Raw genomic sequence first — 126137 nt, 5'->3', positions numbered from 1 at the left:
AGCAGCCCAGAGGGCTGCTGGTTGCCCATTTTTATGGTAATTTCTTGATACGCATCCCCCTTTTAGGCCATATAGGGTAATTTCTGACGTTGCCATGGCATTTGTAAACTGGCATGGCCCTTGTGGGAGTTTAGCAGTGAGGACGACCAGTGGTCACTCTCGGTGGCCATCTTGGTTTTGGTGGGTTTTGTCCGGCTTCTTTTCTGCAACCTGTTTTATCAGCAAGGTTTTTATGATCTGTATTTTGTGCTGACCTCCTATGTCATCCTGTGGCTTACAGTGCCTTAACCATCTGGGAATACAGCCCAATAGGTTTCAGCCTCATTTTACCCAGCTGCTATTCAAGATGGAGTTACTCTAGTTTACATGCCTCTGACATGCCCACAATTTTTTCAGATAGTTAAAACTGAAGAGAGAAGGGTTTATCGGAAATAAAATGCCATTAAATTATCTTGTCCTAATCAGTGTTTTCATTATAATAATCCCCTTTTTTGTGATATGCATCTAAAGTATTTAAGCATCACTGTTTTGTTGTAGAGAGACTGATGGCCTGAGAATCTGAATCCCAGGAGTCTAGTCTCAGCTATGCCATGAAGTTGTTATGTGACTTTGAGGAAGTCAATTAGTTCATCTTCCTCATTATCAAATATGACTAGAAAGACTGGCCTCTAAAAATGCCTTGGATAACAAGGAGACTGTGAAATGAAAATTCCCAAGCCCCACTTAAAAAAAGAAAACAGAAAAAAATTCTCTTTGTATTCTGCAATGTTGTGCTTACATGTCTATTATAATATTAACATTAAAGTTGTTTTGCTAAAATTATTTTTACCATGGTAGGGAGATGGAAATTCACAAACAAAAGTTAACTGCCCTTCCCATTTTGTATTCTAAAATACAACTTTTAGCCTGAAAAAATAAACACTGGATAAAATCATTATTACTTAAACTTTTATTAGCATGCCTATACTCTAACTCTTCCCATCTGTTATTTTTTTAATCATCTGTGATTTTTAATTGTGTGTGTCACCTTGACTGGGCTAAGGGATGTCTGAGTATCTGGTAAACATTGTTTCTGGGTGTGTCTGTGAAGGTGTTTCCAGAAGAGATTAATAACATTTGAATTGGTGAATTAGTAAAGCAGATGGCCTTCCCAATGTGATCATCCAATCTGTTGAGGCCCCAAGCAGAATAAAAAGGAGGAAAAAGGGCAAATTTGCCTACTCTTTTTTTGTTGAGACATCCATCTTCTCCTTTCCTTGGACATTGCTGCTCCTGGTTCTCAGGGTTTCACATTCAGCTAGAACTTACACCCTAACCTAATCCCACCCTAACCCCCAAGTTCCCAGGCCTTCACACTGACTGAATTAAACCACAGGGTTTCCTAGTTATGCATCTTACAGATGGCAGATTGTAGGTCTTCTCAGCCTCCATAATCATTTCACATGAGCCAGTTCCCATAATAAATTTCAAACACACAGGCCAGGCACGGTGGCTCATGCCTGTAATGCCAGCACTTTGAGAGGCCATCAGAGGTCAGGAGTTTGAGACCAGCCTGGCCAACATGGCGAAACCTTGTCTCTACTAAAAATACAAAATTAGCTAGGTGTGGTGGTGTGCGCCTATAATCCCAGCTACTCGGGAGGCTGAAGCAGGAGAGTCGTTTGAACCTGGGAGGCGTAGGTTGCAGTGAGCCAAGATCATACCATTGCATTCCAGCCTGGGGAAAAAAGAGTAAAACTCCATCTCAAAAAAAAAAAAAAATTCATCTTAGACGGTAGCCTAGAAGGGGAAGAGGCGACCATTAGAACCCAACATCAATTGTTATAGGAGTTATTAAGAAATCCTTGGGAAGTTTTTGTTTCTTTTAAAGCAGTTCCAGAAACGTCTTATCTAGCAGGAAAGCCCCTGCTCTTAGAGCAGGGCTGCCAAGCTTTGCTATGCAAATCCCGGCCATTAGAAACTGGGTCCACCCAAACATGGCGATTCCCTGAGCCTTCTCCCTTGCCCCAGCATATCCCCACGTGTGTAGAACGGCAAGACACCCTGTATTTGCATGTTAAAAGGCTAGGATGGGAGGGCCAGTTTTTTCACGGGCTACGTGAATGACATACCTGTCAAACCAATCCCCTGGGCCCTATGGAAACCAGACACCGCCTCCTCCAGCATCCCAATATGAGCAGCCACTTTTCTGTGGCACACAGGGTTTTCTCTTTGTTCGAATCCCCCCTCCCTTTATCTCTGTACAGGGGAGCTGTTTTCTTCTTTCCTTCTTTCTAGCCTATTAAACTTTTTGCTTCTTAAAACCAATCCATGTGTGTCCATGTCAATCCTGTCAGCGCGAGACCAAAGACCCTGGTGTTCCTCCAGTCATCGCAGCTGTATCAAAATCACCAAGAATAGAAAAAGTAGACATTCCCGTTCCTTGATGACTTAATCCTAACAATAAGGAAATACACTTAGTGATATATTTGTCTATAGGTAAGGAATATAACTTTTTTTTTTTTTTTGGTTGGGACAAAATAATATAGGCTAAAAAACTGTATTATTAGGTAGATTTATAACTGACTATGTGACTAGTCTTAGAGTGACTAAGTAGATCCCCAAATTAACTGTTCTTCCATGGCATTGACAGAGTAAGATTATTTTGTGCAGTTTTACTGCCTGTTTTTAACATGTCTGGTCTACTGGTCAAAAGAGAACCAAAGTAGAGCACAAGTAGGCTGTGAATTATCAGTCCTAAAAGATACCTTCTTCTCTGAAAACCCCAAGATAGTATAGTCTTTATTGACAGGTATTACAAACAAGGTCAGCTGAATTATCAGCATTTTTAGAGTTGACAAAATTCTTTTTCACAGGTTATTTTGAGTCTAATGCTTGGGGGAAGTTCAAAACTACCGTTGACCCTTGAACAACATGGCCTTGAATTGCACAGGTCCACTTATACGCAGATTTTCTCCTGCCTCTGCCACACTTAAGACAGCAAGACCAAGGCCAGGTGTGGTGGGGCTCACGCCTATAATCTCAGCACTTTGGGAGTTCAAGGCCGACGGATCACCTGAGGTCGGGAGTTCGAGACCAGCCTGATCAATATGGAGAAACCCTGTCTCTACTAAAAATACAAAATTAGCCGGGCATGGTGACGCATGTTATTCCAGCTACTTGGGAGGCCGAGGCAGGAGAATCATTTGAACCCAGGAGGCAGAGGTTGCAGTGAGCTGAGATCACGCCATTGCACTCCAGCCTGGGCCACTAGAGCTAAACTCCATCTCAAAAAAAAAAAAAAAAAAAAAAGACAGCAAGACCAACCCCTCCTCTTCTCCTCCTGAGCCTACTCAATTAATGTTGAGGATGAAGATCTTTATGATGATCCACTTCTACTTAATAGTAAATCTATGTTCTCTTCCTTATGATTTTTAGTAACATTTTGTTCTCTAGCTTACTTTATTGTAAGAATACAGCATGCACTAGATGTAACATGCAAAATAGGTGTTAATCCACTGTTTATGATATGGTAAGTCTTCCAGTCAACAGCAGGCCATTAGTAAAGTTTTGGGAGAGTCACAAGTTATACTCGGCTTTTCTACTGCACAGGGTTCAGAGCCTCTAACCCCACATTGTTCAGAAGCCAACTACCTAAGAATATTCAGTAAGATACCCAAGTACTGTGATTTCTTCAAAATGGTTTCAAAATAGATGCCATGGTTCAGTAGTTAGCACACACAACTGAACTACACTTAGTAGAGCAGGCAGATCCTTTTTCCAATTTTTAAATTAAAACCATAAAAATTGAGCAAGGGCATACTACAAGTATGTGATAATGACAGTCTTGAGGAAGTCACTATGACTTGCATGATAGTTTTTAAAAATGTAGGACAGCCAGGTACAATGATTCACACCTGTGATAAAAGAAAAACTTCAGGCCAGGCGCAGTGGCTCACGCCTGTAATCTCAGCACTTTGGGAGGCCAAGGCGGGCAGATCATGAGGTCAGGAGATTGAGACCATCCTGGCTACACGGTGAAACCCCATCTCTACTAAAAATACAAAAAAATTAGCCAGGCGTGGTGGTGGGCGCCTGTAGTCCCAGCTACTGGGGAGGCTGAGGCAGGAGAATGGCATGAGCCGGGGAGGCAGAGCTTGCAGTGAGCCGGGATCGTGCCATTGCACTCCCGTCTGGGAAACAGAGCAAGATTCCATCTTAAAAAAAAAAAAAGAAGGAAGGAGGGAGGGAGGGAGGAAGGAAGGAAGGAAGGACTTCAGCCAAATTAAATTTAAAGGAGTTGAATTGAGCAATAAACAGTTCAAGAATCGGGTAGCCTTCCCAGCCAGAGTAGGCTCGGACACTCCAGCGCAGTCACGCAGTGGAAGGTTTATGGACAGAAAATGGAAGTGAGGTACAGAGACAGCTGAATTTGGCTACAGCTTGGCATTTGCCTTATCTCAACATGGTTTGAACAGTTGGCTACATTTGGCCAAAACTCAGTGATTGACACAAGTGTAGTCTGTTACTCCACTTGTCATGATATACAGACAAACCTTTAGGCCACACTTATATATGTGAGGAGGCAGCTTTAGGCTAAACTTGATTTAACACCTGTATTCCAACACTTCGGGAGGCCGAGGCGGGAGGATCACTTGAGCCTAGGAGTTAGAGATCAGCCCAAGCAACACAGTGAGACCTTGTCTCTGTGAAAATAAATTAGCCAGGCACGGTGGCATGTACCTGTAGTCCCAGCTACTCAGGAGACTGAGGCCAGAGGATCATTTGAGCCCAGGAGTTCAAGGTTGTGGTGAGCTACAAGAGCGCCACTGCACTCCCTCCTGGGCAACACAGCAAGACCCTATCTCAAAAATAAAAAAATCATGACATAAGCAATTATGTGGAAATAAGGTCATACCTGTTAAAGTAATCAGCTGAAAGTAGTTGCCTCTGAGGTGCACGAAAGGGGGAAAGTGGAGATAAGGGAACTACTGGTCTTTAAAAAAAAAAAGACATAAAACTAACACTTCAGGTCAGGCAAAGTGGCTCACACCTGTAATCCCAGCACTTTGGGAGGCCAAGGCGGATGGATCACCTGAGGTCAGGGGTTCCAGACCAGCCTGACTAACATGGTGAAACCCTGTCTCTACTAAAATTACAAAAATTAGCTGGGAATGGTGGCGGGTGCCTGTAATCCCAGCTACTCAGGAGGTTGAGGCAGGAGAATTGCTTGAACCCAGGAGGCAGAGGTTGCAGTGAGCTGAGATTGCACCATTGCACTCCAGCCTGGGTGACAGAGCGAGACTCTGTCTCAAACAACAACAACATCATCAACAAACTAACAGTTCATTACCTCTGAATGGAATGACATTAAACAATGTTTTTAATAAAAAAAACTTCAAACTAAAAAAACCTTGCTAAAAATTCAAATTTAAAAACTATGGGCTATTATTAGAAAACCCCGGCTCTACTAAAAAATACAAAAAAATCTAGCCGGGGCGAGGTAGGCCGGGCGCGGTGGCTCAAGCCTGTAATCCCAGCACTTTGGGAGGCCGAGACGGGTGGCTGAAAAATAAAAATAAAAATAAAAATCTATTATTAATAGGACAGCATTTTAAGAGACTTTAAAGGAGTTTTTTTAAGTATTTTAAAAATAACCTCAAATTTATAGAAGTCTTAGAATTAAAGTACAAAGAACTTTTATTTTACTAAATGACTTGAAAGTTCCTGACCTGACTCCTTATAACCCCTAAATACTGTGTGTCTTCTTAAAATTGTAATATAGCTAGCAAAATCAGAAAATCAACATTAATATATTTCTACCATCCAACCAACAGTTCCTATTCAAGTTTTGCCAAGTCAGGATCCAGTTCAGAACACCACTGCACTTATTTCTCATGTCTCTTTCATCTTCAGTCTGGAACAGTTCTTTAGTCTTTCCTTAAATTCCATGACTTTTACACTTCTATTACAGGCCAATTATTTTGTAGAATTTTCCTTAATTTGAATTTGTTGCTTTAGGATTAGATTCCAATTACGTATTATTGGCAGGAACATCATAGAAGTGATGCTGTGTTCTTCTTGCTAGACTATCAGGAGGCACACGATTGCAATTTGTCCTATTACTGATTATGTTCATTTTGGTTACTTAAGGTGACACCTGCCAGATTTTTCCCTGTGGCAGCAATTCTCACTCCCTGTGTCCACCCCTTTTGGTTGTCCCCTTCCATATTGGCTGCCCATGCCCTTGTGACCTGCTTTGGCCAATGGGAGAATAGCAAATATGACATAAGTGAGACATAGAAAGTTCTTGTGTTGCTGCCCTTATGCTGCTTTTGGAACTCAACCCCTATGTTCAAACTCTCCTGAATAATGAGACTTGTGGTCACATCCCCAACACCCAGCTGACGATGAGTTCTTCCTGTCCCTAAAATATGAGGCCCCTTGGCCATCCAGCCCCCATCCAGTTGTTAAGAAACAAGTATTACCTGTTTGAAATCATAAACAGTTGGGTGGTTTATGACACAGCAAAAACTAACTTACATACAACATGACCTCGTGAGTTTCTTAATTTCTCTGAGTCTCAGCTTTCTCATCTATAGGATGGAGATAAGGCAATCACCCTTGCTATTCTGAGGATTAAATGAGAAAATATATGGGAAGTGCTTGGCATAGCATAAATACTCAACACATATGGTAATTTTTTTAAAAACCCTCTATATTAGTCCCTTTTAATTAAAATTTTAATTAAAACAAAAGAAAAAACAAAAACCTCTGCTGGCCAGACTAGGGGACCCCTCAGGCTAGATGCACTGATTTAGTAATTTTAATAGTGGTAGGAGGCAGACAAACACCTAGGCAGATAGCAGCATGTCCCCAGTGAAACCCAACTTTCAAACCAAAGGCAGTTTAAAAGTCTGAAAGCTAAGCTACAAGTCTTGGATAAATCCACGGACTGAACTGAGAACCTCTCTTCCTGTTGGTGCACTTTCCTCTGACTGATCCCAACCCTTCACTTACTTTACATATATCTACCCTTCCCTAATTGGTTTTCTACACTGTCATGCCACCTTCGAATGGTGCCTTTGTTTTAGCCTTTTTTGCATACTCATAAACCAATCAGCATGCAGTCCCCACTTCTGAGCCCATAAAAACTCCAGACTCAGCCACACTGAGAGACCACCCGACTTCAGGTCAGGGACTACCTTTCGCATCCCCTCTCCACTGAGAGCCGTTTCATCGCTTCAGAAAAGTCTTCTCCGCCCTTTTCACCCTACCATTGTCAGCAAAGGGTACGAAGAAGGCAGTAACACCATAGCCCTCCACACCTCCCCCACTGTCTGCGACCAGTAGCAGCCACTTGCCACGAGAAGCAGTGCAGGGCCAGGCCAGCCAGGGAGCCTCCAGCAGGAGCAGACAACAGGACTGACAGAGTTGTTAACACACCCCCCCATTCGTTGTTAACATGCCCCTGTTTGTCAGGCTGCTGACGGTGGGACTAAAAACTGTTAGCATGGCTGTAACACCCCCTCTGAGGCTTCAGAGTCAGTGCTTTCCTGTTTGGGCGCCACCAAGTTCACTTCATCTGGATGTCAGAGTTCACCCTGGGAGTTGCTTCCAACAGGCCTGATCCAGCTGCAAGCCCCAAAGGGCACTTGGAGTGGCTGGCAAGATGAGGCACTCACTTGCTCACACACCCCCTCCTACTGGGGTTGAGCATGTAGTCTTGGTGGCTGCAGGAACCCCACCAGAGTGCAAGCCCAAGTGTGCAGGGCACCTCCTGCCTGGGGCAGAGCTAGGCATGGGCTGGAGCATCGAAGGCCAGAAGTCTGCAGTTGGAAAAGTGTCCGAGAAAAATCCTGCATCACTTTGGAAGCAGTCTTCCTATCCTAGAATGCCAGAGGGCAAACATATGAAAGATCTGGAAGGATGAGGCAGCGGAGACCAAGATGTGACTGTGCACTGCCCCGTGAGAAGCAATCGAACCAGAGCAATTCCATCTTGAACAGGGGCTGGGTAAAATAAGGCTGAGACCTGTGGGGCTGCATTCCCACTAGCTTAGGCATTCTAAATCAGGATGAGATAGAAAGTCCGCATAAGACACAGGTCACAAAGACTTTGCTGATAAAACACGATGCAGTAAAGGAGCCAGCCAAAACCAAGAGGGTGACGAAGGTGACCTCTGGTCATCCTCACTGCTCACTATATGGTAATTATAATGCATTCCCATGCTAAATGACACTCCTGCCAACAGTTTACAAATGCCATGGCAACATCAGGAAGTTACCCTATAGGGTCTAAAAAGGGTAGGAACCCTCAGTTCCAGGAATTACCCACCCCTTTCCCAGAAAACCCATGAATAATCCACCCTTTGTTTAGCAGAGGATAAGAAAAATTGTAAATATAGTCAGTCAAGTAGCTCATGCTGCTGCTCTGCCTATGGAGTAACCATTCTTTTATTCCTTTACTTTCTTAATAAACTTCCTTTCACTTTATGGACTTGCCCCAAATTCCTTCTTCCAAGAGGTCCAAGAACCCTCTCTTGGGGTCTGGATAGGGACCCTTTTCCAGTAACACCCCCATGACAGCCCTAATCACTAAGGGACCGGCTAGGCTCTTCCCTGCCCTCCCCAGACTGTCTCCCTTAAACATGCTGGATGCAGGAATGCATCAGTGACTCAGGAACAAAGTATGGACCTCTGCGGACAAGAAACGACCCCTCACAGGATATCCACATATATGTATGTCGGTGTACTGGGGCCAGGAGACTACTAATAATGTTACCGCTGCTTCAAGAAAGCCGAGGCTCAGAGAGATTAAGGAACTTGTCCAGGGCCATACTGGAGTTCAGGCTCATGTGCTGTCATGGTCTGAGGTTTGAACTCCAACTGTTTAAAGAGCTGGGATAGAACTAGGGAGAGAGTGTGGTGGGTGGGAACTGTGTCCGGAATTGGGGGGTTGTTGGTCTAGCTGACTTCAAGAATGAAGCTGCGGACCTTCACGGTGAGTGTTACAGTTCTTAAAGATGGTAGTCCGAAGTTTGTTCCTTCAGATGTTCAGATGTGTCCAGTGTTTTCTTTCTGGTGGATTCACGGTCTCTCTGACTTCAGGAGTGACGCTGCAGACCTTCGCAGCTAATGTTACAGCTCTTAATGGTAGTGCATCTGGAGTTGTTCATTCTTCCCGGTGGGTTCATGGTTTTGCTGGTTTCAAGTGTGAAGCTACCGACCTTTGCAGTGAGTGTTACAGCTCATAAAGGTAGTCTGGCTCCAAAGAGCGAGCAGCAGCCAGATTTATTGCAAAGAGCAAAACAACAACGCTCCCACCCTTCAGAAAAGCGCTGATTGGCGCTGGCAGCCTGCTTTTATTCCCTTATCAAGCCCCCACCCACATCCTGCTGATTGGTCCATTTTACATAGAGTTGATTGGTCTATTTTGCAGAGAGCTGATTGGTCCGTTTTGACAGAGTGCTGATTGGTGCATTTACAATCCCTGAGCAAGACACAGAGTGCTGATTGGTGCATTTATGATCCCTTGGCTAGACATAAAAGTTCTCCAAGTCCCCACTAGACTGAGGAGCCCAACTGGCTTTACCTAGCGGATTCCACACGGGAGCCTTGAGCGGAGCTGTCTGCCGGTTCTGCGGGTTGCACCCACACTCCTCAGCTCCTGGGCGTTTGATGGGACGGAGTGCCGCGGAGCAGGGGGCGGTGCTAGTCGGGGAGGCTACCCGCGGGAGCCAACCTCGGGTTGGCGGGTGCGGGCATGGCCGGCTGCAGGTCCCGAGCCCTGCCCCGCGGGGAGGCAGCTGAGGCCCGACAAGAACTCCAGCGCAGCGCCGGCAGGCCGGCACTGCTGGGGGACGCGGCGCACCCTCTGCAGCTGCTGGCCCAGGTGCTAAGCTCCTCACTGCCCTGGGCCTGCGGCGCCGGCAGGCCGCTCCCAGTGCTGGGCCCGCCGAGCCCGCGCCCGCCGGAACTCCCGCTGGCCTGTGAGCGCCACAGCCCCCGTTCCCGCCCGCGCCTCTCCCTTCACACCTCCCCGCAAGCAGAGGGAGCTGGCTCCGGCCTCGTCCAGCCCAGAGAGGGGCTCCCACAGTGCCGTGGCGGACTGCAGGGCTCCTCAAGCGCGGCCAGAGTGGGCGCCCAGGCCAAGGAGGCGCCCAGAGCGAGGGCTGCCAGCATGCTGTCACCTCAGAAACAGCGGGCAGATAGATGCTGGCTGGACTCCAAGAGGCCTAGGGTCTGCCAGAGGGACAACAGGTGAGGAAAACAGGCCTCCCGGTGGATGAGCGAATCCTCAGAGGAGAATGGGCGCAGACCCGGAGGGCCGTGAAAGTTATTACTGTCTTGGTCGCATAAGAAAGGGGGTAACTAGCGGTTTCTAGGCTGAAAAAAGGAGGTGGGCTGGAGGTTCCCCCCTCCAACCGCGGAGCACGCAGCCGCTCAGCAGGCCGCCACACAGTGGTCCCCCACCTCCGCAGCTGCGGGTCCTGAACTCGCCAATAGTAGGTTCCTCCTGCATGCGCGGCTTCACCCTCCCTCCAGGGCTCCCGTTGCATTTCACTCCCTGCCTAAGGTCGCCCGCCGGTAACGGCAGAGGAGTAAGAACCGCAGCTCCCGAGGACAGAATCCGCTCCAAGGCACCCTGACCGGCGTTCACCCCCACCCCAGCTGCGGCCCGCCGCCCTGGTCCCCATGGCGCTGCACGATCTTCCCTTCCAACACCGAGGGCGCTGCAAGGCCGCCCTGTCCGTGCCACTCATTCATATTAGTGACTCCTGCCCCCATGCTTTCCTCAGGTGAGTTCCGACTGCTCTGCCCGAAACAGCTTCGTCCCACTCTTACGGCAACTTCATCCCAAATTCCCTTCCGTTCTGGGCAAATATTGTCCTTTACCCGGCAGTGGGGTCGCTCCAGAGCTTCCAAACCAGCTTCCTCGGGGCGCTGTGCAGGACCGGGCCCCTTGGTGGCCACGCCTCCTGGGTGCAGGGAGGGCGGGACATGCAAATGACGGCCCTCGCGACCAAGGAAAAGGGGCGACAAAGATCGAAGTCACTAAGTCAAGAAGCAGACAAAATGTCTCAAAGAGGGTATGTTTTCAATGTAATGTTTATATCAGAAAACGAGTGAAATGTTTACCGAAGATGAGGTTTCTCACCGTGACCTTAAGGTGAGTGCAAGAAGGGAGGCTCTGGGAGGGGCCATACTCCTGGTATTGTTTTTGGGCTTTTTTGGCTAGGAAGAACGGTAGTGTGTGTTCTTATCAGCTTAATATCTGTATCTGTTCTGGTAAATATTAAAGGCGTTTTTTGGAAGCAGGAGTTGGTAATGGGAGCTTGCTCTATCTTTTGCACTCATAGACCTGGTATGGTAGTATTTCCAGGAACTATAGTGCGCTTCATCTCATAAATACTAATAAAGACAGAGTTGTTCGTGCCTTCATTAACGTCGAGTTTTTGTGGTTGCGTATGACTTTATAACAGTATGGCTGTTATAAAAAGAAAAGACAGGCATGGTAGCAATTTAGAAGACATAGGTCTACTGTTTCGATTAAATTTTCCAAGATGAGGTGGCTGACGCACAGCAATCCCAGCTCTTTTGAAGGAAGATTGAGCCCGGGAGTTCAAGATCAGCGTGAGCAAATATGGCAAGACTGAGTTTTCTGAGACAGCGTGATTCTGGCTCACTCAATGCATCCTTGGACTCCTGGGTTCATCCACATCAGCCCCTGGAAATAGCAGGCGCGTGCCATAACAATGGGCAAGTGTGAAGTTTTTTGTTTTCATATGTATATATGGTTTTTTTGTTTTTGTTTTTTGTAGAGGTGTTTCCCCCGCGTTACCCAGGCTAGTCTCAAACTCCTGGGATCTGGGCTCAGGGATCAAGCGATCCTCGCACCCAACCCCAAAGTGCTGGGATTACAGGTATGAGCCACTGCACCTGGCACTCTAAAAAAAAAAAAAAAAAAGAAGAAGTTTTTAATTAGCTGGGTGTGGTGGCTCATGCCTTTAGTCCCAGCTACCTAAGCTGCTGAGGTGGGAGGATTGTTGCATGAACTCAAGAGGTCAAGGAGCCATGATTGTGCCACTGCACTCCAGCCTGGATGAGAGAGCAAGACCCTGTCTCAAAAAATAACAAATAAAGATAAAAAGGAGGCCAAGCATGGTGGCTCACGCCTGTAATCCCAGCACTTTGGGAGGCCAAGTCGGGAGGATCGCCTGAGGTCAGGCGTTTGAGACCAGCCTGGCCAACATGGTGAAACCCTGTCCCTACTAAAAATACAAAAATTAGCTGGGCGTGGTGGTGGGCGCTTCTAATCTCAGCAAAGACGAATCATTTGAACCCGTGGGGGATGGGCGGGGTGTGGAGGTTGCAGTGATCCAAGATCCCGCGACTGCACTGTAGCCTAGGCAACAGAGCCAGACTCTGTCTCAATAGAAAAATAAAAATAGCAGCCTAGCCAACATGGTGAAACCCCATCTGTACTAAAAATACAAAAATTAGCTGGGTTTGGTGGCGGGCGCCTGTAATCCCAGCTACTCGGGAGGCTGAGGTGGGAGAATTGCTTGAACCTGGGAGGCGGAGATTTCAGTGAACTGAGATCGAGCCACTGCACTCCAGCCTGGGTGACAGAGAGACCTTGTCTCAAAAAAATAAATAAGGAGGCCGGGCGCGGTGGCTCAAGCCTGTAATCCCAGCACTTTGGGAGGCCGAGACGGGTGGATCACGAGGTCAGGAGATCGAGACCATCCTGGTGAACACAGTGAAACCCCGTCTCTACTAAAACTACAAAAAACTAGCCGGGCGAGGTGGCGGGCGCCTGTAGTCCCAGCTACTCGGGAGGCTGAGGCAGGAGAATGGCGTGAACCCGGGAGGCGGAGCTTGCAGTGAGCTGAGATCAGGCCACTGCACTCCAGCCTGGGCGACAGAGCAAGACTCCGTCTCAAAAAAAAAAAAAAAAAAAAAAAAAAAAAAAAAAAAAAAATAAGGAAAGGCCAGGTGCAGTGGCTCACGCCTGTAATGCCAGCACTTTGGGAGGCAGAGGTGGGCAGATACCCTGAGGTCAGGAATTCGAGACCAGCCTGGCCAACATGTTGAAACCCTGTCTCTACTGAAAATACAATTAGCTGGGGCGTGGTGGTGCACGCCTGTAATCACAGTTAAACCGGAGGCTGAGGCAGGAGAATCACTTGAACCCTGGAAGCAGAGGTTGCACTGAGCAGAGATCCACCACTGCACTCCAGCCAGGGCGACAAAGGAAGACTCCGCCTCAAAAAATAAAAGTAAAAAAAATAAAAAATAAAAGGGAAAAAGGCAGGTTTCGTATTAAAACTGAGAGCATGAGGGCCAGAGCCGTACTGGAGTCATCAGTTATCTGGAGCACCGTTGTTCTGGTTGTTACTGCATTGTTGAACCCGCACACCTAGTGGATGAAGCAAGATTACACTATCTTCTGCTCTTAAAACCCACTTATTATTTTGTTCTCAGCTAGTGGATGTGTCAGATATTACATAATAAGCACAGATATTACCCTTGATCTTGGGTAGAAGCAATAAATTGCATTTTTGATTAAAAATCTTTAGTCTTTGTATAGGTAAAATAAAATTTCATTTGCAAAACTTATTTACTCCTGAGGGCTTGAGGATGAGGACATAGCCATTGATTGGTAAAGGTGTGGTGTTTTTGCGTCTTTCTTCTACTGTTGGTGGAGGTGGGCTTATATCATCCTTGGATACATTATGACAAGATTAAAGGAAGATGGAGAAATGAGTTGCTCTTTGAGGAAAGAACAGTCAGGGAAATCTAACTGCATAGTTCTTTTTCAAAATAAAAGCTGCATAGCAGCCTCACCTCATCTGTTATAAACCAGGACAGGACAGGCATGGTGGCTCAAGCCTGTAATCCTAGCATTTTGGGAGGCTGAGGTGGATAGATCACTTGAGCCCAGGAGTTCGAAACCAGCCTGGACAGTGGCAAAACCCTGTCTCTAGAAAGAAATACAAAAACTTAGCCGGGTATGATGTTGTATGCCTGTAGTCCCAGCTCTTTGGGAGGCTGAGGTAGGAGGATCACTTGAGCCTAGGGAGGTCAAGGCTGCAGTGAGCCATTATAGCTCCACTGAACTCCAGCCTGGGTGATAGAGGCAGACCTTGTCTCAAAAATAAATAAATAATAAAACCAGGACAAGGGAGTTGTATACCCTGGTACCCCCAAAAGAGATGTTGAAATGCGAAGTATGCAGTACTTGTTCCCCCTTTGTGGGCTAAGCAAGCATGAGCTTTACTTGCCTGTTGGAACTTTTGGCCCTCCAGGGTAAAACCGTAGACACAGGAGCAGCTTAGGGACAAGAGAGAGCCATGGAAATAATGGATAAAGTAAGCAAGAAAGTGATCTTTTTAGCATATAAATGCTCTACACCACGGTTTATTTCAGGGCTGGAAGAGCCTTAAGGAGTCTGGGTGGGGCAGCGCTTGTCCGTCACAGAAACAAGAATATCCCTTTCTGATAAATTTCAGCATCTACAGCCCTTGGTAATGCCATCATGAAGTGATTCCTGGCCCAGCTCAGTGGCTCAGGCCTGTAATGCCAGCACTTTGGGAGGCAGAGGCGGCTGCATCACCTGAGATCAGGAGTTCAAGACTAGCCTGGCCAACATGGTGAAATCATGTCTCTACTGAAAATACAAAAATTAGCGGGGCATGGTGATGCATGCCTGTAGTCCTAGCTACTCGAGAGGCTGAGGCAGGAGAATCGCTTGAACCCTGGAGGCAGAGGTTGCAATGAGCCGAGATTGCACCACTGCAGCCCAGCCTGGGCTACAGAGTGAGACTTCATCTCAAAAAAGGAAAAAAAACAAAAAGAAAAGAAGTGATTCCTGAGCCCTTTCGTGCTTTCACTTCAGCTTGTCTGATAATAACTAGCATCTGCCTTCTGTATATTAGATATCTTTCAAGTGTCCAGAGCTTATGAAACAGCAAGAGCAGAAATCCCACACACTGTGGGGAGGTAGAATGGAAGGAGGGCAGGCATTGGCCTTGGAATCAGAAGATGGACTTGAACATGCTAACTTCTATACGTGGCTAAGGGCAGATCACTTAACCTCTTTAACCTTACTTTTCATCTTAAAATGGAATTAAAAAAAAAATTTGCCTCAGCAAGGGTTATTTGAAGATGAAATGTGCCAGTACCATGTTAGCTGAATCAAATAATCAGAGCGCAACAATGGGAGCCCACAATAAAGTGTGAAATTTCATGGTGCTGAGCCTGACATTCAGGGCTGCCCAAAGGTGAAATCTGTGCCTGCCTGCTAAATGGTGACAATAATCTCTCACCCAGACCGGGCAGCTACACAGCCTGGACTTGCAGGGGCCTCCATTTTGTTTCTTCTCCCACTTTATTTTCCTTTCTCCCAAATTTCTTCACATTGCAATATTTATTTATTTATTTATTTATTTATTTATTTATTTATTTTGAGACGGAGTATCGCTCTGTCGCCCAGGCTGGAGTCCAGTGACAAGATCTCGGCTCACTGCAAGCTCCGCCTCCCAGGTTCACGCCATTCTCCTGCCACAGCCTCCCGAGTAGCTGAGACTACAGGCGCCCGCCACCACGCCCAGCTAATTTTTTTGCATTTTTAGTAGAGACGGAATTTCACCGTGTCAGTCAGCATGGTCTGGATCTCCTGACCTCGTGATCTGCCCACCTCGGCCTCCCAAAGTGCTGGAATTACAGATGTGAGCCACCGCGCCCGGCCTTTTTTTTTTTTTTTTTTTTTTTTTTTTTGAGACAGAGTCTCACTCTGTCGCCCAGGCTGGAGTGCAGTGGCATGATCTCGGCTAACTGCAACCTCCACCTCCCGGATGCAAACGAATCACTTGCCTTAGTCTCTCAAGTAGCTGTGATTACAGGCGCGCGCCACCACGCCTGGCTAATTTTTGTAGTTTTAGTTGAGATGGGGTTTCGCCATGTTTCCAGGCTGGTCTCAAACTCCTGATCTCAGGTGATCCGCCCACCTTGGGCTTCCCAAAGTGCTGGAATTACAGGAGTGAGCCACTGCACCCAGCCTGCAAATATTCTTTTAATAAAGTCCTTATCTTTGTAAGCTTCTTCAGTACTTGAAATTACGCCTGCCTGGGTGCCATGGCTCATACCTGTAATCCTAGTACTTTGGGAAGCCAAGGCAGGAGGATCACTTGAGCTCAGGAGTTTCGAGTCCAGCCTGGGCAACATGGTGAAAGCCTGTCTCTACTGCACACACCTGTGCATGTGTGAATGCCTGTGGCACACGCCTGTGGTCCCAGCTACTGAGGAGGCTGAGGTGGGAGGATCAATGGAGCCTGGGAAGTCGAGGCTTCAGAGAGCCATGATCATGCTACTGCACTCCAGCCTGGGTAAGAGTGAGACCCTGTCCCAAAAAAATAAAAAAATAAATAAAAATGTAAAAAATGAAATTACATCTGACATAAATCCATGAATTGCACAGGCATTATGTGTGACATTGGGCCTAGGGCTTAAAACGTGTGTCCTTTCAGGATTCTAGGAGGAGTTTGGTGAACAAAGTCCATCATCTGGGAACATAAAAGAATAAAGAATGCTCATATAAATGGAGGCATAAGCCATGTTCATATACTGAAAGTTCTAACGCTGGAAAGATGTCAGTTCTCCTCAAATTAACCTACAGATTCAGTGTAGCCCCAAGCAAAACTGCAAGTGTTTACAGATATTGATGAGCCAGATTTAAAGTTTATATATAAACAAAATGCCAAGATAAATCAACACATACTTGAATATGGAAAGACAGGAATAGGGAGATGACTTACTCTAGCAAATATAAAGACTTCTCATGAAACTAAGTAATGAAGACAGAGGAGTACTGGTGCAAAGATATGACAGAGTACAGAAACCAGCAGGAGAACCATGAACAAATGGACATTTGTTGAATAACAAAGGCAGATCTGTTTGCAGTTCATAAGCATGATGGTTGGGTTTTCACACTCATGTGTGGGACGTGCCTTTCTCAAACCTGGTAAGGTCTGCCTGTTACCAGTCTGACGTGAGAAAAAAGTAAAATAACAAAGAACTTCAGAGCAGTGTGGAAGATAAACTTCAATAAATGGCGTTGGAAAAGTATGGTATGTGATATTGTGAGATACACATTTGGTCTTCTTCCCATTTCCTGGCATACAACTGCTAAAATCCTTAGACTCTCCAAAGTGATATATTTTTGTGTGCTAATGAGTTGACTGATGGCTGGCAGCCACTAGGTAGCTTCAGAAGGGGGCTGGTTACCAGAAAGACAAAGGCAGGATTAGAAGGGTGTGATTTTCGGCTCTGCCCCCAACCTCCAGGGAGGGGAGAGGGGCTGAAGGCTAAGTTGATCAATGGCCGGTGGTTTAATCAATCATGCCTGTGTAGTGAAGCCTCCATAAAAAACCCAAAAGGGCAGGGTTCAGATGAGCTTGTGGACAGCTGAACACATGGTGGTTCCTAGAGGGTGGAACACCGGGGAGGAGCTTGGGGAGGACCAGGAAGCTCCGCCCCCTTCCCCCATATCTCACCCTCTGCATCTTTTCATCTAGTGTTCTTTGGTATCCTTTCTAATATGCTCTATAATAAACTAGCAACCATAAGTAAGTGTTTCCCCGAGTTCTGTGAGCCACTCTAGCAAATTAACTGAACCTAAGGAGGAGGTCCTGGGAACTCTAATTCATAGCTGGTTGATCAGAAGCACAAGTGAAACAGGCTGGGACTTGCAACTGGCCTCCAAAGTTGGGGGCAGGGGCAGTCTTGGGGACTGAGTCCTCAACCTGTGGGACCTGATGCCATCTCCAGGTTGAGAGTGTGAGAACTGAATTAGATTAGAGCACACCCGCTGGTGTCAGCTGCAGAATTGACTGTTCGCTTGGTGTGTGGGGGGAAACCCCATACATTTGGTCACAGAAGTCTTCCGTGTTGATTGTTGAGTGAGAGAACAGAAAAAAACACAAACCCTTTGCGTTCCCCCCACCATATCTTCAAACAAATGAAGTAGGATGCCTGCCTCACGGCTTGCACAAAAATCAATTCCAGTTGAATTATATATCTATGAAGCTTTTATTTTTTATTTATTTATTTATTTTGAGACAGAGTCTTGCTCTGTCACCCAGGCTGGAGTTCAGTGGTACAATCTCAGCTCACTGCAACCTCTGCCTCCTGGGTTCAAGCGATTCTCCTGCTTCAGCCTCCCATGTAGCTGGAATCACAGGTGCGCACTATCATGCTCAGCTAATTTTTATATTTTTAGTAGAAACAACAGGGTTTTGCCATGTTGGCAAGGCTGGTCTGGAACTCCTGGCCTCAAGCAATCCACCCTCCTCAGCCTGCCAAAGTGTTAGGATTACAGGTGTGAGCCACCTCACCCAGCCACCATGAAGCTTTTTTATTTTTTTTTTTGAGTTGGAGTCTCGCTCTGTCATCCAGGCTGGCCTGCAGTGGCATGATCTTGTCTCAACGCAACCTCCGTCTCCTGGGCTCAAGCGATTCTCCTGCCTCAGCCTTCTGAGTAGCTGGGACTACAGGCGTGCGCCACCATGCCCAGCTAACTTTTTGTATTTTTAGTAAAGACAGGGCTTAGCCATGCTGGCCAGGCTGGTCTTGAACTCCTGACCTCAAGTGATCCACCCACCTCGGCCTCCCAAAGTGCTGGGATTAGAGGCGTGAGCCACCGCACTGGCCCACTATGAAGCTTTCATAAGGCATCATATGAGAATATGTTTATGATCTATGGCAATGTTTCTGAAACATGGGGACTTCTGGCAATGTCTGAAGACATTTTTGGTCGTTACAACTAGGTTGGAAGGGAGTTGCTACTGTTATATAGTGGGTGGAGGCCAGGGATGCTGCTAAACATCCTATAATGCACAGGACAGCCCCTCTCAACAAAGAATTATCTGACCCAAAATGTCATCAGTGCCAGGTAGAGAAACCCTGGTCTAGCATTAGGAAAATATATCTTAAACATGACATTAAAAAGCACTATCCCACTCGGGAGGCAGAGCTTGCAGTGAGCCGAGATAGCACCACCGCACGCTCCAGCCTGGGCGACAGAGGGAGACTCTGTCTCTAAAACAACAACAACAACAACAACAACAACAACAACAAAAACCATTATCCCTGTTAAGTTTGATTCCTATGTTGGACAACATTAAAATTAAGAGTGTCCACCAAAAGATACCACCACCCAGGGAATGAAAATACAAGACAAACAGTGGGAGACTCCACAACACACAGAGCCAGCAGAGGGCTCATTCTTAGAAGATAGATAAGTAAAATGCAAACGACCCAACAGAAGAATGTTCTAGAGACCTGGACCCCCATGGCACAAAAGAGAAAAACACTGGCCGATAGACATAAAGAAGATACTCAGTACCATTGTAAACAGGAAATGTTGATTAAAATCACAGTTAGATACAGAATTCAAGGTTTGACAATTCCAAGTGTTGGAAAGAATGTGAAGCCCCCAAACACTCCTGGGGGAAGGATGTGAATTGGTAATAACTGGCTGGGTGCCGTGGCTCATGCCTGTAATCCCAGCACTTTGGGAGGCCGAGGCAGGCGGATCACGAGGTCAGGAGATCGAGACCAGCCTGGCCAACATGGTGAAACCCCATCTCTACTAAAAATACAAAAATTAGCCGGGTGTGGTGGCAGTCGCCTGTAGTCCCAGCTACTCAGGAGGCTGAGGCAGAAGAATCGGTTTAACCTGGGAGGCAGAGGTTGCAGTGAGCCAAGATCACGCCACTGTACTCCAGCCTGGGCAACACAGCAAGGCTGCGTCTCAAAAAAAAAAAAAATACAAAAATAAGCCAAGCATGGCGGTGGGCACCTGTAATCCCAGCTACTCAGGAGGCTGAGTCAGGAGAATTGCTTGAACCCAGGAGGCGGAGGCCGCAGGGAACTGTGGGGAAAAGAAAGAGATCAGCCTGTTACTGTGTCTATATAGAAAGAAGTAGACGTAAGTCCATTTTGTTCTGTATTTGAGATGCTGTTAATCTGTGACCCTACCCCCAACCTTGTCCTTGCAAGAGACATGTGCTGTGGTAACTCAAGGTTTAATGGATTTTGGGCGTGCAGGGTGTGTCTTTGTTCCTAGAAAAGCTAGGTTTTGTCCAAGGTTTATCCCCATGTGATAGGATGAAACAATGCTGCTAAAAGATTTATCTCAAGGCACAGGATTTTCCTTTAAACTTATTCATGTCACAGAGATCCTTGTTCTTATGTCTTACTGCTGATTTCCTCCCTAAAAACGATCCTATTGTCCTGCCACTCCCTTATCTTTAAGATGGTAAAGATAATTATCTATAAATACTAAGGGAACTCAGAGACCGGTGCCGGCGTGGGTCCTCTGTAAGCTGAGCGCCGGTCCCCTGGGCCCCCGCTTTTCTTTCTCTATACTTTGTCTCTGTGTCTTATTTCTTTTCTCAAGTCTCTCGTTCCACCTAACGAGAAACACCCACAGGTGTGGAGGGGCAGGCCACCCCTTCAGGAACCAAGATCACACCACTGCACTCCAGCCTGGGCAACAAGAGTGAAATTCCGTCTCAAAAACAAAAATTGGTATTAACCCCTTTAGAAAAACCTTTGGTATTACTATGTCTGGTAAAGCTGAATATACCATGCTGTGTAGCACAGAAATCCCACTTCTAGGTAAACACTCTGTAGTAATGCAAGTTTATGTATATCAGGAAGTATATACAAGAATATTCATGACAGTGTTGTTTAAAATGGCCTGGACTGGGGACAATCACAATGGCCTAGAACAGATCAATAATCTGTTAATATCCCTCTAACTATCTATATACACACCCATACATATATAATGCACAGATATATATTCTATGAAATATATATACTTTTTTCAATAATGGAATACCATACAGCTATGAAAATGAACATGTGGTAAAATTCAGAAATACACTGTACGAAGAAGTGCAGTGTACAAGCGTATTTACATAAAGTACATTCCAAAAAACAGGCAAAACTATAGCATTTCGAGACTTGCATGTAAGTAATAAACTATCCAGAAAAGCAACGATGGGACTCCCCCCAAAAAACACAGGCTAGTGCGGGACAAAGGGACAGTTAAGGTTAGGAGGGAAAGGAGACGCATCTGGCACGTGGCTCGTTTCTGTTTGCTGACCTGAATGGTGTTTGGATGGACTTTGTCTTAGTGATAAACCATTGGGCTGTAGATTTTTGTTTCGTGCACATTTCTGCATGTATGCTATATTTCACAAAGTAATAGTGTTTTATTAAATTTTTTTCAAGATAAACTCTTCAGACAGGATTTAATAATACTGATTAGATTATAGGCTGATTGGTTCCAAAGCGATAAACTTGGGCGTTCCTAAATCACTTTAGTGTCTGTAATTGAATTTGTTTCTCCTGAGAGTGGAGCTATGGGATGGGGAGGCCTGAAACCAAAGAGGCGGGGGCGAAGGAGGGGGTGTGGCTTCCTGCTTTCTTGGACGGGCGAGCAGCGAGCAAGCTGGAATTCTCCTGGAGCTCAGAGTAAAGCTACCCCCGCCGTGCTAGGGCTCCTAACTTGCTTCTGAGTTCTAAGCAGGTGGGCCTCTGCACTCTGTGAGGCCCCCAGGACCTCTACTTACACGACCCCAACGACTGTAGTCTAAAGGAGGTGAAGGTTCCATCTGTTTTGTGGAAATTTCTCTCAGTAAACTAATGCATGGCAGTGATTCCAGGTAAGAGGTGAACCAGACGTTTGGCGATGTTTGGATGGCTAGTTGTTAAGGAAGACGGCTGAGGGGCAAATGAGAGGAGGCTGTGTGGGAAGCACAGCTGAAGTGGGTCGGACTCCTTAGATCTGGGGTTCTTAGTGGACCCGAACATGTTGGGAGAGGTCACGGCGTTTCTTCACTCATGTATTCACTCAGCGAGTATTTATTAAGCATCTACGTTAAGCACAATTTGACATGTTGAGGAAACAGCAGTCAAGGAATCTCTACCCATGAGGAGCTTACATCCAAGTGTAGTAAGATAGAAAACAGACCAAATGTAAAATGGCCGGGCGCGGTGACTCACGCCTGTAAATCCCAGCACTTTGGGAGGCCGAGGCGTGTGGATCGTGAGGTCAGTAGATCGAGACCATCCTGGCTAACACGGTGAAACCCCGTCTCTACTAAAAATACAAAAAATTAGCCAGGCGTGGTGGCGGGCGCCTGTAGTGCCAGCTACTTGGGAGGCTGAGGCAAGAGAATTGCTTGAGCCCGGGAGGCGGAGCTTGCAGTGAGCCAAGATGGCGCCACTGCACTCCAGCTTGGTGACAGAGTGAGACTCTGTCTCAAAAAAAAACAAAAACAAAAACAAAAAAACAAATGTAAACGTTAAATTGTGAGGTTCTTGCTACTCAAAGTGTAGTCTGGGTATGAGCAGTATCAGCATTGCTAGGGAGCTCGGTAGAAATGCAGAATGAGAATCAGGGTCTTTTTTTTCTTTGAGACGGAGTCTCCTGTTGCCCAGGTTGGAGTGTAGTGTCGCCATTTTGGCTCACTGCAACCTCCGCCTCCCAGGTTCAAGCGATTCTCCTGCCTGAGCCTCCCAAGTGGCTGGGACTACAGGCACACCACCATGCCCAGCTAATTTTTGTATTTTAGTAGAGAGGAGGTTTCACCATGTTGGCCAAGCTGGTCTTGAACTCCGACCTCCAGTGATCCGCCCACCTCGGCCTCCCAAAGTGCCAGTATTTCAGGCGTGAGCCACTCCACCCAGCCAAGAGAACCAGCATCTTGACATCTCAGCTGGGAGCAGTGGCTCACGCCTGTAATCCCAACACTTTGGGAAGCCAAGATGTATGGATTGCTTGAGTCCAGCAGATCCAGACCAGCCTGGGCAACACAGCAAAACCCCATCTCTACTAAAAATACAAAAAATGAACTGGGCGTAGTCACGTGCGCCTGTGGTCCCAGATAGTCAGGTGGCTGAGGTGGGAGTAATTGAGTAATCGATTACTTCAGCCCAGGAGGCTGCAGTGAGCTGTGATTGTGCCACTGCACTCCGGCCTGGGCAACAGCGCAAGACCTTGTCTCAAATCCCCCAAGGTATCTCAGTATCTTAAAGCACTCTATTAGGGAATGGTGATGTCATGGAGGAAAATCAAGCAGAGAAGGGGCAGGGGGTGTCCCATGGGGAGGGTCGTCAAAACTCTGAGAAGTTGACATTTCCAGCTAAGACCAGGGAGGCAAGGGGGCTTCCGGTGTGCGTGCAGAGGTAAAGAGCTTTGCAGAGTTAGGGACAGGGAGGACCTGAGGCCAGGGTGTGCCTCTCTGCTGCCTTCCAGCTGGGAGAGGAGTGTGACTGAAGAGGAGGAGCAGGAGGACGGTAGTCAGAGAGAAACTGGAGGCCTCAGGACAGGGAGTGACCCACAGTGTCAGGCCTTGTAGGCACCGTGGGAATCAGCTTCCTTCTGAGGGAGAGATGGAGGAGCTCTCTAATGGTTTTGTTGTTGTTGTTGTTGTTTGTTTTGGGACGGAGTCTCGTTCTGTCGCCTCTACCTCCTGGGTTCAAGCGATTCTTCTGCCTCAGCCTCCTGAGTAGCTGGGATTACAGGCGCCCGCCATCATGCCTGGCTAATTTTTGTATTTTTAGTAGAGATGGGGTTTCACCATGTTGGCCAGGCTAGTCTTGAACTCCTGACCTCAGATGATCCACCCACCTTGGCCTCCCAAAATGCTAAGATAACAGGCATGAGCCACCGCGCCCGGCCCACTGATGGTTTTGAGCAGAGGATTTTGAGCTCTCTAATGGTTTTGAGATAGCCAGGATGACATCACATTAAAATGGTTATCCTGGCAGCTGGTTTGGAAATAGGCTCATTGAATAGATGCTGGAAGACCAGAGAAAGGTGACTGCCCTGATCCAGGGGACATGTGGCACCCTGGCCCAGGCAAGAGCAGTTTAGGTAGAATTGGTCAGATTCTGGACAAGTTTTGAAAACAGCAGTTGGCAGGACCTATTGATGTTGCTGGCTGTGTTGTGGAGCAGCGGGTGTCTCCCAGGAGTTCGAGGCTTCAGTGAGCCATGATCGTGCCATTGCACTCCAGCCTGAGTGACCCTGACTCAAAAAAAAAAAAAAAAAAAAAATTAGTAAAATAAAATGGAGGCAAGTTCTCAGAATAGACTGCTAGTAAAACATTTAATACTGCTGGTCCTCATTCCTGCATCTTAATGAGAATATTAATAGCTGCCAGTCACTGGTCACTTGCTGCATCCCCAGCGCTGCCCCCAGTCCTTCAGTTGTAATCACTGTCTTAGTCCCCAAAACACCTATAAGGTTGGTACAAATCTCAGAGATGAAAAGCATTCTGAGCTACAGAGTATGACTGAGCCAGCAGGCTCTGAACCCTCGCTCCCTGGGTTTAAATCCTGCTTGTACTTTTCAGCTGTGTGTGACCTTAAGTAAGCAACCCAAACTCTCTGTGACTCAGTTTCTTCATTTGTTTAAAAAAAAAAAAAGAATAGCATCTTCCTCTCTTTTTTCACCAGCTATTAGATTTAAAATAGATAGAATGTGAGTGACCTGGGAATATGTTTAATTTAATTATCTCTCTATTATTTCTTTCTTGGCATATAATAAGCACAGGACTAGCTTGTTCTGTTTTTGTAGAATTTATGAATGATTTTAGATTAGTTGATTGTCTATTTTCTTGAAACAACTTAATTTTCTTTTTTTTTTTTATCACACAAGTGATAGTATTTTTGGCAAAAATTCAGAACAATTAAGACTAAAATTATCTAAATTCCCCCTAAACCTGGGGTAACCACTGATAAATCTTATGCCTATCTATATGTGTTATATTTATTATATAGTTATAGATCCTCAAATTTGCACAGTGTTTTAAGGCTCATTTTCTTAGTCCATTATATTTCATCATTTTCAGTCTATGTCAAAAATATTTTCAACATCAGTGACTATGTAGTACTTACAGCATATTACATAACATAATCTCCCCTAGAATTTGGAGTCTCATCTTTAGGACACACACAAAAATCATAGCAAAATAATACATTTAACAGAAAGCTTCCCCCCATTTTCCCTAACAGATTCATCCGTAATCAATATAATGGAAAATTCTAAGACTTCTGACTCTTTTCAACATGAACTGGAGGATTATATTAGAAAGCAGAAAGCCAGAGGATTGCAACCAACACTTCGCTTTACAAAGGTGAAGGAGGGCTCCGTGTACCAAGAAAGGGGTCCCACTGAGCCTGGGGGGCCGGAGCAGCAGGGACTCCCCTGCTGGAGACCCCACCTGTTCCCGGCTTCCTTGGAAAGACTGAGGACCCTGGAAAGCTGGGTACCTCCCTGGCCTAAAATTCCTTATGCTCCACGAAGACTGGAATCTGTAAACCACAGTCAGGAGAATCAGGACCGTTTCTTCAAACACCGGTGGCTTCTAAGCCCATCTGGGCAGGGAGAGAACACAGGCGTCCGCGGGACGCAGGGCAGGGAAGATTCCTGTTGCCTCTTCTGGGAGCCCCGCAGCAGCGCCCAGCAGGCGGGCCATGGGGACAGAGAATGTGAGGACCGAGGCCTGAGGAGGAGGCACGGGGAGGAGCTCAAGAGGAAGCACCGTGCGAAGGGAGACTCACACAAAGGGAACAGGGACAGGAGAAAGGCCGAGGGTGCCCCAGGCAGTGCAGAGAGGCCCAGACGCAGCAAGAAGAATCACCAGGGTCGGGACACCACAAAAGATGCGAGAAGGTCCGGGAGAGAGAAGAAGGGGCCAGGCAGGGAAGGCCCCGAGGAGGAGAGGGACCTGTGGGATGAAGCCATCCTTGGCAGTTGTTACTGATGATTGGGGACTGGGGTCCCCAGTATTAAATCATTTGAATCTGCTGGAAAGGATGGATTAGATAACACTGAAGCAGTTAAATGGCCACCCGCTTGGAAGAAAATAAAATCTAATCGTCACCTCACACTCTATTCAAATATTAAAACCCAGATGGTTTACAGATACATGTGTCAAAACTAAAATATAAAAGTATTCAAAGAAAATATGGGAAAAGTGTTTTTAATCTTGAAGTATGGATGACCTTCCTAAATAAGATACAAACCAGAAACCATCAAAGAAAAATTAATAGATGTAACTGCCGAAATAGTTTAAATTTGTGTAAAGTAGAAGATTTTGTTGTAAAATTTGTAAAATGGAAATTTTAAAAATAAAGCATTGTATGTGAGCATCGAACAGGTCTGAAGGGTACACAATACACTGATAACTATGGGTTCTATGATCAGAGAACTAAGTGGGTGGGGAACAGGTTCCAGCTGACTAACTTTTTTTTTGTTCTTGTTGTTGTTGAGACGGAGTTTCACTCTGTCGCCCAGGCTGGCGTGCAATGGTGCAATCTCGACTCACTGCAACCTCTGCCTCCCGGTTTCAAGTGATTCTCCTGCCTCAGCCTCCTGAGTAGCTGGGATTACAGGTGCGCGCCACCATGCCCCTTTAATTTTTGTATTTTTAGTAGAGACGGGGTTTCACCCTGTTGGTCCTGCTGGTCTCGAACTCCTGACCTCGTGATCCGCCCGCCTCGGCCTCCCAAAGTGCTGGGATTACAGACGTGAGCCACTGCGCCCGACCTTCTAGTAAACACTTTTAAAGACAAGCAAGAAGTTGGGGAAAAATTTATTTGCCTCACTGAGTATCCCTGTGCAAGTTACGGAATTATTGCCTCTGAGCTCCAAGCAGTCTTTACTCTGCAAAACGACCTTAGAGGACGCCTCTGGTTTGCCAGTTGGCTTGATGCTAGTCTCTGCCAGTAGAGGGCGCTGGAGGGTCATTGTGAAGTGGCAGGTGGAAAAAGGTACTTTGCCCAAGTTGGCACTTTTCTCTGGGGGTGTGTGTGTCCATCCGTTCTCGTCTGTGTCCGTGTCCTATGTCCTCTAACAAATTTCTTTGTCCCCGGTGGGCTGTATGACCTGGTTCTCCCTGCAGAGGTCTGAATCTCAGTTGTGGGGGACAGACCCTCTTCCAAGTTTCTCAGTTCCTTGTTCACCATCCCTCCACCCCATAGACAGGGCTTAGAGCGCCGGCACAGTACCACCTGCAGATTAAATCCAGCTTTTGTACTGCCGGATCTGAGACGATTTTACATGGGAACCTCAACTAGGCAAAATGTTATCCCAGCAAAATGGATCCCATTCTTTTCATTAATAGAACATTATTCCAAAACGTGTACTCATTACTTTATTTCGAATTTCATCTATAAAAAAATGTGGACATTTCCTTCTGTGTTGTTATATGAGGACCTACCTAATGTCTTTAATTGTGCCTCTTGCCTACAAAGCCTAAAATATTGCCTATCTGGTCCTTTACAGAAAAAGTTTGTCAGCTCCTGCCTTGTAGTCCTCTTGAACCACTTACTATAGTTAACCATCTTTTATCAGTTAAGAATTCTTGGCTGGGCGCAGTGGCTCACACCTGTAATCCTAACATTTTGGGAGGCCGAGGCAGGCAGATCACCTGAGGTCGGGAATTAGAGACCAGCCTGGCCAACATGGTGAAACCCCGTCTCTACTGAAAATACATTAAAAAAAAAAAAAAAATAGCCGGGTGTGGTGGCGGGTACCTGTAATCCCAGCTTCTCAGGAAGCTGAGGCAGGAGAATGGCTTGAAACCAGGAGGCAGAGGTTGCAGCGAGCCACGATCGCACCATTGCACTCTAGGCTGGGTGACACAGACTCCATCTCAAAAAAAAAATTATTTTCCAGGCTGGGCACGGTGGCTCATGCCTGTAATCCCAGTACTTTGGGAGGCCAAGGCGGGCAGATCACTTGAGGTCAGGAGTTCAAGACCAGCCTGGCCAACATGGTGAAACCCCATCTCTACTAAAAATACAAAAATCAGCCAAGCATGGTGGCACACCCCTGTAATCCCAGCTATTCAAGAGGCTGAGGCATGAGAATCGCTTGAACCAGGGAAGCAGAGGTTGCAGTGAGCTGAGATCGCTCCACTGCACTCCAGCCCGGGTGACAGAGCAAGAATCTAACTCAAAAAAAAAAAAAAAAAAAGAAAAAAGAATTATTTTCTGTTTTGTCTGAGACAGGGTCTCCCTCTGTTGCCCAGACTGGAGTGCAGTGTTGAAATCATAGTTCACTGCAGCCTCCAGCTCATGGCCTCAAGTCATCCTTCCACCTCAGCCTCCCAGGTAGCTAGGACTACAGGTACAGACCATCACCCCCAACTAATTTTTAAACATTTTTTGTAAAGATGGGGTGTCACCATGTTGCCCAGGCTGGTGCTGAACTCCTGTCCTCAAGCAATCCTCCTGCCTTGGCTTCCCAAAGTGCTGGGATTACAGGCATGAGGCTCCACACCCAACAACATTAATAATTTTTTTTTTTTTTGAGATGGAGTATTTAGCCTGTTGCCCAGGCTAAAGTGCAGTGGAAAAAGGAGGGTCTGGAGGGAAGAATGGCTCCTGCCCTTGTCCAGGGAGCTGGGCAGGCATGCGTCTGGGCTGAGTTTTGGCTTCCTTGTCCCACAAGTCTCAAGCTGCCTCTTCCTCCCAGGTAGGTGTCTAGAGCAGAACTGGCCAGAGTGTTGCTGCTAGTTCTGATTCAGGTAGAGCGGGACCCACCTCCTGGTCCCCTGATTCACAGGATACAGATACAAGTGTCTGTGTACATTGGGTATAAGGTGGCTAAACGGTGGCAGGATGCCTCTGCTTGGGTTGTCCTCAAGGCAGGAATGGTGAGACGCAGCCCTGGAGCTGGAATAAGGAGGTAGGGGGTGGGGAGATGCTCTGCCTACCTTTTGGAAGTAGGCTCTGAGAACATAGAGAAAAAAATGAACTCTGTTTTTCCTGTACTCTCACAGCATGAAATACTTCTGTGACCTCAGATGTGTGGGAGTTTTTCCCCCCATGCCAGTCCTCCAGGAGGTGACACCAGCTGGGTGTTCGCTAATTACATTCAATTCTTTGGGGTTTTTGCTTTGTTTTGCTTTTGTTTGTTTGTTTTTGATACTGACTCTCCCTTTATCACCCAGGCTGGAATGCAGTGGCGCGATCTTGGCTCACTGCAACCTCCACCTCCTGGGTTCAAGTGATTCTCATGTCTCAGCCTCCTGAGTAGCTGGGATTACAGGTGCCTGCCACCATGCCTGGCTAATTTTTGTATTTTTAGTAGAGATGGGGTTTCACTATGGTGGTCATGCTGGTCTTGAACTCCTGACCTCAAGTGATCCACACACGTCAGCCTCCCAGAGTGCTGGGATTACAGGCGTGAGCTACCGCGCCCTGCCTTAAATTCAATTCTGACGCTACTTACCTGAGAAATTGTCAGATCCCACAGGTGGAGGGCTCAGTCCCACAAGATTGTTTCCCATTGCTGATGCCAATCACAAGCCCCATGTTGTTTTACCTGTGCTTCTGACAAAATGGCTAGAAATTAGGGTTCTTAAGCCCACCTCCTTGGGTTTAATTAATTTGCTAGAGTGGCTCACAGAACTCACGGAAAAACTTACTTACATTTACTGCTTTATTATAAAGGATATTACAAAGGATATAGATGAAGAGATGCATGGGGTGAGGTTTGGGGGAAGAGGCTTAGAGCTTCCATACCCTCCCTGGCGTGCCACCTTCCAGGAACCTCCACGTGTTCAGCTGTCCAGAAGCTCTCCAAGCCCTGTCCTTTTGGGTTTTTTTGTTTTGTTTTGTTGTTTTGTTTGGAGTCTCGCTCTGTTGCCCAGGCTGGAGTGCAGTGGTGCCTTCTTGGCTCACCGCAACCACCGCCTCCCAGGTTCAAGTGATTCTCGTGCCTCAGCCTCCCTAGTAGCTGGGACTACAGGCACACGCCACCATGCCAGGCTAATTTTTGTGTTTTTAGTAGAGATGGGGTTTCACTATTTTGGCCAGGCTGGTCTCAAGCTCCTGACCTCGTGATCTGCCTGCCTCAGACTCCCAAAGTGCTAGGATTATAGGCGTGAGCCACCACGCCTGCTTTTGGGTTTTTATGGAGGCTTTACTACATAGGCGTGATTGATTAGATCATTGGCCATTCGGTGATCAACTCAACCTTCTGCCCCTCTCCCTCCCTAGAGGTTGGAGGGTGGGGCTTAAATTTTTAATCCCAACCCTCTCATCCTATCTTGGTCTTTCGGTGACCGGCACCATTCAGAAGGTATCCAGGAACCCCCAGGCATCAGTCAACTTAGTAGTATACAAAAAGACTTATCGCTTTGGAGATTCCAAAGATTTTAGAAGCTATATCTCAGGAAACAGGATGAAGACCAAATATATATTTCACAAATCATACCCCCTCGTACCTCTTAACTTCCCACCACCAAGTGGCTGATTTGCCCTTGAACCTGAAAGGTTCTTGCCCTTGAACCTGAAAAGCTCAGAACTGGTCATTTCCCCAATAGGTGACCAGGCCTGCCAGCCCCAGGGCTCTGACTCAATGAGCTTTGTAACATCCTAAGTGGAAGCTAGTCCAGGCCATTCAAAGGTTTATTAATACTTGTTGATCATTCTAGAACTGAAGGTCCCTCTGAAGAATGAACACTCTAGCCTGCAGGGTCCTAAGGAAAAGAGACTAGAAGGAGTAGCCATGTGCAAAATTTCACCCTGGTGCAGTTTTATTCATGGTTCAAGCAAAAACTCAGAGTGGTTTTGTTATCAGGGTAAACAAACTTGTAATTTTACTTTCCCCAGTGTTAGGAAAGCTCCTTCTGCACTGTGAATGCTGAGCCATGAGTATTAATCAGGGTGTGAACGTGTAGAACGTTAAATAGACCTGCAAACTTGTGTGTCATGCAAACATGCAACAATGTGTGTGCAAACACATTGATGTGCAGCTCCCATTCACAATCACAGATGTGAACACTTGGAAATAAAAATAAATTACTAAGCTCCCCAACCAACTGAAAAGATGCCATCTTGGCCAAGGGAACCCCAGAGAAAACATAAAAACTAAGTTTCTAGCCAAGACAGGATGGGACTTTGGACACACCTCATTATACCACCCTGTCCCACCTCGCTAACTGCCACTAGGCTGTCTTTCCTAAAGGTTAAACAAAAACCAGAAACCAGAAAAAAGATTATCTGGCTAGGCTCAGTGGCTCATGCCTGTAATCCCAGCACTTGGGGAGGCTGAGACAGGGAAGCATTGCTTGAGTCCAGGAGTTTGAAACCAGCCTGGGCAGCATAGTGAGACCCCATCTCTACAAAACAATTTTTAAAAAATTAACCAGGCAAGACCAGGCACAGTGGCTCATGCCTGTAATCCCAGCACTTTGGGAGGCCGAGGCCTGTGGATCACCTGAGGTCAGGAGTTCAAGACCAGCCTGACCAATATTAAGAAACCCCCGTCTCTACTAAAAATACAAAAATTAGCCAGGCATGGTGGCATGTGCCTGTAATCCCAGCTACTCAGGAGACTGAGACAGGAGAATCATTTGAACCCGGGAGGCAGAGATTGCAGTGAGCCAAGATCACGCCATTGCACTCCAGCCTGGGCAACAAGAGCGAAACTCCATCTCAAAAAAAAAAATTAGCCAGGCATGGTGGTACATGCCTATAGTCTCAACTACTCGAGAGGTCGAAGTGGGAGGATTGCTTGAGCTCGGGAGGTAGAGGCCGAGGCTGCAGAGTGGTCATTGCACCACTGCACTCCAGCCTGGGCAACAAAAAGAGACTCTGTACCCCCAACCACCAAAAAAAAAAAAAAAAAAAAAGATTTGCTCCACCGCTGACTTCAACCAACCATTTGACTGGCTCTCCGTTTTGCAATTTCAACATTGACCAGCATTCCTTCCTGATAAGAAACCACTGCCCATAGGAGTGGTTCTGGCCAGTCTACAGAGGTTGCACACAGAGGGACTTCATGTCCTCTGCTTCACCTTTTGATGTATAGGGCCTAATTGTCATAAATTAGGTTAACCATCTGTGATAGTTAATATTAGGTGTCAACTTGATTGGATTGAAGGATACCTAGATGGCTGGTAAAGTCTTGTTTCTCGCTGTTTCTGTGTTGCCAGAGGAGATTAACATTTGAGACAGTGGACTGGGAGAGGAAGACCCACCCTCAGTGTGGGTGGGCACCATTCAATTGGCTGCCAGCTCAGCTAGAAGGAAGCAGGTGGAAGAAGGTGGGCTAAACTGGCTTGCTGCGCCTTCTAGCTTTCACCTTCCTCCCAAGCTGGATGCTTCCTTCCCCTCCTCCTGCCCTTGGACATCAGACTCCAGGTTCCTCGGCCTTTGGACTCTTGAGCTTGCACAAGTGGTTTGCCGGGGGCTCTTGGGCCTTTGGCCACAGACTGAAAACTGCACTGTTGGCTGCCCTGCTTTTGAGGCTTTTGGACTCGGACTGAGTCACTGCTGGCTTCCTTCTTCCTCAGCTTGCAGATGGCCTATCATGGGACTTCACCTTGTGACCATGTGAGCCAGTTCCCCCAGATAAACTCCCTTTCCTATATACATATATCCTATTAGTTCTGTCCCTCCGGAGAGCCCTGACTAATCTAAAGTTGAACTTAGGATGCATGTTGCAATCATTAGCCTACTATGCCTGTGCTTCCTTTTCATGAATATTCATAGCTTCTCCTGTAACCTGTTGAATATATATACGTGGCCAACCCACTCAGCATAAATTCCTGTTTCCTTAACCCCTACCTTGAAGTGCTGCTGGCTGGCAAGCTTCCTGACCTGTCAGAATGGCCACTTGCAGGCTGCAACCTTTTGTGAGAAATAAAGCTCTCCTTTCTAAACTTAGGAACCTCCTCATTTGTCAGGTGACAACACAGTGATACACATACACACACAGCAACCTCCAGTCTGTCAGCCTGAAATAATCAAAGGGATTAACATAGAACTTTGAAGGCTTATTTAAGCACACAGTTTGAGGATATCTACCTGGGAAGTACAGACTCCAAAGGAAGGCGGTCAGTCCTGCGAAGTGAAGAAGTTAAGATCTCACTATCTAGGCAGAAACAAAGAAGTTTAGCGGGATTACAGCATCTTCCATATAAAGGTGGTTCATGATTACAGCAAGCTGATTGGTTTAACTTGTTCCTTTTTGGAAAGAGATACTTAATATTTTATCATTTATTTATTTATTTATTTATAGAGACAGGTCTCACTCTGTTGCCCAGTCTGGAGTGTAGTGACATGATCATAGCTCACTGTAACCTTGAACTCCTGGCCTCAAGTGATCCTCCCACTTCAGCCTCCCAGAATAATTGGATTACAGGCACGAGTCACCATGACTGGCTCTTAAATCCCTTTTAATCTATAGTTTCTTCTCCATTCTTTCTCTGCTTTGTTTTTAATTTTGGAATTATGTTTGAGGAAACTTGATTGTTACGTGTGGTAAAAATGACTCCTCCCAAAGATATCCCCCCCTTTTTTTAAGAGATGGGGTTTCACTATGTTGCCCAGGCTAGTCTCAAACTCCTGAACTCAAGAGATCCTCCCACCTCAGCCTCCCAAAGTGCTGGGATTACAGGCGTGAGCTGCCATGCACAGCTGCATCTTGAGTAATTTAATAGTCATGGAGTATTTTGTGCCATCTGGTACAAGAAAAGAAGTTAATCTATAACAAAAGATCAGTGACTAAGAAGGGAAGGGGTCTTATCTCGGTGCCATTCAGTCTTTCACAACATTTTACAAAGAAAAAAAAATTTTAAAAGGATGAATCTATAATCAGATAAGCAAAAGTTGCAGCTGTTAGCTATGTTGCTCAGGTTCCACAATCACATTTTCGTCAAGCCACAGAATAAGGTTGCAACAATTTATTTAAATTATTTATTTTTCGGCCGGGCCTGTAATCCTGTACACACCTGTAATCCTCTCACGCCTGTAATCCTAGCACTTTGGGAGGTCGAGGGGGGCAGATCACGAGGTCAGGAGAATGAGACCATCCTGGCTAACACGCTGAAACCCCATCTCTACTAAAAATACAAAAAATTAGCAGAGCGTGGTGGCGGGCGCCTGTAATCCAGCTACTCTGGAGGCTAAGGCAGGAGAATGGCGTGAACCTGGGCACAGTGGAGGTGGAGCTTGCAGTGAGCCAAGATAGCACCACTGCACTCCAGCCTGGTGACAGAGTGAGACTCCGCCTCAAAAAAAATTTTTTTTCCAAGTCTCATCTGGGCCTCTATTTCTTTACCAGGCTCATTAATTGCACATTTTTATAGCATTTATTTATTATTTGCTTTTTTAAAAAAATAGATATGAATTTTCACTACATTAACCAGGCTGGTCTCGAACTCCTGGCCTCAAGTGATCCTCCCATCTCAGCCTCCCAAAGTGCTGGGATTACAGGTGTGAGCCACCACGCCTGGCCTATTATTTGTCTATCTCACAAGACTGTATGCTCCCCGTGGACATAAATCTTATCTGTTTAGCTTATTAATATATGCACAATGCCTGGAATGCACAAGGCCTGGAATAGCAGAGCTTGTGTTCAGTCAGCATGTGTGGGGTGGTGGGCATAGAACACACTGCATTACACGCTGAGTCTGATCGCACAAAACGTGCTGTGAAGTAGGTGTGATTCATATGAGAACTGTGGGACCCAGACAGGAGAGCCATTCCCCCAAGGTAGGGCACCAGTTAGTGTCCAGCCCAGTTCCAATTTCTGTCTTGCTGATAGGCCCAGGGCCACAAGATACAGATGCTCAACGAAGGAGGTGAGTAGGGGCTAGAATCTAGACCACTCTGCTCACCAGGTTTGAGCTAAGACTGCCAAACAATAAGAAAATTTTCCAAACACAAGCTGATTTTAGATCAATCTGTCAGAGAATGTTTTGAACTATGTAAAATAATATAAATGCATATGCACATGCGTATATAGCTATAGATGTAGTTAGAACCGATAGATCTCTCATTGGCCAAGGTCCTGAGCAAAGCCAGATCCTGAGCAAAGCCAGTTGACACTAAGTATCCCAGCCCTTCTTCACCCTCTCATTTTCTTCCTTCTACTTTTGCATTTGTGCACAAAGAAGTAAAAGACCAAGAAGCATGACATGCTTAGTCTGAAAAGTATTTAAGGAACAGAGATTTATGTTGCAATAAGTTTGCTAATTTAGATACAGAAATGCTTGATGTCCTCTGGGCAGTCATAACTTTTAAATTAGCTTTTCTTTCTTTTTTTTTCTTTTTTTAAATTGAGATGGGGGTCTTGCTATGTTGTCCAGGCTGATCTTGAACTCCTGGCCCCAAGTGATCCTCACAGCTCAGCCTCCCAAAGTTACAGGCATGAGCCACTATTCTTGGCCAGAGATTAACTTTTCTACTGGATCAACATTTTTGATCTCCTGGAAAAAAAAAAAAATCCCTTTTTATTTTGAGACAAGGTTTCCACTCTGTTTCTCAGGCTGGAGTGCAGTGGCACAATCACGGCTCACTGCAGCCTCAACCTCCTGGGTTCAGGTGATCCTCCCACCTCAGCTTCCCAAGTAGCTGGTACTATAGGCACACGCCACCACCTCTGGGTAATTTTTTACTTTTATTTTATTTTTTTGGTAGAGACAGGGTTTCACCATATTGCCTGGGCTGGTCTCCAACTCCTGATCTTAATCAATCCTCCCACATCAGCCTTCCGAGTAGCCGGGATTACAAGTGCAAGCTACTGCACCTGGCCCTCTTTCTCTTATTTGAATAAATTTCTTTTTGATAAGAGGCTCACCCTAGAGTCTGGAATTGGTAGGAGCAGAAAAAGAGACTTCCATTTCTTTATGTGATTTTTAAAATCCTGGATATTCTTTATTATGTTTTTTAACATTTTTTATTTTTATTTTTGATTGACAGTACAATATGAACCTAGTGTTTCAATATTTTAAAATAAAATCACTAAAATAAGAAAATTAATGTGGCAAAAAAAAAAAAAAAAAAAGTAGGAGGCCGGGTGCGGTGGCTCACGTCTGTAATACTAGCACTTTGGGAGGCTGAGGTGGGTATATTGCCTAAGCTCAGGAGTTCGAGACCAGCCTGGGCAACACAGTGAAACCCCATCTCTACTAAAATACAAAATGAATTAGTTGGGCATGGTGGCACATGCCTGTAATCCCAGCTACTCAGGAGGCTGAGGCAGGAGAATTGCTTGAACCCGGGAGGCAGATGTTGCAGTGAGCTGAGATACAGCCACTGCACTCTAGCCTGGGCAACAGAGCAAGATCCCATCTCTTAAAAAAAAAAAAAAAAAAGTGAAATGTGTCCTTGGTGTCCTTCGGGGGAGGTAGTACTGGTAAAGTGTTTGTATGGACTTGACTTTAGGATATAGAACTGCACTTTGACCTCTAATAGGGGAGCATTCCATGGGCCTGGTCTCCAACTTGGAAATAAACTCTCTAAAGACATTCTTTTCTTTGCTTTGCACCTCATGTGACTTCTCTGAGTAGGAGGAATTCTGCTTTCAATTCTTTTAACGGTAACAGTGGAATCATTAACTCCCTACTAAAAGAGGCTTATTCAATATATTTTTGTTTGATTTGGGCTCCCTTTGATGGTGGTTAGTTTGATATTTGCGACTTTTTCCTAAGGAGACTAGAAAAAGCAATCTAGATTGCTTCTTTTTGATTTGGGTTAGAACTAAGTGTGAGATTTCCAAGTGGAAAGTGAACATCAACCCAATAAGCTTTTATTCTACCTGGTTCAAAATGTTCTCTGTAAAACTGATCTAAAAATCTGCTTGTAATCTGGAATTTTCTTACTGCACTATCTTAATTTTTTTTTTTTTTTTTTTTTTTTTGAGATGGAGTCTTGCTCTGTCGCCCAGGCTGGAGTGCAATGGCGCGATCTTGGCTCACTGCAACCTCTGCCCCCTGAGTTCAAGCAATTCTTCTGCCTTCAGCCTCCTGAATAGCTTGAGATTACAGGCACCCCACCACGCCCGGCTAATTTTTGTATTTTTAGTAGAGATGGGTTTTGCCATATTGGCCAGGTTGGTCTTGAACTCTTAACCTCAGGTAAAGAGCACCCCTCATTTATGAATATTGGAACTGAGGCCTGAGAGTGGGTAAGTAGCAGAGAAGCGATGCTAATGGGCACTCTTTCTGCTATACCAGTGCGGTCCAGGCAGGTTATATACTCTCTGATTCCATTTCCCTTTTCTCTTGGGTACGCAACTAAACTCCATTTTCCAGCTGCCTTACAGTTTGGTTGAGTCCATGTGACTGAGTTCTGACCAGGCACCACAGTGGCAGTGGGTCAATTGTGATGACCCAATTTAGCAGTTCTCAACCCATCAGACCAGCCCTCCTTCACCAAAATGACTCTGTAATGATACTTTTACTGCCCTGAAATGAATTTCACAGATAATAGGCTCTACCTACACACGTAATTTCAAAACAAGTCAACAAAAATCCTGAACTATATAAAAAAGGAGATTGCTTTATAATAAACAGATGAGTATTTTAACCAGCCAAAACTCAGGCACAGCTGCAGGAGACAATATAGTGAGGTCCCCAAATACTTATACCAACCTCAACCGAAGATAAGTCAGATCATGAACTGATCTGTAGCTAAGACCAGAAACATGGAAGAGCAAAGGCACAAGTGAATGGTAGACTAAAAACCGCTACATTCAGGGAAGGCAAAACCTGAGAGAGAAAGGTACTTTATGTTGAAAGGCAAAACTGAGTTTTGTTCCAGGTTCAGATAGTTAATTACAAACAGGTTATTCACCTGAATGAATATCCAATGGCACACGTGAACATCAAAGGAAGGGTCCTTCAGTACATCTGGCTTCCCTGACACCACCCATTAAGCGCCCACAGCCCACCTCAATTAATATGACCATCTCCATGCCCTCAATGTTTTTCCAAGAGACCTGCTGACTTACCTCCTCCAAGTTCAATGGGCAAGCAGATCCCGAATTTTATTTAGCCCTGAAGATAACCCAGTGAGATGGCATGGTTGGTGTTATTTTCCTCATTTATCCATGTAGAAACTGAGGCCTGAGAGTACGTAAGTAGCAGAGAAGCGATGCTAACCAGTGCTCTTTCTGCTATACCAGTGCGATCCATGCTGATTATATAGTTACTGATTCCATTTCCCCTTTCCTCTTGCGCACTCAAGTAAACTCCATTTTCCAGCCCCCTTACAGTATGATTGAGTCCATGTGACTGAGGTTTGGCCAGTGGAAAGTAGACAGAGTTATGTTGATGCTTCCAGGCCTGGTCCCCAGCCCCAGCACCCCCTACACCACCCTGGTGAAGGCAATCATCCTCTTTTCCCTTTGCACAGTGATCCCTGGAGCCATGAGTTGAAGATGGGGGAAAGACCCTGGTCCCCTGCAGGACTGAGTGGAGAAAATACTCCTTAGTCCCCGGCACAGCTGCACTTGAATATCACAGAACAATACAGGGGATTTGTATTAAGTTAAACCACTAATATTTAGAGGTTAATTTATCACAAACGCAAAAGTTTCCATAACTAATGCATCCAGGGGTTCCCTGTCTATGATTTTAGACAATACCTGACAAAGCAGTGAGTAACTTTTAATCCTTTACTGAGAAAGTTGTTCCCTTTGCAATGCTGTGCAATTGCATGAGCGAGTGGATAGAAAGAGGTAGCTTGTGTTTTCTAAAAAACAAATACTTCCAATACACATCAAAGAAGAAATACAAATGGCCAACAAGCACATGAATAGATGCTTAACATCATTTCTCATTCAGGAAATGCAAATCCAAATCACAATGAGATACCACTTCACACCCACTAGGATGGAACAAAACAAAAGCAGAAAATAACAAGTGTTGGCGATGATGTGGGGAAATTGGAACCCTTTCATTGTTGGCAGAAATGTAAATGGTCACAGCTGCTATGGAAAACAGTTGGGTAGTCCCTCAAAAAGTTAAACATAGAATTATTGTATGACTCAGGAATTGCACTCCCTGAGATATACCTGAAAGAATTGAAAACAGGCACCCACCCATATATTTGTACAAGAATGTTCACAGTAGCATTAGTCACAAAAGTCAAAAAGCAGATATAATAGCCCACTCAGATGCCCATCGTTAGATGAACAGGTAAAGAAAATGTGGCATATACAGGTACATACAACAAAATGTTGCTCAACAATAAGAAGGAATGGTGCCACAATGGGGATGAACCTGAAAAACATTGCACTAAGTGAAAGAAGCCATTCACTAAAGACCACAGATTGTATGGGTCCATTACATGAAGTATCTAGAACAGGTAAATCCAAGAACAGAAGGAAGATTAGTTGTTGCTAGGATCTGGAGAGAGGTGACAAGAGGGAATGACTGCTTAGTGAGTGCAGGGATTTCTTTTGAGGAAATAAAAATACTTCAGAACTAGATAGATGTGGTGGTTGTACAACATTGTAAATGTACTAAATATCACTGGACTGTATGCTTTTGAATGGTTAATTTTGTGTTATGTGAAATTCACATCAATTTTTTAAAAAAGCTCACACTAATGTGTGGTCTCCCCAGGTCTCTGTCCATCCAGACCTCACCAGTTCAGCCTGGGAGCAAAGGCAGTATCCAGGGAGACTCTGGCCGCTGGCTGGGTTGAGTGACTTCTTTTCCCCCAGTGCCTTTGAACTCTCTGCACCCAGCTCCGAGATGCCTTTGAACTCTCTGTCACCAGCAATAGGCAGAGGGGCTGGGGCAAGAGTGGGATGGAAAGAATACTGGATGTGGAGACCAAATGTGACAGTGTCCTTGCCCCGCTGCCTGCTTTAGATGTCAGGGGACACGCCATTTCCTCTCTGATAAACTCTAAGCTGTTAGGGTAACCCATGGGCCTGCCTGGCTGGGTCTTCGTTGACATTTACAAGTGGTCTCTCCCACAGCCCTCCAAGGGCTCCCTCTCCCCTCCAGGCCGCATGCCCAGTTCTCCCTGGACCTCCCCAACCCCCTTTCTGCTAACCCCCGTTTCAACAGGAAGATGCAGCCTGAGCCAGGTCTCCCCTCACAAATCTCCCCACCAGGGCTGGATCACACAACAAATAGAACCGGCCCAAGGGCACTCGCCGGCAGGGCGCAGCCAGTGATTGTCACAGTCCTTCGAAATTCTTAAGATCTAGGTCTTGCTGCACCCCCACAACCTACAAACAGGGTCGGGGCCTTCTCTGCACCTCCAGTTCCCAGCTCACCTCCGTCAGTGTCACAGCTGGTTACCTTTCCTTCCTCCCTGGCAAGGGAGGGCAAGGCTTGGGGCTTGCCGACTCCAGGCCCAGCCCAGCCCGGGGCACGCAGGAGCCCCTCAATAACTACTCAAACAGACAAGAAATGGCCCGAGTTAGTGGCCAGCTCCACCATGCACTACACATCCTGACCTCTCTGAGCCTCGACTGTCACTCGGAGTCACAACCCTGTCCTGAGCATCTCCCGGGGCAGGGGGCGATGACACACATGCAGCTGCCTGGGGGAAGCCGGCGGTGTCACCTCCTTTCTGGAAAGCGGAGGGTCCTGGTGGGCTCTGGAAACGCAGCCCAGACCTTTGCAATGCGAGGAGGATGAGGGCGGAGACCTCGCGGTCCCCAACACAAGACTCCCGCCCCCGCCTTGCCCGGTCCCGCCCTCCCCACTGCTCCCCCCAGCTCCCCGACCCGGGGCGCCCCGCCCGGCCCGGCTCCTCACCCACCTCAGCCGCGACTGTCTTCGCCGAGCCCCCGGGGCCAGGTGTACCGGGCGCGCCACGATGCGGCCGCGGCTGTGGCTCCTCCTGGCTGCACAGCTGGCAGGTAAGGCGGGCGGAGCGCGGGCTGCCCGAGGGTCTGCGCTCCTGGGGCCTGAGCTGGGAGGTGAGAAGTGGCTGTCCTGGCCTTGGTCCTGGCAGGGTGCAGCGTAGAGGCCGCGGCAGCAGGGCGCCCGGGAGGCAGCTTGGCAGGCACCGTCCCTAAGAGTGGAAATAAAATACCCCGGGACCGCATTACCCCGGGGAGCCGGAGAGCCCCTGGACTGAGGCCACCTCCCCGCAAAAGCCTGGACCCAGGAGAAGGGGAGGCAGTGAAAAGGGGAGCGAGTGAGGGAAGGAAAGAGAGGGGCGCCGGAGGTCACAAGGGGAAGGAAACAGGTCCCTGCCCAGGGTCCCCGCAGGATGTGCTCCGAGGAAGGTTGGCCAGGCCGAGGGTCCTGCGGACACATTTTTATTACTTCCGGGGAAATGTTTGTCGTACAATCAGACAAACATCAGGCGCTCCCAGTTCTGGGAGGGCTAGGGCAGGGTGATCCCTCTGGCTCCCGTTCTCCCTGGTGTCCCCAGTGTTAGGTGTCATGGGTAGCGTGGCTCCCTAGGAAGCAGCCTGGAGGTTGGGTTGTTGGAGTTGGATGGGGCGTCTAGATTGTCCTTCTGAATAAGTCCAGCCAGACTGCCTTTTGGAAGAAGCCTCTGCACACCCGGAAAGCTGCCCAAACCGGTCGATTTACTCTGGTGCCCAAAAAGCCCAAAGCTGGTCATCCCGCCAGAGGGTGACAAGGCCTGGCAGCCCGGGGCTCTGGCCCAGTGAGTGCAATATCATAAATAGAAAGAGCCCAGGCCATTCAGCGCACTAAAGTCATTACTGATGGATCTAGAAACATCAGGTCCCTCTGATAATGGAATCCCTGGGTTATGGAGGGGAACAGGCAGTGAGGCCTGGCTCCGTGTCCAGCACACAGCAGGGACTTGGCCACAGCCCTGAGTATTCAGTTCCTAGAGAACAAGAAGCAAGTGGGTCCCGGGAAGAGCCAGGGTGTGTCTCAGCCAGGAGAGGAAATGCACACTCACAGCCCAGGCCTTGCTCTTAGAGGAGTCGCTTCTGGGTTTTCCTGGAAGGGCTTCAGGCACCTGTGAACCTGCAGCCCCACTGTGTGCTCATGAGCACATAACTGCCATTGGGGAGAGGACTGGAGGTTTCTTCAGTTCAGTGGTTCCAAGTCAGTTTCTAGGGTCCCACAAGCTGGGTTTGAATCTGGATCACTGTGTGACCTTGAGCGGTCTTTAAACTTCGTGAGAGCCTCGCTTTCCTCACGGGTAAAGTGGGTGCAAAACAGTATCTCCCCCACAGGATTTGGTGAGGATCAAATGAGGCAATGTATGTGCCATGCCAGGCACAGCTCAATAAACTGGCATTACTGATTCTTATTAACTCCCCCAAGAAGTGAGCGACCCGAAACAAGGAAAAACCTCTGCTGTGCTGGAACGGCACTGTGGTGTTTGGGCAGACAAGAGGAAGCCCAGCAGCCACTTGTGCCCCAGGCATCATTTCCATCTTGTTTTTATCTTTTTTATTTTTTAATAATTTTTTTTTCCAAGACAGAGTCTTGCTCTGTCGCCCAGGCTGGAGTGCAGTGGTGCGATCTCGGCTCACTGCAACCTCTACCTCCTCAAGCAATTCTCCTGCCTCAGCCTCCCGAGTAGTTGGGATTAGAGGCACATGCCACCATGCCTGGAAAATTTTTGTATTCTTAGTAGAGACAGAGTCTCACTGTATTGCCCAGGCTGGTCTCAATATCCTGAGCCCAAGTGATCCTCCTGCCTCGATCTCCGAAAGTGCTGGGATTACAAACATGAGCCACCACACCCGGCCCCATCATTTCATTCTTGATGCAAGCGAAAGCTAAGGGTGGTCCAGGAGCAAAGTCAAAAACTCAAAGTTCATTTCGTCAGTGTTGGAGAAGGCCATTATGGGGCCACGGGGCCTGAGCCGCAAGTGCAGGCAGGATTTTAAACATGAGGTGCTCAGTAAGCCGGCTCCTCCTGGGCACACACGCCTGCCCTCTGGCCTCTTCTGCCTACCGAGGTCTGTGTCCTCTCTGTGCCTCCCCACTCCTGCATCTCGGCCCTGGCCTGCAATGTCTCCCTTTGCTCCACAGCCAAAATGAAGGGCTCACCAGGTCAGATTGTGTTCGTTGGAAGCTGTGCAGCCTTGGTGTGAATGGAACCCATTCTGATCCTTCTCCTTGAGATTTAATTGACTTCCAGTAACAGCCCTGTGATATGAGACATCAGGACAGTATTTACCTGTGTACGTGGCCATACAGTTTGCAGTGTGCTTTTTTGGACAGCATTTCATTTCTTTCCAACCCTCAGAGACAGGCAGGACAACAGCACCAAGCTGCCCTCCTTTCATAAGACAGAGGCTCGGTGACTGGCCTGAGGTCTCACAGCTGGCACGGCCAGAGGCTGGGTTCAGGGCCGGGTCTGTGAGTCCTGCTCTAGCTCCTCATGAACAAGCCCCTGCTTGCCGGGTGCTTCTCATCAGAGTCTAAGATGAACTCCCAGCCCTGCTTCTGGGGTGTCTGTCCTTCCACTGGGGAATAGGGATCCAGTGACCCATCGGTAGCTGGGCTCGGGGGTCATGGGCTATAATTGTACCTACCAGGGGACAGTGAGCTTTTTTGCTGTCTGCCCTTGCTGTCCAGCAATGGACAGGCTAGCCACATGCTCTGCTGTGATTCTGGGCTCCTCTCCCAGCCTGTCCTGGGTCTCCTTCGGCAGTTTGGAGCCCACCGAAGGGCTATACGTCCAGTGGCAGTCAGGGGAGGTAAAAGGCAACCAGCTTTGGCTTCAGACTTTGAATCCTTGAGTTTCACTCCTAGGCTGAACAAATAACTTCATGCCTCCGTTTCCTCATCTGTGTAATGAGGACTAAAAATCCTGAATCCATCCTTGTGTGGTGGTGCATGCCTATAGTCACAGCTACTTGGGAGGCTGAGGTGGGAGAAGAGATTGAACCCAGGAAGTCAAGGTTGAAGTGCGCTATGATAGTGCCCGTGAATAGCCACTCCACTCCAACCTAGGCAACATAACAAGACCCCATGTCTTAAAAAATTCCAAAGCCAGTTTGAGGCTTGATTGAGTTCCTTTATGCAAGGGCCAGGCGTATAAGTACTCAATAAACAAATGGCAGCTCTCTCCCCTGTACCTTTATAAAGCTGAACTTAGCAAACACCTGCCTTCCAGATGATCTCCTGGAAGGTGGGGTCTGTGAGCTCTGAGTCCAGGAGCCAATAGCTGCACTCAGTACAGTCCCTGGACCCAGTAACTGGGCAGGTTCTTCCACGGCTTTTTCTTTGACACCTGACTCAGTGTGACTGCGAGGTCCCACAACTGTGGCTAGGAAAATGTGTGACATCTCTGTTCTTGGCTTTTCCTAGTTGTCCGTGGCAGCTCAGTCCTCCAGCAGACCCCTGCATACATACAGGTGCAAACCAACAAAATGGCGATGCTGTCCTGCGAGGCTAAAATCTCCCTCGGTAACATGCGCATCTACTGGCTGAGACAGCGCCAGGCCCCGAGCAGTGACAGTCACCACGAGTTCCTGGCCCTCTGGGATTCCACAAAAGGGACTGTCCATGGTGAAGAGGTGGCACAGGAGAAGATAGCTGTGTTTCGGGATGCAAGCCGGTTCATTCTCAATCTCACAAGCGTGAAGCCGGAAGACAGTGGCATCTACTTCTGCATGATCATCGGGAGCCCCGAGCTGACCTTCGGAAAGGGAACTCAGCTGAGTGTGGGTAAGAAGCAGGCCCAATGCTATCAATGAGCACTGAGCATCGATTGTGTACCAGGCACGTGCCAGGCACTGGGACCACCATGCTTCAGTGTGCCCCACTCTGCAGCGGTGACTAACGGCACTGCTGCTGATAATGACAGAAAGTACATGGGGAGACTTACCCAGGCCAAGCCCCTCCAAGTGTTTCCATAGCTAGCTCGCTTAATGCTGCCAACCACCCTGGAAGGTAGGTCTATTACCTAACCACTTTAGATGGGAATAAGGTGAAACTGGAAGAGATGGATCAGAGTCAGAGATGAGCATTAAGCTTCTCTTTTTTGTTGTTTTTTTGTTTTTGAGACAGAGCCTCACTCTGTTGCCCAGGCTGGGGTGCAGTGGTGCAATCTTGGCTCACTGCAGCCTCTGCTTCCCGGGTTCAAGTGATTCTCTTGCCCCAGCTTCCCGAGTAGCTGCGATTACAGGCATGAGCCACCATGCCTAGCTAATTTTTTGTATTTTTAGTGGAGACGAGATTTCACCACGTTGGCCAGGCTTGTCTCGAACTCCTGACCTCAAATGATCCACCCGCCTTAGCCTCCCAAAGTGCTGGGATTACAGGCGTGTGCCACCATGCCTGGCCAGGCATTATGCTTCTTATGTGGACAGGGCAGTGCTGTCCTTCAGGCCACATCAGGGACATCCGAAGCTACGGCTGGATTGGGCGGAGTCCCTTGGCCCTATAGTGGTATTAGAAATCCCCACAGAGTGTGCACACAGGGAGAAGAAGCCCTCATTGCCCTGACTTACCTACCCAGTGAGGGCATTTCTAGGGGCAGTGGAGGGACAGGTACCCTTATGTTCTCTGTGAGGGTCTATGGCTCGAACTCATACCTGAGTCGAAGGTAGTAAGGAGACAGCCAGGCCCAGCTCTGCTTGCAAACTTGCCACGCTTTCTCCCCTGGGCCTCAATGTTCTCTTCGGTGTCATGGGGCTGCTGATGGCCTGCATGACCCACTTAATCCCAGAGAAGCTGCAGACCTCTGACTTAAGTCAGCAAGTCCAGCAGACACACATTTCAAGCCACAGATGAAATTCTAAATTTTTAGTCATGTTTAAAAAAGCAAAAAGCAAGTAAAACTAATTTAAATAATATATTTAACTCAATTTATTAACTGTATTTTCATCTGTTATTGCTGAAATATTTTACATTCATTTTTCATACGAAGTGTTCAGTGAGCATTTTACATAAAACGTACAGCTCCTCTCGATTCAGACTGGCCACATTTCACGTGCTCAGCAGCACCTGCAGTGAGTGGCCACCATATTGGAAAGAAGGCATTTAGCTATGGGTGGGGAGGGATTGTGTGGTAACCCGCACCACCTGGCTCTGGCTCTAGCCCCACCTCCAGCTTGGCCCAAGGCTGGAGCCAACCCCCTCCAGGGCTCCCACTGCCCTGCTTCCTGCTCACCTGAGGGCACTAAAAGCCACAAGGAGACCCAGAAATTAGACCACCAGCGTGAGGAAGTGCAGGGGCAGCTGGGGACAGCAGCACGATTAGGAAGACACAAACCAAAGTGATGCCCCGCCACCTCTTGCCAGCCTGGAGGGACTATTGCAGGCAAGAAGCTGAGGCATCCCTTTGCGTGGGGTCCACTGATTTTCGTATTGAAAAATGGACTTTGGGAGTTTGGGAGTTTGGGGTTTGGGGTTTGGGGTTTGGGTTTTGATGTTGGCTTATTGTTTTTGCCTCTGTAAGCCCCACACCTTTCCACTCATGAGATTTCAGGGTCTGAGAAGGTGGAGGGTGGAATAAGCACAGCTAGTTTCCAGAGCTTCCCACCGCCTCCACCCCAACCCCACTCACTCCTTACTTCTGTGTTTCCAAACCCCAAACACCTCCCAGCACTGCAGGAATGTCAATGCCTCCTTACAGCGCTGGCTTGCAACCAAACCTGCTTCTCCCCAGGGCTTGCAACGAGACCTTCTTCAGAGCCAAAACCCAGCTTCTCCCCCAAGAAAGGCCTTTTAGAGGACAAAGCTGGGATGGTTGAAAAAGTGTTTGGGGAAAGACAGGGCCTTTTTCAGGCCCTTAAGTATATCATGGGCTCAAAGTTATATTCCTTTTAAGGACGGAGAGGGAGAGATTAAACTGGGGGCTCAGGAGGAATCCAGGGTGACCAGGCTCTAGGCAAGATGAATGTAAAATAGAACAGTCCCCCAACCTGAGTCTCCCACCAGACCCAGGCTGTGGTACCCAGCCAAGGCACTGAGGGCCTAAAGAGCTGGTTCCGCTCTCTGCTCACTACAGACCATCTGGGAGACATCCCTGCTTCCTCGAATAGAAAATAAGTCGAATAGAAAATAAGTCAAACAGCACTACTTCTAGGGCCATGAGGAATAAAGGAGGCAACACTCCCAACAGAAGGCCAGGCTCCTTGCATGCTCTCCAAGACCCTGCTGATGACAGTTTTCCTCTTACAACAGTTGCCCTTGACACTCTGATGACCCAGGGCCTTGGGTGGACCTAAAGCGTTCAACTTTTTGTCAGAAAACCTTTGTGCGTGAGGTAGTGTGGCAGAATGAGCAGCACAGGTTCTAGAATCAAGGTCTTTTGGTGCAGATCCTGGCTCAGCAGCCTGTGGCTGTCTAACTTTGGGCACATCATTTCAGCTCTCTGAGCCTAGGCTTCCTCCTGGATAAAATGGGGACGATAGTGCCTGCCCCAAAAGTTGTTGTGTTCAGTAAACTTACGTGGAAAAGCTCAGCACTGCTCCCTGCACATGGTTGGAGCTTAGTGCACGTTCATTCTAGTTGCTTCTTCCCGTCAATGTCTTGAAGCAAAAGCGTGTTTTCTCCACTTTTCAGAGGAGGCTCAGAGAGGTGAGGGGCTAAAATGTCTACTTTTATATAGAAGATGCCAGCCCAAAAATGACTGATCTGTGGGCTTCCCCTGCCTGTCTCCCCACCCCTCAACCTTTTTTTTGAGACGGAGTCACTCTGTCACCCAGGCTGTAGTGCAGTGGCATGATCTCGGCTCACTGCAAGCTCTGCCTCGCTGGTTCAAGTGACTCTCCTGCCTCAGCCTCCCAAGTAGCTGGGATTACAGGCACGTGCCACCACATCCAGCTAATTTTTGTATTTTTAGTAGAGACGGGGTTTTGCCATGTTGGCCAGGCTGGTCTTGGACTCCTGACCTCAGGTGATCCACCCGCCTAGGCCTCCCAAAGTGCTGTGATTATAGGTGTGAGTCACCGCACCCAGCTTTAATATTTCTTTTCTTTTCTTTTTTTTTTCTGTCCCCCTGAACCTAGAGCTTAGGTGTCTTCTTACTCCCTCTTCTACCATTTTGGAGAAAATCAGTGCAGAGGGGTCTGTTTCCTCAACCCACACAGGCAAGGGTTGGACTCCGTGGCCAGCAGCGCCCCTTTCATCCCCCGCAGGCGTCAGAGCCACAGCTGTCTTCCTTTGTTCTGGGTGCCAGCTTGCTGCTCTCTCCCAACACTTCAGCAGGGGTCAGTGGGTTAGAATGAAGGAGAGGGGTGACCCATCCAGGAGTCAGGACAGGGGCTTGGGGTCCCAACACAGCACTCACCACTTGGGGCTGCAGGGGCCAGCTCCCCTTGTCTCTGGCATTCACCTTTGAAATTAAAGTTGGAGACTGAAGTTCTCCTAGCTCTGATATTATATATATTTTTTAGGGTCACCTGAGAAGGAAAACAAATCCCCAGATATGACACCTGCTTGGTACTGTACATGCAGATAAGGGCAACCCTCTCTTCCATGAGCTTCCTCCACGTGCTTAGAGATTGCCGAGTTGGGCGGAGGGTCTGGTTGTGCCAAAGGCTGGGCGATCCAGCCCTGGGGCTCAAGGTCTTCGGCCAGGTGGAGCCACGTCTACTGAACCTTTTTTTTTGGACACACTGTCCCTTTAATTCTCAGATAATCCTAAGAAGGAGGTGGCAATTATCATTATTTCAGCAAATGAGGAAATCAAGGCACAGAAAAGTACTATGACTTGTCCCAAATCACACAGTGGTTAATCAGGGGTGTAGGTCGGCTGGGAGCAGTGGCTCGTGCCTGTAATACTAGCACTTCAGGAGGCCAAGGCGGGTGGATCACCTGAGGTCAGGAGTTCAAGACCGGCTTGGCCAACATGGTGAAACCCCATCTCTACTAAAAATACAGAAAATTAGCCGAGTGCAGTGGCACGTGCCTGTAATCCCAGCTACTATGGAGGCTGAGGCAGGAGAATCACTTGAACCCAAGAGGCAAAGGTTGCAGTGAGCCAAGATCGTGCCACGGTGTTCCACCTGGGCTACAGAATGAGACTTCATCTCAAAAAAAAAAAAATCAAAGATGTAGGCTCTGCTCAGGTCTGTGTGGCTTCCTCTCTCCAGGACACCAAACTGAACCCCATCCCTAGGCCCCCACCCCTAGGCCCCCACCCCTTTCCCAACATCTGAGAACTGAGAAAGCAGATCAAATATTCTACTGCTATGTGTCTTTCAGGCCTTGTAGCAGCCTGGGGAACAGTCATAAGGACTTCAGTACTTGGATGTAAGACAAATTTTGTTCATTTGTTCATTCGTTTGTTCTTGAGACAGGGTCTTGCTCCATCACCCAGGCCAGAGTGCAGTTGCGTGATCACAGCTCACTTCAGCCTTGACTTCCCAGGCTCAGGAGATCCTCTCACCTCAGCCTCCTGGGTAGCTGGGACTATCGGCATGTGCCACCAAGCCTGGCTAAACTTTTTATTTTTTGTAGAGAGGGGGTTTCACCATGTTGCCCAAGCTGGTCTCAACCTCCCGGGCTCAAATGATCTCCTGCCTTGGCCTCTGGAAGTGCTGGGATTCCAGGCATGAGCCACCGCGCCCGGCCACAAGTCAAAGTTTTATCTTTGAGTCCACCTGGTGTTCACCTGGCTAAGATATGTGTCTTGCTTTCTTTCTGTAGTTGATTTCCTTCCCACCACTGCCCAGCCCACCAAGAAGTCCACCCCCAAGAAGAGAGTGTGCCGGTTACCCAGGCCAGCGACCCAGAAAGGTGAGTTCCCTACCCCTCTGCACCCTCAGAAACAAGGCAGACATCCTCTCGCCCTCCCTCCCTCCCCTCCTTCCTTCCCCAGGCACTTTCCAAGTGTTAACTCTAGAGCCTATCTCCCTGGCCCAAGCTAGGGTCAGAAAGGATGCTGAGTGTGACAGCAACTCACAGTCTCATGGGAGACAGACTCGTAAACTGTTACTGGACAAAGCTTAATGGAGGCAAAATCCACCCACACACCTGCACACAAATGCCCACAGCTTCATTATTCATACTAGCCAAAAGTAGAAACTACTCAAACATCCACCAGCTAATGAATAGATTAACAAAATATGGTATATTTATTATCGTGGAATATTGTTTGGCCATAATAAAGAATAAAGTGAAAGAAGCCAGTCACAAAAATCCATATACTATATGATTCCATGATTATGGAATATTCAACATATGACCCTCTGTAGAGACAGAATGTAGATTGGTGGCTGCCTAAGGCTGGGGGCTTGGGAAAGAAATGGGGAGTAATTCCTAATGGATATAAGGTTTCTTTTTAAGGGAATTTAAATGTTCTAAAATTACATTATGGAAATGGTTGCACAACTCCATGAATACACTAAAAATCATGACATTGTACACTTTAAACAAGGAGACTTTATATCTAAATTATAACTCAATAAAGCTGTTAACAAACAAAAAATCTACTCAAAGGACCAGCACTTTAAACTTTTCCAGTTTTGGCCAGATGTGGTGGCTCACACCTGTAATCCTAGCACTTTGGGAGGCCAAGATGGGCGAATCACCTTGAGCTCAGGAGTTAGAGGCCAGCCTGGGCAACATGGTGAAACTCTGTCTCTATGAAAATATTAAAAAATTAGCTGGGCGTGGTGACACATGCCTGTAGTCCCAGCTACTCAGGAGGCTGAGGTGGATGCCTTGAGCCTGGGAGGTGGAGATTGAAGTGAGCCAAGATCCTGCCACTGCACTCCAGCCTGGGTGATAGAGCCAGACCCTGTTTCAAAAAAAAATGTTTCCAGTTTTAATACCTAACAGAGGACCTAATACACAGTATGTGCTTGTTCATGAATACATGCTTGTTTGCAAATGAACACATTTGCTTCTCTATGCTACACCAGACACCTCAGCTGGAGTGTATGCACATACACACACACACAGACACACATGCCCACGCACACGCTTTCCTTAAACCCATCAGCCCAAATGTGTTTCTGGAAAAATACTGACCTCAGCCCAGCAAAAGCCACTGATGACAAACAGAAAGTGCCATCTGCTGCTACCCAGAGAACAAACCACAAGCAGCCCCAGGAGCACTGCCTCGCACTGCTCAGTTCGCTTTGTCTTTGTACCAGAAATTATCGAGGAGGGTACTGAATAGGATCTGGGAGACCGGGGTGGCAAGCTGCCATCACATGAGGTCACAGTAAAAAGAAAATCAGAACCAATGTACAGAAGAGTAAAGTCTTAAGGAGCTTAAGCGTGACCTTATTTTATAAAGTCCCATGCCCTGACCCCTTCACCTAAATGATTTCAGGCAGACTACAATAAAAAGGATATAAAATGCAAATACAATAGAGCCACTAAGATGAGGGTGCAAGAACTGGTTGTGTACTACGGCTCTGGAGAACCCAGCAACATCAGTTTAAACAAAGGGAAGACCCCGAGTTGTATGGCACCCCAACCCCGGTGATAGAAAGAAACAACCTGGCACCAAAAGAAGAAACTTCCATCCTAGTGCTAAATTCTAGGAGCAATCTGCCCCCTTCATCTTCATGTAAGGACAGCTGAATGACGGCGCACTCAGTCATACTTTTATAAATGATGGCAAAAACAAAGCGCTTCAGATTTCTTGCATAATTTCTTTTCTTTCTTTCTTTTTTTTTTTTTTTTTTTTTTTGAAACAGAGTCTCACTCTGTTGCCCAGGCTGGAGTGCAGTGGTGTGATCTCAGCTCATTACAACCTCCACCTCCCAGATTTAAGTGATTCTCCCGCCTCAGCCTCTGGAGTAGGTGGGATTATAGGTGCCCACCACCAAGCTTGGCTAATTTTTGTATTTTTAGTAGCGGCAGGGTTTCACCATGTTGGCCAAGCTGGTCTTGAACTCCTGACTTCAGGTGATCCACCTGCCTTGGCCTCCCAAAGTGCTGGGATTACAGGCGTGAGCCACTGTGCCTGGCCTCTTGCATCGTTTCTTGTACCAACCCTCAGTAAAATCCCATGGCAAAACGCATACCAAACATTAATAAGTTATTAAGAATAACCCGGATGTGTGTGAAGGTGGCCAAGTGGAGTGGGGCTGAGGATGGGTGTGGGGAAAGTAGGTGGATGTTACACTGAGGAGAGCGGCCCTGGGTCAGTGTAGCCTAGTGGCAAGTCAGACAGGCCTAGGTCTGAATCTCTGTCTACCACTACCTGTACTATGAGACATTGAATAGATGATTCAGCCTCTATGACCCCCCCCCCCCCCCCCCCCCCCCCTCCCCCCCCCCCCCCCCTTTCCCCCCCCCCCCCCCCCCCCCCCCCCCCCACCTCTGTTTCCTCGTCTGTAAAATGGGGATGCAGGATTAAATGAGATGTAATTATACACCAGGCACTAAGAGCTTGTGGGGGCATTCACACAGACCTCAAAGCCTATTATCATGAATGAAACCCATAGGGCCACTAAGAAGGGGTCGCCCATGAGGCTTAGGGCTGTTTCTGAGACAACACCCTTAGGTGCTGGGGGACCATTTCTAAACCACGGACTCAGGAGCGGAGTGCGAATCCAGAGCTCAGGAGACCCTGAGGCCCCAGCAAGATGAGGAAGGCTGGGCTGGGGGTGTCGCTGGTGTGGATCTGTCGAACAGCCCCTTACCCAAGCACGTTATTTGTGGCAGCAGCTTTTCCTGGAGAGTCACATTTTGGATGGGAGACCATGCTTCAGAGGTGACCTATAGCTACATCGCTGGCCTCCACAGTGGTCTTAACCATGACCTCTTCTCAGGAAGAAGCCCAGCTGCCCTGTACATCCCTGTGACCTGCACCCACCTCCATTACAGTTTTTAAAAACTTAGTTAAGCCGGGTGCGGTGGCTCACTCCTGTAATCCCAGCACTTTGGGAGGCGGTAGGGGAGGGGTGCGGATCACCTGAGGTCAGGAGTTCGAGACCAACCTGACCAATATGGCGAAACCCTGTCTCTACTAAAAATACAAAAATTAGCCAGGCATTGTGGTGGGTGCCTGTAATCCCAGCCACTCAGGAGGCTGAGGCGGGAGAATTGCTTGAACCCAGGAGGCAGAGGTTGCAGTGAGCCAAGATCAAGCCATTGCACTCCAGCCTGGGTGACAGAGCAAGACTCCATCTCAAAAAAACAAAAAACAAAAACAAAACCTTAGTTGAGATATAATTTGCACACTGCAAAATTCACCTACTTTAAGCATACAAACTCAATGATTTTGGGTAAATTTACCAAGTTGTGCAATCATTACCATAATCTAGTTTTAGAAGGTTTCCATCAGCCCAGTAAGATTCCCAGTGCTTGTTCACAGCTCATCCCTGTTCCCAGCCCCTGGCAGCCACTAATCTACCATCTGCCTTTGCAGATTTGCCTCTCAGGGACATTTCGTAGAAGTGAAATCGCATGGCTCTTTCCTGCTTGACTTCTTTCACTTAGCACCGTGTTTTGAGGTTCATCCAGGTTGGGGGAACAAAAAGGAGGTGAGAGGGAGCCCAGCAGATGCCCTCAGCATCTCAGAGGGGCCACTCATCCAGCCTCCCACCCAGTGTGTGAATCTCTTCTCCATATCCCAGCGATCCAGCCTTGGCTGGTTCCCCTCCAGTGACAGTGGGCTCCCTCCCGTGTAGCAGCCACCTCTCTTCCCTCCCATACCTTTCATGCCCTCATGCAACTGAGGTGGGACCCACAGGGGCTTGGAACTCGAAGGATCTGTGTCCACACCCTGGTCCTGCATTTTAGTAGCTGGGTAACCTTGGGCATATAATTTAACCTTTTTGAATGTTGTTTTTGTTTTCGAACTGTGAAATGAGAGATAAAAATAATGGCAAGCCGGGCACAGTGACTCATGCCTGTAATCCCAGCACTTTGGGAGGCCAAGGCAGGCAGATCACGTAAGGTCAGGAGTTCGAGACCAGCCTGGCCAACATGGTGAGACCCCCCCGTCTCTACTAAAAATACAAAAATTAGCCGGGCATGGTGGCGGGCGCCTGTAATCCCAGCTACTAAGGAGGCTGAGGCAGGAGAATCGCTTGAACCCAGGAGGTGGAGGTTTCGGTGAGCCCAGATCTCGCCATTGCATTCCAGCCTGGGCAACAAGAACAAAACTCTGTCTCAAAAAAATAAAATAAATAAATAAATAAATGCAAATAAAAAAATGCCAATACCTTTCTTCCTCACAAGATGGGAGTTTGCATTTAGTATGTACTTAGCACATACGTATTCAGTAAAAATTCTCTCTCTTCCTTGACATCCACAATGCTTTCCGATTTTCTGAACCTCAAGCCCAAATCTGCAGCCTTGCCCTTTCACCCATGGGCCCTGGCTCTGCCCCTCAGCTACTCGAGGGACCAGCCACAGGGGCCTGAAGGGTGTCAGAGAAGGATTTGGGGCATTGATAGTGTAAAGTGTGCTGTTTAGCACACAAAATGGACAAAGGAACAGATAGTCAACTCGTAGAAGAAAAATCATACAAGTTCCCAATATATGAAAATAGGCCAAAGCTTGTAAGTAATGAGGGAATTTAAGTGAAATAACATTTTCCCCCACTTGACTGGCAAAAACTAAAACATTTTGATGATATCAATGGTCAGCAGGGTGCACTATTGGTGGGTGGGGACAGAAGTCAGTGCCACCTTTTAGAGAGGCATTTGACAGCATCTCTCACAATTTAAAATGGGCAAAGTCTGTGGTTTAGTAGCTCCCGTTCTCAGTATTTACCTCAGGAAGGCACCTTTGTAAGGAAATACACATGATGTTTTCTGCAGAGTTATTTGTAAAAGTAAAACACAGGAAACGACAAAAAATGCCCACTGATGACGAGTAACTCATGATACATCCATACTGTCAGACGTTACTCTGCTGGAAAAAAGAACACATTGATTAAGTGAAGGAAAAAAGGCACGTTGAAACAGTGAAGATATAAAAGAACAATTTGTACAGTATAATCTGCTGTATATATTTTAAAATACTATATGTATTTAAGGCCGGGCATGGTAGCTCACACCTGTAATCCCAGCACTTTGGGAGGCCAAGGCGGGTGGATCACTTGAGGCCAGGAGATCAAGACCATCCTGGCCAACATGGTGAAACCCCATCTCAACTAAAAATACAAAAATTAGCCGGGCATGATGGTGAGCGCCTGTAATCCCAGCTACTTGGAAGGCTGAGGCAGGAGAATCGCTTGAATCCCCAGAAGGCGGAGGTTGCAGTGAGCCAAGATTGCGCCACTGCACTCCAGCCTGGGCGACAGAGTGAGATTCTGTGTCAAAACAAAGAAAGAAACAAACAAATACACCGTATATGTATCTATAAAAATTACATAGGCATGGAAAGAGAAAGTTACTAAATTATCAATGGTGATTAATTCTGTGAAGGAGCAAAGATGTCAGCAAGCACTCTAATCCTATATTTAAATCTCTTACAATGAAAATATATTCAGCTATTTCTTGTGAAATTAAAAGTTTTAAACATAAATAGTAAAGGACTCATTACCAGGAATAAAAATTGTCTACCTCTCAAAAATTTGGATGTGGGACATGAAATTTTATATATAAAATGATTTCAATGATGTTTAAAGTGCTTACAAAGACTAGACAATGACCGGACATGGTAGCTCACGCCTGTAATTCCATCACTTTGGGAGGCCAAGGTGGGTGGATTGCTTGAGGCCAGGAGTTTGAGACCAGCCTGGCCAACATGGTAAAACCCTGTCTCTTCTAAAGATACAAAAATTAGCCGGGCATGGTGGCACACACCTGTAATCCCACCTACTTGGGAGGCTAAGAACGAGAATCGCTTGAACCCAGGAGGCGGAGGTTGCAGTGAGCTGAGAACACGCCACTGCACTCCAGCCTGGGTGACGGAGCAAAACTCTGTCTCAAAAACAAAAATAAACAAACAAAAACAAAACAAAAAAAAAAAAAACTTGAGGAAAAATACATTATATCAAAATGCAAATAGTGGTATTCTCTGGGAGGTGGGACTTCCACTTGATTTTTTTTCCTCCTTATATTTTTCTGCGTGTCTTATGCAGAAAAATGTTCAGTGTTGAACACATGTCACGTGTGTTTTTTCCAGGCCCACTTTGTAGCCCCATCACCCTCGGCCTGCTGGTGGCTGGCGTTCTGGTTTTGCTGGTTTCCCTGGGAGTGGCCATCCACCTGTACTGTGAGTTGTCTCCTCTTGGGTCATCGGGTGTCCCTGTTTGCTGTTTGAAGTGCTCCTGGGATATTTACTTCTCTAGTGGAGCAGAGCAGTTGGCAGCCTGGTGGGAATGTGCCTCAGAGAACCTATGGTATTTCTGGAGGTCGTTCTTGATCTGGGGCTACGCAGCCAAAACCAAAGACCACCCTGTCCCTGGAGTCAGACAAACCTGGGTTTGAGTGCAATGTGGCTGTTTCCCGATCCAGTGCCCTGGTCTCTCTGAGCCTTGGCTGCCTCAGATGGGCGTAGGACATTACCTACCTCCCAGAGTTGCTGCTTGTAAATTCCTGCCCCAAATGCCTGGCACCCGGCACGTGTCAGTAAGTGGGAACTCATGTGAGCAGTTGAGACCAAAGCCCAGTGCCCAGAAAAGATTGCCTGTGGGCGTAAACCCAGGAGGCGGAGCTTGCAGTGAGCCGAGATCACGCCACTGCACTCCAGCCTGGGCGACAGAGCAAGACTCCGTCTCAAAAAAAAAAAAAAAAAAAAAAAAAAAGATTGCCTGTGGGGTTTGTGTTGCATTGCTGAAAGCTAGAAATCCTCTCTACGCCACCAATATTGATGAGGCTGTCGGAAACTCAGAAATGACTGCTGCTCCCAGCCACCCCAGAGACGGGACTGTCTCCTTCTATGGCCCCCACCCCAAGCTCTGCACAGCACTGGGTTCACAAGAAAGACGGGGAGCCGGAGGAGAGGCGCATGGCTGCCCTAGAGCCCAGAGCCCACAGTCTACCCCGGTTCTTCAGCTCACCTGTGCCACCTCGAGCAAGCCCCTTCCCCTCTCTGCGCTTCTATAAAATGGGCAGGTGGGACAGCAGGGGCATGAACTAGATCAGTGGCTCTTAACTTTTGTAGGTCACAGACCCCTTTGAACATACGATGAAAATAATGGACCTCTCCGCACAGAAATGCACCCAGGTGCATACTTTTGCCTACAAATTCTTCCCCACCAAGGGGTCAATGTACCCCATTCTAAGAACCCCATAAATTTCAGTGGCTTGCAAACTCTTTTGATCAAGGAAGGACCTCATTGGTAAAATATTTTGAAGCACATTTAGTGACGTGCATAAAATATTAAATAAGCGAATACAGCAGCAGTTGGCTGGATTTACTTATTTCATATTTTGTGTGTGTTATGTTATTAAATGCATGTTATTAAATATGTTTCAAAAATAAAAAGTAAGCTGGATATAGGGGCAAGTGCCCATACTCGAGAGGCTGAGGAGGGACGATGACTTGAGCCCAGGAGCTCAAGTCTAGCCTAGACAACATAGTAAGACCGCATTTCTAAAAAAATAAATAAAAATCAAAAGTAATAAAGGCTGAGATACAAATGTAAATAGATATGCTTTTATTTTCCTCCTACTCCCAGTGGGAAATCTCGCCCTGTGAGTGCGCTTGCCCAGGCCTGAGACTGCCTGTGTGTGGGAACTTTCGTGTCTGACCTGCTGTAAAGGGCGAGCAGGTGTGTTTAAGGACACGGACTCTGCGGCTGATTAATTGAGTTTGAATTCCAGCTTTCCCACTTACTAGCTGCATGACTTTGGGCATGTTATCCGGTAACTCACTCTGTGTTTCAGTTTCTCCACAAATTAAATGGAGATCTTAAAAGTAGTATCCAACTCAGGTTTTCAGTAAGCATTAAGGGGATTGAAATGTGTAAAGTGTTTGGGCCAGGGTCTGGGACCAGGGAGGTGGGCTGAGGTGTCAGCTGCCCCTGTGACCATCCTACTTGGCCTCTGGGGCTCAGTGCAGTGACCCACAGCCCACACTGACTGGCGCCCTTGCTTTCCTCTTCCAGGCCGGCGGAGGAGAGCCCGGCTTCGTTTCATCAAACAGTAAGTGTGTGACCTGGGCGTGGCCCTGGGTTCCTCAGCCCCAGCTGCAGCTTGCAGCCTCTATCTGCAGCAAGGACCCAAAGTCAGACCTCATCTTCCAAAGATCATAGACTCGGCCAGACATGGTAGCACACACCTGTAGTCCCAGCTACTCAGGAGGCTGAAGCAGGAGGATCACTTGAGCCCGGGAGCTCAAGGCTGCAGTGAGCTCTGATGGTACCACTGCGCTCCAGCCTGGGCAACAGAGCGAGACCCCATCTAAAAAAAAAGTCACACACTGTATAAATAGATGAGATAATAGAATTCAGGAACCGAAGAGATAACCTAAACAAACAAACAAACAAAATCCTGACCAATAACTTAAATGTATTTCAAGAACATTCTTAGCTCTCCTGAGGAGAGCAATCAGGCTTTGCATGCACAGAATACCACAGGGTATCCCAAACTCATCCCATCTGTTATTTCATCCCACCTACTATTTCATCCCCCCTATTATTTCATCCCCTCGGTTCTGTGTGAGATAAGGGGTTATCACCCTCATTTTACAGATAAATGGAGAGACTACTGGAATCGGATTTGAAGACTAGCTTCTTCCACCAGCCATTGCTTTCCTTCCTTAGGAGCTGCCTTTGTCCCACCTGCCGCCCTCGACCCCATCTGGGTCCCAGGAGTTGGCAGAGTCACATTACACTCTTGGGACCCACTGAGCTGAGAAAGCTCCTATACTTTCCCTGGGGTGGGCTGGGACCTTTAGTGGTGGCCATTTAACCACCACCTTTGCAAGTTGCTTTGCCCTGGTAGGGCAGCGACATTATGTACTTGGTCTTTCATGAAGCTGTTGGAAGCCATCGTGGGCCGGGGGCAGCATTCCTGCATTTGATTTTTGTTCCTCAAAACAGAGACTGTTTCACATCTGCCTATCCAGTTAATTACATTTGCTCCTCAGAGCAACCCTCTCTATATAGAAATGTTTGGGGGAGCAAAAGTACACACCTCTAAATTGAAGAGAGCAACAGGGTCTCTTGCTCGAGAGCTCTGGCTTTAGGCGGAGACGGAGCTGGGTTTGAATCCCATCTGCCAGTCACCAACCATGTGACAGTCAGCGAGTCACTTTACCTCGGCAAGCCTCGGATTTCTCGTCTGTAAAATGAGCTAACAGTGCCAATCTCACGGTCAGTGTGAGGACTCTCTGGGGTACTATCCTTAAAGCATGTGGCCCCAGGCCCCTGGAGTCAGAGCACAAACTCAGGTCACTTCATTGACTTCAATTCTGCAAGTGCAACAACGGACAAACAAAATGTATTTTTAAATACTCTAAAATGGTAAATAGCCACATACATTCATATTATGATATGCTCTGCATTGTCGTATACATTATATTTATATCGAGAGTTGCTGAAACATGCCTGCTGGATTTTATGGGCAATTTTCAATGATATTTTAATTGTGTACAATTTTCACCTTGTGTGTTGGATTTAGAAGCTGCCCCCTACCCAAGAGATAATAACTTGAGTATAGCTGTCTCAGGCCAGACCTCTAGAAAGTGCCACTCAAGGCCGCGTGCAGTGGCTCACGCCTGTAATCCCAGCACTTTGGGAGGCCAAGGCAGGCAGATCGCCTGAAGTCAGGAGTTTGAGACCAGCCTAGCCAACATGGTGAAACCCCCATCTCTACTAAAAATACAAAAAATTAACTGGGCATGGTGGCAGGCACCTGTAATCCCAGCTACTTGGGAGGCTGAGGCAAGAGAATCACTTGAACCCAGGAGGCAGAGGTTGCAATGAGAAGAGATCGCGCCATTCCGCTGCAGCCTGGGCAATGAGAGTGAAACTCTATCTCAAAAGAGAAAGTTCCACTCAAAATCTCTCCCATGGTGACCTTTCATGTAAAATAAGCCCCTCTCTGGGTACTAACTGTGGTCTGGGTCTGTCCCCATCCCTTCATTTTAACTTGCTCCCCAGTGATCTGATGCCAGTTTTTGGGGTGCTAGATGCAGGACCTCATGCTTTCGCAAGCCCAGGATCAGCTTGAGGCAGGGAAGGGGCACTGGGTGGTCATGGGGGGACCCTGAGCCCTCTTCACTCTCTTCATTTCAAACAGATACTCTTTTCTATTGTCTGGGTTTACACTTACCTGTAACATGTCATTTGAACAAAAGGGTTTGTGACTTTTAAAAAGTTTGAAAAGCACCTCTGGTTATCCTCTCATGATCCAGGCGCGGAGGAAATAACCCCTGGTGCTCACAGATCTGAGTTGCGATTTGAGGTCCTTGTTCCCCAGCCTCTAACTGTCCTTAGAAAATCATCCCATCCGCAGGGTAATTTCTTCTGGCCCCTTGATATAAATTTGTGATTCTCTTAGATTATCTTAGAGGTACTACAGGAAGTAACGCAATTCAAAGCCACGGTTCTTTGAGCTGCAGTTTTGTTTTGTTTTGTTTGTTTTTTAGCCTTAACAATCTTTTTAGTGACTAACATGGGCCCTAGAAACATACTCACAAAAAACTCTCGGCCCCAGGCCACTTGGAGTAGAACTCTGCTTTCTCATTTGCCATTTGTCTCTGTTACAGGAAATTCAATATCGTTTGCCTGAAAATACGTGGTTTCACAACTTGCTGTTGTTTTCAGGTTTTACAAATGAGCAGAGAATACGGTTTTGGTGTCCTGCTACAAAAAGACATTGGTCAGTAACGAGCACGATGTGGAAAAAGGAGAGAGGGGACACATTCGACCCTGGAGAGTTCACTGGCTGCTTGCTTTTCACTGCTGCAAGGCCTTTCTGTGTGTGACGTGCATGGGAGCAACTTGTTCGTGGGCCATCGGGAATACTGGGGAGAAGGCTTCGTTGCCCCCAGGGCACTTCACAGAGTGTGCTGGAGGACTGCGTAAGAAATGCCGCCCATGCCACCGCTTCCAGCTCCTGTGCCTTCCCTGAGCTGGGACCTTTAGTGGTGGCTGTTTAGCCACCATCTTTGCAAGTTGCTTTGCCCTGGTAGGGCAGTAACATTGGGTCCTGGGTCTTTCATGGGGTGATACTGGGCTGGCTCCGTCTTGGTCTTCCCAGGCTGGGGCTGACCTTCCTCACAGAGAGGCCAGGCGCAGGTTGGGAATGAAGCTTGCTGAGAGGGGCTGTCCAGTTCCCAGAAGCCATGTCAGTCTCTGAGGGCTTCCTTTGGGGCTGGGAACTTGCGGGTTTGAGGATAGGAGTTCACTTCGTCTTCCACTTGTCAGTTTCTCAGCTCCCATTTCTACTCTCCCATGGCTTAATTCTTCTTTCATTTTCTGCTCTTTTTATACAAATGTCTTAGTTGTACAAATAAAGTCCCAGGTTAAAGATAACAAATGGCTCCTGTGGCATAAATGTGTAGAAGCCCATCTACAGCCAAGACATCAATGCTCAGTGGAACAGAAACCATAAGGATAAAATTTGTACATCCTCCTGTTACACCTGAGATCCTCATTTGCCCAACATTGTAGGTGTAGAGAGTCCTAAAGAGGCTAGGAAGTGCCCAGGGCACCAGAGCCAGGCTTCAGGTGCCTCGGGCCCATCTCCCGGCCCACTACCAAGCTGAACTAGCACTTGTTCATTTCTACTGTGGGATGAACCCCAGGGATCCCTGGCCTCAAGTCAAGCATCAAAGAGACGGTAGGAGGCATGAGGGGTTCTGTCACATGTCCCTTCATTTTCTTATTGATTCTTGGCCTTAACTGTTGGACAAGGAAAAAGCAAGGAGAAGGTGATGAGCAGGAGTGGAGAGTGGAGAGCAGGACCTCGTTCCTGGGTTTGAAAAAGTGCCTGAGTCCCATCTTAGCCGCCCCCTGCCTGAGCTTTAGCAGCCTAGGAGCTATTGCACCATAAAACACTGCAACCTGAGGCTGCATTAACAGAAGTACCATGTCCAGGACCAAGGAGAATCCCGCCTCACCTGCTTTTCCTGGCCAGCTCAAAGAAGGGCATTGACAAATCAGGTTATGTTCAGAGACCTGTGGCAGCCACAGAATGTAAGAAATGTTACCAAAAAACCAGGAAAGGAAAGACAACCTGGGGAGGGGGTAGTGTGGCCTTCTCCGGGCATCTGGGGTGCGGTCGCAGCAGCACGAGGTGTGGTGGGTGGAGTTAGAAGGGCATAGATGCAGTGTTACCGGAAGGAGGGCCTTGAGTGTAAGTTGTCCAGGTCCTTGGCATTTTGAACAAAGAATTGGACAAAACACACAAAGTCATAAAGAAATAAAAGCAGCAAAAGCAGGAATTTATTGAAGTGAGAAAGCACTCCCCAGGGTGGAAGTGGGCCCTAAGCAGGCGGCCCATGGTCCCAAATGCAAGGTTTTCTGGGTTTTAAGTACCCTTTTGAGATCCCTGTCGGCTACCCCTTAACTAGATGAAGGATTTGGTCCGTGGCTAATGAAAGGCTGAGGTGAATTGATGCCCTATGTGGATGAAGGGATGGCTCGTGCTTGGCCTGGGGTCAATCCAGGACAGTCTCCCTTTCCGTCTGAGATAAGGTGGAAGCGGGAGGGTTGTAGAGAGAGCAGCCTTTGATCCTTGGTTACTCAGCGTGGGGAGATGGGGTTTTTCCTTTTGGTTTACGTTAATTGGTCTTAGATGGCCTGCCCCCAGACCCAGGTGTTTTCCTTTTGATCCAGCTTTGAGAAATCAGCACAAATTGGCCTCAAGATTCCCTGCCCCCAGACGTAGGTGTTTCTCCTTGAGTCAGCACGAATTGGCCTTAGATTCCCTGCCCCCAGAACCTAGTCTCCTGCCTCAGCAGGAGGTGCTCAAAAGAAGCCAGAGCTCTGCCTATCAGCTCTGAGGACAAGGGACAGGCGGCCTTCCAAGGCTGAGGCGAGGGGTGAAAGAACTGGGGTCAGCTGGACCAGACTCCTCTAGGGTTCATGTTTCAGGTGGGCTCCTCATCCGGGCCATCACAAATAAATAAGAGACTAAGGCCTGCAGTGCACGCGGTCTGCCCTCTTGAAGGCTCACACCCAGTGCACAGCGGAAGTAAGAACAGGCCGCAAGGTCCCTTGTCCCACTGCAGGCTTTGAAATTTGACCGTCTGCCTGCTGCTGTCTTTGCAATTGCACGTACTTGCTTGCAAGTTCTCATGGGGCTGGGCTGGGGGCAGGGGTGGTTTGCGCTCCTCTGTCAGTTTTCTGTGCAGCAGGCACCTGCCAAGGCGGGTTCAACTCCGGCTGCCCAGGGAGCTACAGCAGGCTAGGCTGCCAATGGCGGGGGCTGCGGTGAGAAGGTCTGCACCCAGCACCTGACTTTTGTTTTGAAGAAGGAACTGAGTTGCTACTACATTCTATAGGGCCGTTATGATGAAATATGCCCCCCAAACTCCATCCAGCTGTCTTTTGACTACCAATTCCACTGTTGGCATTTATCTAAAAGAAACACATCAAAAAGTGGTATGCACAAAGAAATATGCATCGGATTGTTCCTTCTAGCGCTGCTTACTAGCTAAAAATGGGAAATAATCCAAATGTTCATCAAAAGGGACTGGTCAGATAAATTCAGATACAGTCTTATAAGGGGGTTTAGGCAGCTACTAAGGAATGAGCTAGATCCATATATGCTGATATCAAATGATGGTTATGGCAAATGTGTGTATTTTTAAAACATCTGTATAGATTATTCTTAATACAATACATGGTGCAATATGTGGTCACTGTTAAAATTCAAGCACAGAAGAAAACAAGCAAAACAAATATATGTTGTTAGAAGTTAGGATACAGTTATCCTTAGTCCAGTGGTGGGTCATTAAGAGGGAGCATGAGGTTTGAAGGTGAGCGTTTCTGCTTCTCAATCTGGGAGTCACTTGCATGAGTGTGTTTCGTTAGAAAAAGTCATCAAGCTGTACACTAGGACATGTTGACTTTATAGCTATGGATATAGATGTAAATTCTACTTCAAGAAAGAGAGTTTTTAAAATCCAAGTACAGAACATTGTAGAAATGTGCAAACTTGGTATTTGGAAGTTTCTTCAGCCAGCACATGGGATGATAGCTCACGCCTGTAATCCCAGTACTTTGGGAGGCCCACACCGAATGATCACTTGAGCTCAGGAGTTTGAGACCTTGACTCTACAAGAAAATTTAAAAATTTTCCAGGGCACAGTGGTGCTTGCCTGTAGTCCCAGCTATTAGGGAGGATGAGGTGGGAGGATATCCTGAGCCCAGGAGTTTGAGACTGCAGTGAGCTGTGATCATGCCACTGCACTCCAGCCTGGGCAACAGAGTGAGACCTTGTCTCAAAAATAAATTTTTTTCTAAAAAAAGTTTCCTGTTTTTTTTCTTCCCATATTTTTTAAAACATAAAATTGAAATCTTGCAAATATAATACATAACATAGAGAATATAGAAAATTAAATCTTCTAATATTGTTCTGCAGATTTGATCTTTCTTCTCTCATAATAAATCAAGGCCTCTGGGTATATTTGTTTGGATATGTACAGGAAAAGGTCTGTAAGGATTTACTCTCAGCTGTTAATGGCAGTTACTCTGGGGAATTTTCACTTCTGCTTTCTACGGTTCCTTGTGTGAATTTTTACATCATGTATTACTTTCTTAGTTGGGGAAAAAGCAATTAAAAGTTTGGAAAAAAGAACCTCTGGCCATTGTTATAATAAGAAATTGGAATCAACACAAATATCCACCAATGAAAGATTTATTCATAAATTTTAAAAATCTGAACCATGGAAATGACGGTGAGGCAGGTCTGAGGTGGCCAAACAGCACAGTCTGGGTCTTTACCAGCTGCAGACTTTGGGCAAGCTACATTTCCAATTGCATTTACTTGTCTGGAAGTTCATATGGGGCTAGGCTAGTGGCGGGGGTGGTCTGCACTCCAGCAACCTTAGGTGAGCCTGGGTTCTCTGCCCTGAAGGAGAACATCTATAGTACTTCCCTTGGTGTGTTTTTCTGTGGACCTTAATGGGTCTGGGAGCAGCACTGGTGTTCCCCCCTCCCCCCATCCCCTTCCTCTCAGTGGGAAGTAGCCTGCAGGTGTGGAGCCCACCAGGGCCTGTTCAAAAGAAGAAGGGGGTCCTACACCACCCCATCCCTTTCATCCTTACTCATCCCCGCCCCCGCCCCGCAGTTTGTGTCTCTACCTGTAGGAAGTGGGCAACTTGTTTTCAGAAAGTGATCCCCGACCCCACGCGGGCTGCAACGCTGATCCGAATCTATCACCCAGTCAAAGGGAAAGACAGAAAGAGCCTTGTCTTCAGAGGCCTTCCAAGGTTGTGGAGGGCAAAAGATATTTCCTCTGTCGCTTCTTGGGAAACCTCCTTCAATGCGTCACTGACACTCCTGGGGCACCGTGAGTCACCGGTTCCTGGAGGCCTTCCAGTTGCATAACTCAGACAGAAGGAAACCATATTCCCCAGCCCCGCATCAGTTTGAGATTCACAGAAATATGCATGACACATGTGATTCCTGTAAAGCTGAAAGCAAAGGCACTGAAGAAGGCACTTACATCCTGCACAGTGCTGTTGGCTCTCCTGGATCCTGTTTTTCCTGTTAGTTTACTGCCTTTCACATGCGAGTACCCTTTTAAGAGCTTTGCTTAGACTTCTAAATTTGAGAGGAAACCATGTCCATTCCTTTAGGTAATTTTGTTGTTGTTGTTTGAGACGGGGTCTTGCTCTGTCACCCAGGGTGGAGCGCAGTGGCGCACTCATGGCTCACTGCAACCTCTGTCTCCCGGGCTCAAGCGATCCTCCCACCTTGGCCTCCTGAGTACCTGGGACTATGGGCATGCACTACCACACCTGGCTAATTTTTTATATTTCTGGTGGAGATGGGGTTTCCCCATGTCACCCAGGCTGGTCTTGAACTGGGCTCAAGCAATCCATCCGCCTCGGCCTCCCGAAGTGCTGGGATTACAGGAATGAGCCACAGCACCTGGCCTTTTCATGCATTTTTAACTGTAGACCATTTCTACTCCTGTGCCCGTTTATGACTGAACTAATACCCACAACTCTACACTCAATTCTCCTCTTCCTTGGGGGGTGGGGTGTATGTGTGTGTACAGTGCTCTGTTGCCCAGGCTAGTGTGCAGTGGCGCTGTCATGGCTCACTGCAACCTTGACCTCCCTGACTCAAGTGAGGAGCTGGGACTACAGGTGTGCACCAGCATGCCCACTTATTTTTTTAATTTTTTATTTTTAGTAGAGATGAGGTCTCGCTATGTTGCCTAGGCTGGTCCAAATTCCTGAGCTCAAGCGATCCTCCCACCTTAGCCTCCCAAAGTGTTGGGATTACAGGCGTGAGCCACCATGCCCAATTCCTTAAATTTCTTGATGCCAGTTCAAATCTATTTGGGGAAACTTCTGTGGGCTCAGCCAGCCCTGTGCTGAGACTAGGGGTGCAGCGTAGCCAGGATAGACATAGTTGGGTCCCCAGGGCTTGCAGTCTTGCTTAGAGCCCGTAGGCCTCAGTTCGCTCCCTACTAGCTCAGGGACAAGGCCTGTGGGGGTCCTCTGGTTCTTTCCTGCTACCTGTACAAGTCAGTCCTAAGCCTGAGGCCAGAATTGAAATGAATGAATGAACAAAGCAAAAGGCTCAGATAGAAGGTCCTTAGGCCCCCACAAGCTGGGAGCACAGCCCAGCACCTCCCCTGCTGGCTCCCCCGCCCACCCATCCACCTTTCTGTGCTCCTTAAGGCTGTGAGGACCACTCAGGATGTGCCAAGTACTCTGCCAAGTACAATGGACAATCCCCTTAGAGAACCAAGGTCAACAACTCAGATCTCAATCAGGCACGTGTTTCAGGCACTAAAGATTTGGCTCAGAAGCTGTCCCTAACCCCACGGGCTTTCATTCTCATGGCCAGGGGGACACAGGCCCAAGGCTGGCACTTGCATGGCTCCGAGAGTGAGTGGCCTCAGTGTCTCACTGGCTGCAGCCTCGTGCCAGCCCTGCACAGACCAGAGAAAGATCCAGGTGATGCCAACACAAGCAGAGGGCATGGATTGCCTTCTCAAAAAGGTTATGTTTGTCTGGGAGTGGAGTTCACAGCCTCTCGCAGATTTTGTGGAGGTCTCTGCGGTTGAGTGAGGGCAAAGTTACGAGGGGAAGATGTGAGGTGGTGTTGGCAGAGGGGTGGAGGCCCCTCTTCCCCACACACCCCTCCCCAGCACCCCTGCAGCATCCTGAGAGCCTGAAGCTGCCTGCTGGGCCAGGCCTGCTATCTGGGCAAGACCAGGCCAGGTAAAAGGGAGGCCATGACTCCCACCCCTCCACCCTCTCCTCAGCCTCAGCCAAGTTTGGGGGACATGGGGAAGGGAGAGCAACAGTAAACGTGATCAGCACAAAAAGTGGGCCTGACTTCAGATCACGAAGGCTCTACCTGGACCAGGGCAGAAGATGGAACTTGGGTTGACCCCCTTCTATCCGAGTACCTACACTGCAGCCACACTGATGCTGCTGGTTTGGGAACAGGAAGGTAGGGCAGCTTCCACAAGACAAGCAGACTTTGGTTGAAGTTCTTTTGTGGGCCCTGCTCAAAGCCCACCTCCCTAGAAACTCGGAAAGCCACATCGGGTGGTCTACCTTGTGGTGTAGGGGAAGAGGGAGGAGAGAAGAAAGGGTCACAGGGACTCAGACAAGAGCCAGTGCTCACTCTGGCAGTTCCAGCTTCCTCCCTCAGGAAGTCCTCCAGCCTCACCCAGCACAGAAAAGAGCTTATCAATGGGAGACGGAAGAATACTCTCGAGCGTTTATCTGCGTAATTTCGGAGTGCGCCTGTGTGTGCTTCTGTGTGGCAGGCAATCAATTTAGTGGGGAGGGTGCAGGGGAATATTTGTCTTTTTTTCTTTTTTTTGAGACAGAATCTCGCTCTGTTGCCCAGGTTGGAGTGCAGTGGCACGATCTTGGCTCACTGCAAACTCCGCCTCCTGGGTTCAAGCGATTCTCCTGCCTCAGTCTCCTGAGTAGCTGGGATTACAGGCATGTGCCATCATGCCTCCCTGATTTTTGTATTTTTTAGTAGAGATGGGGTTTCACCACGTTGGTCAGGCTGGTCTCGAACTCCTGACCTCATGATCCTCCCGCCTCGGCCTCCCAAAGTGCTGAGATTTCAGGCGTGAGCCACCGTGCCTGGCCTGGAACATTTGTCTTATACATTTTTTCCTAGACATTGTGACATACAAGGCTCTTCAGTGGACAACTATCCCACATTTGAGCCTGGTCAGATGCTCCTGATGGTAACTCCAAACCTCCCCACCCTCTCCCCTGCACTGCTTTTAATATCCAAGCTCAGTTAAGACCTTTGTGTGTGTCTGCGTCTAAGAGAGGAAGGCTGATTCACATGTTCTCATTTCTGCTATGACCACTACACCAAAATCTTTTTCATAGCATGAGTTATGACCCTGACATGGTTAAGCATACATCTTCCAGAAAAATAATAATCTGTCATTTGCATACAAATGTCACTGAGTAAGTGAAAATGTAAAACAGCGATGCTGCTCACTGCGGAAAGCTTGGGGCCAAGGGCACGCAGGTGTTGCTGATCCTGTGATAAGCGCTACAGCCTCATGGTAAACAGGGGGGCACCATCTAGTAGCATTTAACGTGAATCAGGGACTGTCACTCAGCGCTCCTGGGAATAGGTCCCCGGGAAAGTAGAAGCATCATTGCATCAGAATAATACACAAAGATGATTCTATCAATATCGTTTGGGAAAAATAAAAATGGGAAACAATCCCAGGTTAATCAATAGGGAATCATTTAATAAGTTGCTGTCTATCTACACCCAAAAATATCATGTAGCCATCAAAAGAATGACTTAAAAAGAACGATTTGGCCGGGCACGGTGGCTCACACCTGTAATCCCAGCACTTTAGGAGGCCGAGGTGGGCAGATCACGAGGTCAGGAGTTACAGACCAGCCTGGCCAATATGGTGAAACCCCATCTCTACTAAAAATACACAAGTTAGTCAGGCATGGTGGCGGGTGCCTGTAATCCCAGATACTCAGGAGGCTGAGGCAGGAGAATTGCTTGAACTCAGGAGGTGGAGGTTGCAGTGTGCCGAGATTGTGCCATTGCACTCCAGCCTGGGCAACAGAGCAAGACTCGGTCTCAAAAAAAAAAAAAAAAAAGAATGGTTTGCCAGCCTGGGCAACAAAGCAAGACCCTGTCTCTACAAAAGAAATAGCCAGGCATGGTGGTACATGCCTACAGTCCCAGCTACTTGGAAGGCTGAGGCCGTAGGGTCACTTTAGTCCAGAAGTTTGAGGTTACAGCAAGCCACTGCATTCCAGCCTGGGCAACAGAGCAAGGCTCTGTCCCCACTGCCCCCCAAGAAAAGGAAGGAAGGAAAGAAGGAAGGAAGGAAGGAAGGAAGGAAAAAGGAAAGGAAAGGAGGAAGGAAGGAAGGGAGAAAGGAAGGAAAAGAAAAAGAGGGAGGAAGGGTGGAGGGGAAAGGGTGAGAGAGAGCAGGAGAGAGAGAGAAGAGGGAGGGAGAGGAGAGGAGAGGAGAGGAGAGGGAAGGGCCAGGTGTGGTGCCTAACACCTGTAATTTCAGCACTTTCGGAGGCCAAGGCAGGTGATCACCTGAGGTCAGGAGCTTGAGACCAGCCTGGTCAACATGGCAAAATTCTGTCTCTACTAAAAATACAAAAATTAGCTGAGCATGGTGGTGCATGCCTGTAATCCCAGCTACTCGGGAGGCTGAGGCAGGAGAATCACTTGAACTCCGGAGGCAGAGGTTGCAGTGAGCCGAGATTATGCCACTGCACTCTAGCCTGGGTGATAGAGTGAGACTCCATCTCAAAAAAAAAAAAAAAAATATATATATATATATATATATATATATATATTAACTTGGAAAGACTGCCAGAGTGTACTATTAAGGAGGAAAAGCAGGATGCAGGGAAGTATTTAAACTATCCTTTTTTGTAATGCAGGAAAGCATCTTCATGTCTGTAGCTGTGTGCCTGTGCCTATGACCCTGTGAGGAGGCTGCAGCAAGAGGAAGGGTGGAGAGGAAAGGGTGAGAGAGAGAGGGAGGGAGAGAGAGAAGAAGAGAGGAGAGAAGAGAACAGAGGAGGGGAGGGGAGGGGAGGGAGAGGAGACGAAAGGAGAGGAGATGAGAGGAGAGGAGAGGAGAGCAGAGGAGAGGAGAGGAGAGCAGAGGAGAGGAGAGGAGAGGAGAGCAGAGGAGAGGAGAGGAGAGGAGGGGAGGCCAGCGCTGACCATGAGTGTTAAAACAAAAACTTTCCCCTGGAAAAGGAATGAATTTCATTTAAATAACAAGAGATCAAAACAAAAGTATTCCTTTTTTTATTTTTATTAACTTGTCTGTTAAAATTCAATTTTATAATACATTGAAAAGCTCCTAAGAATCAATGCTTTTATTTATTCTTGCATTGTCTAATTCCCAAAAAGGATTTGGGGCAGCTTACAAAGCTCAACACACACAGGGAGCAGTAAATTGGGGGCAAACCAACAACAGAAGGGAGAGTGGGGGCAGGAAAAGTGGGCATCGTAGTGGCTCATAACCTGACAGTGTCGGCATTTATTCCCTACTCAAACAGGTTATTTGGTGCCACATAAAAACCTCATGTGACTGTGCCCTTCCTCTTATTTGATATGACATCTCCTCTTTTTTTTAAATTTTTTTATTTTTTGAGATCGAGTCTCACTCTGTCACCCAGGCTGGAGTGCAGTGGCATGATCCTGGCTCACTGAAGCCTCCGCCTTCCGGGTTCATGCGATTCTCCCGCCTCAGCCTCCCGAGTAGCTGGGATTGCAGGCACACACCACCACGCCCGGCTAATTTTGTATTTTTAGTAGAGACAAAGTTTCACCATGTTGGCCAGGCTGGTCTTGAACTCCTAACCTCAGGTGATCCACCCTCCTCAGCCTCCCAAAGTGCTGGGATTACAGGTGTGAGCCACCGCACCTGGCCTTCTCTTACTATTTTTAGTTTTATAAGCACTCAAGGTAATTTATTTTCTCCTCTGATATTTGCCTAAAATTACAATTCACCACCCCAGATAGAGTGTGCTGCTCTGGCTGTGGCTGCATGGTGTGAACACTCAAGCTGGTGAGATGAGAGAGCACAATTAAGACCCTTTCCCACTCACTTATACCTTCTTTACAGCAGTGGGATTTGTTATTACAATGGCTAATTCCTACAGTTAAAAACATGGCATTGCAAGCAGAGGCACAATGAAGTTACTGACTTCCTGATCATTCTTTTCACTGTTTTGTTTCATTTTGTGTTTTTTTTTTCCCCCTAAAAGTTTGAGAATAATACTTCTCTCACTTCCCCCAGCCCCTAGTCTTTAATTTCTTATCAGAAAATTAGGCTGACTCCTCAGTCTGGGAGTCTCTGAGGCTGATCTTCAGTTTCTACTTTGACCACCTGTGTCTGGGGTAGGGGAGCGTCAGTGATCCCACAACTTCGTTACTGGTTAGCCGTGTTCTGGTTTCTGGATTCCTGCTGCCTCATCAGATGTCTCATTTTCCCCATCTGTGGGTCCTAGCAGAAGGAAAAATTGCAGAGACTGAGGAATGCAACTCACCTATTATTTTAGAATCAGAAGGAAAACACTTTCTTTCTCAAAGGCAAAAGTTTCTCTGGCCTCATGGGATTATCAGCTGCTAGATATTTACTGATCAGTTTTAAATTGCTGATTTCAACAACTGAAGTGATGCATGAATAGACTCCATTTGAACATGTGGATTACATGACAAACGTAGCATTCACAAACATGGGGAAAGAATAGATTATAGAAGCTGGGCACGGTGGCTCATGCCTGTAATCCCAGCACTTTGGGAGGTCAAGGCAGGCAGATCACCTGAGGTCAGGAGTTCAAGACCAGCCTGGCCAACATGGTGAAACCCTGTCTCTACAAAAATACAAAAATTAGTCAGACATGATGGCGGGTGCCTGTAATCCCAGCGACTTGGAAGGCTGAGGCGGGAGAATCGCTTGAACCCAGGAGGCAGAGGTTGCAGTGCGCCAAGATTAGGCCACTGCACTCCAGCCTGGACAACAGAGCAAGACTCCGTCTCAAAAACAAACAAACAAAAGAATAGCTTATAATAAAGAGTGCCAGGACAATTGGTTAACTATTTGGAAAAAACTGAGTTTTAGCCCTTCATATCTGACACCAAAAGAAATTCTAAATGATTTAAATAAATAATGTTTCTTAAAAAGACAGAAAGAAACCAGAAATTTAGTAATTTAATAACAAAATCTAATAAAATTAAATGCAAACTGGTTTCTAATGTAAATTGGAAGTATTAAAATAATAAACAAACAAAAGGAATGCATTTTTTAAATGGATTTTACCAGATTGTACCATAATAGTTTAACATTTCAGGCGGATGAGAGTGCTGATAAATGGGCTCATTCATAAGCCATTGCTGGGATTCCAGGCTGGTCTCACCATTCTGAAGGGCAGTTTGGCAATACATATCTAGAGCTTCAAATTTGTGTATTTTTTTTTGAACCAGCAATTTCACTTCTATGAATATATCATGAAAATATTCCTGATGTTATTGGTTATGCACAATAATAACAATAATTTATTTATTTATTTATTTATTTTCAGACAGAGTCTCACTCTGTCCCCTAGGCTGGAGTGCAGTGGCACGATCTCGGCTCACAGCAACTTCTGCCTCCCAGGTTCAAGCGGTTCTCATGCCTCAGCCTCCTGAGTAGCTGGGATTACAGGCATGTGCTACCACGCCCAGCTAAATTTTGTATTTTTAGTAGAGACAGGGTTTTGCCATGTTGGCCAGGCTGGTCTCAAACTGCTGGCCTCAAGTGACCTGCCGAAGTGCTGGGATTACAGGCGCAAGCCACCACGCCCAGTCCCACAAGAATTATTAGTGGCAAAGACATGCATTGCAGTATTGTGAGCATATTGAAAACATGCTAAAAACTGGCTGGGCCCTGTGGCTCGTGCCTATAATCCCAGCACTTTAGGAGGCTTAGGTGGGAGGATCACTTGAAACCAGGAGGTTGAGGCTGCAGTGTGCCAGGATCATACCACTGCACTCCAGCCTAGGTGACAGAGCGAGACCTTGTCTCAAAAAAATAAAAAATAAAAAAAAAAAAAAGGAAAAACATGCTAAAAACCTAAGTACCTACCAGTGAAATAAATGAGAATACATCCATGCAAGGTAATAAATGACATTAAAATAATGCTGTACAAGAATGTTTAATAAATGGAAAGATATTCACAATGCATTATTAAATGTAAAAAGCAGATTATCAAATATTAGATATTCTATGAACCCAGCCCTGGGCAGAAGAGGAAAGAAATTACCTGCGTGAGAAACATGTTAAATGTCATGGGGGAATGACAGCCGGTGGTGTGGAGGTAAAAGATTTACCGAGACAGTTGCAGGTAAAGAAAGGCAGAAGATTTATTAGAAAATACGTTGCCAGAGTGACAACGGGCAGGCAGCAGGGAGAAACTGACAGCAAGGAGACAAAGGCTTGCTGGAGATTTTACAGGGTAGTGTTTTTACCATCTGTTGAAGAGGGCTTTGTGTAGTATTAATAATGCCAAGGTTGCAGTGAACTAACTTGCAGGTGTCTGGTGAGAGTTACTTGCTCGGAAGGACTGTGTGTCCTGGACCATAAAGAAAGGCAGACTTGTTGCTTATCTGCTTTCTCTTTTTATTTTCCCTTGCTCCCACTCGCCTGACTCCCACCAGCCTGACTACTTTTTCCCTAATTAGGAATCCACAGTAAACAATATTAGGAATCCAATTAGGAATCCAAAGTAAAAAAAAAATATTCAGAAAGAGCATATGCCAGCCAGGCACGGTGGCTCATGCCTGTAATTCCAGCACTTTGGGAGGCCGAGGCAGGCAGATCACGAGGTCAGGAGATCGAGACCATCCTCACCAACGTGAGGGGAAACAAATCATCATCATCAAATAACAAAAATTTTTAAAAATTAAAATTTTCCAAAATATAAATGAGATTATCTACTTTATATATCTGTGTTAAAAAACTTCTCTGTGGGTCCAGACACACACACACAAACACACACACACACACACACACAATTCTAGTTATTTTTAGAGAAATTTTGCCCACATTGATCTGGCTAAAAGTTTAAAGTGACCAGATGATCCATATCTTCACATGTTGTTTATTGACATTCACCCCCACTTGCCGGCCACCATCTTCATTTATTAAGCATTTGTTATGCGTTTGGTACTGTACTATTTACCTGCATTATGTCAATTAATCACTTATGCATGTACACACTCTTGCCATTTTACAAGCAGGTCACTAAGCCTAAACTCAGTCAAGTCACCAGGCAAGAAAACAACACTATAAGGATAGGACTTTACTCAGATAGTGTATACCACCCACTGATACCTAGTGAGATGTCCTTGCCCCATCCCCCAGCACATGGGAACAAGAGTCAAGGCAGTTCAAGTTCAGGTCCTGCACAAGTTTTCCTCGTTTGCTCTATAAAGTCCCAGAGTTCGTGATCAGTGCATATAAGCTATGAGTTCTTCATCTACTTTTGTTGTGGGTGAAACAGCAGCAAACTGCAATTAAAATTCAAAAATCTTTGCAACTAGCAAAATCTGATCCAGAGCTGTAGAACTCTATGTTGCAAAAAGAATTTAAAGTTCACCTAATTCAGCTTCCAAAATAAAACGTGAACACCCTTTACAGCAAACAGCAACCCTGCCCCATATTTGTCTACTCCACAATTTTTTTTTTTTTTTTGAAATGGGGTCTTGCTCTGTGACCCAGGCTGGAGTGCAATGGTGCCATCTCGGCTCACTGCAACCTCTGCCTCCTGGGCTCCAGTGATCTTCCCACCTCAGCCTCCTGAGTAGCTGGGACCACAGGCACATGCCACCACGCCTGGCTAATTTTTTGTATTTTTGTAGAGATGGGGTTTCACTATGTTGGCCAGGCTAGTCTCAATCTGGGCTCAAGCAATCCCCCCACCTCAGTCTACCAATGTGTTGGGATTACAGGCATTAGCCACCGCACCAGGCCCCCAATCCACATTTAACTACCTCTCGCGACATAGAACCCGAACTCTCAGGGCAAGCCGATTCATGTTTAACTCTACCAGAGAGTTTTATTTTTTTTTCTCAAAAGAAGTCCTTGCAAGCTTCCAAGAATCACTCAAAAACCAGTCTACTCAATGGCTTACACTTGACCACAGTCTTAGCTGATGTACCAAGATGAACTTTTTGCTGCGATAAAATCCACAGTCGGCCGGGCACGGTGGCTCACGCCTGTAATCCCCACGCTCTGGGAGGCCGAGGTGGGTAGATCACCTGAGGTCAGGAGTTGGAGACCAGTCTGGCCAACATGGTGAAACACTGCCTCTGCTAAAAATACAAAAATTAGCTGGGTGTGGTGGTGGGCACCTATAATCCCAGCTACTTGGGAGACTGAGACAGGAGAATCGCTTGAACCCAAGAGGCAGAGGTTGCAGTGAGCCGAGATCGTGCCACTACACTCCAGCCTGGGCGACAGAACGAGACTCTGTCTCAAAACAAAACAAAACAAAACAACAAAAAAAATTCAATCATGTCTACATGTGTGAACCATAGCCAATTCCAGTGCCCACTGTAATTCCACCTCTTTCGATCCTGCTAAGGAAACCTCCCACAATGCACATGAGTGAGAGTGACACTGTCTTCTACAGCAATAACCTTGAACCTGCTCTACTTTTTAAAAATGAAGTGAACATTTTTAGTAGCCATGCTTCACACCCAGCAGCAGCACAGTAAGGTATCTATGCAGAAAGGATTAAGATGGTTGTTAGGGTTCTTTCCAAGTGACAGGGCTCAGGTGATTCACCCAAGTCCACGGCCACCCTTGCTGGGTCACCTCCTCTCCCATAGGTCTTTTGTTCTCCTGGCCCCAAACTTCCACTGCTTTCTACATTGTCAGAATAGATCGGTAGTTCCTGTTTCCTTCTCACTTACCGACCTGCACATGTCACAGATTCTCAGCATATTCCATTTGCAAGAAAGCCACTGTTTTAGAGTGGCTCTCTGTTTTGTTTTGAATGTTGAGAGGAGCTCATGGGCATTCGTGCTGCATCCCCTGCCACACAACTGGGGAGGTGTCACTGGCTAACCAAAAGGCAGGGGTGACGGCCCCTCACCCCTGTGGCCCAGATGCACTCCTCTGACAACCGGGGCAGAGCTAGGAAGACAATACAGACTCTCATGTTGCCTGCACAGAGCTCCCCACACGACCACACTTCCTCTCGGGCTCTCAAGGGTACATGAATAGATAAATGACACGTTCTACAAAACCGCCTGCAAACACGGGCACTTGAGCCTGCTTGGTCTGCAAATGTTTCAAGGCTCAGCGAGGCTGTCGTGGATGTTTTCCCCCGAGAGCTCCAGTGGTGGAGGTCTGCACATTCAGGTAGGAGCTCCTGTTCATGTCCGAATGGCACCCCTGTCTCCTGGTGTTCTTCAGGTGTGTCTCTGGGGCAGCTGACACCACGTTGAAGACGCAGCCTGTTACAGTCAGGTAGGGCAATAAAGAGTGGAGTGGCGGGCAGGAGGTGAGGCACGGGCAGTGGCCCTTCCTGAGGGGCTCCCATGCCCCCCTTAGAGCCTGCTGTTCAGACTTGGAGGTGGCAGCAAAGAACGGGTCCCAGCACTTCTCTTTGCTCATGTTGCCGCTGCATGCACTTTCTGTTGGCTTCCTCCGAGAGGTGCAGTTATCACCCATAGGAGCCTGAGCTGGCTGGAGCTCCGGGACATTCACCTGGCTCAGTCTTTTCCCACCTGAGAGGTGCCTGGGTGCCGCCTGCCAGGGCAGCCGTTGTCTGATTCCAACGTGATCACAGCAACCGCAAGCCAGCCACAAGTCTCTGTCTTTGTGTGCCTGGGGTTTACTGCGACCGTTGGGGATTCAAATGGGGTCAGATTGAAATGGGCAAAGAGTCCTCTGAAGCCTGGACTCTTTCCCAAGGAAGTCAAAGAGAATGGCCAAGGAGAGGTTGGAGGACCCCGGAGGAGGGTGATCCGCACCCTCCACTCCCACATCCCCCACAGCCCCCAGTAGAGGGGAGTCAGACAAAGCTGCCACCATCCCCGGGACCACCTGCACACCTGCCCCTTTTATGTGGGGACGTTATGTAGGGCGGCCCCTCTCCAACCCCAGCAGCACACCGCCGTGCAGACACCCAAGCTGCGTGGGACAGAACCAACAAGTTCACTTACCAAGGCAGATGCGCCCATCACCCCTGCAAGGCAGATGTGTCCATCACCCCTGTTCTTTTCCCAGCTTCCTCATGTGCCAGAGCCGCCTTAGGAGCTGTGGAGGAAACTCCAGGGCCCATAGAAATTGCTTAGAGCTTTGGAACTCGCGCAACAGATCCATCCTCAGGAAATACTAATCTGTGTTATCATCATTATTTATTAGCATTAGTTATGTGTTCTAGAAATAACAACAGAACAATCTAAGTGGTTGACTACAAAGAGGAGTTTCAATAAGCTGTGGTCATTTACTTGGTACGCAACTATTCAAACCTTAAAAATGGTGGTTCTAAAGATTCTGTAAGTGATTCAGGGAAGGTTTATGCAATGAAGTAAAGGAAAAGCAGGACGTAGCATTGCATTTATAGTAAGCAAGATTGAGACCAGGCCTTGCGACAGAAGCACAAGAAAGCATCCCTGAGTGTGCTCTGGAGGGACTAGAACCTTCTTTACACCTTTGATGGTGAGCTCTCCTCCCCTCCCCTCCACCACAAGGCCTCCCTCTTTCTTCCCTGACCCAGGACAGTGATGAAACCCCCTGCCCCCAGGACGCTGGGAAGGGAATGGGTTGCGGGTTTGTGCTGGGGGAGGCTTTTCCTCTTTTCATCTGCTCATTCAATCACAGATTTACTCTTCAATCCCTCAGTTGCTCTTTGGCCTACAGCACGTGGCTTCTTGTCCTTTGGCCTCCTAAAAATCAGAGGTAACAATTGCTTTCCTATTGTATGTCCAGCACAACAGACATTGCACACACAGCCACCCGGCCCTTCACAAAGACGCAGAACAAAGTGGGGCTTTGGGACTGATTTGGCCATTTCCAGCTGTGCGCAAGGCAGCATTGATCTGAGCCTCAGCCTTCCTATCTGAGAAATGGAGCACCTCACACAGCACCTGGCCCAGAAAGGTCACATAGGTAAAAGTGTGGCAGAGGTTGTGCCCTGCACGAAGCATTGGCACTTGTTCCTCAGTGTTGACTGCAATCAGCCACAGCCCAAGGCCTCCTTCCCTGCTGCCAGGCCGAGCAGGGAGAAGAAGGTCCCTGCTCTAGCTCCCCGCTGCATCTAGAATGCACTCCAGCTCTCCCCAGTGCTGAGGCCTGCCATCTCCCTGCATGTCCCCCAGCATACACACACACACGCACACACACACTGTACAAACGCCCTTCCCTCCTCCAGCTCTGTGCCCCTCCTCTCTCTGCCTGGACCCCCTAGGGCTCCTCCTCAGTCTTCTCCAGGACCACTCCCCATCATCCTACAAACATGCAGCCTATCCAGGAGGCCCCGGGGTGGTCTCCGTCACTGCACTTACAGCACTTCTCACTCTCTGTCATTCTTTCTTCCCTGTGTTTTTCTTCATTATCTCTGTCCACTACACCGTCCCCTTGAGAGACCACAGCTTTTTAAAAAGATTCTGCAGGCCGAGCCTAGTGGCTCACACTGTAATCTCAGCACTTTGAAAGGCTGAAGTAGCAGGATCCCTTGAGCCTAGGAGTTTGAGATCAGCCTGGGCAACATAGTGAGACATCATCTCTACTAAAAATTAAAAAATTAGCCAGGCACTGTGGTGGGTGCCTTAGTCCCAGATACTCGGGAGTCTGAGATGTGAGGATCACTTGAGTCCAGGAGGTCAAGGCTACAGTGAGCCATGATCATGCCACTGCAAACACCAACCAGCCTGGGTGACCGAGTGAGACTGTCAAATTAATTAATTTTTTTAAAGTTTTAAAAAATGATTGTGCAAAAAGGTAAATACAGTATGATTCTACTTGTAGGAGGTACCAAGAGTGGTGTCTCTGAATTTGTCAGAGAAACTGAAAATAGCATAGCGGTTACCTGGAACTGGGGGATGGGGCATAGGGGGTTGGTGCTTAATGGGTACAGTTTTAGCTTAGGAAGATGAAAAAGTTCTGTGGATGCATGGTGGTAATGATTGCACAAAAATATAAATATACTTAATGCCACTGGAGTGTATACTTAGAAATGACTAAAATGGTAAATTTGTGTTATGCATGTGTTTTGCCACAATTTTAAAAATAGCTTTTAAAAAATGGTTGTGGAGAAAGATATAAACACATTAAACAACTGCAGAATTATGAGACAACATATGAATAAGTGGCACCAACAACATAAGACAAGAAGTGACACATACTGCTTGATTCTGGCCCCAAAAAGTCCAGTGCTGAAGGCCATCTCTGGAGTGGAGTGTGGCTTTGCACTGAGCATTGCTCTCTGGGAAGGGAAGTGAGTTATTTTTAAGCTTTCCATTTGTAAAGGTATTATAACTGCAGTAATACACATTGCAAAAATTAGCCACTAGAAACAACAGCAAGGGAAACACATCTTGGTGTAATTTCTTCTCATGTTTTAAAAACATTTTTTACATTTTATATGGTTATAATCATGATGAATGTATGTTTGTATCAAGCATGCTGTCTGCGTTTTCCTTGTCAATCTTTCCACAGGTTTCGTAATTCTAAAACATCATGTTAATCCCTAAAAATATACTGAATGCATTATCACTGTTTACTTAAGTATTCCTTTATTTCTGAACATTTCCATTGCTTTTAACATTTAACATCTCTGTTCATGCTGTATTGTGCCAAGCCTAAGATTACATCCATTGGAGAAACGTTCCAGATTGGATTACTGAATCTACCCGTATAAACATTTTGATAGCTTTTGATATTGCTTTCTGAGGTCATCATGACTCTCACCTGAAATAGATATCTTCTTTTTTTTTTTTTTTTTCCTGCTGGGGTATAAGTGGAGAACACATTTTCAGCATTGATATAATTTTGTGTTAGAAGATTGCAGCACTTTAAAACTCTTTTTCCCAAGAGCTAAAGGAGAGTTGATGCTATAAACATGGCGGAACTCAAAACCCTGGGTACAGTCCCTGGTTCATCTCTGCCCTGTGCCTGGGGCAAGTCAGGGCAGGACTATTGGGAGCTGCAATCCAAGCACAAAGTTGCTCGGAGTTGCAGAAGGAGAAGCCACAGGGCAGACAGACAATACAGAACCTTGAAAGAAGTGCCCAAGCCTGCGCCAGCCCTCCAAAATCAGAGAGGAGCGGGGCTTGAAAAGGCAAAGAAAGAAGGCAGAACGAGCTGCAGCGAAGGAATTAACCGGGGGGAAGAGAAGGGCGGAGGAAGCAGGGGGCTCAGAACGCTCCCTTTGGAGAGGACTGGGTTTGTGGGGGCTTTCCCCTGCTGCAGCGGGGCCTTGCTAAAAGTGAAACTGTGATTTTCGGAGGGTTCTGAAGGCGTTCACCTAGGGAAGGAAAATGTTCCATTTGGGGGTCCACACTGGGTTAAAAACAATGCCTCTGCCTGCTCTCAGTTATGGAGGTCCCTGAGTGTCTTCAGTCAACTCTGGGCAGTTCTGAGGCTGCAGCAATACCCGAACTCGGCCTATGCCCCAACTCGGCCCAGGGCCTAAAGGAGCCCCAGTGTGATCTTAACTCAAGTGTGCCCGCAGGACAAGGCGCCATGTTGCTTCCCCATCACAACACAACTAGGAACAAAGCTCCCATCTGCTGAGTGCCTCACAGGCACCAGCACTGTGCTGGGAGTTGCGGGTTCTTTGGGCAGAAAGAGGTGGATATTAGCAACTCCTTTAGCAGGGCTCAATGGCATCCTAGAAATCACACCACATTCGATAAATCTGAAAGCTAGGATTCACCCCAGGCGGCCTGACTCCAACGCCTTGAGAATTTAAGGAGCAGCAGTCTTCATGAATTTAATGAAAAACCTGGGAGAAGGCCAGTGTAACCTAATAAAAAGTCAAAGTTACTGAATTATTTGAAAAAAAAAGGAAAGTTGATCCTTTCAAGAGCATTTATATAAAAAGAGCACCTATATTCAAAGCCAGCTACACGACCCTATATTCAAAGCCAGCTACATGACCCGTGGTGCAGGAGAAGCCGGGAGTTGGCTCAGAAAAGGTGGGACAGACAGGATGGCTCAGTAATTAGGGCTGGCACATAGCAGATCTGGGCTACCTGTGTGACTCTGAGCAAGTGAATTAACCTCTCTGAACCTTGAATATAAAACAAGAATAATAATAATATCTACCTCACACACGAGCATTAATAAAATAGCGCTTGCAGAGTGCATGGCACATAGTACTCAGTGAATGGTAGCTGCTAGCATTGTTATCTTAATGATCACTGTTATTACATTATATTCTAGTTAGTTTTGATATTTTGGAGACTAGCCTAAATCTCACCACTCAGGCTACAGAAAGAATGTTTCACTAACCTTGGAAATTCCAGTACAGTACCTCAGAGAGATCTCAGGTTCAGTTCCAGACCACCACAATAAAGCGAATATCACAATAAAGCCAGTTACATACATTTTTTGGTTTCCCAGGGTACATAAAAGTTATGTTTACCCTATAAGGTAGTCTACTAAGTGTACAAAGACATTATGTCTGAAAAAACCAATGTATATATCTGAATCAAAAATAACTTATTACCAAACATATGCTAAAATCACCTGAGCTTTTCAGTGAGTCGTAATTTTTTTGCCGATGGTGGGTATCTTGCCTTGATGTCAATGGCTGCTAACTGATCAGAACGGTGATTGCCAAAAGTTGGCGTGGCTGTGCCAATTTCGTAAAATAAGACAACAACAAAGCTTGCCACATTGATTGACTCTTCCTTTCACAAAAGATTTATCTGTAGCATGCAATGCTGTTTAATAGCATTTTACCTACAGTAGAACAGCATTCAAAATTAGAGTCACGCCTCTCAAATATTGACGTCTCTTTATCAACTAAGTTTATGTAATATTCTACATCTTTTGTTGTCATTTCAACAATGTTCACACTATCTTCACCAGGAGTAAATTCCATTTCAAGAAACCACTTTCTTCGCTTATCAGAGAGAATAAACTCCTCATGTGTTCAAGTTTGATCATGGGATTGCAACAATTCAGCCACGTCTTCAGGCTCCACTTCTAATTCTAGTTCTCTTGCTATTTCTACCATACCTGCAATTACTTCCTCCACTGAAGTCTTGAACCCCTCCCTCCAACTCATCCAGGAGAATTGGAATCACCTGCTTCCAAACTCCTCTTAATGTTGGTATTTTTACCTCCTCCCATGAATCACAAATGTTCTTTGTTGCATCTAGAATGGTGAATCCTTTCCAGAAGGTTTCGCCCAGATCTATCAGAGGCATCATCATCTATGGCAGCCCTACCCTTACAAAATGTATTTCTTAAATAACAAGACTTGAAAGTCAAAATTACTCCTTGGTCTATGGACTGTAAAAGCAATGTTGTTTTACCAGTCATGAAAAACAATATTAATCTCCTTGTACATCTCCATCAGATCTCTTGGGTGACCAGGTACATTTTCAAAGAGCAGTAATATTTTGAAAGGAATCTTTTTTCCTGAGTGAGTCTCAACAGTGGGCTTTAAATATTCAGTAAACCGTGCTCTAAACAGATGTGCTGTCATCCAGGCTTTGCTATTCCATTTATAGAGTAGATTTAGCATAATTCTTAAGGGCCCTAGGGTTTTTAGGATGGTAAATGAGCACTGGCTTCAACGTAAAGTCACCAGCTGCATTAGCCACTAACAAGAGAGGCAGGCTGTCCTTTGAAGTCAGGCACTGACTTCTCTCTAGCTGTGAAAGACCTAGTAGCATCTTCTTCCAATAAAAGGCTGTTTTGTCTACATTGAAAATCTGTTGTTTAGTGTAGCCACCTTTGTCAATAATCTTAGAAAGATCTTTTGGATAACTTGGTGTGCTGCAGCACCTATTAGTTTCTATATTAGCACCTGCTTCTTCATGTTGCATTTTGATGTTAAGGAGATGGTATCTTCCCTTACACCACTTGAATCAACCAACCTCTCCTAGCTTCAAACTTTTCTTCTGCAGCTTCCTCACCACTTCTGCTTTCATAAAATTTTAGAGAGTTGGGACTTCGCTCTGGATTAAGCTTTCTCTTAAGGGAATTTTGTGGCAGTTCTGATTTACCCAGACCACTAAAACTCTCTCCATTATCAGCAATAAGGCTAATTCGTTTTCTTATCATTCATGTGTTCACTGGATTAGTACTTTTAATTTCCTTCAATAACTTTTTCTCTGCCTTCTTAACTTGGCTAATTATTTTGACACACGAGACTTAGCTTTCAGCCTATCTCCACTTTCAACATTCCTTCCTCACTAAACTTAATCATTTCTAACTTTTGATTTAAAGTGAGAGATGTGCAATTCTTCCTTTCCCTTGAACGCTTAGAAGCCATTGTAGGGTTATTAATTGGCCTAATTTTAATATTAATTGGCCAAATTTTCATATTATGCCTCAGGGCATAGGGAGGTCTAAGGAGGAGACAGAATGGCTAGTGGTGGAGCACTCAGAACACACTCAACAGGTTCACTGTCTTACATGGGCATGGTTCACGGTGCCCCAAAACAATTCAAATAGTAACATCAGAAATAACTGATTACAGTCACCGGAACAGATACAATAATAACGAAAAAGTTTGAAGTATTGCAAGAATTATTAAAAGGTGACACAGAGGCACAAAGTCAACACACGCTATTAAAAAATGGTATTGATAGATTTGCTTCATGCATGGTTGCCACACACTTTCCATTTGCTAAAAATAGAACATCCGCGCAGCACAAAATGAAGTATGCCTATACTTTAAACAGTGCCTGGAACAGAGCAGGTACTCATTACATACAGTTATTCTGTTAATTATGAATATATGCTTTTATTTTTTATATTTATTTATTTATTTTGAGATGGAGTCTCACTCTGTCACCCAGACTGAAATGCAGTGGTATGGTCTCAGCTCACAGCAACCTCCACCTCCCAGGTTCAAGCAATTCTCCTCCCTTAGCCTCCTGAGTAGCTGGGACCACAAGTGCCTGCCACCACACCCGGCTATTTTTGTATTTTTAGTAGAAACGAGGTTTCACCATGTTGGCCAGGCTGGTCGCAAACTCCTGACCTGAGGTGATCTACCCGTCTTGGCCTCCCAAAGTGCTGGGATTACAGGCATGAACCACTGCACCCAGCCAGTGAATATACATCTTTAATATGTAATTACCTCTTCCCATGAACTATGATTTATGCCAAATATAAAGAAAACCACTGAAGGTAATATACTAGCTGCAAGTTTATTTAGCAAATTAGCAGATTTGCTAAATAAATCTGTCAGATTTAGCAAATTTAACTTTTGCCAAATTTGCTTCAATCTTTTATTTCAAGCAATAAAATGTTTGTGTTGAGACCCCTTCTTCACCCCTATTCCATCCTCAATACTGCATACCCTATCTTGAAATTTGTGGGTTCTGCCTTGAGGCTTTGTTTATACTTGTGATTCTCTTATTATGTAAGTATCTATAAACAATGACATAATAATGAATAATATGTGGCATGTGCTTTTATTCTTTATAAATAATGTCAGACTGTACATGCACTTTTAAAATTTGCTTATCTCATTCAACATATATATATATATATATATATATATATAATTTATTTATTTATTTACTTTGAGACAGAGTCGCACTCTGTTGCCCAGGCTAGAGTGCAGTGGCGCGATCTCGGGCTCACTGCAAGCTCTGCCTCCCGGTTCACGCCATTCTCCTGCCTCAGCCTCCCGAGTAGCTGGGACTACAGGCACCTGCCACTATATCCGGCTAATTTTTTGTATTTCGTTTAGTAGAGAGGGGGTTTCACCGTGTTAGCCAGGATGGTCTCGATCTCCTGACCTTGTGATCTGCCTGCCTCGGCCTCCCAAAGTGCTAGGATTACAGGCGTGAGCCACCGCGCCCGGCCACATTCAACATATTTTTGAGATTTACCTGTGTTTGATGCCTGTGGATCTAGTTCATTTATTTGTGTCATATTTTATTAATGTATGACAATTTTATTCATTCCCCTATTATTAGATATTAGTTTGTAATTATTATAATTTTCCAATTTCTGTTGTTTGTGCTTCTGTGAACACTCTTATACATCAAAGCTTCTCTGAGCAATGAACCTGGAAGTGGAAGTTCTGGGGCCAGAGCATCTTCATTTTTAATAGATATTTTTCCTAGATATCCCAAATTATCTCCACAGCAGTTGTAACAGTTTACATCCCCATCAGCATTGCATAACAGTTATTTGGCCATATCCTTTCCCGTGCTTGATGTTATTGGTCTTGTTCATTTTGCTAATTTGAGTATAAAATGATATCAGTTGTTTTCATTTGCATCTCACTGATTCAAGTAAGGTTTGGCATCTTTTTATTTGGATATTGGCTTGGTCACGTACTTTGCCCAGTTTTAATTCTGCTGTCTTTAACTTATTACTTTGTGAGAATCTGATATGTTATGGATGAAAATCTTCTGTTGCTTTTATGCACTGCAAATATCTTCTACTAATTTGAGACTTAAATTTTGTATTGGTTTTTGCCCTGCATACTTTAAACAAATGTTTGAATGGTAACATCATACTTTTATGGCTTGTGCTTTTATATTTTGACCAAGAAATTCTGTCCTTATCATGTCTCTGTCTTAAAAACACATTTTAAAAAAAGTTTTGAAACTTTGCTTTTCATATTTATTCTATCTGGAGTATACATTTGTGAATGGTTTGAGATAAAGTTCAAGTTTTACATTTTTCCCACATGGGAAGCCAATGTCACAGCACCAATGATCGAATCCTTTACCCACTAGAGTGCCCAGCCATCTCCAACATTTTCACATCTGTATTTTCTAGGCCCCCCTACTCTCTTTCATTGTTCTATTCATGTTGAAGTTACTAGAGTTTATAAGTAATAATATTTGGAATAATGGGTTCCCCCTTACCCTTCAGCAAAATTATTCAGCTATTTTTGGTCCTTTATACTTCCACATGAATTTGATAATCAGCTTGTCAGGAGAATCTGGTTGGCAGTTTGAACGCACTGGATCTGTAGATTAACTGGTGAAAACTGACATCTTCCTGAAGTTGAGTCTTTATGTCCATTATAATGCACCCCAGAGGATAAGTTTCCATCAGAATAAATTCTCTGACATTTGTGACCGTCTTGTCTTCCAACCTGTGGTGACAATAGCCACCCTACCTTACCACTCTCCTGAGAGAAATTTTTAAAGCATGGGGATGTCTCGGAAGTCTGTTGCAGCTGTAGACCCGCACATCCTTGATTCCAAATGGCAGAAAACTAATTTGCAGGTCAGACACTATTGAAATTCACCCTGATTAACCATGGCAATAAAATTGAGAGTGACGCCTAAGAGGGAGGATAAAACCCTCACCCGCTTTCCCAAATGAGATGAACTTTGGGGAATAACTGAGTAGGTAATTCTCTGTGTGTGGTTTCCTCTTTCTGAGAAGAAATCAACAGAAACAGAGTTTTCTGACTCTGAGATCCTGAATCAAATGTGTTTGGATCCTGTGGTAACCCTAGGCCTATCGAGTGTTATACACCAGCTCTTTCTGTGTTTAATTTGACACAACATCTCACTCGACTAAGTCACAGAAAAAAAAATCAGTCATTACTTAATAAGTAACCAACACCTTGACTTGGTGCATGTATTGAGACTCTCTTGTTTTTCTTTTTGCAAGGCCTCAAGGGGAAGGTATTTCAGGAATCCTTGTCCCCCGATGCCTGCCCGGAAACTACAGCAATACTGCAACCTTACAGAAGCTGCTTAGCCCATGGATCCTGAAAACCATAGGCAAGAAGCACAGGTCCCGATGAGTGGATCTTTACCACTTTTACCAGATTCCTCCCTCCTGCTGAGGGATCATCCCACACACCCAGCAGAGACTTCTCTGCCACCATCAACCCCCCAAGTCATAGGGGGCTCAAGTTCTGCCCTGGTGAGCTGTGGTCCCCATCCTTGTGAACCCCCAAAGTGTCCACCTTGTGGAACTAAATGTATCCATCTTGAATAAATTTGCCCCAAATCCTAAAGACTGGGAAAAGGGAACCATTGAGCTTGTTAAGTACTGGGGAACGTCTTTGCTTCCTGCATCTCTAGCACCAGATCACCATGAGTATGAACCACCCATTTCAGAAGAACCACCAAATGCTGAGGTTAGAGAGGGTTACTTATGTCAGGCAGATGTTCTCTCCTTGTGAGGTAAAACATTTTTAAGCTTCTTTGATTTTTTAAATTTTATTTTTATTTATTTATTTATATATTTTTGAGACAGAGTCTCGCTCTGTCACCCAGGCTCGAGTGCCGGGACTCGATCTCAGCTCACTACAATCTCTGCCTCCTGGGTTCAAACAATTCTCCTACCTCTGCCTGCTGGGACTACAGGCACATGCCACCACACATGGCTAATTTTTGTATTTTCAGTAGAGACAGGGTTTCACCATGTTTGGCCAGGCTGGTCTCGAACTCTTGACCTCAGGTGATTCACCCACCTCGGCCTCCCAAAGTGTTGGAATTAGAGGTGTGAGCCACCCATGCCCAGCCTACTTTTAATTTATTTTTTATTTTTGAGACAAGGTCTCACTCTGTCACCCAGGCTGGAGTGCAGTGGTACAATCACAGTTCACTCTAGCCTTGACCTCCCAGGCTCAGGTGACTCTTCTACCTCAGCCTCCTGGGTAGCTGAGACTATAGGTGGGCACCACCACACCTGGCAAATTTTTGTATTTATTGTAGAGACAGGGTCTCCCTATGTTGCCCAGGCTGCACTTAAGGTCCTGGGCTCAAGCAACCTACCTGCCTCAGCCTCCCAAAATGTTGGGATTACAGCCGTGAGCCACCATGCCCTCCCTCCCTCCCTCCCTCCCTTCCTTCCTTCCTTCCCTCCCTCCCTCCTTCCTTTTCTTTCTTTCTTTCCTTTTTTTCTTTTTGAGTCAGAGTCTCACTCTGTTGCCCAGGCTGGAGTGCAGTGGTGTGATCTCAGCTCACTGCAACCTCCACCTTTCCGGGTTCAAGCAATTCTCCCACCTCAGCCTCCCCATTAGCTGGCATTACAGGAGACTGCCATCATGCCTGGCTAAATTTTGTATTTTTGTAGAGATAGGGTTTCATCATGTTGGCCAGTCTGGTCTGAAACAAGTTGTGTGTGTGTGTGTGTGTGTGTGTGTGTGTGTGTGTGTGTTTAAAGCTTACGAATACATGAATATAAGTTTTGTCAGAAAAAATATAATTAATATTTCTTTGCTTTCCCAAACCTGCCATCAACACAATTTGTATAAACCTAGAGATTTTTCTGTGCATTTAGACACACACTTTTCTGTGCATTTAGACATTCACACACACACACACAATTTTTACCTAAAAGAATTATAATACATATATTGGTCTGCAACTCACTTCTTTTACTTAACAATATGTGTCAGAATTTGCTATATTCCAGGACATATAGATGTATTGGCTTACGTTTAACTGCCACCTGGTATTCCTGTAGGTCAGTGAACCATAATTTAAATTCCTGTTGCCCCATTGATGAAGACTGGGTTAGCCCACTTTAAAGGCAATGCTGCACAAACACCTTCGCACCTGCCTTATTATGCAGAGGTATGAGGAAATATATTTTGCTGCACACAGAGCTAGACATGATATTGGTTGAGAGCTCAGGCAATCTCTGGGAAAACATTGATAAATAGTCATTAAAATGGATGGGACAAGGGAAAAAAGAGACAAGAAACAACTGTAACCAACAGAAAACGGTTACAAACATAGTAGATATTAATCCAACTGTATCAATAATCATTTTCAATGTGAATGGTCTAAATACACCGAGTAAAAGACAGAGATTGTCAGAGCAGCAAAAAAGCAAGGCCTAACCATATGCTGTCTACAAGAAACCCACCTTAAATATAAGACTCAGATGGGTTATAAGGAATAGAAAAAGATATATCATGTTAGCACTATGGAAAGAAAGCTGGAGGAGCTAATTTCAGATGAAGCAGACTTTATGGCAAGAAAAATCATCAGGGATAAAGAAGGGCATTATGTAATATTAAAGGGGTCAATTCTCCAAGAAGACAAAACAATCCTCAACATGCATGCATCAGCAAAGCATCAAAATACCTGAGACAAAAAATGATAGGTATGCAAGGAAAAATACACAAAGTCAGTATTATAGTTGGATATTTCAATACTTCTCTCTCAATAATTGATAAATCGAATCTAGCAGGTAAGAAGTCAGTAATGATTTAATTGACCTCAACAGCACTCTCAACCAGTTTGAGCTAATTGACATTTATAGAATACTCTATCCAACAACAAAATACATATTCTTCCAAGTTCACATGGAACATTTACCAAAAGAGATTGCATTCTGTCCCATAAAGCGTATTTTAACAAAGTGAAATGAACAGAAATCATGTAAAGTATGCTCTCAGACCACAATAGAATTAAACTAGAAATTAATAACACAAAGAGAGCCGAAAAGTCTCCAAATACTTGAAGATTAAACAAAGTGCTTCTAAATAACACATGGGTCAAAGAAGACATCTCAAGAGAAATTTTAAAACACTGAACTAAATGAAAATGCAACTTCTCAAAATTCATGGGATGCAGCAATGCAGTACTTCGAGGGAAACTTATAGCATTAAATACATATATTTTAAAAAGAGATCTAAAATTGATCATCTAAAATTCCACCTTAGGAAACAACAGAAGGAAGGGCAATACAAGCCTAAAGCAAGCAGAAGAATAAAAATAATAAAAATTAGAGAAATCAATGAAATTGAAAACAGGAAACAATAGAGAAAATAAAACAAAAGCTCCTTCTTAGAAAAGATCAATAAAATTGGTAAAACTCTAGTCAACCTAACCAAGAAAAAAAAAGAGAAGACAAAAATTACTAATATCAGAAACAATAGAGAGATCATTACTATGGATCTCACAGACAATAAAAGGATACCGAAAGAATATTATAAATGGATGGGGCCACTTGTGTATGGCAAGCTTGGCTATTCCTTTTCTTTCTCATCCTGAAAGAAGGCAAAGGGTCCTAGCTCTCCGTACTACCTTCCCTTTCTCACCACCCCACTCTCTTTCTCAGAGGGAAATTGGGACATGAAGCCATCAATCCCAGGAATATCATGTAATCTCACTGGGCATTATTTTTTCCCATATTTCAGCCAAAATATGCTAAAATCTCACCACTCAAAAAAAAAAAAAATGGTTAAAGAAGATTCCCAAATTGCATAAGCTTTAGGCCCCACAGGAACTCTATCTGCTTTGTTTGCCATACTGAAATTTCTGCTAAGATTCAGGGGGAGCAGGGGCGGTCAGGGTGAATTTGAGACATCGGTTTGGTGCACCAGAGTTTTTCTTTTTCAATAAGGTGTTTTGTGGTAGAAGATATAGCAATGTAATTCCTACAGTGTAAGAGCTGAAAGACATTAACCTCCTTGAGTTAAAAGTCAGAAAACAAAAGCACAAAAGGACAAGAACAGACAATCCACACACAACAAAGAAAATTCAAGTGATTACAGATCTACAGAAAAACCGTCAACCACAATAAAAATCAAAGGAAATAGCAAAAATTATCCCACTTCTTGCTTTTCTCAAAATAATATTGATGCATACACACACACACACACACACACACACACACACACACCACACATACTAAGTCCTCACTTAACATCATGTATAGGTTCCTGGAAACTGTTATTTTAAGTAAAATAACGTACAGCAGATCCTCAAAAAGTATTTTTTCATTCAATGCGGTTTTTTTTACAATGTCGATTGAAAAATTGGTTTTACTAGATGTTGTTTAGCTTAAAGTTGCAGTTTCCCAGAACCTACAGATGACAGTGAAGACTTACTATAAGCATATGTGTGTGTGTGCGTGTCCGTGTATGTGTGTGTGTGTAATTTTTTTTAATTCCTGGGGCTGACCAAGAGTTAGTGAAAGAAGAACTCTGATGTGGCCAACAGTGTACATCCGTCAAATCTTTGAAAGGCCAACTTGCCTTTACAGCCATTTCCTTCTAAAAATTCAAACCAAGAAAATAATTCAAATGCACAAAAAGATATATATGCCAAAATGTATCTTTGTTTATTACTTTTTAACAGCTATGTGGTTTTTATACTCCATAACATCACTTTAAAATACATAATGTACAAACTGTTAGAAATATAAAGAGGAAATAGTAAATCCACGAATACATTTGAAAAACTTACAGTTCTTTCAGAAATTAGATCAAGTAGATAAAAATTTTAAAAAGACATAGCAGCTATGGGTAATACATTTTACAAAGCTTGATCTAATATAAAAGAATTTTGTGCCCAATCAAGTATACAAAACTGTGCCTACACTTATTTATGAAATCAACCATCAATCAAAAACTTAAATTTCAAAAAGCGTAAAGACAGCCACATTCTCAGACCACAGAGCAATAAAATTATAAACCAAGGAAGGGGGAAAATAATGTATCCACTTAAAAAATTGTTATCACCTTTTAAGAACTCTTATGATAACTAAGAAACAAAAATTGAAATTATACACTATTTAGAAATTACTGTATCATAATTTAAAAAGTACGCACGACCTAAATGTCTAATTGGGCAAAGTATGAGTGGAATATTATGCAGATATCAGATAAGATTCATGAAGAACGTGTTATAAAAGAAATTGGCTGAAATAAAATTTTTACGGAACTTCACGATTAAAAAATTTTTAAAGCAGGCTGAAGACCTGAATAGGAAATATGATGACAGTGATGGAAAAAAATTAATACATAAGCATAAGATAAAAACAAAGCAAATACAAACAATATACCAAAATGTTAGGATTGATTATAATTCCATATTGGCACTATAAAGCCATTATTTTTGTTTTGTTTTCTATTCTCCAAAACACTTTTAACCTAAAAAAGGCAGCAAAAGTGAGGCAGAGAGGAATTTTAGGGACTTGCTAAAGTCACAAATTCAATGCACGGCCCAGGCCACCCCCAGCTGCCATTGCTATGTCTAATCAGCCCGGGACTTCGGTAAACAACAACAACAAAAAAACCAGGATTCACATCACCGGGAGAGAAACCGGCTCGGCCTAAGGACTTGGTGTTGGCTGACAGCAGGACACGCTTCGACTAAGGAGCTCTGGTTCCAAGCACCCCCAGAGCCAGCGCAGGAGAGGACCTTCCAGGTAAACTAAAACCAAGAGAGAGATGAAGTTGGTGAATAAGTCAAAAGAACCTCAGAGGGACCTTGGCTCCCGCACCCTCCCACCTTAGTGCTCCGAGTTGTTCCCTGTCTCCACAGCGCCCGCGCCCAGCGCGCGCAAGGATGTCAGATCCTTGCGCCGACCCTTCTCTGCACCACGACCTCAGTGTCCTGCGCGGGAAATCAGAGACCGGACGCTCCACTTGCCCCAGGGCACGCCCAAAGCCTCCAAGCCCATCTCCTTCCTGCCGGGTGCTCACCTCCTCCTCCTCGCGGGCCCACGGCCTTCTTGAGGGGCTGCGGATGCGAATGAGCCAGGGAGGGGATCCCCGCCCGCGGCCCCTAGGCATCTCTGCCCAGCGGCCCCGACAAGGGGACCAGCAGACGCAGCCAGCTCAGACCCGGGCAGGGCCTCGGCACCCAGAACCGCTCAGGATCTCCATTCCAGTCCCTTCGCATTTTCTGACAGAGACGGAGAGTTGGGAGAACGAGACTCTCAAGTATGGGGACTTCTACCCACCATTAAAGCTTTGACATTTTGTCCATTTCTTTTTTCTCTTTTTTTTTTTTTTTTTTTTTTTTTTTTGAGATGGGAGTCTCGCTCTGTCGCCCAGCCTGGAGCGCAGTGGCTTGATCTCCGCTCGCTGCAACCTCCGCCTGCAGGGCTCAAACGATTCTTCTGCCTCAGCCTCCCGAGTAGCTGGGACTACAGGCTTGCGCCATCACGCCCGGCTAATTTATTTTATTTATTTATTTTTTATTTTTTAGTAGTAGAGACAGGATTTTGCCATGTTGGCCAGTCTGGTCTCGAACTCCTGACCTCAGGTGATCCGCCCGCCTCGGTCTCCTAAAGTGTTGGGATTACAGGCGTGAGCCCCAGCGCACCACGCCCGGCCCATTTTGGCCATTTCTACAGACGGATGCATTGCACAGGAGGCTCACAGCACTAATTGGTAGATACTGCCAGATGCTGAGAGGTTAGGGCGCCTACTCGCAATATCTCTGGGCAGTGTCTTGGGCTAGAAATGCCATAATTAGCCGCTCGCTCTTTTGATCCCTTGTAAACTGCAGTTCCCGCTGCACCTCCGCCCCACCCGAGTGGTAATTTCCTAGTGGTAATCTAAGTGGGCCTGTGATAAGATAGGTATCTCCTGGTGGTGGGGGTGAGAAGGCGGGGAGCTGGAGCCCCAGCCAGGGGCTAGGCTGTAAGGGCTGGGGCGAAGATAGATGCAAGGAACGTGCACCCGCTTAGTTTTTGCTCGCGGTCAGTAAGATGCAGACTGAATTCGAAGTCGCTCCCTCCTCCGCTCACCCCAACCAGGCCAAAACCAAAACAGCACCGCCCCCTGCTGGGCCGAAGGGGCGTCAGATTTTGCTGGACGCGGGTGACGGGCAAGTGTCCCTGCTGCTAGTCCCTAGTTATTTGGAGTGCTCACCCTCCCTGGGCCTCAGTTTTTCTTCCTCCGTAAAATAAATGCGCTGGGCCGGATCTTTTCTGAGTTCTCGTCTCGCTACGGTTTCTAGATCCCTCCTCTGGCCTCCCCGCACCAGGGAGCTTCAGGCGACCCTTCGCTGTCCCCCCACCCCACCCTCTCTGGACCCCGTTTCTGCCTCAGTACTGCGCGCTGAGCTCTGCCCCTCCCCAGGACCTGACCTCCTCAGGGGCCACTGTTCCCTGGGGTAACAGTGGGAAACTTGTCGGCCGTCTCCGCTTAGGGGCTCGCTGTGCACAGAAAGATGAATTCATGGGCAAGGTGGCGGAGGGATCCAGGCTCTGGTGGACGCTTTACAGCCCTGCCAAGACTGGCCCCGAGATTTGCCCAGAGCCAGCTGCTGAGGGTGAAAGGGCTGCAAGGTCCACCGCCTTACTTAGCTAGGACCCGGCCCCACCTCCTCTCCAGCCGACCCTGTCTCCACCGGTGCGGTTGCTGCTAGGTTCCCAAACACAGTGTTGCTGTTTCTGGTCTGACATCGCGGCCCTGCTCCTGCCTGCCTTCAGCCTGGGCTAGCCCCCCGCCCTTTCCCCAGCTCCCTGGCCCTGCGCCCACCACACTCCTCCTCCGCCTCCTTTAGGCTGATTCAGGCTCACCGGCTCTCGTCGCCCTGGTGGCCCTCCCCAGCCCTCCTATGCGCCTGCTCCGGGTGGCGCTCCGCTGGGCTCCTCGTGCGCCTGTCCGCGACCGCACCCACCGCATCCTGGCACCCCCATCGTGGCATCACGTTCCCTCATCTGTCCTCATGGCTGGCGTGTCTCTCTGCGGTGGGACCTGCAGAACAGGAATTGGTGCCGGGTCAGCAGCCGGCAATGAAACCGGACGAAGCCTGCAAACCCCACACATACGCCAGCTTCACATAGCTTCTCTCCATTGCACAGCAGCGTGGGAAAGCACCGTTCTCTACCCTCCAAGTAAAAAGCTGACTGTGGGGCCCAGAGGAGATCCTATAGCATGGCTGTGCTTCTGGGCACGCGCAGAAACATTCCCAAATGAGTTTTTTGTTGTTGTCGTTTGTTTTGTTTCTTGTTTGTTTTAAGGTACAGGGTCTTGCTGTGTCGCCCAGGCTGGAGTACAGTGGTCCAATCACGGCTCACTCCAGCCTCGACTTCCGGGCTCAGGCGATCCCCCCCACCTCAGTTTCCCAAGTAGCTTGGACCACAGACCTGCGCCAGCACGCTGGCTTTTTTTTTTTTTTTTTTTTTTTTTTGAGAGAGAACCTGATTTCCTTCCAGCCAATTGTGCTCTCCTAATTCCAACAACCAAATGAAGCTTCAACGCTTCTTTTTGTTCAGAGGCCTCTTGAGTCCTGTCCTACTCACAGTAAAGGCTCTGACAAAAACAAACAAAAAAACCATCACCACCAAAAATAAAAACATCATGGGGCAAAATAAACTGCATCTTAAAAAGGCCTATTTCTCTCTTTCTCTCTCCCTCCCATTTGTTGTCTTGAAACGGTTTACCCAAAATGGAAACTTTAAAAAAAACAGTGGAAATTTTTCTCTTTGCACAAGATGGCTAATTCTTTTGGGTGCTGGCCTGGGATCCATGAAATAACCTACACTCGACCATAAAACTTTTCACTCCCATGTTTTGCAAACTGATGACCTTGCTGGCAACAAGCCCCCCGTGTGACTTTCCGAGGGAATTTGAGTGGTGCGAGCCGGAGGATGGGGCCTCACTATGTTGCCCAGGCTGATCTCCAACTCCTGGACTCAAGTGATGCTCCCGTCATGGCCTCCCAAAGTGCTGGGATTACATGTGTGAGCCAACGTGCCCCGCCCAAAGGGCAGCTGACCTCAGCGTCTGAGGTGTGGAGGGAGCAGCTTGTTCCTTTTTCCTGCTCTACTTGGAAGGTACAAACCAGGCTAAGCAATCCTCTTCAGTCTGTCCACACAAAAAGAGAAAGAGAGAGGAGTTGCTGCAGGCCAAGGACAAGGATAAAGGGAGGAGAGAGCCCTTGACTTGTCCCACTTCTTGACTTTCCTTGCCGTGGTCTTTCCTTCCTCTCTCCAGTCCACACGTCCCCTTCTGTAGTCCTAGAAATGGGTCACCCCCTACAGGAGTCAGAGCCTTCCCCTAGCCCTCATGCTCTGAGGATGAGTGGGTGGAAACAGTCGCCTTCCCTCTGGCAATGTTTCCATCACTGCATCCTCCAGCTTGCACCACTCAGATCGCCTCGGAAAGTCACACGGGGGGCTTGCAACCAACAAGGTTGTCACCGTTTACATAACGTGGGAGTGAAAAGCTTTATGGTCGAGTTGAGGTTATTTCATGGATCCCAGGCCAGCACTCAAAAGAATTAACCATCTTATGCAAAAAGAAAAATTTCCGCTGGCTTTGCAAAGTTTGTTTTAGGTAAACTGTTTTAAGGTAGCAAATTGTCACATACACATAAAAGAGAGAGAAAGAAAGAAATGAGCCTTTTTTGGATGCAGTGTATTTTTCCCCTTTTTTTTTTTTTTTTTGCAGAGCCTTTACTGTGAGTAGGACAGGACTCAGGAGGCCTCTGAACAAAAAGAAGAGTTGAAGCCTCGTTTGGTTGTTGGAATTAGGAGAGCACAATTGGTTGGAAGGAAATCAGGTTCTGTAAGCATCAACAAAATTTGTAGTTTAAGTGATGTGAGTTATGGAGGGCAGAGAGTACTTGGTTTATGGAAGTTACTGAAACAGAGCAGTGGACAAATGGGCAGTCTGCAGAAGAGAAAAGCTGAATAGCCAGCAAACATGGGCCCAGATGCTCAGTCTCAACCTTAATAAGAGAGGTGCAAGTTTAAACAACGAGATACCATCACACCTTATCAGATTGGCAGAATTAAAAAGACTGACAAAACCAGGAATAACAAAGCTCGTGGGTAAATGAAAACTCCACAGCTGGTGTCAGTGTGGACTGGAACCATGACTTTGGAGAAAAGTGTATCAAAAGCTATGGGGCACATCTTTCAAACTGGTAATTTCTCACAAGATTGCCATACTCCTCAGTCATTCCTTTTCCAGGAAAACACCCTAGAGAAAATCTTGTACTTGGACTCTAGGGAATGTATACAAGGATGTCCATTGTAGGTTAGCTTATAACAGCAAAACCCAGAAATAGCCCAAAAGTACATCAACAAAGGAATGAATAAATAAAAGTGGCAGTTGTCATTAAACCTTTTTCCTTTTCTTGTATCACCCCAAAGTATGAAAGACTATGAACTCCTTCACTCATTAAAAAAAAAAAAAAATTAGGCCAGGTGTGGTGGCTCATGCCTGTAATCCCAACACTTAGGAAGACATAGGCAGGTGGATCACTTGAGATCAGGAGTTCAAGACCAGTCTGGCCAACATGGCAAAACTCTGTCTCTACTACAAATACAAAAATTAGCCAGGCATGGTGGTGCGTGCCTGTAATCCCAGCTACTCGCGAAGTTGAAGCAGGAAAATCGCTTAAGCCCAGGAGGTGGAGGTTGCAGTGAGCCGAGATCGCACCACTGCACTCCAGCCTGGGCGACAGAGAGAGACTCTGTCTAGAAAAAAAAAACAAAAAAAAAGATTTAGCAAGGAACAGTGGCTCATGCCTGTAATCTCAGCACTTTGGGAGGCTGAGGCAGGAGGACTGCTTGAGTCCAGGAGTTGGAGGCTCAGGAGTTGGAGGCTGCAGTGAGCTGTTATCACACCAATGCACTCAACCTTGGAAAATCACAGAGTGGGGGGCTTGCCCCTGTTGACAGAGCTAGACTCTGTCTCTAAAAATAATAATAATTAATTGTGGCAAAATACACATAACAATCTTACCATTTTAACATTTTAAGTGTACAGTTCAGTGGTATTGAGTACATGCATATTGTTGTGCAACCTTCACCATACTTCTCTGTAACTCTTTTCACCTAGAAAAACTGAAACTCTATAACCGTTAAACAATAACTCCCATTCCTCCCTCTCCCCAGCCTGTCCCAACCACCGTGCTACTTTCTGTCTCTATTATTTTGACTACTCTAAATACCTCAAATACACAGAATCATACAGTACTTGTTTTTTTGTGACTGGCTTAATTCACTTAGCATAATATCCTCAAGATTCATCCATATTGTGGCACGTGTCAGACTTCCTTTTTAAGCTGAATAATATTCCACTCTAAGTATATACCACATTTTGTTTGTTTAAATAAATCTTATTGTGTATATATAAGTTTATACAACATAATGGTATAAGACACACATATTTAGTAAAATGGACACTATAGTGAAACAAGTTGATATATCCATCATCTCACTTAGTTACCCATTTATTTCCTCCTGTAGCAAAAGCAACTGTGCTCATCTAGCAAAAATCCTGAAATAATACACTATTATTAACTATAGTCTTCATGTTGTACTTTATTTGACTTGTTCATCCTGTATGTTTGCCACTTTGTATCCTTAGACCCGTTTCCTCTCTCCTACTGCAATCTTGATAACCACTGTTTTATTCTCTATATATTTGACCCTTTTCAAAGATTCCACAGGCCAGGTGTGGTAGCTCACACCTGTAATCTCAGCACTTTGAGAGGTCAAGGTGGATCATCTGAGGTCAGGAGTTCGAGACCAGCCCAGCCAAAATGGCAAAACCCTGTCTCTAGTAAATGTACAACCATTAGCCAGGTGTGGTGGCGGGTGCCTGTAGTCCCAGCTACTCGGGAGGCTGAGGCAGGAGAATTACTTGAACCCAGGAGGCAGAGGTTGCAGTGAGCCAAAATTGCGCCACTGCACTCCAGGCTGGGCAGCGGAGTGAGACTCCATCTAAAATAAATAAAATAGGTAAATAAAAGATTCCACATATAAGGAAGATCATGCATTTCTGTGTCTGGCTTATTTCATTTAGTATAACGTCCTCCAGGCCCGTCTAGGTTATGGCAAATGGTGGGATCGCTTCCTTTTTTATTTTTTATTTTTATTATTTTTTAAAAATTCAGTATCACCTATTTGTCTCAAATACAAGTACAGTGAGTATTAACAGGAATGACAATAAAGTAGCAAAAACAGAACTGGTAGATTTGCCCAAATTAAGTGTTTCTCCGAATTTGAGGTGTATGGCAAGCTGAATGCTGTGTTGTTAATTACATTATCAGCTTAACACTTTCAAACACTACGGGAGGCATTTCTCTGTTCACATAGACTTAAGTACACCTATGCTAAGCTGTAGTCTGCCTTCCATTAGTTTGGTCTCTAAGCACCATAAATATGTAGACTTCAAATCAGTCTGTGAGACCCAGTGACCCTCTCTTCAGAGGCATCGGTAATACATTTGGCAAATGTCTTGAAACATACACAATCTTGATAATAAGAGTCCCAAATATGTATTTTTAAAAATGTTAACATTAGGGAAAAAATTACAATTATCATCAGCTCTATTTCCTGAAAAAGTTCAGTTGAGGTAATTTCTGCAAGTCACAGCTCCACATTTCCATACTCTTCTGACCCTCTTTTTGACTGGGCTGTGGTCAATAGAATCTGAAGATATATCTCCAGAACCTTTCATTTGATAATCAAAAGTCAGCTCTTCTCCAGCATGTATGGTTCTCGTGGAAAACAGTGCTCTTTGGGAAAGATGAGTATTGAGGTTATCAATGAAAACATTGAACACCTGAAGATTTGGGTCACAACTGTGATTCACAAAATGAGACACATTGCCGTATCGAGCTGCATCCACTGTGAATTCATTAGATTCATAGTCCAGATCAAAGAGATATGTGATTCCCTTGTTGTCATAGAACTGTCTCCGTCTTTCAGCTTCTTCACTTGTGATTACCTCTCCAACATATTCCATGACAAAACTCATTCTTTTAATCTTCACAAGGGTCTTTATACCCCTGCCATGTCCATTGCTAGTTTGAAAGATGCAGAGCGAATACTGTGTGCCCTTTTGTACAATCCTATTGGGACAGTCAGGTTCACATTGACACCTTGAGTTGCATTCGTAGATGGGAGTACCAGGTGGGATTTTAATTTGTTGGTTTTTATTATAAGCCAAAAGAACTCCAGCTTCAGCAGGACAACATTTTTGAAAGAAGCAATCTGTGCATGAACGGCCAAAGGTAGCTTCATTGACTAAGCTGATTCTAGGAGCTGGTTTATATTCGTTAATGTAATAGAAGTCTGAAGGTGGGCCCTCTAAATTAGCAGTATTTTCAACAAATATCATTCCTTTATGATTCTTCCTTCTGTTGATTTCTGCATCTCTGCAGAGCTATCCTTTGTTTAGCCTTCTTCACAATGTACTCAGTGATGGCAGGTTTCAAAGTTTTGTTATTGTCTTTCGGAGTTATTGCTTTGCCTTTCTTTACCTGAGATAAATAATTATGCTTGTCATTAGAGAAGCAGTAACGGGCACTTCAGATTTTGCAAAGGTTCCCAAGTATTTGTAGAATCTGGCCATCCTTTCCATTTTACAAGATAATATTCCATATCCTTTACTACCTTGTAGTCACACAAGTATTCCACCTCATAATTATTTAGATTCCTTTTGGTGATTCCAATCAATTTACATGTGAGCTTTTCTTTTCTACATAATTCCTGAAGAGTATCAAGTGAAACTAGGCAAGGCACACACCAAGCTGGGAATGGGGAGGGTGAGGGGGTGGCGCTCCAGCCTCACCTCCTCACGCCTCGGCCCCCACCGCCGCCATCTTGTGGAGATCTCCTCCTGTTTTAAGGCTGAATTCCTTTGTATATATCCATACCACAATTTCTTTAACCATTCATCCATTGATGGTTGTCCAGGTTGTCTCCATATCTTGGTTATTATGAATAATGCTACAAAAAACACAGGAGTACAGATACCTTGGTGAGGTGGTGGTTTCATTTCCTTTGGGTATGAGCCCAGAAGAGAGATTCCTGCGTCCACATTTTGTTTATTCATCCAGTAATAAACACTTGGTTTGCTACCACATTTTAGCTACTGTGAAAAATGCTGTTACAAAATGAATGTACTTCTTTACTCAGTTTTAACTTGACATCAAACATTTTTCATCACTATAAAGGATATCATTTCCAAAGTAAATGTTGATTTTTAAAATAAAACCTTATTCTTTTAAATTATTTATAATAGCACATAAATATCAATTTTATTTCAACCATCACTCATTTTTAAAATATAAGAAAAAATTCTTGACTTTTGGAAATTTTCATCACTCCTTCTTCTCCTTAAACTTATGAATTCTAGGCCAGGTGCAATGGTTCACACCTGTAATCCCAGCATTTTGGGAAGCCAAGGCAGGCAGATCACTTGAGGCCAGGAGTTCAAGACCAACCTGGCTAACGGGGTAAAATCCCATCTCTACTAAAAATACAAAAATTAAAAATACAAAATTTAGTCGGGTGTAGTGGTACACACCTGTAATCCCAGCTACTCGGGTGGCTGAGACACAGGAATCACTTGAACCAAGGAGGCGGAGGTTGCAGTGAGTGGAGATTGTGCCACTGCAGTACAGCCTGGGCGGCAGAGTGAGACTGTCTCAAAAAAATAAAAAATAAAAACAAATGAATTTATGAATTCTATTCTACTTCCTCCATAAAAGTTTAATATAATAGGTGCATATGCTTAAGGACCTTATATTGATTAATATTTCATACTTCTCTTCCAAAAAAGCACATGAGATGAATTTTTAATTTCTTGTAACCATAAGTTTCTAAATATTAAAAGTTTTAGATTATGTCATCATTGTATTAATAGTGCACAATTGTTCTTTATAGCATAAATAAACTATAAGTCTTCAAAATTAATGAATATTAAAAGTAACCTTTGGCCGGGCATGGTGTCTCACACCTGTAATCCCAGCACTTTGGGAGGCTGAGGCAGGCAGATCACTAGAGGTCAGGAGTTCGAGACCAGCCTGGCTAACATGGCAAGATCCCGTCTCTACTAAAAATACAAAAATTACCCAGGCATGATGGTGGGTGCCTGTAATCTCAGCTACTCAGGAGGCTGAGGCAGGAGACTCACTTGAACCCAGGAGGCGGAGGTTGCAGTGAGCCAAGATTGCACCACTGCACTCCAGCCTGGGCAACAGAAGACGACTGTTTCTACAAATAAATAAATAAATAACCTTTGTTAGGGGAAACTGGGTGAAGGGTATGGAATTCTCTGTACTCTTTCTTGTATCTGCATGTCAATCTACAATTATCTCAAAAAAAAGTTTAAAAAAAATAATTTTGGGAGAAAATTCAGCTCTTAATGAAATGGACTCCCGCACAAATGAATTTTGGGGTCCATTTAATTAATGAATCCATAAAATAACAGGACTTATTGATTGCTAGAATGAGACAGAGTTCAGCATTAATTTTGTTTTGTTTTTGTTTGTTGTACAATGCAAGTACTGAGACATTTTGTTTCCGTAAATACATAGTTGGCTTTGTTACAGCAGAATCACTAAATCTTCTAACTTTTTCCTTTTTTTTTTTTTTTTTTTGCAAAAAGACAAAAGCATGAGCCAGGTGCAGTGGCTCATGTCTATAATCCCAGCATTTTGGGAAGCCAAGGTGGATGGATGGATGCCTTGAGTCCAGGAGTTCAAGACCAGCCTGGGCAATATGGTGAAACCCCATCTCTACAAAAAGTAGCCAGGTGTGATGGTGCACAGCTGTAGTCCCAGCTACTTAGGAGGCTGAGGTAGGAGGATTGCTTGAACCCAGGAGGTTGAGGCTGCAGTGACTCTGCTGCACTCTAGCCTGGGCAAAAGTGCAAGACCCTCTCTCCAAAAAAGAAAAAGAAAGAAAGAAAGAGAGAGAGAGAGAGAAAGAAAGAGGCAACACACACAATGTTATCTATCATCAAAAATTAATTTTAGTGATCTATTAGTTGCTGTATTAGTTTGCTAGGGCTGTTTTAACAAAGTACCACAAACTAGGTGGCTTCAACAAAAGAAATTTATTGCCTCACATTTCCAGAAGCTAGAAGTCCAGGATCAAGGTGTCAGCTGGGTGTGTTCCTTCTGAGAGCTAGAGAAGGAATTTGTTCCGTGCCTCTCACCTAGCTTCTAGTCAGTTGCTGGCAATCTTTGGCATTCCTTGGCTTGTAGAAACATCACCCCATCTCTGCCTTGTTTTCAGATGATGTTCTCTCTGTGTGTGTCCTGATTGCCCCTTTCCATAAGGACACCAGTTATATTGGATTAGAACCCATCCTAATGGCCTCACTTGAACTTGATTACCTCTGTAAGGACCCTATCTCCAAATAAGGTCATATTCTGAGATGCGAGAGTATAAGACTTCAACAAATGTACTTGGGGGGACACAATTCAGCCCATGTTAGTTGCCAAATCTAGAAGGCCTTCTTCCAATTTTGTTGAAGGCAAAGACTTGGGAACCATTGACCTGCACATGGGTTTGTTACCATCTTTAGATTTATTCACTTTCTCAGGTTTTGGAAGCCCTAAACTAGGTTGTACTGAAGCCTACCAAGTAGCCATCAATGACACCATTCTTCTTTCACTTAAAATTGATTGTTGAAATTGATTAACTTGGAAAGAGTTGGGGTATTAGAAATATTTTAATGTAATTTCAAGACAAATTCCAATACAAACAATATTGTGATACAATGCTTTTGTCTTTTTTTCTTTCTTTCTTTCTTTTCTTTTCTTTTCTTTTTTTTTTTTTTTGAGATGGAGTCTCACCCTATCACCCAGGCTGGAGTGCAGTAGTGTGATCTCGGCTCACTGCAACCTCCACCTCCTGGGTTCAAGCAATTCTCCTAACTCAACCTCCTGAGTAGCTGGGATTACAGGCACTTGCCACCATGCCCAGCTAAGTTTTTTTGTATTTTTAGTAGAGACGAGGTTTCACCATGTTGGCCAGGCTGGTCTCAAACTCCTGACCTCGTGATCTGCCCACTTCGGCCTCCCACAGTGCTGGGATTACAGGCATGAGCCACTGCACCTGGTCAAAATGCTTTTATCTTATCATATATTTTAAACTTGTTAAAATTGTTTTCTTCTTTTTTTTTCTTTTTCTCAGCTGTTTCTTAAGCGCTAAACTTGATTTTCATCAAAACCTTGGAGCTAAAGATGTAGTTCATTGGATTCAAGGAAAATTAAAATACTGCCGTTAACCTCATTGGCGAAGCTGGTCTTCAATGTCAAACCAATTAACAAATCAGACTTACATTCTGTTAAAAAAAAAAAAAAAGTCTGATTCCTTCTGTAATTATAATGAACATGTTACTATGCATCCTTATAATGACTGTCTCACCTCTGAATTCTAGCTCAACGATAGAGAGCTGAGTAGAGTGATGAAGCCCCAAAGTCGGCTGTGAGGCACTCTGCCTCCTGCATTCCTCCCAGATGACCCCCTTTTTTTTTTTTTTTTTTTTTTTTTGAGACAGAATCTCGCTCTGTCGCCCAAGCTGGAGTGCAGTGGCGATCTCGGCTCACCGCAAGCTCAGCCTCCCAGGTTCATGCCATTCTCCTGCCTCAGCCACTCGAGTAGCTGGGACTACAGGCGCCTGCCACCATGCCCGGCTAATTTTTGGTATATTTAGTAGAGACAGGGTTTCACTGTGTTAGCCTGGATGGTCTTCATCTCCTGACTTCCTGATCTGCCCACCTCGGCCTCCCAAAGTGCTGGGATTACAAGCATGGGCCATGGCGCCCAGCCCCCAGATGACTCTTTACCTGAATACTGGGGACTCTTCTCAGGAGAAATGCATTCTTTGGCAATTTCTTTTTTTTCTTTTTTTTTTTTTTTCGAGACGGAGTGTTGCTCCGTCGCCCAGGCTGGAGTGCAGTGGCCGGATCTCAGCTCACTGCAAGCTCCGCCTCCCGGGTTTACGCCATTCTCCTGCCTCAGCCTCCCGAGTAGCTGGGACTACAGGCGCCCGCCACCTCGCCCGGCTAGTTTTTTGTATTTTTTAGTAGAGACGGGGTTTCACCAGGTTAGCCAGGATGGTCTCGATCTCCTGACCTTGTGATCCGCCCGTCTCGGCCTCCCAAAGTGCTGGGATTACAGGATTGAGCCACCGCACCCGGCCAGCAATTTCTAACGGATGGAAATTACATGAAAAATGTTTAGATTTGTCTTTTTATTGGTAGCCCAGAGGATTATGCACCCACCTCTGGGGCATAGTAAAGACCAGGAGGGTGGGAAGTTTGCCTTTCAGTTTTAAAGTGGAAAATAAAACAATCATGAACGAATAGGCCAGAAAGGGGAACCAGCACAAAGCCTAAACACAGGAAGTTGTTCTTGGGCAGATCCATTTTATGAAGAGAGAACCAATGGGAGTTGAGAATCTGGAAAACAATTTCCTTAAAATTATGTGTATCCCCAAGGACAGCTTCCATGTACTTCCAGAGAGATGAACACTGTGGTTCAAGAACCACTGAACATAAAACTGTGGCACATTCACAAGATAATACACCACACAGTATTTAAAATAAATCTATATGTATCAACGTAGCTCAAAGACACACAATATGATGACATATCTGTATTTTGAAAATCTCAGAAAATAAAATTATATAGCATTTTTATATATATATACACTTATACACATATACATATGTAGTAAAAATTTCAAAACAGAGACGGGAAAGTTGAAAGTAAATGGATAGAAAAATATACATTATGCAGGCTGGGTGCAGTGCTTCATGCGTATAATCCCAGCACTTTGGAAGGCCGAGGCAGGTGGATCACTTGAGGTTGGGAGTTTGAGACCTGCCTGACCAGCAAGGAGAAATGCCGTCTCTCCTAAAAATACAAAGTTAGCCAAGCGTGGTGGTGCATGCCTGTAATCCCAGCTACTCTGGGGGCTGAGGCAGGAGAATTGCTTGAACCTGGGAGGTGGAGGTTGTCATGAGCCGAGATCGTGCCATTGCACTCCAGCCTGAGCAACAAGAGTGCAACTCCATCTCAAAAAACAAATAAAAATAAAAATAAAAAGAAAGCTGTGTTGCTTATGAATAAAAGGTAGACTTCAAAACAAAGTATTACCAGAGGTAAAGAAGGACATTTCATAATGATAAAAGAGTCGATTCATCCAGAAGACACAACAATTCTAAATGTGTACACACCTAATAACAAAGCTTCAAAATATAGGAGACAAAATACAGACCGAATTAAAAGGAGAAATAGATAAATCTACACTCATTGAAAATTTGGCATCCTTCTCTCTCAGCTCTATAGGAAAGGTAAAAACATTAAAAATTAAAACACTTACCATCTTTCTGTCATAATGAACAAAACTCCAAATTTAGCTTTTGGTGAGAAGGTGGGTGGGGTGGTATTTGGAAGGGTACCATTTTATCTATAAGGTTCATATGAACATTATATGAACAAAATGCTAACACTTATAAGTTATAAAGAGTGGGCATTTTATATTATTTGGTGTATTGCTCTATGTTAAAATGTTTTCAAAACTTTTCTTTTAAAAAAAGTGAATAGCAGAAATGTTTAAATGAGTGAATAATGAATGAAGTTTGGAAGTCAATGTCACTTCATCTGACATTACCCTCCACAATTCCCCACGCTGCCCCTACCTGCCCTTCTTGGCCTTTCTCCTGTAAGTCCTCCTCATCTTATCATCCACCAATGGCAAACATGTGGGATGTCCTCATGTGGGCCAGGGGCAGACATGAGCTTACAATCTCTACCTGCCACAGGCTTTGATGTCCTCTCTGTGCCTCTCTTATCACCCTAACCTCCCCTGTGAAGTTTTTCTCAAGCCTCATTCTGAATTTTCTGCACTACCTGGATTCCTTGCCAATGTTTTATTTCTTGCTCTTCAATCTGAGCCTTTCCTGAAGGTTTCATATCCTCTTCTGTATGTTTCTTTCCACACCACCTTCCTTTGCAATGACACCCACTCTCACAACTTATCACCTCCTTCCCAAGGCTGCATCCCCAGCCCTGGCCCCTCTCCTGAACTCAAATCCTGGCTCTCCAGTTGCATTCAGAACACTTCTGTTTCAGTGTTCTTGAGATTAAAGATCTGCAACAATTTTGTTACCGAAACACCAGGGGATCCATCTAGGTCCTTCTGCTCACCTCACAGAAAGCCAATCACTGAGAGAGCGTATTGCCAAGGAAGAAGAGTTTAGTCAGGTGCTGCATCCAAGGAGATGGGAGATCAGTCTCAAATCTATCCCTCTGACTGACTAAAATTAAGGGGTTTATATAGCAGGGAAGACATGTAACCATGTGTGGGAAAACAGGAAGTCGGGAGGAGTAAGGAAAAGGAGTTGGACAACAGGAAACAAGAGGTTGGTTAGGCCGTCATGCCAGGTGAAGAGGCTGATGTCTTATTGTTTATAATAAGTGATCTGGTGAGTTTCAGCTCATTGCTACTATCTGGGAGCCCCAATGGTTGGTTTCCCTAGAAAGGAACTCAGATGAGGCAAATGTAACTTTCTCAGGTTTTAAGACTGCAAGGATCAATTTCTATGTTTATTCAAAGAAACCACAAACATTATGAGACCATTGGATCAGTTTTATAGTAAGCATGTGTCAGCACCAAGGGAGGGGGCTGACAGAGAGTCAATGCAAGGTATAACCAAAATTTTTCCCCATTACAGTTCAGCTTCTTACCCTCTCTGCTCAATCCAAACTGCAACTAAGCATCCTCCCAATTATATTTCAAATATCCTAGCTTCCTGGGATGCCCTCTTCTCTTTACTCTTGATTTCTTATAATTCACTTTGATATGTGCAAAGATGTATGTATTTTTATACTTGGCACTAAGAGTATTTTTGATCTGAGAATGTTTGTCTTTAATTGTGAACATTTTTCAGCCATGCTTTCTTACCATATTTCTTCTCCACAGTCCCTTTGTTCTCCCCTTTCTGAAATCCTATTACACACTTCACCGTGCTAATATATCTCAACAGCTTTTTCAAACTGGTTCAATCTTCATCTTCCTGTGTTGCATTCTCTGTGAATTTCCCCATACTAGCTTCCAATTCAGTAATTATCCCTTCAACCATGTCCAACCTAGAGTATATCCTAGTTTAATATGTAGAGTGTTCATTTCCAGTATGCTCAGTATTTACCATCTTCAACTGTTCTTCTTCAATTTCTGCATTTTCTACATTTGTTGTTCTCTTTGTTTTAAATTTTTTTCAAATTGTTTGATAATTTGCATCTTTTTGGAAGTGAGTGCACATTCCAGTTGTTGAGTCTTTTTTATGTATACTTTGAATTTTGAGTGTGTGTGCAGGATTATCTGGAATAGAAATTTTTGAAAATCTCTTCCTCTCTTTACTCTCTCTTTTCCTGAGTTTTTTTTTAGTAGCCTCTGACTTTCCAGGGCCCACAGTCAGAACTAGGCCTTTCATGGATGGCTGTGGGCTGTCTTTCAATCAAGAGAAACCCAGATCCAAATTCCTGTTTCAAGCAGAGAGCCTGGCTCCAGCCTTCCTCTGTAGGCAAAGCACTGTGAAACTCTGTTAGCTGAAGGAGTCAAATTCTTGGTGCCTCTACACTAAGAACAGACACTCAAGACCCAGGCCCAAGAATGGTTTGCTAAGAACAGATCCCAGCAAGCCAGCCCCTGATTCCAGTCATTGCCTGGCAGCTACGTCCTTGAAGATGTTTATCTTGCTTTTGAGTACATCTGCCTTCTCCCCTTCCTCCTCTTCCTTTTGTTTTTAACTATACCATTACTATGTGTTAAAGCATGGTATCAGCTGATCTTGATCAGACATATCAAATGCCTCATTCTAAACAACCTCTCTCCTAATTCTTCCTTTATCTTCAAACCCAGCTATGTGTGAAGCCTTTCCTGGCCACTCTTATTTGGAATGAAGTATCTCGGCCTCCTCTGGTCTGCAGTATCCTACTTCTACCTTCCTTTAGCTTTTACTGAGCAAGAATTTCTTGAGTGTGTGCCACTCAAGTGTGTGCCAAGCCCTTTGTTTGGCACCCTGGTGTAAACATGAGAGGGACAAGTCTCCTTCCTCAAGGGACCAAGGGTTTGGTTGTCAAGCTGGACAGGCAAACAAACCATTGTACTCCAGTCTGTAGATACCCAAGGTCCGGGTGACACAGAGAAGAGAAGGATGTGGTCTGTACTGTCTGGGAGTGGGAGGGGAAGGAGCTGAACCCCACAGGAAGGAGATGCTTGAGCTGGGTCTCAAGGGAGAGGAGTTTGGTAAGCAGAGAGCAGAGGTGAGAACATTCTTGGCTGAGGGAATAGCATGTTTAAGGGCTCTGAAGTGTAAAGGACTAGGCCCCCGTTGAGAAATGAGAGATGCTGAGCCTAGGAATAGTGAAGAAGGTGACGGGTGAGAGGACAGAGACTATGAAACCAAGTGCTCAGGGCCTCACAGGCAACATTAGGGATCCCTGACATTCTACTAGGGATACCAGGAAGCCCTCTCAGGTTGAAGCAGGAGGTTGGCATGATGAGATTTTCACTAGAAGGGACCAGAGTAGAAATGGGAGTGTCCAGTTAAGAGGCCATTGCAAAAGTTCAGGAAAGAAGGACAGCAGCCTAGATGAACTTGGGGAACTCGGGGTGGAGGAAAAGAAGGGTGACAGAAGTGAAGCCAAATTGATTGGTATTTCTAATTGAGATAAAACAAAGCCCTAATAACTCTAGAGTTTCTAGCCCTGGACGAGTTAACTCCTTCCAAGAACAGTAACATCTCCATAGACCTGAATTGGCAATGGGGACACAGCAGGCAATTTTCCAGCTATGATTCCAGCTTGTCCCTGCAGTCCATGTCTTAGGAGCAGTGGCACAGAACCCTGATGAATTTCCTACCACTGTTCTGCCCGCTTATGCATTTTGAATATGTCTTTAGTCTACATTAAAATTTTCCATTTCCATGGACCAGTTTAAATCAGCATAGAAACTGGTTACTATCTTACCCTATTTACTTCTGGATATTTTTTAAAATAAGGAGCTTGCTTAAAGGAGTGCAGTCATTCACATTTCTTCATGCCATCCCAAGTGAGTGCTGCAGTGTGGGGTTTGGGAGTTTACCTGGAAGTGACGGATAGGCCCAACCCAGCCCTCTGCACACCTGGTCTACAGAAAGTGTCTCCAGAACTCGTGCAATTGCATCTGTTCTGCCTACTGCAAGGCGGATGTCATTGTGGTTACATCGAAAATCCACCACGTTCTGCAAAAAAGATCATTGGGGTCACAAAGCCTCCTTGATGGGTTTGACATGTTGCCTTGTCCTCTCCCCTCCAACCCCCATGGTGCTCTGTACAAAGGGGCTGCCACCCCCCGGCTGACACTTTTCTGAGCTGCAGGGCTAGAAGGCCCCCAAGCTGATTTCCGCAAGACTAAGATGGAACTACTCTATTTTAAAGCAGTACACCCCCAAATCTGGTCATCATCATACTCAGGGTCCTGATTCCCAAGATCCAAATATGTGGAGGTTGACTCTGGCCCCCTCCACGCTTCCACCACTGGGCAAGTGCAGTTTCGTATCTAGTCATCTTCCTTACCACCCTCTTGATTGTAGCCTTTGGCCAGCAGGGCCATTTGACACTCCTGATACAGTGCTGGTGGTACTGAGCAAAATGGCAAACTACCATCTACAGCAAGGATTGATGTGTTGGTGGCCTGTCTGGACTTGATTGCTTCCTTGTCTCCCTCATTCATGTGAGTTGAGGGACAGCACTGCGTCTACACAGCGAGGGACCCACATACCATGCACACACACACACACACATACACACACACACATGCATACATCGATATGCCAGTTATAACCATCATTGCAAAGGTGTTTTCTTTCCCAGCTACCTCATCTTCCATCTGAAAAAGCTGCAGGTACTGGTGCAAGCCCTCGGTGATACAGATACATTATATCTACTACAGCCTTGCTAGTGTTGCAATAATGAGAAATTGCCTAAATGTCCACTAACAGCAGAATTACATTATGGAACACCCACATAAAATGCCCCCATTTATAAGAATGAGGTGGATCTACATCTGCTGAAAGTTCTCCTTTCACTGTGAAACAAAATATCTTGCAAAAATACATATCTTATACAATCCCACGTGTCTAAGATGATGTATAAACATCTGTTTAGGTACAGATAATATCTGAGGGACACATTCAACTGTAACAGTGGTTTTCTGTGGGGAGCAGATGACAGTGATGAGAGTTGAGACAGGGGACTTTGTGTTTGTTTTTGTACAATAATATATTGCACTGTTGTCACTTAAAAGACACTTTTTTAAATTTCAGAATATAAAACGTTACATGTTCCATGTTAGAATAAGCATCTTGGATGCTTTGAGGGAGCTGGAAGGAGGTACTGAAATCCAAATAATTAAAAAAAGAAAAAAAAGCCCATCCAGGCCCCGATATGGTGGCTCACACCTGTAATCTCAACACTTTGGAGGCCAAGGCGGGGCAGAGTACTTGACCTCAGGTATTGGAGACCAGCCTGGGCAACATGGTGAAACCCCGTCTCTACCAAAAATGCAAAAACTCAGCCCGGCATGGCGGTGCGCTCCTGTGGTCCCAGCTACTTGGGAGGCTGAGGTGGAAGGATCACTCGAGCCTGGGAGGTAGAGGCTGCAGTGAGCCGAGATCGTGCCACTGCACTCCAGCCTGGGCAACAAAGCCAGACTCCGTCTCAAAAAAACAACCAACCAACAGCAACAACAACAACAACAGAAAACCATCCAACACTTAAGTTTGGGCCTCACAAGGATAAGGAGAGTGTAGTTCAACAAGCACAGCTCAGCCCATGCTGTGTTTCTGGGGATGGAGGACACATCATGAAGTCTGGGGCATGGTCCTCACCCAGCAGAACTGTGGGGCAGACAGACATGTGGAACACAGAATGCCAGGTGTCTTGTCTCTAGGATCAAGCAGTAGTAATGGGAGGTGCAGCCACAGTGGGATTCAAAGTGGAAAGATTCAGAAGCCCGGAAGAAATGGGAAGAGGGCATGCCACTGGGGTTAGAAGGTTTCAGGACAGAAACAGGCAAAAAGGAAGGATGAGCCTGTAGTCGCAGCTACTCAGGAGGCTGGGGCAGGAGGATCACTGGAGCCCAGGAGTCCCAAGGCCAGCCTGAGCAAAACAGCGAGACTCCAGTCTTTAAAAAAAAAAAGAAAGAAAGAAAGAAAGAAAGAAAGAAAGAAAGAAAGAAAGAAAGAAAGAAAGAAACAGAAAGGAAGGGGACACATGTGTGCTAGGGACAGAAGAGAGAAAACTGCCTCTACCCAAGCATTCACCCACGTCACCCACACCTCCCCGCCGAGCGCCCAGAGCTGGGGGTGAAAGAAATGAGGTCCAAATGAGACTGCACAGGAGCTGCCTCCAGGGCTTTCACAGACCAGCATTCCAGGCAGATCTACAGCAAGTGCAAGGGCGTGAAAGCACAGAGCGCAGGGGTTGAATAACCTCAAGCCTGTGAAGCTGCAGCTGCAGCTGCAGGTGTTTGGGAAAGGCAGGGCAGGGGGCTGTGCGGAGGCTGGGAGGAGCCAGCACCCAAGGGCTGGTCAACCAAGCTGAGGGTTGAGTTTCCATCCAGCAATGCAGGCCATGGGAGGCTGCAGGAATGACGCTGTTAGATCCTTTATGAGAATAATAATTTTTATAACAACGTGGCTGGAGGACTGGTCAGGAGAGAGACTAGTGTGGGGGCTGTTGCAAAGACTCCAAGAAGAGATGCGACTGTTTGGTGAGTTTAGCCGCTGGATGAAAGGCCGGAAGGATGAGGTCAGCAGCGCACTGACACCGCCACCCAAAGCTTCGGCTGCTGCCGCCCTCATGGAAATTTCCTGGGGGAAGGGAGAGGGCCCTTCCTCGGTGAACACTGGGGCTGCTCTGCGCGAGTTCCTGAGAAGCGGGCAGGTGGCTAGCTCCTCTTCCTTTTCAGCCCTCAGTGCCCATTTTGCCAACAAAAAGGGTGACAGTATAAGAGACGCCTTTAGTGAAGGCAAAGGAAGGGACACTCCCCTCCTTTCCTGCCGACTCTCGCCCTCACTTCTTGAAATCTTTGATCTCCCTTCACCCACTCTGTCACTCTCCTAACACAACCATTTCCAGGGACTATTTCCAAGCCCTTTTCCTCAACCCCGAACCTGCAGTTTTCAGCTGCCCCCAGTTGCCTGACCAGGCTGCCTCGACGGCCCCATTCACAGGCCCCAGCCTCCTCACCGGGCTGGAAGGCGACAACCGCGAAAAGGAGGGTGACTTTCCTCGGCGGGGGCTTCGGGTGACATCACATCCTCCAAATGCGAAATCAGGCTCCAGGCCGTCCGAAGGGCGCAACTTCCCCCCCTCCGCTCCCCACCGGCTCCCGCGCGCCTCCCGTGGCGCCCGAGCTTCGAGCCGAGCCGCGTCCTGGGGAGCGCGTCATGGCCCCACCCGTGACCGCCTTGCTCCTGCCGCTGGTCTTGCTGCTCCGTGAGTTTGCGACCCCCGGAAAGGCAGGGGATGGGGCGGGCGGGGGGCGCGGGACTCGGGGCTCAGCCTCGCTTCCTGCTGCCTGCAGACGCCGCCAGGCCAAACCAGTTCCGAGTGTCGCCGCTGGGTCGGACCTGGAACCTGGGAGAGACGGTGGAGCTGAAGTGCCAGGTGCTGCTGTCCAACCCGACGTCGGGCTGCTCGTGGCTCTTCCAGCCGCGCGGCACCGCCGCCCGCCCCACCTTCCTCCTATACCTCTCCCAAAACAAGCCCAAGGCGGCGGAGGGGCTGGACACCCAGCGGTTCTCGGGCAAGAGGTTGGGGGACACCTTCGTCCTCACCCTACGTGACTTCCGCCAAGAGAACGAGGGCTACTATTTCTGCTCGGCCCTGAGCAACTCCATCATGTACTTCAGCCACTTCGTGCCGGTCTTCCTGCCAGGTCCGGGCGCGGGGTGCGGCACCTCTCCGCGTGGGGCTTGGGGTTCACCTCAACCTGTTTTCCACACACAGGTCCTGCTTTCAAGCCTCTTAGGGCACCTGGAAGAGACTTAGATATTGTTCCCATTCCACAGACACAGCAAACTGAGGCTAACGTGCGGCTGAGTAGGGACTAGGAATAGTGTTTTACGTCCGGCCGATTTGGGCTCGAGTTCGGATGCTTGTGTGGTTTTGGGCAAATGACTTAAATTCTCTACGCCTCCGTTTGTTCGTGGGTAAAATGCGGACAGCAATCAACCCGCGCTCCAGGGTTGCTGGTTGCCCGGGAGAGAGGACAGGTGCAGGGGAGCGGGCTCCTACGCTCGGGCCGGGCGCCGCGTGCGCTTGGCTAAGCCAAGGCCGGAGCACAGGGGTCCGCGCGCATTCCGGGGTACCCATCCCGTCTCCTCTGCCATCCCTTCTCCCAGGAAAACCGGGGGGAGGTGTTCCCGTGGGGAAAGGCGCGCGCGGCTGGGGCCGGGGCGGGGGCGCGTCCATAATCCCAGACTGGCCCCCAACCACGCTCTGTTGCCCCTGCAGCGAAGCCCACCACTACGCCAGCGCCGCGACCACCCACACCGGCGCCCACCACCGCGTCGCAGCCCCTGTCCCTGCGCCCAGAGGCGTGCCGGCCAGCGGCGGGGGGCTCAGGTGAGGCGTGCGGGGGCTCGGGGCGGGGGCGGCACGGACCGCGGGGAGAGCCCATGCCAGGGGGAGCCCTGATACTGTAGGTCAAGGGCTATCCAAGTGGTGGGAAACCGAGTCCTGAGGTGGAGAGACGTGCCTGGGATGGTGGGGCGGTTGAGAGGTCCCGGGCCCGCTCCTAAATGTCGGCGTCTTTGGTGTCGTCAGTGAACACAAGAGGGCTGGACTTCGCCTGTGATATCTACATCTGGGCGCCCTTGGCCGGGGCCTGCGGGGTCCTTCTCCTGTCACTGGTCATCACCCTTTACTGCAACCACAGTAAGTCCCGAGGAATCGCGGCCGGGAGGAGACGGCTCTGCTCCTGCCTTTGGCGCTGCTAGCCCCAGGCGGACCTTGCGGGGTGTGGGGTTGAGATTTCTGGGACTCCCGAGCTGCCCCGCAGGTACAGGCACTTCTTTCCTGGAGATAGAATGCGCGAAAGCCCTTCCCGCTCCTTGCGCTCTCAGAGAGGTTTTGGGAGACAAAGCCCTGTTCCCAGAGCCGCTGCAGCGGGTGTGTTCGGTCAGCGAAGCCCGCAGCGCGCGCACATGTCGGGACACACGACAAACGCCCGCCAGGAGGGGGCCGCTGTGCCCCTGGGTCAAGTGCCCAGGGGGGTTAAGTCAAAACCACGACCAGTTTGAGGTTCGTCCTTGGCCCTCTTCCCGCGAACCGCCTACTCTGCTTTGGGTCCCATGCAAGGGAGGTACCGGGTCAGGTCTGCAGGCTCCCTGCTTCCGCCCGCGTCTGTAGTTGCAATTTTAAAAAAAATGGATGCTTGAGACGAAGGATGGGTAAGAAGCCCTTACCCGGCTCTCAAGAGTTATAATCCTCAAAGAAATAGGGGAAAGGAAGGAGAATTCGTAGGGGCCATTGCCTATTTGCCTCATCCAATTTCAGCCCATGATCGTTCTGAAATGATTTTTTGTAAAACCAAAAAACAGCAGCAGCAACAACAACAACAACAACAACAAAACAAAACAAAAACACTGTCTTTGGGGACTATTGGTGGATGGGGGCACTCACTTTTTCCCTTCTTTTTCCTTATCCAGGGAACCGAAGACGTGTTTGCAAATGTCCCAGGTGAGTCTCTTGGAACGCTCAGCCTGCTCACCTTGGCCAGCCCTGGGGTGGGCTCCTGGTTTCCCCAGTAGCAAATAGTAGCAACTTTTCCCAGAGAGAGGTCATGGCCGTGGAGTCCTGGGGCAGGGAGTCAGGTAGTTTCTGAGCAAAGAGAGGCCAAGGCTGGCATCTGGCCTGCATCCTTGAGAAAAAGTAGGCCCAGGTTAGGCTGGTGTCCACACAGTGTGACTCCAGTAAATCTCCATCTTATTTGGCCTGGCACTTAAAAAAAAAAAAGAAATACCTGAGGGATTCCCCCAATTCATCCGAGCTCCTTGGAGGACCTGACCTCCTCTTTATTGTGATTATTCCATCTGGGTTTTGTTGTTTTCTTAAGAAAATCTTTTTTTTTTCTACTTGGCTGGTCTAGTTTTTTGAGGGAGAGCCAATCTTTTATCAGCTGAACCAAAAAAATAATGGCTTTGCTTCCTAATTTCTCTGTGTCATGTAGGACCTTGTTTTGCTGTCAAGGACTGGAGTAGAAAAAAGGGGAATGAGATGCAGGGACAATTAGCTCCCTGGCAGCTCAAGTGAGTGCCCCATCCAGTTTCAGCCCATGATCATTCTGAAATGATTAAAACACACACACACACTCATTGTTATAAACCTCCTCTCCACCCGTTGGCTGAGGCATCCCTGTGGTAGCATCTAACAAGTTCCTGCTCTAGTCAGACCTGTGATAGGGGTAATACACCCCATCTCTCTTAATCCTCACAGCAACCTTGCCCCATCTCATGGCTCAGGGATTAGTAAAGTGGCAAAGGCACAATTAAACTCAGATTATCAATAATAATAACCATTTGATGAAAGCCTCTAATGCATGTTACTTGCTTTATAGATAGACTTTTTAAAAGTTTTATAACAACCTTTAAAGTAGTCACGATTACCTGCATTGTACAAATAAGGAAACTGAGGCTTAGAACATTTAGTGATTTGTCCAAGGTCATACTGCCGGGGAGCTGCAACTTCCATCCAAAGCTCAGACACCTTCCCCATGGTTGCAGGCTGAAGTGTTAAGGATAACCGAATATGTACACCAGTTCTATTCAGTAGATGAAATATTTTACATTTTATACCTGGAGTTTGCATTTTATACGCCTTTACATTTTTCTGAGGAAATCCAAATTCAGGACTTTACACATTGTTATTTTTACTAATAAAAATGCAATGAATTTCCAATGCATATGTTATAGGTGATATGCTAAGGGGATAAAGACTGTTTAAAAATCAGCCGGGTATTGTGGTGCATACCTATAATCCAAGCTACTCAGGAGGCTGAGGCAGGAGAATCTCTTGAACCCAGGAGGCGGAGGTTGCAGTGAGCTGAGATCGTACCACTGTACTCCAGCCTGGGTAACAGCAAGATTCCATCTCAAAAAAAAAAAAAAAAAAAAAAAAAAAAAAAAAGGAGAAAAGTTTTAGCATTTTAATTATTCAGGGTACACTTGGGAACTTTTGTAGGAGAATCATCCCTTTTCCCAAAACTCTGATTTTGAGATGAATAACTGAGAATAAAGTTCTGCCTTAAAATACAAAGCTATACAGATTAAACACATCTGGGGAATTCCAACACCTGAGTTAATATACTCAGTGATGATGGTGGGCCGCTCTGCTTCAACAGAGAGATTTTAGAGGGCTGAGAGTGCAGACATGACACTCATGATGAATTAGCATGTCTACGAGGTGCTAGCCTGGTGCTGAATTCACACTTTTTTTTTTTTTTTTTCTTTCTTTCTTTTTTTTTTTTTTTTGAGATGGCGTCTGGCTCTGTCGCCCAGGCTGGAGTGCAATGGTGTGATCTTGGCTCACTGCAACCTCTGCCTCCTGGGTTCAAGTGATTCTCCTGCCTTAGCCTCCTGAGTAACTGGGACTACATGCGCCCGCCACCACGCCCAGCTAATTTTTATATTTTTAATAGAGATGGGGTTTCACCATGTTGACCAGGATGGTCTCGATCTCTTGACCTCGTGATCCGCCCGCCTTGGCCTCCCAAAGTGCTGGGATTACAGGCTTGAGCCACCGCACCCGGCCACTAACACGTTTTTAGCGTAACATCATTTGGCTGATGATGGTGATTTGCTCACATCCTCCTCTCTCCCTGTGATCCTCCAGGGCTGAGAATCAGGTCAGCTAATGACTTTGGTTATCAGTCTCACTCTCACACCTCTGTGGAGACCTTGACAAGGGCTCCAGGAAGCTACACTAACTCCGTTTAATCCTGGCTCAACCACCACCTAGATGTGTGACCTTGGGCAAGTTTAACTTCTCAAGCTCAGCGCCCACCCTTAAGGCTGCGGTGAGGATTACATGAGATGCCGCAAATAAGGCATTTAGCAGGGGTGCTGTGCTGAGGTCATTCAGCCAATCCCATGCTGGTGCCCCAGGAGCAGGTTCTCAGACTTTTCAAAGGCTGGGGGATTGGGAGGCTGGACATGGCTGGATGGAAGCTGCACTGATGGGGTTCTCGCTACAATGATGGTCGCTTTCCTTTCTTTCAGGCCTGTGGTCAAATCGGGAGGCAAGCCCAGCCTTTCGGACAGATACGTCTAACCCTGTGCGACAGCCACTACGTTACTTCAAACTGAGATCCTTCCTTTTGAGGGAGCAAGTCCTTCCCTTTCATTTTTTCCAGTCTTCCTCCCTATGTATTCATTCTCATGATTATTATTTTAGTGGGGGTGGGGTGGGAAAGATTACTTTTTCTTTATGTGTTTGACGGGAAACAAAACTAGGTAAAATCTACAGTACACCGCAAGGGTCACAATACTGTTGTGCACACATCGGGGTAGGGTGTGGAAAGGGGCAAGTCGGAGCTACCCGCAGAGTTCTCAGAATCATGCTGACAGAGCTGGAGGCACCTGTGCTATCTCAACCTCTTCCCCACCCATTTTACAAAGGGGGAGGCTAAAGCCCAGAGACAGCTTGATCAAAGGCACACAGCGAGTCAGGGTTGGAGCAGTAGCTGGAGGGACCTTATCTCCCAGCTCAGGGCTCTTTCCTCCACACCATTCGGGTCTTTCTTTCCAAGGACCCTGTCTCAGGGCGAGTTGCTTGAGTCTCCAACTGCAAGGGAACAAGTACTTCTTGATACCTGGGATATTGTGCCCAGAGTCTCGAGGAGGTAATGAACTCTGCCTTTGGCAGAGTTATATAATGTATAGTTATATAATGTAAACATCAGACTCTTTTTAATATAATCAAGTCTAAAATTCTGTAGACCTAAAATAAAATGAAGGGATGAGCTTAACCCTTGAAATCTATAGTTATATAATGTAAACATCAGACTCTTTTTTTAATATAATCAAGTCTAAAATTCTGTAGACCTAAAATAAAATGAAGCGGTGAGCTTAACCCTTGAAATCTAATCCCTCTGTCTCTAAAGAAAATCTCTGTGAAACCTGTACATGGAGGCGGAATTGCTCTCCCAGCCCTTGCATTGCAGAGGGGCCGCTGAAAGAGGAGAGGCCACTCCTTTACAAATAGAATTTGAGCATCAGTGAGGTTAAACTAAGGCCCTCTTGAATCTCTGAATTTGAGATACAAACATGCTCCTGGGATCACTGATGACTTTTTATACTTTGTCAAGACAATTGTTGGAGAGCCGCTCGCACAGCCCTGGCCTCTGCTCAACTAGCAGATACGGGGATGAGGCAGACCTGACTCTCTTAAGGAGGCTGAGAGCCCAAACTGCTGTCCCAAACACGCACTTCCTTGTGTACAGTATGGTACAAACAATGCCTGCCCATTGGAGAGAAAAAACTTAAGTAGATAAGGAAGTAAGAACCACTCATAATTCTTCACCTTAGAAATAATCTGTTAATATGGTATACTTTCTTCCTGATTATTTTCTATGCATACGTGTAAAATATGTCTTTCTTTTTAAAATGGGATTGTACTATGTTGTTATAAGTGGCTTTAATGAATAAACATTTGTAGTATCCTCTTTAATGGATAAATAGCATCCTATTTTGGTTGTGCCATCATTTATTTAACTATTACCTGGTATTTAGTTGTTTCCAAACTTTTCCTACTATAACACTACTAAAATGTTGCATATATCTTTGTTTCTTTAGGATAAAGACCTAAAATTATTGAATCAGTCCTCACCTTCACCTGAGCCTGCCATTTTCACATCAATCAAAATAGATTAGCTTCATCCTGCATCACCCTTCTTCCTTTTGTTCTTTCTTGGTAACAGATGAGACGATGCTCCTTTCATGATACATCACAAAGTCGTCTTGTTGTTCAGGTAAAATATACGTACTGAAAATTGCTTAAGTTGTAAATGTACAGCTCAATGACATCATAAAGCAAACACACCCATGTAATCAGCCCTCCAGAAGTCTGTTGTAAGTTTTAAAACCAAGATACTTTTAGAGAACAGAAAGCAAGAGTGGCTTTCCGTTCCCTAAGTGAAGTAGCCTGTGTCTGTTAAAGCAGAAGAGAAAGCTGAGATATTACCCATGAGACAAATTCCCCATGTCGCTCCTCCCTGAGCCCAGCTGATCAGAGCCAGGAGGTGCCCGGCATACTGAGGGCCCAGTCAGGGCAGGTGCCAGGTTTTGAGGCCTCCTGTGGAAGCAGGGCCTGGGCTCCAGGCTATCTCCGGATTCTCTGGGGAAGGATGAGCATCTCACAACACGTCGCTCCCCTTCTCATGGGAGAAACTTGTGAAGTTGACCCCGGAGCACCAATGAATGTCAAAGAATCTGTGCCAGGGCAAAAACAGGAAAAGGGCATTTCTGCCACAAGCAGCATTTCCTCTTCAACCTTGAGCTCAAAGTTGGTGGTGGTGAGTGGTGGAGGGGCCACGCTTCGGAGGCTCCGGAAAGGGCCAAATACTTACTATTTTTTATACCCTCAAAACAACCAGGATTTCACTTGCCACAAGTAAAATGGTAAACAATAATTTGGACATTAAAAATATCAATATAGGAACATCCATTCATTAGAGCTGGCCCTCTGGACCGGGAAGAAAACAGAAAACAAATCTGCAAGCCATGCAGGCCTAAAGCACGCTCATGGTGGGCTGTGAATTCAGGCTTAGGAATCACTGACAACCACAGACCTCCAACCTGTTCATTCTACACATGCAGAAGGAGCACCCACAGTTCAGAGCTGCCAGCCTCCGGTGCAACAATGTTTCATTTGCCAATTGCTAGCCTGAGACATTGGTTCTACAAACCCTCTTACCATGTATGTGGAAGATGCCCATAACAGGTTTTTTTTTTGACCCTGAAAAACACAAAGGAGAGAAGTGACTCCTCTGTTATGCTGTAAACTTGGTATCAGCTGCTGGAATCCAGCCTCAGTGTAGTTCATTTAACATTCATTCATTTAATAAAAACATATCCTATTCGTGGAAGAGAAAAGCCAGAGAGAAATCTGTCATTTTCCTTCTCCAGCTTTCAATTGGTTTTAAGAGAGCCCACTCTACCTTAGAAAATTCCCCATGAATCTTTATCCAAGTGGGTTGGGGAGAAATCTCCCTTTTCTGTCAGCCAGAAGCTGCCCCCATTCCTGTCCTGGGTCTGTGTGCAAATACTTCTCTGCACACAATTTTATAAATACCTGGGGGCAGCCCCACTTAAGCTGCTCCTAAAAGCAGGGTTGAGCAGCATTTCCCCACCAAAGGGAACTAAAAGAGGCCTCAGTAGCATAGTGGTTAAATGCAGAGGCTCTAAACCAGCCTCCTAACACCCGGGCACAGCGGCTCAGGTCTGTAATCCCAGCACTTTGGGAGGCCACAACAGGCAGATCGACTGAGTCCAAGAGTTCGAGACCAGCCTGGGAAACATGGTGAAACCCCATCTCTACAAAAAATACAAAAAAATTAGCCAGGTATGGTGGTGCACACCTGTCGTCTCAGCTACTCAGGAGGATCTCTTGAGCCCAGACGTTTGAGGCTTCAGTGAGCCAAGACTGTGCCACCGCACTTCAGCCGGCGCGATGGAGCACAACCGTCTCAAACAAAACCAAAATAAACCAGCCTCCTGGCTCTGCTACTTATTAACTATGAGTTCTCTGGCAAGCGACTTAATGTCTTGATCCCTCAGTTTCCCCACTTATAAAATGGAACTAATAATAGTCCCTACCTTGAAGTACATGAGTTTATACATGTTTTCTCAGTTGCCTAGAACAGCTCATGGAACATGGTAAGCAAATAATAAATATATGCTGAAAAAATGAACTTGCACTGAATTTTTCTAAACCGGTGTCGTATTGATTATACTCTGAATGCAGCTACTTGAGTCTGATTCTTCTCATTTCTATTCTTTCCCCAAAAGGGTAAACAGTAGCCCTTTCTGATCGATATATATGTTATTACATATACCCCAGGATCTCAGCACCCAGTGCACGGCAGGGCAACATCTCAGGAAACCTCCGTCCCAGATAGACTCAGCCCCTGACAGCACTGTGTCATTTGACATTCCCCTCAGCCTTGAATCCTGAGTGCCACCACCTGACTTCTGCTGTTGATGGCTGTGGCCATTCATTCCACAAGGGAGCTCTGTCATCCTCTGGGCAGCTGAGGAAGGGCAGAGGAGGAAAAGAAGTGTGCTGTACCATTTTGCCATCTCGGCACCTACTGAAGGCCCCTCCATCCCTTCAGACACATCTCACTTCTGAGTGCCAGTTACTATTTCCCCCTTTTCTGTTCCCCCTTAGCTGACCATGGTCTGCAAATGTCATTTATGTTTTATTGACTTAATAAAACTACGAGTTTATTCAACATTCACCATAGGTCAGTATCTCATTTAGGTCTCATCGAAACTATGATATAGGAACTACTATCATTCTACTTTGCAGTTGAGGAAGCAAAAGTGTAGGAAGTTTCTATCACTTGCCCAAGACCACACAATTAGAATCTGAAAAGGTGGTAATGCGGCCACCTAAAAGACCACATTTCCCAGACAACCCTGCAGCCATACACAGTGAGTAAGTTGCCACATGGGACTTCCAGGAAGGCCTCCTAGAGGGGCTCTCTCAACGGGGAAGTTCGCTCTTTCCCCACCCACTTTCCTCTTCCTTCCTGCCTGGAACACAGCTAGGATTAGACAAGGGTAAATTTGAGGTCGTATGTTAAGGCCATGGAGCAGAAAGGAGTCTGGGACCCTGATGGTCATGAAGCCACCATACAAACCCCATGCTACCTACTCCACACCTGCCACTAAGCCTAGTCCTAACAGCACAACCTAGGAAGGACAGAGGCCCTCAGCCCCACATTTCCTGAGTCATCCTTGAAAGTTTTCAAGACAATTTAATAATTTCCCGTGAAATTCCTCTTTAGGGCAGATTAGCTCACTAATCCGAAATATCTGAAATAACTAAAGGCAACATAGTCTTGTACTTAAGAATGAAAGAAAACCTAAAATGCTTTTCTAATCTGTTCTGAAGGGGAGAGCTTAGTCTTGAATGCTGAGGACATGTCTTCTAAGAAACATTTTTACTTCAGAGGGGAAATGACACACCAGAATCCTTCATTTGAATGGATCCAACACTTGCGCGGTGGCTAAACGTCCTATTTATTTACTGTTTATTTATTTATTTATTTTGAGGCAGAGTCTTGCTCTGTTGCCCAGGCTGGAGTGCAGTAGCCCAATTTCGGCTCACTGCAACGTCCACCTCCCGGGTTCATGCAATTCTCCTGCCTCAGTCCCAGTCCCAAGTAGCTGGGACTACAGGCGCACACCACTGTGCCCAGCTAAGTTTTGTATTTTTCAGTAGAGATAGGGTTTCGCCATGTTGGCCAGGCTAGTCTCAAACTCCTGACTTCAAGTGATCCCCCTACCTCAGCCTCCCAAAGTGCTGGGATTACAGGCATGAGCCACCATGACCAGCCACTAAATGTCTTTAAAGAGAGTAAAAAGGCCAGCCCCAAGTGGAATTTGGGAGAATTTTACACAACTCACACAGTGTAGGAGCCCGAAATAGAGACTGGCAAAGTTAGAAATTCATCCTTCTAGAAAACATAGATAATAGAGAGAAGTGGGAATACAGTTAAAATGCTAGAGCAAGGAAGCCCACTATCACTTGAGACAAGAACCTAATACTGCTTCTCTAAATAATGGGAGGTTCAGAGCACTGTGTGAGGAGCACATTGCCTTCCTGTATTTCCTTCATGACCTTGATTCTCACTTGGAGAACAAGTCTGCCTGGTTCACCACTCTATCCGAGACCTCCAAGAGTACCCGAGACCAATACTCAATAAATACTCACATTGACCTTAATTACCCACTGTCCTCCCTGGCTCTGGCCTTGTCCCCTCCCCAACTACCCTTCTTCCCATTATAGCTAGAGTGGGCCTTAAAAACACAAAACGATTACAGCTCTCCTTTCTTTTCCAGCACCCTCTTGTTATTAACCTCATTACAGGACCTTGGCTCTACTATTCTGTATTTTCCAGCAGATTGTAGGCTTTCATCTCAGTGCCCAGCAGAGTGGAATTTTAAAAATCTGTTAGATGAGTGACTGCTAAGACGTCATACCACATGCTAAAATACATGTCTTTTTATTAAAGGATTCTACATGCCAATGTTTAGCATGAAGCACTTTGTACTTTTCTAAGCTGAAAGGAAGTATAGCTAAATAAATGCAACATTGCCTGACACACGAGAGCTCAGTAATTAGTAGTTCTGGATTATACAAGCCTTCTAACATTGAGATGTATTGCCACATTTGCTAGCATAGAAGGCTCACACAAGGATACGAAATACCCTACTGCTACAAGGAAAGTGTTTTTTGTTGCTGTTGTTTTTAAGTACTTTCTATCATAGATATATTGACAGATTTCAAAGAAGTATGGTGGATAAGTGGACCACTGCATCACTGTCCCATCATGCAAGGTTTTAAAAGCTGGCTCATAAATAGTAACACTTTTACACTGTTGGTTCAACCATTGTGGAAAACAGTATGACGATTCCTCAAGGATCTAGAACTAGAAATACCATATGACCCAGCCATCCCATTACTGGGTATATACCCAAAGGATTATAAATCATGCTGCTATAAAGAAAGACACATGCACACATGTTTATTGCGGCACTATTCACAATAGCAAAGACTTGGAATCAACCCAAATGTCCATCAGTGACAGACTGGATTAAGAAAATGTGGCACATACACACCATGGAATACTATGCAGCCATCAAAAAGGATGAGTTCGTGTCCTTTGTAGGAACATGGATGCAGCTGGAAACCATCATTCTGAGCAAACTATCGCAAGAACAGAAAACCAAACACCGCATGTTCTCACTCATAGGTGGGAATTGAACAATGAGATCACTTGGACTTGGGAAGGGGAACATCACACACCAGGGCCTATTATGGGGAGGAGGGAGCGGGGAGGGATGGCACTGGGAGTTATACCTGATGTAAATGACGAGTTGATGGGTGCTGACGAGTTAATGGGTGCAGCACACCAACATGGCACAAGTATACATATGTAACAAACCTGCATGTTGTGCACATGTACCCTAGAACTTAAAGTATAATATACTTTATATAAAAAAAGTATACTTTATTAAAAACCAAAAACAACAACAAAAAAACTGCCTCATTAGCAGGTCACGAAATCAAATTAGTCTTGGGGAGCATTAAAAATAAAATAGCACATCACACATTTGTAGCACTATTGTTTTGTAAAATGTTTCAGAATTCTAAATTTTGTGTACACAGGGTTATGTGGTTAAGCTTCTTACGGGGTGCTAAGGAAAAAGAAAAGTTAAGAAAGGCTGTCTTCTGCTGGGATATTGTTTATCAAGTTTCTCTGCTGGGGGGTGAGAAGCATCAAGCTGTTTTGTTTAAAGATGCATTTTTAGTCCTTATTTTGTCATTACCAAAATTGTTTTTCATCTTTGATGCTCACCTTCCCTGTTTTGGTGGAGGGGTTAGAAAATGAATGCATTTTACCATACTGCAAATACAGCACTCCCTCAATTACCTAGATGCTTAAAGAAACACACAGATTTTTTCAATAACTAGAGTTCAAAGCACACTAAATATAAATTTTCTTGATGGCTAACAGATTTGCCCTTAGTCCTCAAGGGAAATTCTGTTCAGTAGGTGTGATCTTGACCCGCCACATTTGAGAGGGAGGATACTTCCTGAAACAGGAAGCATCCAGGACACTCCTTGTAAGGGAAGCCCGTTTTCTCATGACCATGCCGATTTTGGTTCAGCAGGGTTGAGCTGAGGCCTGAGATTCTGCATTTCTCACAGGCTCCCAGGTGATGCTGATGCTGCTGGTCCATGGACCACACTTTTTGAGTCCTGAGGAGCCCAAATGCTGGAGGGAAAGGTGGTGAGAGCTTGGACTGGCCTGCCAGGCCTCTTCTTCTATTACCTGGGCCACTAGCTCCAACCTGACTCGGTGGGACCACAAGGGTTTCCATAGGTAAGAAACATCCTAAAATCTCAGGTAACACCATTTCTCTTAAAAAATATACAAAAGCAGTACAGATAAATGCTTGGTCTCTACAACCTTGGCCTGCCATAGAAGACAAGGCAATTCAGTTTCTGGTCTTCCCTGGTAATGCTGACAGCACAAGTTCCAGTCCCTCCAGCAGCGTGTTCATCGAGCTGTTTCCGGGCTCCACTTTACCAGTCATGCACTCACTGCCACTCTGGTCAGTACTCAGGGCAGGGTCCCCACTGTGCACAGGAGGGCCTAGAGGGGGCAGAAGCTTGGAAACATTAAAACAATTTCCTACTCAGAAACTCGGGACTCAGCCGGGCGCAGTGGCTCATGCCTCTAATCCCAGCACTTTGGGAGGCTGAGGTGGGCAGATCACTTCAGGGTCAAAAGTTCGAGACCAGCCTGGCAAACATGGTGAAACACCGTCTCTACTAAAAATAAAATAAAAAAAAATTAGATGGCACATGCCTGTAATCCCAGCTACCCGGGAGGCTGAGGCATGAGAATTGCTTGAACCCAAGAGGTGGAGGTTGCA

The 126137-nt window shown here is 46.1% G+C and overlaps 2 protein-coding genes, 2 non-coding genes and 1 pseudogene across 10 annotated transcripts; 4 read left to right on the top strand and 1 right to left on the bottom strand.

Annotated features, from left to right (window-relative positions):
• The first annotated feature begins 11059 nt into the window (after positions 1-11059).
• LOC126933929 (T-cell surface glycoprotein CD8 beta chain) lies at positions 11060-86933 on the top strand. 6 transcript variants are annotated; one of them, XM_050754225.1, is made up of 6 exons: positions 11130-11151; positions 44093-44452; positions 49385-49474; positions 55778-55867; positions 57705-57741; positions 86554-86933. In XM_050754225.1, exons 2-6 carry the CDS (start codon positions 44155-44157, stop codon positions 86687-86689), a joined length of 651 nt encoding a protein of 216 aa, XP_050610182.1. In that variant the 5' UTR covers positions 11130-11151; positions 44093-44154; the 3' UTR covers positions 86690-86933. The 6 variants fall into 6 exon arrangements, with proteins under 6 accessions (XP_050610181.1, XP_050610182.1, XP_050610183.1 ...); XM_050754226.1 differs by lacking the exons at positions 11130-11151; positions 86554-86933 and adding exons at positions 40529-40695; positions 60369-61079; XM_050754222.1 differs by lacking the exon at positions 11130-11151 and adding an exon at positions 40586-40695.
• On the top strand, positions 11196-11380 carry LOC126934587 (U2 spliceosomal RNA). The gene has a single exon (XR_007719042.1). It is a non-coding gene; the product is annotated as a U2 spliceosomal RNA (small nuclear RNA).
• LOC126934575 (small nucleolar RNA U13) lies at positions 16935-17035 on the top strand. The gene has a single exon (XR_007719037.1). It is a non-coding gene; the product is annotated as a small nucleolar RNA U13 (small nucleolar RNA).
• Positions 74506-119146, top strand: CD8A (CD8 subunit alpha). 2 transcript variants are annotated; one of them, XM_050754220.1, is made up of 7 exons: positions 74506-76134; positions 112635-112899; positions 112988-113341; positions 113920-114030; positions 114232-114342; positions 115116-115146; positions 117684-119146. In XM_050754220.1, exons 2-7 carry the CDS (start codon positions 112728-112730, stop codon positions 117733-117735), a joined length of 831 nt encoding a protein of 276 aa, XP_050610177.1. In that variant the 5' UTR covers positions 74506-76134; positions 112635-112727; the 3' UTR covers positions 117736-119146. The 2 variants fall into 2 exon arrangements, with proteins under 2 accessions (XP_050610177.1, XP_050610176.1); XM_050754219.1 differs by lacking the exon at positions 74506-76134 and adding an exon at positions 112076-112171.
• On the bottom strand, positions 98125-100179 carry LOC126933932 (histone-lysine N-methyltransferase SUV39H2-like; annotated as a pseudogene).
• Positions 119147-126137: the final 6991 nt, after the last annotated feature.

The sequence above is a fragment of the Macaca thibetana genome, chromosome 13 (genome assembly GCF_024542745.1).
Source record: "Macaca thibetana thibetana isolate TM-01 chromosome 13, ASM2454274v1, whole genome shotgun sequence".
Classification (NCBI taxonomy): Eukaryota; Metazoa; Chordata; class Mammalia; order Primates; family Cercopithecidae; genus Macaca; species Macaca thibetana.
This window is presented reverse-complemented; position numbering and strand designations above follow the sequence as displayed.

Coding starts and splice junctions, on each gene's coding strand:
- LOC126933929 (XM_050754222.1), top strand. CDS start 40,653: ATGCGGCCGCGGCTGTGGCTCCTCCTGGCTGCACAGCTGGCAG. Junction 55,868..57,704: donor AGTGGCCATCCACCTGTACT/GTGAGTTGTCTC, acceptor TTCCTCTTCCAG/GCCGGCGGAGGAGAGCCCGG. Junction 57,742..86,553: donor CGGCTTCGTTTCATCAAACA/GTAAGTGTGTGA, acceptor TCTTTTTGCAAG/GCCTCAAGGGGAAGGTATTT.
- CD8A (XM_050754220.1), top strand. CDS start 112,728: ATGCGAAATCAGGCTCCAGGCCGTCCGAAGGGCGCAACTTCCCCCCCT. Junction 112,900..112,987: donor GCCGCTGGTCTTGCTGCTCC/GTGAGTTTGCGA, acceptor TGCTGCCTGCAG/ACGCCGCCAGGCCAAACCAG. Junction 115,147..117,683: donor CGTGTTTGCAAATGTCCCAG/GTGAGTCTCTTG, acceptor CCTTTCTTTCAG/GCCTGTGGTCAAATCGGGAG.